The 144,179-nt window shown below is 37.3% G+C and overlaps 11 protein-coding genes across 14 annotated transcripts; 7 read left to right on the forward strand and 4 right to left on the reverse strand.

Annotated features, from left to right (window-relative positions):
- Positions 1–19,516: 19,516 nt before the first annotated feature.
- LOC137712289 (uncharacterized) lies at positions 19,517–21,443 on the forward strand. The gene is made up of 4 exons (XM_068451392.1): positions 19,517–19,834; positions 20,069–20,330; positions 20,515–20,858; positions 21,231–21,443. Exons 1-4 carry the CDS (start codon positions 19,517–19,519, stop codon positions 21,441–21,443), a joined length of 1,137 nt encoding a protein of 378 aa, XP_068307493.1.
- Positions 21,444–28,138: 6,695 nt separating this feature from the next.
- On the forward strand, positions 28,139–28,702 carry LOC137712290 (uncharacterized). Its single transcript, XM_068451393.1, has one exon. The coding sequence runs from the start codon at positions 28,139–28,141 to the stop codon at positions 28,700–28,702; it is 564 nt and encodes a 187-aa protein (XP_068307494.1).
- An 8,242-nt stretch (positions 28,703–36,944) lies between these two features.
- On the forward strand, positions 36,945–40,244 carry LOC137712621 (metal-nicotianamine transporter YSL1-like). 3 transcript variants are annotated; one of them, XM_068451729.1, is made up of 7 exons: positions 36,945–37,246; positions 37,315–37,693; positions 37,784–37,956; positions 38,238–38,332; positions 38,524–38,658; positions 38,744–39,048; positions 39,140–40,244. In XM_068451729.1, the coding sequence occupies exons 2-7, from the start codon at positions 37,327–37,329 to the stop codon at positions 40,057–40,059; spliced, it is 1,995 nt and encodes a 664-aa protein (XP_068307830.1). In that variant the 5' UTR covers positions 36,945–37,246; positions 37,315–37,326; the 3' UTR covers positions 40,060–40,244. The 3 variants fall into 3 exon arrangements, with proteins under 3 accessions (XP_068307830.1, XP_068307831.1, XP_068307829.1); XM_068451730.1 differs by having other exon boundaries at positions 36,945–37,170; XM_068451728.1 differs by lacking the exon at positions 36,945–37,246 and having other exon boundaries at positions 37,253–37,693.
- A 46-nt stretch (positions 40,245–40,290) lies between these two features.
- On the reverse strand, positions 40,291–45,500 carry LOC137712622 (protein HLB1-like). Its single transcript, XM_068451731.1, has 14 exons — positions 44,965–45,500; positions 44,365–44,490; positions 44,077–44,146; positions 43,469–43,582; positions 43,142–43,225; positions 42,596–42,646; positions 42,377–42,406; positions 42,166–42,228; positions 41,963–42,028; positions 41,669–41,797; positions 41,456–41,491; positions 41,070–41,189; positions 40,735–40,905; positions 40,291–40,560 (listed from the first exon to the last, which is right to left on the reverse strand). Exons 1-14 carry the CDS (start codon positions 45,384–45,386, stop codon positions 40,450–40,452), a joined length of 1,593 nt encoding a protein of 530 aa, XP_068307832.1. The 5' UTR covers positions 45,387–45,500; the 3' UTR covers positions 40,291–40,449.
- Positions 45,501–46,417: 917 nt separating this feature from the next.
- On the reverse strand, positions 46,418–50,680 carry LOC137713055 (rab GTPase-activating protein 22-like). Of its 2 annotated transcripts, XM_068452291.1 has the most exons (6): positions 50,548–50,680; positions 50,191–50,500; positions 49,097–49,232; positions 48,923–48,972; positions 48,137–48,190; positions 46,418–47,968 (listed from the first exon to the last, which is right to left on the reverse strand). In XM_068452291.1, exons 2-6 carry the CDS (start codon positions 50,418–50,420, stop codon positions 46,714–46,716), a joined length of 1,725 nt encoding a protein of 574 aa, XP_068308392.1. In that variant the 5' UTR covers positions 50,421–50,500; positions 50,548–50,680; the 3' UTR covers positions 46,418–46,713. The 2 variants fall into 2 exon arrangements, with proteins under 2 accessions (XP_068308392.1, XP_068308393.1); XM_068452292.1 differs by lacking the exon at positions 50,548–50,680 and having other exon boundaries at positions 49,879–50,370.
- Positions 50,681–62,572: 11,892 nt separating this feature from the next.
- On the forward strand, positions 62,573–63,557 carry LOC137712988 (uncharacterized). The gene has a single exon (XM_068452211.1). The coding sequence runs from the start codon at positions 62,999–63,001 to the stop codon at positions 63,470–63,472; it is 474 nt and encodes a 157-aa protein (XP_068308312.1). The 5' UTR covers positions 62,573–62,998; the 3' UTR covers positions 63,473–63,557.
- Positions 63,558–64,129: 572 nt separating this feature from the next.
- On the forward strand, positions 64,130–68,185 carry LOC137712987 (embryogenesis-associated protein EMB8-like). Its single transcript, XM_068452210.1, has 8 exons — positions 64,130–64,550; positions 64,685–64,813; positions 65,090–65,221; positions 65,844–65,986; positions 66,078–66,175; positions 66,266–66,360; positions 67,026–67,079; positions 67,865–68,185. Exons 1-8 carry the CDS (start codon positions 64,158–64,160, stop codon positions 68,075–68,077), a joined length of 1,257 nt encoding a protein of 418 aa, XP_068308311.1. The 5' UTR covers positions 64,130–64,157; the 3' UTR covers positions 68,078–68,185.
- Positions 68,186–84,563: 16,378 nt separating this feature from the next.
- Positions 84,564–87,750, forward strand: LOC137712577 (methionine gamma-lyase-like). Its single transcript, XM_068451672.1, has 2 exons — positions 84,564–85,472; positions 86,949–87,750. The coding sequence occupies exons 1-2, from the start codon at positions 84,677–84,679 to the stop codon at positions 87,524–87,526; spliced, it is 1,374 nt and encodes a 457-aa protein (XP_068307773.1). The 5' UTR covers positions 84,564–84,676; the 3' UTR covers positions 87,527–87,750.
- Positions 87,751–98,139: 10,389 nt separating this feature from the next.
- LOC137711866 (cytochrome P450 78A9-like) lies at positions 98,140–100,406 on the reverse strand. The gene is made up of 2 exons (XM_068451023.1): positions 99,414–100,406; positions 98,140–99,063 (listed from the first exon to the last, which is right to left on the reverse strand). The coding sequence occupies exons 1-2, from the start codon at positions 100,404–100,406 to the stop codon at positions 98,428–98,430; spliced, it is 1,629 nt and encodes a 542-aa protein (XP_068307124.1). The 3' UTR covers positions 98,140–98,427.
- A 6,678-nt stretch (positions 100,407–107,084) lies between these two features.
- Positions 107,085–107,646, reverse strand: LOC137712291 (uncharacterized). Its single transcript, XM_068451394.1, has 2 exons — positions 107,515–107,646; positions 107,085–107,432 (listed from the first exon to the last, which is right to left on the reverse strand). Exons 1-2 carry the CDS (start codon positions 107,644–107,646, stop codon positions 107,085–107,087), a joined length of 480 nt encoding a protein of 159 aa, XP_068307495.1.
- Positions 107,647–134,973: 27,327 nt separating this feature from the next.
- LOC137713362 (mediator of RNA polymerase II transcription subunit 10b-like) lies at positions 134,974–137,348 on the forward strand. Its single transcript, XM_068452652.1, has 6 exons — positions 134,974–135,091; positions 135,831–136,091; positions 136,196–136,276; positions 136,365–136,467; positions 136,556–136,645; positions 137,050–137,348. The coding sequence occupies exons 2-6, from the start codon at positions 135,865–135,867 to the stop codon at positions 137,119–137,121; spliced, it is 573 nt and encodes a 190-aa protein (XP_068308753.1). The 5' UTR covers positions 134,974–135,091; positions 135,831–135,864; the 3' UTR covers positions 137,122–137,348.
- Positions 137,349–144,179: the final 6,831 nt, after the last annotated feature.

The following is a 144,179-nucleotide window of genomic DNA, read 5'->3' on the forward strand; positions in this document are numbered from 1 at the left end:
CCTTCAATTTTTTCTTTGACTTTCTCCTCGATCTCCTTTGACATCCTCCGAGGTACTTGCTTTACAGGTTTATATCCCTCCTTAATAGGCATCATGTGTTCTACTAAGGTTGGATCTAAACCTGGCATCTCAGTGTAATGACAAGCAAAACAATCTTTGAACTCGTGCAAAAGGCTAACAATCTTTGCCCGATCCTCTACTTTTTGTGGTGTTTGCTTTACAGGTTTATATCCCTCCTTAATAAGCATCACATGTTCTACTAAGGTTGGATCTAAATCTGGCATCTTAGTGTAATGCCAAGCAAAACAATCTTTGAACTCGTGCAAAAGGCTAACACTCTTTGCCCGATCCTCTACTTCTAATAGGCCACTAATCTGTATAGGCCTTGGGTCTTCCTTAATCCCTAAATCAATAGTCTTTAAGGGGGCTTGCACCTCTGGTGGTGGCTTGTTAGGTTCTGCACACAAAAACTCAGCTAACTCTAGATTCTCAGGTAAGTTTTCTGGCCCATCCAGGTCATATATACATTCAGCCATTTGTATGGCTACTTCCAACTCTTTCTCAAAAAACTTTTCTTCACCTCAGTTATGGTTGCTTGAAGATTCTTCCCCTTGATTGTCAGCCAAGCTCTCCTTTTCCTGCTTTTTCTCTTTTCCGTACACCAACAGTCTTTTAATTAAGAACTTGACTGCAACTACTTGGTCCTTTCTTCTTTGTTCTGTAATTACTGGTGTTGGGGAGTTGGGTCAATATGGGGCCTATCCCATTCTTCCTTGGTGAGGAATAATCCTTGTTTTAGAAGCTTTTGGGCCGTCACCTTAGTCGAGCGGCCATTCTTGTCAGCTCCTAAGCACTGGAGAATTCCAACACTAGGATTGTAAAAGTTGGCTTCTGCAACATTAGCAATGGGGAGGAATGATCGATACTCGGTCTCCACCATTTCCCAAAATCTTGGTCTCATGGCTCATTCCTCATGGTAAACTTGTCCACCAAGAAGAAGGCTAGCATGATTTGCTTGGATCCCAAGTTAACTTCTAAGGGCAATATCCCATGAGTTTTGGTGATGGCTCCAGAGAAACTAGACAATGTTAGATCTATGAGGATAAGGTCCTCCTCACTTCTCCACACGTTTTTCATTTACTTATAAGGTAACACATTGACCGCAGCTCCTCTATCAATCAAAACCCTCTTAAAGGGTACTCCGTCCAGATAAGCAGATACATAAATAGGCTTGAGATGGTTAGCTAGGGTCAAGTTCGGGCGACTGAAGACCATTGAGTCTGTGTATACTCTCTCGGTAAGTCCTCATTTTTGCTCCCAATATGGTCTATGAATTCATCTAACCAAGCACAAGATTCCTTGGGCAATTGGGCAACATGAATTCGAGCAATGCTTCCTCTTGAGTTATGCCAAAATTTGGCATTTGTTCTAGAACTTCACAAAGAGTATCGACCAACAATGGTGAGGGTATCTTTCTTGCAGGCAAAATAGTTCCAAAACAAATTGGCTCTGGGCTCCACCTTGGCGTTGGCATCATTACCATGTCCTCTTGAGCTCTTCTCAAGATTCTATACTTCCCAGGATGAAGGTTTTGCGGCATATGATCTCATTCCCCTTCAGTTTTGCTATTAGCCTTTTCTACCTCCTTTTTGGTTCTCCAATGGAGTTGATTTCTTCCCCTATCAGGTACTTTCTCAAACTTTACATTCTCAAAGGTTTCTGAGGCAACAGGGACTTTTAGTGAGTTCATGTGGGCTTTGTACTGCCTCTGGACTCTCCTAATCGTAGAGGCTCCCATTTCTTTGACAGGCCTCTCATCTTTTCCAACCACATACCATTTCCGCCCGAGTCGGGCAAGATTTTTCTTCATGACTGGATTGGCTATCCTCTTATTTATTCTGACATCTCCACCGACATAGCTTGGCTGAGGTGGCCTTACGTCTACCCATTTCAGTACTTTGGCTTCTCTATCTTCCTTTTCTTCAGAGGCTTCGTAATTTCTAAACACTTCCGACAAGCCATTCGGTTGAGAATCCCCTCCCAACCTTTGGAAAACATTCATGTATGTCTTATTCTCAGTTGCCCACACGATGTCTCTACGAGCTTCTTATTTTACTTTCTCTCTTCTCCTGATCAATAATAGCTCCTGATGTTAGCACTTCCAACTCACATTCACATTGTCATTTACTACACAACACCAACCTTTTAACTATGGCTGTTTTGGGCTTCACGGGCAGCTTGATAATTCATTCTGTCGGTTTATCAACTTGCCTCTATTCTGCTTTCACTTCCCAGGTAGCTTTCCCTTTCCGTTTTTCTGCCCAAGTCAAGTTGATCATGTTTATTGGGGCTTCTGGGAAAGGATTTGTATCAATCATCGTATTGGTATATGGTTTCTCCAACAGCAACTTTCCTTTCACTATAAGGTCTTGTATCTAATCCCTGAACTGGACATAGTTTATTATAGAGTGATGAAAGTATAATGCAGCTTGCAATACTTATTCCCTCTTAGCTATTCTGGTTTAGGCATCTTTTTGGTGTTGTCGGGCACAATCACTCTTGCCCACACCAGTTCTTCATAGATCTCCAAAGCCTTGGTTAAATCAAAGGAATAGCTTTGGTATTTAGGAGGCTTCATGGGGACAAATCCACCATCATTCATCACCACTTTTTGATCCTTGACTGGTTTGACTAACCCTTTCACTATTAGAGGTTTGAAGGGGGTCATCATCTATGCCACGCACATATCTATCCCTTCTCTTCTATGGCCATCATTTTCTTTTGGTTCAGCTCCTTCAAACTCCACTTGGTGAATGGCAGCTTTACTTTTGTAGAAATGAGGCACCTTATATGAGTGCTTCACTTGTTGTTCTTCAAGCAACAGATTCTCATACTTTATGGTAGCAATCACCAACTCTTGCAACTCATTGAATTACGCATCATAAAACTTTTTCCTCAAAGGCAACCTCAAAACCTTATGAGCAATGGATATAAGTTGTGCATGATTGATAAGGAATTGGCACCTTATTCTTGTCCTTCTAAACCTCATCATGAAGTCCTCTGTAGACTCATGCTCATACTGCTTCACCTCCACTAAGTCATTAATGGACATCTTGGGCCTCCATCCTATAGAACTGCTCATGGAAGGTTATCTCCATTTGCCCCCAGTTAGCAATAGAATTGGGGGGCAAAAGAGAATACCACTAAAAGCTAGGCCAACCAATGAGTTCCCAAACAATCTTAATTTATAATTAGGATTGTCCTCAAATGCCACGCAATGGTTGGAGAACTTGAAGATGTGATCTCTAGAGGATACACTGCTATCCTCCCCACTAAAAGTGGGAAACGTGGGCATCTTGAAGTTGAGTGGAAAAGGATTTTGCTCATCAATATACTCCGGGTATGGCTTCTGGTAGGTGATCCTGAACAGCGGGCGAGCTTGGGGTTAAGCATTCTGGGCCACCATACTCCTTAACTCAGCTAGCTCATTTTTAAGCTACTAGTTAGCCACATTGTTGTATGGGGAATGTGGGGCTTCCCACTTCGAGCTATAATCATTGCCGGAGAAAGTCTCATTCCTTGGTTCGGGCTTTCTCCACTTGGTATCCCCTCCCTTACTGGCCAATGGTGGGGGCCTATAAGGATGAGGCTTGTTTGCCTTGGTAGGCTCGCCTTTTCCATTGGATTCCCCGATCAACTGAGGCATCCTATACTTCGTTCTTTCCTTCTCATTCTACCCTTTACTATCTAGTGAATAATAGAAGGTCGAGCAACTCCGCTTCTAGGATCTCTTCCAACACTGGCTGATTAGCTGCAGATCCTTCCTTTCTTTTTCCTTTATTCCTCTTTTCCTCGAGCAAATGAAATAGGGGAATAACTGGTTCTTTCTCAGGACTAGCTTCTCTCATCACTTCCCTGGCATAACTATTTCTTGGAGTAGAGTACTCCAAATCTAATCTTCTTTGCAAATTCCTCATTAAAGAACAGAGTCTGCTTACTTCTCATCTGGTTTTCAAAATGAGGCTCTCTATAGTTTTCAGTACTTGCATCATAGTGGCTTGCAAGTCTTTATTGGTCACCTTCCCTCCTGCCTTCTCGGATAAGGTCGGACTTCCCATAATGGCTGATCGTTGTGAGATGGGGAAATCTTCTAGCTGATTTGTCATGCTTGATCTTAGTAGACACTAGGGTGGCCCGTATTTTGTGTTCCACCTAAAGGTTTTCTCCTCTATTCTTCTTCTTGGCATATAAGACTAATGAGGTCCCACCAGGCATGCCAAAACTATGTTCGGGCGAAGATTTCCGTGCGGAAAGGTCCTCAGCACCTCAGCACACAACTCCCTGAGGGATTGACACTTTGGATGTGTAGTTGGGCTCTTGCTTGTCTATGTGTTACAAGAAGAGGACAAAGTTAGTTATGAAATGTGCCTTTGTGCGGCCTTAGGTATAGGCCATGAGGCTGGCAATCAAAACTAACTAAGTCCTAGGCGTGCCACTACTATCTCAGTATAGCAAATGTAGAACAAGTGTGTTTTAAGTCAATTACTTGCGCCCCAAGTTACTCGGACTTCTTGTTATCAAAGGATTGTCGTGGATGGGTTAAGTCCACATTAAGTTCTTTTTCTTGCCTTGTGAACAAGGACTTTTAGCTCATAGTCTTGTATGTTCGAATGAAGGGAGTTCAGATCCCCTTTAAGCCATTCAGCTGTTTGCATGGTTCTTGATTGATTTTAATGATAACATGTCCATTAAACTAGCCAGATCCAGATGCAAATAAGACTCTTAAAGTAGGAAAATAGGTGAATATGACTTGAATACATATTGGAGAATGCATTACATAATATATCTACAAATTTAAAGAACAAACAAAGAGTTTCGGGCAAAATTTCACCTTGTCTGTCAAGGTTGTACTTCTTGTAGAAAGGGGTGGATGGTAAACAAGTTTACACAAGGAAATTGATACTACACCACTGAGGGAAGTAGCAGAGCTTTTAAACTAGAGAAAGAGATAGCTTGTCACTAAAAAGGATTGAATCTAGGTTGATTTCAGCTTTTGGATGCAAATCTGGATTGAGAGCAAAGTTTGTTTGTTTGTTTGTTTGATTGGTCAAGTTTGCTTGTCTCTAGGGCTTCTTCCTCCTTTTATAGGCCAATTAGCCCGACTGTTATGACTTTGTTCTTGCCCGAAAGCATCTGAAGGGTAGTGATTCATCAGCTCTTTACTTGTATTGCCACTGAAAAATGCTTGTTGGCTGATTGTGAGTTAGTCTCCATCACTTGTCATTTAAATCATAAGCACATGGTTTATGCATTAATGGGGATGCGCTAATTTGTCTCTCGACCTGGTGTTGGGGCTTCGAGTAAGTCTTCTTCTAATCGGCATCTCTGGGCTTTCTCATACTTGCAGCCCATGTTCAAATAATAACCCAAACACTATCACTTTTTGGATTTAATTCTTTTGATTCAAACGAAATTAGTCTAATTTGGGAAGCATATCTCTTGCTCTCTGCAATTCTCCAACTAAACCAATGACTATGTGGCTTTCAAGGTTGTAAATTTTCACCCTTTTTTTTTCGTAGAAGTTAATTTCTGGGTTTGTTCAATCTTGACTGTTAGAGATTTGCAATCTTGATTTTAGTGTAAAGAAAGTTCAGGGAGGAAGTAGGACAATAGAGGTGTTGTGTTAACGATTAGTTTAGGAATAATAGTGGGTGGAAAATTAAGATGTTGTTGTAGTCATATTTAGAATAGGAAGTGATTGTGTAAATCCTAGTGTATCTAATGATATCTTTGAATATTCCCTTTAGTAGTTAATATCCTATTAGAGTTGTAAGCCTATAAGGGTAAGGATTTAACGTGTCCTACTATTATAAATAAAGACACAATGGAGTGATACAACACACACCTCACAATTAAATCTCTCTTCTTTCTCTCTCTTATTGTCGCCGGCCTCCCCTTCTTTATTCCCTTAGAATAGTTCAGTCAAATAGGCCTACAACACATTATCAACACGCTCTTGCCGAAAGCTAAGGAACTGAAGAATCGTAGGAGGAGACTCTCTTTTACCAAATTCAAAGGCTTTTATTTGTTTTTTCGCCAATCAGGCATGCTTAAAATAAAGTAAGATATTCGAAACATCCACAAAGCATGAAAACATTCACCATGATATATGAACCCCCTATATTTATATTTTCCTTCTGATATATACATATATATATATATTGATATATTGTATATGTTTCATATATTTGTCAATATATATATATATATATGTATGTTTCAAGCATTACGCAATTATATTGCTATATGAAATTTGTGTGTCAAAGCATATAAATAAATTAAAAGCAATTTATGTTTTTTAAACCCTAGAGATGTCAAAAAACAAAGAAGAAAAATCTAGGATTATACGGCACAGCAGCTGCACTGCTGTGGCATCACCGCCGAACCACCGCACTGGCCTATAACCCAGCAGCGTGGAGCAAATCATGAACGGTGTCATTTAGACACCTTGGACCACACGGCAGTAGCCCTTTGGGCTTTGCTGCTCATGCACAAAGGCGTCAGGCATTCAGCCTAGTAGGCTTACATGGGCCTGAAGTCCCCCAACCCAAACCGAAAAGCATATAGCCTTTTTGGCCCTGTCCCGCGTGTCCTTGGCCCAGCAGCCTAGAGTTGCTGGGCTTCCCTTGACCCATGACAGGCGTACCCGCATCAGCCTATTGCTTGTTGGGCTTCGCCCTAGCCTTCGGCCTACTAACCAGCAACCTTATGCTCCTGGGCTTGACTTGGGCCAACCCAAAAGCCTGAAATCCAGCTTTAGCTGGGCTTCCCCGCACCAACTTATAGGCCAGCACACGCTAGGCCTGCACCCGTGCATGGTTTTTAGGCCAAAAGCCAGCAGGTTTTGCTACTCGACTCCCCAGACCACAGGGCCCAAAGGCTTGCAGCTCTCACCATGGCCCAATAAGCCTACAACCGAACTGCAAGGCTCAATCCAGCATTATTTTTTTGACCCAACGCCAATTTTTGGCATCTTCACGTTATAAATTATACCCAAATATTTTTTTCGGGGTACTTTGGTTTATGCTAATTAATTCTAATTTAATATGACTTGTCTGTTATTATTTTGCTTCCACGATCGACCCCGTTTGGTCTCGATCTATTGAATTAATTAAAAGTGAATTGCAATCCATTAATCTGATAATTAATCCAAAATTATTAACCTGAATATCACTTTTGTACATTAACGATTCAATAATTTATTTACATACCTTAAACCATTGACATCCTTTCGTAGTCCCGAAGCTCTCACACTTGAGTTCCCGAAACAACTCAAATCACCTACACTTAAATCAACATATTGCATTTTGTGTTCTTGCAAGAACCTCTCCTTTATGAACTAATCGTTCATAAAACTAAATTGAACCTGTAGTTTCATATTTAGTGCCTTTGAAACCCGAAGTTTTCATTCAAAACTTACCACATGAAACCTGTAGCTTTCATGCTTAAATTAAACTAATACATGTCTATAGAACTATAATGTTCTACGATGTATGTCTATGGACTACCATATGACTAACCATGTTTTGTTGTACCCTTCGTTTTAGGGACATGTCGAACTTGATAAGCTCGATTTCGCCGCTATGGAAATATCTAGAAGAAACTACCTTAAGTGGGTTCAAGACGTGAAGCTCCATCTTACTGCAAAGGGTATTAGAGCTACCCTCTAGGCCATCGCCAAGTATCATTCCCGTCATGAGTCTAACTTTGGCCATATGGAATATCCCGTAGATGCTACTACATCCATGAAGATATCAGATTTTCAGGAGGCATCAGCTCCTATGGAAGAATAAGTTTTATTCTTCTAGACATGTTTTTAGGGTATTTTTACCCATAGTGGCTAAACCTATTAGGAGTGGAAGGACCCCCCCCCCCCCCCTAATTTTTAGGTTTATGGTTTAATTTTTGGACAATTTTTCTAAGTATTTGGAACAATTTGTTTGGTTTTGGATTATGGATAATTCTTTTATGGATATTATTTCTCGAATTGATTAATTGAATGAATGGAATTATATTTATGCATGTGACCAATTCAATCAATTTATTTCTAGGTAGTTGTCTGGTTGATAGTGCAACCATGTACACCATATTGCGTGAGCGACACTATTTTACAAACTTCATACCTAAGAAAGTACTTCTGACAACTCTCTCAGGCTCATCTAACCTGATTGAAGGATACGGAAAGGCCTGTATCATATTATCCAATGGTATTGTCTTAAACATTAAAGAGACCCTCTATTCTCCACGTTCCGGAAGAATGTTGTTGAGTTTTAGAGATATTCGAGGCAATCAATATCATATTGAAACCATTGAAGATAATCGATCTAAATTTTTTTGTATCACTTTTTATGAGTATGGCCAAAAGCGTATTCACGAGAAGTTGGAATGTCTCCCGAGTGGGTTGTACATAACAACCATTCGCAACATAGAAGCCCATGTGGCCGGCCCTGTGCCTGAGTTCCAGAGCACTTTGTTGCTTTGGCATGACCATATGAGACATCTTGGATGTGACATGATGCGTCATATCCTTAAATCATCACATGGGCATCATTTACCTCCTTACGTTGGATTTTCGCCATGCAAAACGTGTTCTTTGGGGAAGTTGAATACTCAACCCTCAATTACAAAGATTATTCACAACCCTCCTAAATTTATTCAAAGGATTCAATGGGATATTTGTGGACCTATCCAACCAACATACGGACCATTTAGATACTTTATGGTGTTCGTTGATGCATCAACACGATGGTCATATGTTTGCTTATTGTCCACACACAAACGCTACATTTGCGAAACTTCTAGCACAAATTATTAAGCTAAGGGCTCACCATCCTAACTATCTGATCAAGTCGATTTAACTGGATAACACTGGAGAGTTTACATCACAAACTTTTGACGATTATTGCATGTTAATTAAGATTGAAGTCGAACATCATGTACCCCATGTTCACAACCAAAACAGCGTGGCAAAAGCTTTCATAAAGCACCTTCAATTGATAGCTTGGACTTTGGTTATGTGAACCAAACTACCGGTATCTGTCTAGGGCTATGCAATATTGCACATAGCTATGTTGGTCCGCCTGAGGCCCACCGTTACCTAAACTTATTCACCGTTATAGTTGCTTACTAGGTACGAGCCTAACGTCTTACATTTACGTGTGTTTGGGTGCCCAATTTATGTGCCAATAGAGCTGCCACTACGTACCAAAATGGGTCCTCAAAGAAAAAGGGAATCTATGTCAGTTATGATTTGCCATCAATTACTCGCTATTTAGAGCCCTTGACAGGAGATCTCTTTACCGCACGTTTTTCGGATTGTCACTTTGATGAGACAATCTTCCCATTGTTAGGGGGAGATAAGCACGCTATCGTTCTTGAAGAACGCCGCGAATTGTCGTGGTATGCTCCCACTATGTCTCATTTAGATTCCCGTACTACTTGATGTGTAAATATTTTCATATATTTTTATCATATACTTCATTTGGATTTTGTATATATGAATGGGTTAAATGCAATACTGAAGTTATGCATAAATGAAATGAAAAATGAGTGTTTTTGGGTGTGTAGAGTAATTCCAGTGGAGTACGAGACTAACTAGCTATGCAAAGACATGTGCATTACAACAAGAAGATGAAACCGAGCAGTTTTGGAATCAAATAGACATGGGAATGCTATTCAATGGACCTTAGGAGAGAACTTAATTTCTAGTTTTTATTATTCCCATTTATTTTTCCTTTTTTTTTTTAATAAGGACTTAAAGTCCATTAGTGATAGGATTTTAGTGGGTTTTAATTGATATTTTTCTTTCTTGAATGCCTTCTTTCCGTGGGTTTTGCATAAGGAGGTTACTTCTCCTTATTAAGTTAGAGAGCCATAAAAAACTGAACCAAAAATCATATTTTAGATAGGGGGTTGCGGTAAGGAAGGGAAGAGGGAAGAGTTTTTCTAGTTTCTTTTCTTTTCTAGGGTTACGATGTAGCCTGATCATGAATACTTAATTACCTTGTGGCATTGTTATTGTCAAGTTTTTCATCTTTATTAAGTATCTTTTGCTATTTGTAATGCGCTTGATTTTTATTTAGATGCTTGATCGCCATCTAGATTTAAATTAGGCTGATTTGATGCAAGTTATAGTAGATGCCATACTTAACTTGGATTTAGCTTCTTGCAATTGATACCATAAACACCTATTTGTAGATGCCATACAATTAGGATTTGTGTGATTTTCCAACGATTTCCATAAAACTTAATGGGTTCTTACTTGTTTAAATTCATCTAGATGCCATAGAGGATTAACATGTAAAGATACTTTTGATATAACCAGATGCCATGGCCGTAGAATAATTTAGGGAAATCGATCATCAATATTGGGGAACTACTTGAGCATAACATATTAAGGGAATTAAGTAGGATTGGTTACGGTGAATTCGGATGCCCTAGGTTTCCTTTTTTTTTTTTTTTTTTTTTTTTTTTTAATCTTATTATTTTATGCATTTTTGTTTTTAGGTTGTATTTCATTTAAGTTTAATTCAAATCATATCTATCTTCTTTTTTTTTTGTTAAAGCTTCTTGTGGATGCAAATTTCCGCTTTCTTCTTCTTGGACAAAATTGCACCTACACAACAATTAATACCTTTGGTCAAGGCCAAGAGCCACACGTTCCCACGATGAATGGGGGGAGCTTGGGCCGAAGAATCTCCAATGCCAAAGTTAGAATTTTGAGAGAAAATTGTTTGGAGAATTTTGAGAATTTAGCAAGAGAATTGGAACTAAGTTTTAGAGAGAATGAGGTAGTATTTATAGGGGTGTGGCCAACCCCTTTAGTAGGAGGAGGACTGGCCACTTGGTTGGTATTTTGGGTGAGGTTTATGATTTGTAGCTAATTAGGGATAATTGAGTAATAAATGAATTAATTAGTTAATTAATAGAATAATTTCCTAATTGATTAGCTAATTAATATAATAAAAGAGAAATGATTTAGGAGTTACCTTGTGGAGAGGGTTTGATGAGGATGGATGAAATAGGTTTTGAATTATTACCTATTTTGGGCACTTTTGACTTGGTTAAGGAATGATTGCCCGCTGCTCGTGTGTAGGAATCCCGGTGTGCCTCGAAGGTAATTTTGTTCTTTTTACCCAAAAATACACGTGTCACTTTGTGATTATTTTTTGCTCCACAATGCCCCCACACCTGTTGGGCTACTCGCAGGAAAAGGCAGCAGGTGTAGGAAATGGCAACAGATGCAGATTCTCAGGTGAACTTGGAATTAGATTCTTCTAGAAAAGGGAAATAAATCACCTCCAAAACCTATTTAAGCCTACCTTAAGTAGGGGATTAAATCAACTTCGGAGGGCAATTATTTATCCCTACATGAAAGAGAGAAAACTATAGTATATTTGTCCCCCCTTCCCTAGCATTCTTCTTTGCTTGACTATGCAAATAATCATCTTCCATTGATTTCTTTGTCTTCTCCATGCCGCATCGTTGTAAGAAAACTTAATTCTCCTTGTCTTCTTCTTGGGTGGTGCTACCGCGGGGCAATTGTCGGGGTGGTGTGGCACGTCAGCTGGCAGGGGCCAAGAGTCGGCTTGGCATAGGCTAAGGAGGTGGCATGGCATGGGCCACGGTTTGGGCTGCCTCGCCTGGGCTGCTTGCCAAAAATAAGGAAGCTGCTTAAGTTTGATTTCTCAGCTGCTGTAGAATGAGCAATTGGATAAGTGAACTATTGAATGCAAAGTGGTTGCTTCTCCATGACCATTTGTTGCCTAGTTGGTCTTCAAGCATTCAATATTTTGAGCTACATGGCCTTCTCGCACTGGAGAGCTTACCCAGATGGGTGTCGGGAAATTAGTTTACCCTCTCGCATTGGAGAGCAATTAGTTTACCCTCTCGCCCTAAAGAGCAATTAATTTACCCTCTCGCACTAGAGAGCAATTAGTTTACCCTCTCGCACTGGAAAGCAATTGGTTTACCCTCTCACACTGGAGAGCAATTAGTCTACCCGCTTGCACTGGAGAGCAATTAGTTTACCCTCTCGCACTAGAGAGCAATTAGTTTACCCTTTCGCATTGGAGAGTAATTAGTTTACCCTCTCGCACTGGAGAGCATGGAAGTTGTTGTCATGAGTGTAGCTGAAAAAAGTTGGACTACTGGACAACTGAAATAATCCTCAACCTGCAAGGTCTTGTTTGGCGATCTACTTGAGACTTCGAATTGCTTGTGGAACCCATGTAAGGGTGTAAGCGTAATGAGTTGCTTCTAGAATTATTACGCCACAATTAGGTGTTTTGTCGTGTGCCCTTTTGAGGCTTGGTTGGCACGAGCCACAGGGCAAGATCGGCATAACTGGGAGCCATGTTGCAAGATTGGCACAGTTATGCGTCATGGTGATAGATCAATGGTTGCCAAGAGCTGTGGAGCAAGTAGGCACGGCTGTAAAAGCAAGGCTTGGGCCAGGTTGTGCGCAGTAGGGAGAATTGGACCACTAGGTCTGTGATGCTCGGCTACTGATGATATGCTGCTTCAATATTGAATCGTCTAGAATGTTGAGAAAAAGGCTTGCCTCCGGTTTTTGGTAATTGGGCTGATGTGTCCTTCTGGTACTCGTCTGCCCCCGACGCGCCATTAGGCTGAGCTGCTGCGTTTTTCGAAACATAAATAATCTTTGTATCCGGCAATCTATGTGGGGTAGTCACGTCTGCTTGATCTTTTCATTGAAAGATAACTCGCTTATGTTGGTCATGTCTTATCTGAGCGCCTTGTCAATAGCTTCGTTGCACGGGAAATGGCGCAATCACTTAGCCATGAGCCTTTTTACTTCTTCCTGAATTTTTCTTTATTAGGGTGGCAGAGCTCTCGGTTACCCCATTCGTGTCCTGTTGGTTTAGATTGATATTCCATGTGTTCGGTTCGTCTATGCCACGGCTGCAGTGCATTTGGTATGTTCCTAGCAGGCGAGCGGCTAACTCACAGGCTACTGGTTAAACTTGAGCCAGATTGAGTGACTGCTTCTCTCTGTCTAATGTGCTGCCTACTTCGATGTGAGGTGGATGATGCTCATTGAGGGCCTTCCCGCGAATGAACACTTCGCCCAGAATGTTGCTCATGTTGATTATCGGAGTGTGGCCTCAATCGTGAGTGTATGTTTGTTCGTGGGCCTGACTGAGAATGCACACTCCTCCACGCACTAAGACAAGAGTATACGCTATCTCAGAGGCCCATTCGAGAATGTACTATGTTAAAATGCTCAGTTCGTGACTGGTCAAGTGGTTGCTTGCTAGGATGCTGCTGGAGAGGTTCTTCGTCTATCCTTGTCCTACTTCGGGACACCTCGTCAGGGGCATGTTGCATCTCGATGCGTTGCAAGAGTTGATTTACCAAGGTTGTCTGCTATGCGAGGGAGCTCATCAACTCTATAACTTGTCGAGATAAGTGTTGTTCTCTATTTGGGTTGGAAAAGCTTGCACGGAATGTGTCTCCTTGAGTAGCGAAAGTGTAGTAGACTTCAGGTGCGAAATTTGAGTTGGGAAATGTCAAATCCATGGAGAAATGTGGTGAAAATGCCCCCGGTTCAATAGTCCACCCATAAATTTGACGCCAGGATGGTTGTATTAAACTTGGACCAATCTGGGCTACTTGGAAGGCCATGGGATCAAGCTGGGCCGCGGGAGCAGGCTGGGCCAAGGGAGCAGCTTAGCAATAGGAGTGGGCTGGGCCGCGGAAGTGGCCTGCTCGGCGTGTGGCGCATGTGGGTACGAGGCTAGGGCATCAACTTGGGCTTGCTACTGCAAAGTGGTGTGAGCCTGAGCTAGTGGCTGTCTCGCTTCCCCTGCTCACCGTGGGCTCGCTACCATGGAGCTGGCCCACTCCCTACTACCACGGTAGCCCACGTGGCTGCCATGGTGGTGGTGCTCCTTGGTGGCAAATTTGCTCATCTTGCCATCATGTTGAGCCTTGTGGATCATCGTGGTAGGGCTACGTCTCATTCTCCATCATTCGATCCAAATCTTTGAACATAGGAAGTTTCGTTCGTCAAGGTTTCCAAATCCCTTGCCATTGTAATTTTCTTTTACATTTTACCAAAGAATTTTTAGAAATAAAAATTCTAATAATAAGAACGTACGAAAAATCTACAAATGAACAAGAAAACGAAAAACCTTAAATACAAAAGTCTTCTACGAGGGTGTGACTCAACTCTCAATGAAAGCACCAATTTGTGGATGCAAATTTCCGTCTTCTTCTTCTTAGACAAAATTGCACCTACAAAACAATTAACACATTTGGTCCAGGCCAAGAGCCTCACGCACCCACGACGAACCGGGGGGGCGCTTTGGCCGAAGAACCTCTGATGCCAAAGTTAGAATTGTGAGAGATAAGTGTTTGGAGAATTTTGAGAATTTAGCAAGAGAATTGGAATTGAGTTTTGGAGAGAATGAGGTGGTATTTATAAGGTGTGGCCGGCCCCTTTAGGAGGAGGAGGACTGGCCACTTGGTTGGTATTTTGGGTGAGGTTCATGATTTGTAGCTAATTAGGGATAATTGAATAATAAATTCAATTAATTAGCTAATTAATAGAATAATTTCCTAATTGATGAGCTAATTAATATAATAAAAAAGAAATGATTTAGGAGTTACCTTGTGGAGAGCATTTGATGATGATGGATGAAATAGGTTTTGAATTATTACCTATTTTGGGCACTTTTGACTTGGTTGAGGGATGATTGCCCACTGCTCGTGCGTAGGAATCCTGGTGTGCCTCGAGAGTAATTTTGTCATTTTCACCCAAAAATCCACGTGTTGCCTTGTGATTATTTTTGGCTCCACAGTTCTCAACTATAATTTGTTTCAATTTAATTAGTAAACTTTTAGAATCAATTTGATCTATGTGGGACGATATTTGTGCTTATATGTTATACAATCATCCGATTCGTATACTTGCGAGCTCTAAAATTCAAGACTTAATGAGTTTAATTTTGGTTATCTAATTTTCGCAACACTGCCCAGTCTGAAACTAAGGTACGACGAATTATAGATCTTCAGAGCATTGCTCAAAGCATACCAGATGTTTTCACTGATCTAGCTAAGGTGACAAGATCGCATATACCTGCTGCAAATGCATCTGCAAGGATAGACGTACCCCTCGTCCGCCGTAACACAGCCTAGGAAGGCTGGATCGTCCCCGAAGATAGGGAGGTCGCACCTTCTATGCGGCCTGGTACATTGGTGACTAGCCAATCATCTGCTCCGACCCTAAAGCATGGCAGACCCCTTGGTTCAAAGGATTCACAACCCCAGAAGAGGAAAATGGCACAAACTAGTGACCCTAGTTTGAATCCGACCATCGCTCACTCATTTGTTCCAACGCATAAGGTTATTCTAGATTACGATGATGTCTTAGATGAGACAATTCGACATTCCGATAATCGTGAGATTTTGGTCCACTACGCAATATTGGATGAGGTTTGGAATCGAAATGAGATGATCGTCGATGATGTATTTGCGTACACAGTAGCTACTGACATCATGCTTAGCGATGACATTAAACCACGTTCTGTTGATGAATGTCAACGTAGAATAGATTGGTCAAACTAGAAATAAGCAATCCAGGTCGAACTTGATTCGCTTGCGAAACGTAAGGTGTTTAGACCTATAGATCCTACTCCACCACATGTGAAACCCGTGGATTACAAGTGGGTTTTCGTGAGAAAAGTAATGAGAATAATTAAACAATGCGATACAAAACACGCCTCATAGTGCAAGGCTTCTCTCAGCATCCTTGGATTGATTATGAGGAGACGTATTCCCCCATAATGGACGTCATAACGATCCGTTACCTTATTAGTTTGGTAGTTTCCAAAAAAACAAAATATACAGCTTATGGACGTGATTACTATGTATTTCTATGATGATCTAGATACAGAAATCTACATAAAAGTTCCAGAAGGACATCCATTGACTGGTTCAAATAGTTCTAGACCACGAAACACTCTTTATTAGATTGAGAATATCACTCTACGGATTGAAACAATCAGGGTGGATGTGGTATAATCGTCTGAGTGAATATTTGACAAGTTAGGGTTATGTCAATAATGAATTATGCCCATACATGTTCATAAAGAAGTCACATTCCAGATTTGTGATTGTTGCAATTTATGTCGACGACATGAACCTCACCGGAACTCCCGTAGAGCTTGAGGAAATTGTCGTTCACTTGAAATCGGAATTTGAGATGAAAGATCTTGGAAAAACTTAATATTGTCTCAGCCTAGAGATTGAGCATTGTTCGGATGGAATCCTAGTACATCAATCGAACTACACCTAAAAGGTGTTGCGATGCTTTAATGAGGATAAAGCGAAGCCTTCGAGTACTTCTATGGTCGTTCAGACTCTAAATGCTAAATGAGATCCCTGCCGTCCAAAGAAGGGTGAGGAAAAGATTTTGGAGCCTGAAGTTCCATACCTTCATGCAATTGGGGCTTTATTGTACTTGGCTCAATGCACTAGACCCGATATCTCCTTCGCTGTTAATCTTTTGGCTAGATACAGCAATGCGCCCACACATAGACACTGGAATGGTGTTAAAGACATTTCCTGCTACCTCAAGGGTACGATAGATTTGGACTTGTTCTACACCTATGAATCCCCGAGAGGAGCCGCTGCCCCTCTCGGTTTTCGGGTTGATTCCCGCCTTGTTAATTACGTAAATGTTGGATATCTGTCTGACCCACATAGGGCACATTCTCAAACGGGCTATGTCTTTACTGTTGGAGACATCGTTATATCTTGGAGGTCTACCAAGCAAATGCTAGTTGCAACTTCTTCGAACCATGCTGAGATCCTCGCTCTGCATAAATCATCGAGTAAGTGCTTTTGGTTGAGAGCAGTTATGGAATATATTCAAAGCACTAGTGGTCTTACTTTCATCGTTGACCTTCCTACGACGATCTTTGAAGACAATGCAACATGTATCGAGCAGTTAGAGAAGGCATACATCAAGGGAGACAACACCAAGCACATAGCGCCGATGTTCTTTTTTTCTCACCAGCAACAATAGCATCAGAACATTGAAGTCAAGCAAATCCGTTCCCAGGAAAACATGGCCAATCTCTTTACCAAGTCATTGCCCAAGTCTACTTTTCAAAAGCTCATCCAAGGAATCAGTATGCGTAAATTATCTGAGTTGAATTGCTAGAAGTTCTCTTATTTGGAAGTTATGTATAACTCAGGGGGGAGTATCCTGATGCATACTCACTTGATCTTAATGTACCATTTTTCCTATGATTAGGAGCATTTTTCCTGCTGGGTTTTTGCTACCTAACGAGGTTTTGATGAGGCACCCATCCTGGGATGATCATACTCCGTTGAGTTCATTACTTTAGTCGTGTTTGACGTTTGTTTTAGACATTATGCATACTTCTCGCTTTTCTCCTTAGTTTATGGGTTTTCACCTACCTTAGGTCTTACCATAGTAAGGTTTTGTGAGTTTTACTACCAATGCATACTTTCTTTAAATTTGAGACTCTCATTCGCCCGTTGTGCCGCCGAATTCATCAACTTTTCTACCTTATCTGTTGAAGATCTGATGCGATGTTTTGTTTGAGTATTTACACACCCAAGGGGGAGTGTTGCAGTCATATTTAGAATAGGAATGTGATTGTATAAATCCTAGTGTATCTAGGGATATCTTTGAATATTCCCTTTAGTAGTTAATAACCTATTAGAGTTGTAATCCTAAAAAGGTAAGGATTTAACCTATCCTACTACTATAAATAAAGGCACAATAGGGTGATACAACACACACCTCACAATTAAATCTCTCTTCTCTCTCTTATTGCCACCGGCCTCCCCCCCTCTTTATTCCCTTAGAATAGTTCAGTCAAATAAACTTACAACATATGTCAAAGTTTTAACTTTTTGTAGTGGGTGGAATTATAATGTTGGCGGGGAAATAGGACAATGCAGTAGGTCTAACACCACTCAATTGCATATGTATATTGATGAGGCATTTATAGCAACTGAGTTTTCTATTAAAAAATAAAAAAATAAAATAAAATAAACCTCTACACTTGAAACCAGCAGGACGATCAACAGTGTTACAACATCTGGGAACCAGCTAAGGTTCTGGGTTATCCTTAGCAATATTCGAAAACATCACATACGGCACAAAAACAGCTAGGTTTATGGGCTATCCTTTTTACTTGGCTGTAACAATCAACGGAAACTGCAACAATTTCATCATGTGCTGCTGAAGCACAGGGCACCAACTTCCGATTCTCGGCATAAATTAGTTAAATGAAGTATTGTCGAGAATTGCAAGAAACGCTACAAGGCAAAAATGTACTTCATTGGAGCTTCCATTTCTTCAATGCAATGCAAAAAACACTTCTTGACTTCCTACTTTTATGCAATAATAGGCAGCTCAAAAGATATGTGTTTTACATAAAGGATGAGATAATGTATTTTACAAACAGAGAGATGAAGATTGTGAATAGAAGAAAGAGTGAGGTAAACTACATTTATGCCCATGCATTTAATTGAAATCTCATTTTTGGACTAAATTTGCTAATGGACTAAACAAAAAGGGTTTAAATCTTTTTTTTTTTTACCACGAGGGCTATCTTCCGATTACCTTGTCACCACAGAAACCATTTATCTTATTAGGCCTAAGAGTATTATGCTTGTCATTGTATGTACATTGTTTATAATTGGATATTCTAGTTAAATTATTAGCTCATGGCTATATGATTAATCTATTTAGAAAATAGAGGGAGCTATTAATAACACTCCAAAAAGGTTTAACGTTTGAATAATAGTTCTTGTTTTGCACTCTTTGAAATATAGTTCCTCTAGTGATGATTTTTCTTATGTTTGTATGGGAAACTTTTAAGTTACAAGGGATTTGCAAGTTCTTATTTTGAACGTATCATCAACAAATCTCTCATGTATGTTTTTATAATGCTCATATAGAAAATTTTGTAATCCTCCTATCAACAATTTGTTATTCATGTCTTCATAACTTGACACCTATATATCTCTTGGGATCACAGTCGAAGTGTGCAACTAAGATGTAATCTTAGAGTAAGTGATTGTTTATGTCGTGTGTCACTATCTCATAGGGTAGATGAAATGGATGGTTAGATTTACATGATGTAAGGAGAGAATATTTCATTCTCTCTTTTCTCTCTAATGGTATTATGGTGCACAATGTGTACGTGTAAATGTGATGAATACAGAAGCCTTTCCTCCATTTTTCTTCTCTTTGCAACTTTCTCTCAAATTCCAGAATTCATAATCTCCAATTATCATTGATTGATTTCATATATAAGATAATTGTCTTATGAATGTTAACATGGTATCAGATCCAAGTTTGATCAATTGATGATGGGCGTTTGGATCTATGAAAAAACTACCAAGAAACTCGAAATTGAGCTTGATTTGTTTGTGATCTGAGTCTAAAATGGCAGGATCTAGTAGTAGCGAGTTAAGAGCACCGATCTTCAATGGCGATAACTATGAGTTTTGGAGTATAAGGATGAAAACTATTTTCAAGTTTCACAGGTTGTGGGATCTTGTTGAAAAAGGGCTTGAGAGCTCAAATTTGAAGAAGGGTGATGAATCAGATATGAAGAAGAAAGAAATAGAAGAATCAAGCAGTGCAGGGAAGATGACTTTCACAGAGAGACTCATGAAGGATGCTAAAGCTCTAGATCTGATTCAGGGAGTAGTCTCAGATGAGATATTCCTCAGAATCTCTCATAAAGAAACCTCAAAAGGTGTATGGGATATTCTGCAGCAAGAATACCATGGTGATAAATAGGTTAGAAGTGTTAAATTGCCAGGTCTTCGTAGAGAATTTGAATATACAAGAATGAAGGATGATGATTCACTTTCTGTCTATCTTACAAAATTGTTTGATCTGATAAATCAAATGCGAAGCTATGGAATGATGGTTCAAAAATTTCATATTAGTTTGCCTTTAACATATGATTCTATTTGTTCTGTTATTCAGCATTCGAAGGATTTAGATGTGATTGAAGTGCAAAAAGTTATTGCTTCCTTAAAGAGTTTTGAATTAAGGCTAGATAGGCATTCTGGGAACAAAACTGAGAGGGCATTTTCTAGTCTTAATGTAAATCCTAAGCCAATTAAATTCTCTAAGAATCAAAATACAAAATACCAGAAGAATTGGAAGGCAGAAAGCAAAAAGTGGGATAACAGATCCATTGATGGTGCTAGAAATCCTTGCAAGCATTGTGACAAGCTTCATTTTGGTGAGTGTCGATTCAAATGCAAGCTAAAGGGTTATAACTGTGACAAGTTTGGGCACATTGCAAGAGAATGCAAAAGCAAAAAACTAATGCAGCAACTCAATTATGCCACTCAAGTTGAATCTACACCAATTATGTTTTATGCTAGTGATAATGTTAATGCTAGTGTAAAGTAATCATATGATAGGTAGAGAAGATTTGCTTGTTGATATTGATAAAAATATGACAACAAAGGTTGAGATGGGAACTAGACAGCTTGTTGATGTAACTGGCAAAGGAAATCGAGTAGTTGAAACCAAAATGGGCAAAAGATACATCAAAAAAGTAATGCATGTGCCTGGATTGAAAGAAAATCTTCGTAATGTGGGTCAAATGATGGAGCATGGCTACTTCTTGATAATTGGAGACAATAAGGTTGAAATGTATGATGACTGTTCTTTCTCAAATATGGTTGCAAAGGTGCCAATGAAGGGAAATAGAAGTTTTCCAATGAAGCTGCAGTCTGGAATTCATATTGCTTTTAAGGCAAGTGTATGTCAATCTACTCTCATATAGCACAAAAGATTGGGACACTTGAATATGGGCAGTTTGAAACTATGCAAGAACAAGAAATAGTGGTGGGATTACTAGAAAGCAAAGCCATTAAAGGATTGTGTGAAGGCTGTGTTCTTGGTAAACAATGCAGAGAAGCATTTCCAAGGGAAGAACTAATAGAGCATTAACTCCTTTGGAGCTTGTACACACTGACATCTGTGGTCTAATGCAGACAACTATAAAGGCTGGGAATAAATATTTTCTCACCTTTGTAGATGACTACACAAGAATGTGTTGGGTTTACTTCTTAAGATATAAGTCTGAAGTGCTCAATGTGTTTAAAAAGTTTAAAGCTACTTGGAATTGCAGAGTGGTTACAAACTGAAGAAGCTTAGAAGTGACAAAAGGGGAGATTACACTTCAATGGAGTTTAACAAGTTCTATGAGGACTTAGGCATGAAGAAACAGCTCACTACTCCATATACACCACAGCAAAATGGTGTAGCAGAAAGAAAGAAGAGGACCATAGTGGAAATGGCTAAGTGTCTTATGCTGGAGAAGAAGATTCCACTTGAATTTTAGGCTGAGGCAATTAATACCTCTATGGACATTCTGAATAGATGTCCAACTAAGGCTTTGAATAAGAAAACACCATTTGAAGCATATAGTGGGAGGAAACCAAGGATTAAGCATCTAAAAGTGTTTGGTTCAATGTAGAGTATACCAAGTCAACAGAGACAGAAATTGAATTTGGCTAGTACAAGGTGTATTTTCTTGAGGTATGGTAGCTATAAGAAAGGGTACAAGTTGTATAACAGTGAGACTAGGAAAGTAAATGTTTCCAAAGACGTTGTATTCAATGAAAATTCATGTTGGGACTGGAATAAACAGAAAGAAATGAGTGTTAGTATCTCAATCTCTGAGATAACAGAAGAAGATCAAAGTTGTGAAGGGAGTTCTTGTGATCCTGAAGCACAGTGTGTAGCAACTGAAGATTGTGATTTGCTAAGTTCAAATACTGAGATCATTGATCAAAGGGGAATGGCAGGTCCATAGGTTGTTAATCACACTTCTCTCAAGTTCAAGATCATTGCAGAAATGTATGAGAAATATAACTTGTGTATTACTGAAATTGAAAACTTTAAAGAAGTTGCCAAGGATGAATCACGGCAAAAGGCTATGGAAAATGAAATTTCAATGATTGAGAAGAACAACACTTGGGAATTAGTTGATAAGCCATTTGATAAACCAGTTATTGGTGTTAAATAGGTCTATAAGACTAAGTTAAACTTAGATGGATCTATGCAGAAAAACAAGGTAAGGTTGGTGGCAAGGGGTTACTCTCATAAACCTGGAGTAGACTTCAATGAAACATTTGCCCATGTGGCAAGGCTTGACACCATTTGAACATTGGTGGCACTTGGTGCACAGAAATGCTAGAAATTGTTCCAATTGGTTGTAAAGTCAGCATTTCTTAATGAAATGTTGAATGAGCAAGTGTATGTAGACCAACCACCTGGTTTTGTGAAACAACACAAAGAGGACAAAGTGTATAAACTCAAGAAAGCACTATATGGTCTGAAGCAAGTTCCAAGAACTTGGTATGAAGAAATAAATTCCTACTTGACTAAAGCTGGTTTTCACAGAAGCCCTAATGAAGCAACATTGTATATCAAGATATCTGAAAGTTGCATTCTCATTGTGTCACTATATGTAGATGATATTATCTACGCATGAAGTTTAAAAGAGATGGTGTCTTAGTTTAAAGCTGAGATGATGGGGTAGTATGAGATGACTGATCTAGGATCACTTCATCATTTTCTGGGTCTTGGAGTATTGTAAACATAATCCTGCATTTTCTTACACTAGAAGAAATATGCAAAAACATTGCTAGATAAGTTTGGGCTTAGAGATTGCAAATATATTGCAGCTCCCTTAGTTGTGAATGAGAAACTCACAAAGGTTTATGGAAGTGAGTTGGTAGATGAAACCCTATATAGACAAATAGTTGGAAGCTTTCTATACTTAACAGCAACTAAGCCAAACATTATGTTTGATGCAAGCTTATTGGCTAGATTCATGCACAATCCTACCAAGAAGCATATAGGGACAGCTAAAAGGGTCCTAAGATACATACAAAGCACATTGAACTATGGGATTACCTATAAGAAAGGAAAATGAGCAGTGTTAATTGGTTATTGTGATAGTGATTGGGCTGGAAGTGAAGATGACATGAGGAGTACATTTGGTTATGCCTTTAATCTTGGCTCTGGTGTGTTTTCTTGGGCCTCAACAAGCAAAGCAGTGTAGCTCTTTCAACTGCAGTGGCAGAATATATTAGTGCTCAAGCCATCTAGCTAAGATTTTTTCTTTCTAATTTTGGTGAAGAACAAGTAGAACCAACTTAACTGCTGTGTGACAACACTTCGGCTATACTATAACTAAGAATCTTATTCATCATCACAAAACCAGACACATAAATACGAGGTTCAATTTCATTCAACATGTTCTTCAAGATGGTGAGATTGATCTGCTATGTTGTAAGACTGAAGAACAGGTTGCAGATAATTTCAGCATAACACTTAGAAGCGAATGTTGGTGTGTAAGTGTAATTGCTGAAATTGTAGAGAGATTAAGTCTAAAACTCAATTTTAATGTAAGCCCTTGGATCACAATCCAAGTGTCAGCTAAGATGTAATCTTAGAGTAAGTGATCATTTATGTCGTGTGTCACTATCTCATAGGGTAGATAAAATGGATAGTTAGATATACATGATGTAATGAGAGAATATTTCATTCTCTCTCTTCTCTCTAACGGTATTATGGTGCACAGTGCGTGCGTGTGAATGTGATGAATACATAAGCCTTTCCTCCATTTTTCTTCTCTTTGCAACTTCCTCTCAAATTCCAGAATTCATAATCTCTAATTCTCAGCATAAATCAGCTAAATGAAGTACATTGCCGAGAATTGAAAGAAAAGCTACAAGGCAAATGTACTTCATTGGAGCTTCCATTTCTTTAATGCAGTGCAGAAAACACTTCTTGACTTCTTGCTTTTACACAACAATAGGCAACTAAAACGATATGTATTTTACAGACAGGGAGATGAAGAATGTGAATAGACGAAAGAGTGAGGTAAAATACATTTTTGCTCATGCATTTAACTAAGATTACATTTTTAGACTGAATTTGCTAACGGACTACGCCACTAGGGTTTAAATCCTAATTTTTTTACCACGAGGACTATCTTCCGATTACCTTGTCACCACAAGGACTATTTATTCAATTATGCCTAATAGTATTATGCTTGTCATTGTATGTGCATTGTGTAAAATTCGATGTTCTAGTTAAATTATTAGCTCATTGCTATATGAATAATATGTTTAGAAAATAGAGGGAGTTAATATTAATACTCCACAAAGATTTAACGTTTGAATTATAGTTCTTATTTTGCACTCATCAAAATCTAGTTGCTCTATTATAGGACTGTATGATGATTTTGATTCATCATCTAACACCTTGATGTGTTCTAAATTTCTGATCCAGCCCAAATACAAAATAGTCCAAGGCCATGCAGCACACACAACAGGAGCCTTGAATAAAGGAGAATCAATAATAGTGGCTTGGCGCCACTTAGTACTATGGTCTAGTGGCATTCATCTTTATTTATAAGTGAGAGGTCTTAGGTTCGATTTTTGCCAAATGTGAAGTTGAACCATATTATTATGGCAAACCCATTATAAGAGATAGCCTACTCTCTCAACCCCCTTAGTGTAGTTACTATCGTTTGTTGAAAAAATAGTGGCTTGACACATGGCAAAATGACTGATTGACAGCTACTACTTAATTTGTTTTGCAAACTGTTATTGTTGTATGGTTTAAGTAATGTACTTGTTTAGGAAGTTAATTCAATGTTTTTTTTTTTGAACAAACGATATTATCTACACTAAAGGAAGGGGGTGGGCTTAGCCTTAAAATGGACTAGCAATAATGTGGTTCAAATTCGTCTTTGGCGAGAATCAAACCTAAAAGTTCTCACTAAATAAAGAGAAATATCACCGGACCATAGCACTAAGTGGTTAGTCAATTCAATGTTTAATGTTAATTAAAGTATAATTATACCATGACTGAGATTATTAATAGAAATGAGTATCTCCCAAAATGGTATTCTCCAACTTTTTCCTCTTTTTCTCACAATGTACACACCATGACTCCATCTTTTTTCATGATGTTAGAAATGAAAATCATGAATAAACTGAATGGTTTCTGAGAGCTCCGCATCGGATCTGTACACAAAATGTGATGATTGCTATGAAAAATTGAGCCCCATACATACCTCATATGGTAATGTTAAGTCAAATCTTCTCCACAAAGTGGTGGTTTTTAGGGTTTGGAGTTTATCACCAAGAACATGGTGGTGGTTCTTCTTGTTGTGGTTTTAATGGATTGCAACCCCACTCTCCTTTTTATCTTTCAGAAGCTAGCTAAACAAGAAAATTGCTAAAGCCTAACAACAAGTGTGGTGCACAAAGGCTTCTGCATGTCCACATTTCTAGAACATCCTAAAAAAAAAGTCAATCTCAAATCAAGTAAAAGGGATAATATGCAAATTATGTCATTCTCTTTAGTGCCAAAAAGAAAGTTTGAGCTTCAACTTCCAAGTGTGCAAATCCCATATATATGTATATAGTTGTGACCTGTCCACATTTCTTGAACATCCTAAAAAAAAAAGGTTAATCTGAAATCAAGTAAAAGGGCAAATTATGTCATTCTTTTTAGTGCCAAAAAGAAAGTTTGAGCTTCAACTTCCAAGTGTTCAAATCCCATATATATGTATATATTTGTAACAGAGATTACCTCAATGCTCCACTAAGGTCATGATATCTATGATTGCAAAAGCCACTTAGGTGAAGATTTTCTTCTTCATTTGGTCATTTCCATCACTAAACAAACCACCTAAAGTCCTCATCCAAGAAGGCAAGGACAAAATCTCCCATGATACATTCATAATGAGGCTGCATCAACAGATAGGAATTGGATTAGGGTAATTGCTAACTTATGCATGGAAAAAGTATATTGATCAATATCCAAACTTTTTTTTAGTACACCGTTATATTTTACACAAAGGAGAAAGGGGAATTCAGCTACGTCAAATAATGGGCCACCTAATTTGGTATCTGAATTCGTTATCCACGAGATTCGAACCTAAGACCTCTCATTTACAAGTAAAGAGGAATATCACCAGACCGTAGTACTGAGTGGCAACCGATATCCTAACTTTTAAATTGAGCAAACACATGTCTCCAAGGAGCACAAGCCTAACCTATATACAACTTGTTCAATTCCAAAAAATAAGAAAGTAAATAATATTTTGTTTGAACACATTTAGTGAGTTCTAGCTTTCTGGCAATGTTTATATATTGTAGTAGTGTTATCTTTCAAACTTTATTTGCGAGTATATGAAGAGATTGTACAAATGCGCTTTATTGTTACAATTAAGCTCAATACTCGAGTAAGTCTAACAAAATGACTCAATATTTCAAGAAACTAACATGTGTGCTATTTAGTTCCTAATAGTTGTTAACGCGTAGAAAAATTTGAAAGTAATTTGAAAGTAACGAAAATAGGAAGCAGATAAACTGTTGGTATATACGAATCAAATCTTAAAACACATTAATATTCTTATATGTCATTTGAAATGTGTGACAAAAAGTCACGAATCGTTTAACCATATAAAATTTGTAGAATTTTTTTTTTTTTCAAAAAAAACCAAACTACACCTTTTCATTTCTCTGTCAAACTTATGTTTTCAATTTCTCCCACACATTTGATTATTTAAAGAAAAAGGCTAGTAATTCTCGATATCTTAACAAATTTTGGCATATTATTATTTTGTGAACTTTTGGATGATGTACGCATGCATACCTAAGCTTGAAACCATTAGAGCAGTTCTAGTGTATGAAAGGTCCCCTAGGGTAACTTCCTATTGAATCCCTTTCAATGAATAATAACTGTTTTAATGAATAGTAATTGTTTTTTGCATCTCCATCCCTAACTGAATAGTCATGGCAATAGGTAATAAAATATTAGTATTTTTTATTTTATAAAATAATACAAAATAATTTTATTTGTAGTTTCAGATAAGATTTTTAATCATTATCGTTGTGCCACATGTCATTATCCGAAAAGACAATTTTTGATGATAGATTTCGATAAGACTTTTATCCAATGTCGTCGTGCCACGTATCGTTACCTTTTCAAAATCGTTGAGGATAGATTTCCAATAAGATTTTTAACCAATCACGTTGCGCCACATGTCACAATCTATTTACAATCTTTGATGATAAATTTCGTTCAGATTTTTAACGAATGACGGCATGCCACGTAGTATTATCTACAACCTAATCCTTTCTTTTTCCTCCATATGGTGACCATCTATCCTAAGAAATCACACACCAAAATCAAAATCTCTATCATTATTCATAGATTCTGCTTCCCTCTTACACTATCTTCTTCAAGGATGTTGTGGGATATCAATGAGCAAGAGAAAGAATTGTTTAAGCAATGGGAAGAAATGTTCAATCTCACGATGGGCGCAAATGAGATGGAAAAGGAAAAGGATGAAGAGTGTAGAAAGAGAGATGACGAAGCAATAAGCCAAAAAGAGCCTCACATTCCTATCGAGTCATCCAAGTTGTGGCTCAGATCTCCAGCCCCAGCCGTTCTGCAAACATTGATAGAAGCAGGCAACAACGAGGTACGAATCTCTTGGACGATTATTTTGTCCGTAACAGTGCATTCCCTGATACGTACTTTAGACGTCGTTTTAGAATGGAACGACATTTGTTCAACAAAATCATGATTGCTGTTTGCAACCATGATTCTTACTTTGTACAAAAGAATAATGTTTTTGGTGTTATAGGCCTCCTTCCTAAGCAAAAAATTAATGTTGCCTTGCGGATACTTGCATATGGAGTATCTGCAGACCAAGTGGATGAGATAGCGAAGATGGGGAAATCAACCATTCTTGAGTCCCTGATGAGGTTTTGCTCTGCAATCAAATCTATCTACACCACAGAGTACCTCCGGAGACCTACTGAGATGGACTTGCAAAGGCTTCTAAAGAAGGGTGAAATGCGAGGTTTTCCTAGGATGATTGGAAACATCGACTGTATGCACTAGACCTGGAAAAACTATCCAAGTGCATGGCAAGGAGCTAATGGGGACAGAAAAATGAGGAAAAAGTATCATTTTGGAGGCAGTGGCATCATTTGATACATGGATTTGGCACGCTTTTTTGGTGTTCAGGGAGCTCAAAATGACCTCAATGTCCTTGCCCAATTCCCAGTGTTCAACGATGTCCTAGTGTTCAACGATGTCCTGCAAGGAAAAGCACCAAAAGTCATGTACTGGGTTAACAGATACAAGTACCACGGGCCATACTACCTAGCAGATAGCATTTACCCAAGGTGGACATCGTTTGTCAAAACAGTGCCACGTTCACGAAGTGCAAAGGAAAAACACTTTGCAAGCTGTCAAAAGGGGTGTATGAAAGATGTGGAGCATTGTTTTGGTATCCTCCAAGCTCATTGGGCGATTGTCAAGGATGCTGCCAGAATGTTTGATTTAGAGTTACTTCGATCCATCATGATGACGTGCATCATTCTTCACAACATGATTGTGGAAGATGAGTATGATTATGATGCTGTTGATGAATATGAGCCAGACACTATGAACAATTCCAGAACACAAATATATTGTGTTCATGATGCCACCGAAGAACCCATGCAGCACGAGCCATTACAAAGAGATAGACGTTACAATGAAAGGCTCATTCAATGATATACTTCACTTCAGGACTCATGTATTCACAACGCCCGGCAAATTGACTTGATAGAGCACTAGTGGGAATTGAAACAAGCTCAAGAAACTTAAGTTCATTTACTGTGTTTGTTTTTATTTGGTGTGTTTATTTAATTTTATTTGGTGTGTTTTTTAAGTTCATTCAGTGAGTTTTCTTTAATTTGGTGTGCTTGTAATTTTATTTGGTATGTTTATGTAATTTTTTTTGGTGTGTTTATGTCCCTTGAATAAAGATTCTCTTAGTTTAAATAAAGTACCAAATTAAATAAAGTACTAAATTTAATAAATTAGAAACAACATAAAGTACTCTATTCAATAAATAAGAAATTACAACCCAAAGTGATTGGAAATTATGGGCTCCGATTAAAAACAAATTCCCTAGTCCCTCGTGAATGGAAAATCATCACCTAACCAATTTTTGGTGCTATGACCATCTCCTCTTGCTCTCGTTTCTCTTGCATGCCTCCTTCGCACCACTTCCGATTTCTCCGAATTCCAAAAATATTTAGAATTCGAAGACATCGCCTCTACAGGCTCCTTCATAATGTCACGATCTTGTTGAGCCCTTCTTTCTTCTTTAAGCTCTTCCCTTTCTTGCATAAGTAGCTCTCTTTCTCTCTCATTAACTTGAAATAATCTATCAGCAGCTGCAGCTTTTGCCTTATCTCTAGCCTTATCAACTTCAAATTTAGCCATTTCCCATGCCAAAGTCAATGCACCTTGGCGAGCAAGTTCTTCCATATATTTTGCATAATCATTCTTGGAAGCACTCACTTTTCTCTTTGAAGCCTTCTTACCTTGAGGCCTAATTTGATAACAGGTCGACCCTGACCCTTGTTTAAGGGTCGCTTCTGCCACTTGTTCTGTGTCGTTTTCATGAACATGCGAGTCATGATCTAGCGTAGAGTGTAAAAAGGTGTTGTTCATGACAACTTCTGGACTGACAGGCACAACTATGAATTTAGGACAATCTTTGACAATATTCCAACATTCCCACCAGGTGAATGATTTTTTTTTTGTTTTTGTTTTTGTTTTTGGCATTATACCAAGCTTGTACTTGAAGTGTCTACACAATGTGGGAGAAGAAGTAATTATAATCAAAGTAGCTAATGTAAATTTGGGTATAGTACAAACAAATAAATAATACATTGTTACCTGATCCGTGAAATTTTCCCCACTTCGAATATTACTACTAGCTTGCACCAAGGCGTCTATCCAATGAGTAAACGATTGGCTGAGTATTCTCCAACGACTAGACATCGATTCTTCGTTCTTTTCCCACCAATTTTCTCAAGAAAAAGGGTATGAATAAGACTCCACATTTCTCGCAACTGCATCTCATTACCCATGATCGGATCATGAGTAACTTCAACCCAGCTAGAACACAACGTAACATCTTCAAATAGTGTCCAATTTGTACTTGCATCATTAGTCATTTTGTTAAAAACCAATTGGATTGAAACTTTGAGAGAAAGATTGGAATGTGGTTGAAAGTATTTGAAAAAATATGAAATTATGGTGTAAGATAGAAGATAATGAGAAGGTATTTATAGAAAAGTAAAATCAAATATTTTTTTTTGTAAATTTATTTTAAAAAATTCGGATTTTTTAATATTTTTTAATATTTTTTATTAACTTAATTAATTTCTTCCCTTGGATTAAAAAATTTTGAAATCTAACCCTCCAGATTGTGCCACGTGGCACAACAATAACATATCTGATTTTTTCCTTTTTTTTCTTTTTCTTTAATTTTTAAAGGCGAATAACAGGGACCGTTGATCTGAAATCCAACAGCTGATATTGTATCACGTCATCTAGACATTTGGGGGAGGTTTGAAATTTTTTTTTTTACCGTTGGAAATCCAACGGGGCCCCACCAACTGAAAAGTTGTCGGTGCCGCGCCCCCATGCGTACGTGTGCGACACGCGCCTGACATAATTTTTTTTGTAACGTGGTTGACATCAGTCTTGCATCATCTGGCCTCAGGCGCTTGAACCTACGATTCAAGCCCACCCTCTCACTTGGGCCCCCTCTCAGCCCAATCGCGAGCTAAAAAGCTAGAGCAATTGGATAGAAAAAGCAATCGGTCCATCGGACTATCACATACGGTGAACTTGCTCTTAAATCGGGCCATGCCTATTTACCTATTTCGCTCCCAAATTTCAACGTGGGTGCATTTTAATAGTTATTTTTTAAGAGAACAACACATAGTTCCATGATTTTAAGAAAGAATTTCAACTCTTTAACCAACTTTTAGACCAAAATGCCCCTATACTCCATGCTTTGTTTGACCATGTATTTTGGATCTTTGTTCCATCTAGAATATATGAATCTTTTCACGTGCAAAAAAGATTAGATTACAACAAACATCGATAAAAAAAATAGTTCACGACAATCATTTTAAACATTTTTTTTTATTTCTCCAATCAACCTGCAGTCCATATTCAAGAGTGACATGAATAGGATTGTTGCCCTAGAAATCATGTGTTACGTGTATTGATCAATACCCAAATTCTTTTTCTTAAATATAGCAAACATATATATATATATATATATATATATATACACACACACACATATACATGTCCCAAAGGATCACATGGTTGGTTAGACCATCTTCAAAGAATATGTCAAATTTTAAACATAAAAGTTAAATTTGATATGTATGTGACAATTTGACATCTTTTAAAATTTTGTTTTTCATTTAAATGAAAAATTAAATTATTATTCTATTTCATTATAAAATAAATTATTAAATTAATAAATGATATTTAATTATTGAATTGGCACATTTCATCATTGATTGAATAAAGAAAGAGGTAGGAATTTCGCCAGTCAATATCAATATTAATTATAATAAATGATTAAACCAATAGAAAATTAATAATTAATTATTTAATAATTAATTAAAAATATTTGTAGCTGCAACTCCTTTGTTGCCATTTCATGTCATCGCTACATAAGAATTGTCATTTTGGTTGGAGAACATAATGACCATTAGTGTTGTCTTTTTTTTTATCCTTATAGATGATCTGAATATTTTGACATCTTCTTTAGAGATGCTCTTCAGCTTGAACCTAGCTACAAATATCCTTCAAATTTGCCCACCCAAATTCGATTATTTGAAAAAATAAATAAATAAATAAAGGATTAGAACACCTCCAAAAGAGATGTCAAAACTGTTACATAGACATATAACAGTAAAAATAGCAGCAAAAGCTAGAAGTTAGGGTTTATTGGACAGTGCATTTAAATGACTGTAAGTGTTTTTGGATTCCAAAAGCACTTGAAGTGCTTCAAGTGCATTTTTAGGATTTAATGCATTTTTGTTAAGGATTGGTTTTTCAAAAACACTCTCGTAAAAAAAAATTCAATTATTTTAAAAACACACCCCAAAAATCAAGTCGACGGACAAATAATGACTTGATCTAGTGACCAGAGTCATATTCATCAACTCACTGCGTTTTAAATTCGATTCATCCACACTCCTCTTAGTCTAGCTTAAAATAAGAATATTGTGATCCAGCCGGCAAGTATATTAGTAGTAATGAATGGAAAGGGATCCTCTCCGGACCCCTTCCATTAAGTCCACCAAGGCCACAAATCCGGACCTTTAAAATTTGATTCAACGGCTACAAACAAAGGTCTACTTTAAAAGTTATAATAATTTTAACCGTTGAATCAAATTTCAAAGATCTAGATTTGTGACCTTGATGGACTTGGTAGAAAGGATCCGGAGAGGATCCCTTTCCGTAATGAATAAGCCAATATCAAGTTGATTTTATCCAAGCTTGTTTTGGTCAAAAAAGAAAGAACATATAAGCTCATAATTGAAGCTTAATTAATTGAGTAAATGAGATTATATGACTGATGGGGTCTGAAGTTTCAATCAGTTAATTTCAAACAAGCATTGTCTATTCTCCCACTTCTAGTGTCCTTCCGTGTCCTCTTGTTTGTGTTGTCACGGTTAAGCAACGTTAACATTTTATATGACTATTCATTTTTGTCTTATTATCTCTATAAAAAAAAAATAATATAAAATATTAACGTGGTTTAACTGTGACCACATAAAACAGGAAGGTACCGAAAATAGATAGGCAAACAATTCTTGCCCGTTAATTTCATCTGTCATTATTTTGTGTTTCGTTCTTTCATTTTCTGGTGTGCACGCCAGTTGCCGGCACAAGCAATATTCCAAAAGCATAGCCGTGGACAGTGTACGTGAGCAGCTTACGGCCATTGCTTTTTACATAAGAGGACAAAACCCTAAATTGTTGACTTTAGTGTCTTCATCTAGAATTGTTGACTTTAGTGTCTTCATCTAGAAGGTTACACATTGAGTTGACAAGTAGCTTCAGGATTTTACCTAGGGAAATGAATTATGTAAACTCATTTTATTCTTTAAGACACTCTTATTTGGATTTATTGAACCGTAAATTTCCTAAAACAGATATAAGTATGTTGAATAAGAAAAGATGTATACAGACTCTTTCCTTTGATGTTTAATGTAAGGTAATTTCACTTTCTTTTGATGTTTAATGTGATATAATCTTATGAGTTATTCATGAGAACATTATATAACCTTGTGGACGAAGATCAAATTGGGTGATTCACATGTATCATTGATTCATTGTTTCTGTCTTGATTGTGGTTCTGGCATTTCAATTTTGACTGTTGATCTGTTTCTATGCATCAAGAAAACATATATGTACTTTGTTACAAAACCTTATAATTTATTCATGACAACACTCTACAACCTCGTGGACAAAGTAAAAAAATGGGTGATTCACGTATATGTTTGTGTTTCTATGCAATCAACGAAACATATATATACTTTGCTAAGAAACCTGCATTTTGTTTGGCAATGTTTTTGGAATGACTGGCATCGTTTTCAAATAAGAAACACTTTTGGTGAATTTTGAAAGAATAATTTAGAAGTATTTTTGGATTACAAAAGTACTCAAAAATCACACTTTCAAATACTTTGCTAGAAAGCACTTGGATTTTCTCTAATAATTTTGTTGTTCTTCTAGCAAAAGCTCTTCCAACAAAACAATTCTGAGCATTTCCAAACAAATCCTCTGGGTGGTTGAAGGTTAACATGCAATGGCTCCACATGTCTGCAGTCCATTGAAATTATGTGGAACAGGAACACTATGATTGATAGAGAGTTACGGTTTTCAAATATAATGGAGAATCTTCTTGACTTTTATTAACCCATCATGCTCAAACAACATCACTGTTTATTTTTCTAAAACATCACAGTTTATTTTTCTTTTTTCTGCGGCAATCATTTTCTACTAAATGGAAGGGGATCCTCTCCGGATTTCTTCTACCAAGTTCATCAAGTTCATCCATCCAGACCATTAAAATTTGATCCAACGGCTACAAACAGGGGGCCCCATTAAAAGTTATAATAATTTTAGCCATTGGATCAAATCATGTACGTTCATCGTACATCGTACGACCAGTTTTCATCAAATACTATTCATATTTAATTTTAAATAAAAGTATTTAAAATAATTTTTTACCACACGATATACGATGATCAGATTAGAATCCTCATTCCAATTTAACGGATTAGGATCTTCACATCGTACATCGTCCTGTCAAAATTTATTTTAAATTATTTATTAAAAATTAAATATAAACAGTACCTAATGAAAACTGACCGCACGATGAACGAACACGATTAATTGATCCTCTAGATCCCCACAAAGATATTCCGTAAAGGATCATCATCCCAATTTAACCACTTCATTTCATTGGGAGACATTCACCACTCCTACCCCCAACACTTTTGTCATAATTCATAAGGGCACACTTAGGAATGGGCAAATATCCACGAGTATGGGTAACCGCAGTTATCCGTCATTTAAAATTCACAGTTACGGTTATGGGTAACCGTTTAAACAAATAAACAGTTATTGACATAAGCATTTACCCATGAAATTTAAATTGACGGTTATGAGGATTACTCGCGATTATAAATGGGTACCCGTTTGATTGTTTATTTTAATAAGTGTAAAATTTAGAGAAAAAACTAAAAACCCTGAAATTAATTGGGATACTAATCCAATTTACATTTTTTTGTAGGCCTTTTTTATGACAACGAGTCGATGAAACTTTGTGATTAGACGGACGGACGGACGGACTAAAGCATTAGAGTACTCGAAAATTTAGTGCTGTAAACTTTGTGGTAATGGAAATTTGGAAAGTTTCAACATCTTTGTTTTTTGATTAATTTTTGCTAGTTATACTTGTGTGGATTAGAAAATACAGATAGTTTCCAACATTTAAGCTCAAATCCTGTTGATCGAAGCAATCATGATCGTAGGTAGTAGCCCCATTTAACATGTCCTAATCCTTACTCATACCTCTATCTCTACTCGGGTTTTGGATAGGTGATGCCCAAAGGGTTTTCACATTGTTGAGCATTGATGAATTTGAACAGACCCGTAATACCACAAGAAGCTTTGACAAACAATGTTCAAGTCTTTTCCAAACATTGCTTCTAATACATAAACTTAGTCCACAATGGCAGCTAATGAACATTTTGTTTCTATTTACCTATAAATGGGTAAAAATCATGTAAATGGGTGAAAAAAATGGTAGATGAGTAAAAAACAGTAAACGGGTAAATGAGTAAGCGAGTATCCGGTTATGGTTATATGGGTATGCGGTTATGAACACGGTCAACTATTTATAAATGGTTATGGTTATGGGTATAAATATAATTGTTTATGTAATTACCCAAAGGGTAAATACTTATGCGGATAAAGGCTTAAACGGTTATGAGTAATACCCGCGATTACCTGCCCGCTACAAACATTGCCCATCCCTAAGCACACCTTGTGAAAGAGGTGATTTGACCCACAAATCTACAACTTACAGATTCCCAATGGTCCAATTTAACCACTTCATTTCATTGGGAGGAAATCACCAATCCTACCCCAACACTTTTATCCTAATTCATAAGGGCACACCTTGTGAAAGAGAAGAAACAGAAATAAGGTCAATGATAAGGTCAGCTAGTAAGGCAAATGTCTGTGAAGTAGGATAGAGACTTACATTTCATCCTCGAGTTTTAGATAATAATATAATGTCATGCAAAAAGATAATATATAAAATATTGTATTATTGGTCAGGATATGCGAGAAAGTTATAAAATGTCCGCATATGACAGTCTTTCCCGTCAACTAGCCAAATCATGTGTCCCATATGGTGATCAATATTCTAATTCGTTTGCCTCGCTCTATATCAAGCACTTCCTTCCAGATTCTGCCCTCCTACCAATTCAGAAAAGTTTTTATTTATTTGGTTGGTACTTTTGCAAGTGGTTGAAATTATATAAAAACAAAGACCATAACATGAAATATTAGGAGTGGTTCTGTATAAGATCCCAAATCGAAAATGAGATTCCGAATCTCAAATCGAAAATTTTTAGGATAAGAATTCAAAGACCAATTTTGTATCAAAATTTCGGTATTCCTAATTTTCGGGGTTCCTGAAATGTTTTCGGTATTTCATAATGGATTGGGATTGGATTTTGGGTTTTGGGCCTTTGAGTTTTTCGGTTGAAATTTGAGATTTTTGTTTTTATGTGGGCTAAAATTTGGATTTTTTACCTCATATTAATTTGAGTTTTTTAATTAAAATTTAGCCTGCATAAAAAAAATCTCAAATTTTAGGTTTTTTAACTCATATTAATCAAAATGTGGGCTAAAATTTGGGCTTTTGGTATCTCGAAATGTTCTCCAATTTCATATTAATTGAAATTTAGGTTTTTTTTCTCATATTAATTTGAAATTTCACACCAATTGAAATGCCAACTCATTTATACCAAAGTCAAATTGATGTTCCAAACTACTTAATTTCATACTTCTATTTCTAATTATTTTATTATCAAACTACTTAAATTCAACATTCAACATGCATGCAACCAATATATATATATATATATATATTGGTTTGGTTCGGGATTCTCGAACTATTGAATATGTAATCTCAATTCCCGTACCAAAAGGTTCGGGATCAATTTGGTATTGATCCCAAAATTTTTGGTATTATCGGTTGACGAATTTTTCAGTATGGAATTGGGATTTTTTTGGTTCGGGATTTTTCGGGAAAATTTTATAGCCCTAGATATTTCTACCAAGTCTGAAATTTCTAGTGATAAGATATATTCATGTGGTTTTGGAATTTGTAGGCTTGTGAGCAGAGAAAAATGACGAGGATAGATCCGTCCAAGTACTAATTTCTGCACTTTGTGGGCTATATATATTCATCAAGGAAGCATCCTTTTTCTCTCTGTCTAGTTCACTGCAATAGGCAGCACCAAATATTTTCATCCACTTTTCAAGATTATGTAATTTCATAGCCAAGCTAGTCTAGTCTTGAGCTCGAGGATCGGAAAAAGAGAGGACTAAAATAAAACAACTCAAGGGTACGTTCATGCATGAGTGATCTCCTAAGAAGTTCTCGTATTGCATCCTCTTCTTTCTATTCATTAAAAAAAAAAGGTAATTTGATGCATGGATTCCCTTTGAAACTCTCTTTTTGTTCCCATTGCCTGACAAACAAGCAACAGGACTTTGAAGCCATGAACATGGAGCTGGAAGCAAGGGAGAAGAAGGAGATAGAGAGGGATGACATGGAAGAAGAGACAATAGTTCAATCCGAGGGGCCGGTTGGGACAATTCTTCCATGGACACAGCAGCTAACATTCCGAGGAGTCGTTGCGAGCATAGTGATTGGAATGGCGTACAGTGTGATAGCTATGAAGCTAAACCTCACAACTGGGATTGTTCCTCATCTCAATGTCTCTGCTGCTCTCCTCGCGTTCTTGTTCATCCGAACGTGGGCGAACCTGCTCAAGAAGGCAGGATTTAATTCGAAACCCTTCACTCGGCAGGAGAATACTATGATTCAGACTTGTGCAGTTGCTTGTTATAGTATTGCTGTGGGAGGTACTTTTAAGTTTCCTTGTATGTTATATTAATTTGTAAATTAATGTTTCTTAAGCATTATATAACTTTATACATTGTTTTGTTAAACAGGTGGATTTGCGTCTTATTTGTTGGGATTAAACAGGAAGACATATCTGCTGTCAGGTGTGAACACAGAAGGAAACCCTGCAACTGCTGTTAAGGAGCCTGGGCTTGGTTGGATGACTGGCTTCCTTTTTCTTGTCTGTTTTGTTGGCCTTTTTGTCTTGATTCCTCTAAGAAAGGTACTGATTGTATGGTCTTTGTTTTTTTTTTAATCTCGTTATTTTACGAGCGATATTCGGAAGATTCAAACTCTGGGAACCTTTGGGTTAGGTTAAATGATGTTAATCACTTGAGGATTTGAACTCAAGATCTCCGGCTCAGGATAAATAATGTTAATCACTTGAGCTGTAAGCTCCTTGCCGTCTTCAGTTACTTGTTTGACTGAAGACTTCGAGGAGATGAATATGTTTTCATTTTCCTTTTAAGTAGATTTTTATATGGATTTTTTGTTTATTCACAGATTATGATAGTTGACTTGAAGTTGACTTATCCAAGTGGTTTGGCAACTGCGGTTCTCATCAATGGCTTCCATACTCAGGGAGATAAAATGGCTAAGTAAACATCTGCCAACACTTCTCTTTATCTCTCCTTTGAAAGCCATATATGTTTTTTTTATAATAGAAACGATATTAAAACTCGGTGCATATGGGAGAGCAGATCCGTTCTAACCAATGTAGTTACGCCACATCTGCTCTTAAAAAGCCCTATTAGAAGCAAAACTCAACCCAAGTTATGATCATTTGCAGGAAGCAAATAAATGGCTTCATGAAGTATTTTTCTGTCAGCTTCCTGTGGGGATTCTTCAAGTGGTTTTACAGTGCTAGAGCAGAATGTGGATTCTCACAATTCCCCACGTTCGGATTGCAAGCTTGGAAAAACACGTACAAAAAATCGATCACTCATTTGTTTCTCCCTGCTTCTGCTTGCTGTTAGTGATCCTTTACAATTTGCTGCTATCTGCTGCAGGTTCTACTTCGATTTCAACATGACCTTCGTCGGAGCAGGCATGATATGTTCACATCTAGTAAACCTGTCCTTACTTTTCGGGTCTGTGATCTCTTTCGGTCTACTGTGGCCGCTCATAGGCCGGCGTAAAGGACATTGGTTCCCGGAGAGTTTAGACGAAAACGACATGAAGAGTTTGTACGGTTACAAGGTTTTTCTCGCAGTTGCCCTAATACTTGGTGACGGTCTTTACAATTTCGTCAAGATTCTGGTTTGCACCATTGTTAATATTTATGTCAGATTGAAAAACAAGAATCTCCAATTGGGTAATAAAATCAGCCTCTTAATTTCCTTTTGTTTCATGCTGCTGTGTTGTTTTACTTAAAAGTTTTGCTAATCAGCTTCTTCTCCCTGCAGATGTCGAGGGCAAGGTGAAGCCGATCGAAAAAAAACAAAACGAAATCTTCCTCAGCGAAAACATCCCCACGTGGGTTGCAGTCACCGGATACGTTGTCTTTTCCATCATTTCCGTAATCACAATCCCGATGATGTTCCCGGAGCTCAAATGGTATTATGTTATAGTAGCCTACCTGCTTGCTCCATCTCTGGCGTTCTGCAATGCTTATGGAGCTGGTCTAACCGATCTAAACATGTCCTACAACTACGGAAAAGTTGCCCTCTTTGTGCTGGCAGCAATGACGGGAAAAGAGCACGGCGTGGTGGCGGGGCTTGCGGGCTGCGGCGTCATCAAATCGGTCGTCAACGTGGCATGTATTCTGATGCAAGATCTCAAGACAGCCCATCTAACCTTCACCTCTCCCAGGGCAATGTTTGTGAGCCAAGCCCTTGGCACTGTACTAGGCTGTGTGACAGCTCCTCTCAGCTTCTTCCTATTCTACAAGGCGTTCGATGTGGGAAACCCGCACGGAGAATTCAAGGCTCCTTACGCCTTGATCTACAGAAACATGGCGATCCTAGGCGTTCAAGGCTTCTCGGCGCTGCCTCAGCATTGCCTGCAGCTCTGCTATGGCTTTTTTGCTTTCGCGGTTCTAGTTAACATAGTCAGAGATTTTTCACCGAAGATCGGAAAATGGATGCCACTTCCGATGGTCATGGGCGTTCCATTTCTAGTTGGGGCATACTTTGCCATAGACATGTGCCTTGGGAGTCTGATTGTGTTTGTATGGCACAAGATTAACAGCAAGAAGGCTGTGCTAATAGTTCCAGCGGTTGCTTCTGGATTGATTTGCGGCGAAGGGTTGTGGACTCTCCCCGCATCGGTTCTTGCTCTGGCCAAAGTAAAACCCCCAATGTGCATGAAATTTTTGGGTTCCTAGAGTGAAAACGCTTTATATATAAATATATATATATATATATATATATATATATATATATCTGTGGTTAGTGAGAAATGGGTACAAAAAACTAAAGGGCACATCATAGCAATTAGTATTTAGTATAGGGAAGAATGGTAGCAAGTTGTATCCGATCCTACACAATAAAAATTTATTCTTGTCACCGAGGTAAAACTTAAGAAGAGATACAAAAAGTGGTTCAACAGAGTGAAATCTGACTATGCAAAGAAAAATTGCATTGGTTGTGTCAAAAAATGCGTAATTTACAGAGTTTATTCAAACAAGTCATTCTCAATCGGAAAATTATACATCACTCGAAACAAAATCAAGGAACTGATGATACATTAAAAGAAAAATAAAAACTAAGTTAAATCAGCCTGTTACTATACCTGCCAGAACATCACTCTTACCCCGAGCATAGATGGTGTAAACTAGACGGATTGCATCAAGCCATCCATCAAGGAATTCCCATGAATCAGCAACCTGGAGGTTGGACATTCGCATTAGAATCAGTTTTTCATATACATATGCAATGTTTTTAGTTCACTTTATATATATATACGGTCGAAAAAATTCTATGATTTGTAGCCACCACAAAGAACAAAAGAACTTCTCTTCATATAAAGAATTTTATCTGTTACGAAGGGCATTCCTTACCAGATAGACGGGTCCATGAATTGTATCAATGCAAAGGCCTGCACCAGGTGGTAAAGTCAGATCACCACATGCTGAAACAGAAACGATATCTGGAACCTCAACTTTTATAGCTGCTTCTACTGATCTGCCTGACATGCCTTGGGGTACATTCTTTGCCTCACTTTTGCTAACCTGCTGAAAGGAGGTAGATGAACAGAAAGAACACAAATAAGTAACAAATAGATAAAGAATACACTTGTGGCACAAGCAAGGAAAGTTACTACAACTAATTCAGTAATTGAATGAGCAGATGATTTTTCTTCGCTTAATATACACTAGAAAATGATAAAGATTACCTGTTGAAGCCCTTCATTATTCAAAATAAACTCCGATCGTTTCCAATCACTATGAGGTGCAATTGGTTTTCCCGCTGGCGGTGCAGTAAGATATCCAACTTTAAGATATGGTAAAGGAAGCTGTAAAGATTAGAAATCGTCATGTAAGCAAACCAAATAAAAATATCTCAACCAACTAGATTAAGCAGACATCAAGGTATGACCACTGAAAGATTTGGGAGATTAAGTCTTGAAGATCATGGAATAATCAAGAACGCACATCATGTACGGTACTGTCATAAGGACCACTTCACAATGGAGAACCGGTAGAGACCCAATCTCATAACTGACCAAAAGTATTTCTACAGAAGCCTAAGGGGTTTATTGAAATTGGTATTAGTTCTTACCATTGATCGCACCAGCCGCAAGGCACTACTGTAAACCTGTAAATAATTAATCACACAAAAACTTAGCATACACAAATCAAAATGAATATCCTTCAACCTAGAAGGAAAAATAAAACCAAGTAAATTTTATGTCTCTCTCACTTAAGTGTTGTCCTTTTCTCCAAATAAATATCAAATCAAATTGATAGAGAAAGAAAACAATGGGAACCTTACATTGTAATTTGGTTTCAAAGCATGTGCAGCTGCAATGTAGATAGCCGATTGACTATACAACTCATTAGGTGAAACTTCTTTGGGATGTCCAGATCCCCCAGTTCTTAGTGTGTCCTCAGCTAATCCATACTGCAAGTAAGAAAAAACCAAGTTTTGGTAATTCAAGTTTCAGGGGACTAGTAAATAAGAGAACCAGTGGTTTCTTGATCCACTATAGAGGAAACCGAGAATCCATTTAAATTATGAATGGAGTACCATATTATCCTAAATTATTAAGATAAGTAACAAACTAACCAATACAGTTCCAAGGTTGTAAATTGCTCTATGGAAATCAAACTGCAGCTGGATAGCTGCACGGAACTGCACCAGAAGAAAGTGACACAAGTCATGACAGTATAAATGAGAAACAAACACTTCAAAGATGAAAATAAGTTTCTGGTTTCCCATCCACATTCATTCAATCATTCTGATATCTCCAAAAATTTATTATTTGGTACCTTACTTATTGCAGATCTTACAATTGTTTGCTTTTCTCGTGCAGGAACAATTGCGCTGAGTTCCTAAATTGTATAATTGTTTTATAAAAAAGTCAATTTGGAGTTGATGACATGTAACATATATATGCCGAGCAAGGAGAAAATTCAAAAAGATATTATTTCTTCTAAAATAAGTTAAATCAAAGTCAAATACTAATGCAATTTAAGATACCTGCAGAGCAAGCCCCCAGTTGTTAAGTGCCTGAAATATATGACATGGATTTAGTGCTAGGAAACAAAGGAGACAACGCAAATAAGTACATTTTTCCTTTCATCAAGTCAGAAGGTTTCATAATCTGTTTCTCTTTAAATAACTGTATATAACGTTGATTTTTGTAAAATATCATAAGAAACAGGAATAAGCCTAATACAACAATTTCTTGAGTCATACCTGGGGACTGTTCCAGTTAAGCAACACTGCTTTTTCATAATTTTTTGTAGCCTGCAAATCAAATCAAGGGGTGGTAAAAATCACTTCATTTATTCGACTATGTTTTTCTTTAGGAATTAAAAATCAAATTGGTTATGATTTGACAAGAAATAAATAAAAGCTATCACCACTTGATGCCAGCACCACCACATCTAAGGAGAAGTAAAATTGATTTACGAAGCAAACTCCTAATTTCCTAAAACCTCCAAAAGATCACCTAGTCCTAAGGCCTTTGTTTTTTTTTTTTTTTTTTTTTTTTTTTTAATAAAAAAAAAAGAATAAAACTAAAAAGCAGCAATTGCTCATGTTTCTATGCTATTATATTTTGAATATTAAAGTCATATCCAGCTTCCAAGTGTCAGAATACAGCTGCCAAGTGTAAGGCTGCCACAACAGCAGCTGAAGGAGAAATTAACACAAGCAGCAACTTTTCTTAAGAGTTAAGACACAGAAAAAAGAAAGTAAATTCTATCTTGCAAGGCTGAAGCCCTCAAATTATGGTCTAACCTGCTTCCATAGTTCTTCAGCTTCCTTTGTACGACCACGCATTTTTGCCCGATCAGAGATAGCAATAGCCCAATTATAGAAAGCCTGGCAAGTTATAATCACGCATTATTTTCACTCTCACACAAGTGAGAATTTTTATTTTTTTATTTTTTATTTTTTTATTTTTTTGAGAAGAACACACAAGTGAGATAATTAATCAGAAATTATGAAAAGATCATCAACAAACATATAGACACCTTCTGAAGTGCCCTATCATAGCACTTTCAAGATTACTAATTTCACTAGTTATTTGATGATATTATATTGGAAAAGGATATGTAAACATACATCATGAAGTGTTGGGCACAGACGGGTAGCCTCATCATACTTTCTGCAAGCCTCCTCAAGCAAAGCATCCTTAGAAGGATTAGTAGAATCTGGACTAACATTATCTGCACTTTCCTGCGTTCCAAATGAGGATCATTTAGATAGTAAATTGAATTGACACTGGTGCACCTAAGAGGAAGACAAAATGTCCTTAAAAAAAATATTCAAGTGACAGTTCACGTTATGTAAGCATTTATAAAGAAGCTGAAACATCTAAAGGTGCATAACTGGAGGAAAGAGCTAACATAATGAAGGTACTTACAGCTTTTTTCATACCACGCATCTGACCCAAGTGGAAAATATTGACTAATGTATAGACTATAGGGAGTTGGAAAACGTTGGCTAATGTAGAATGGGTTATTTAGTGTAGAAAACACACTGGGGTAGACAAAGTTTCAGTGCGTTATTCTTTACTACCAGGTGCCTCGAAACCCATATAAACTAAAACCATTCTCACAGTTGCATTGCTAAGAAATAGTTAATATCAGAGAAAGCCGTCTGGTTGAAATTTGATAAGCAGAAACCATAATTAAATGCAACCAAATATCAAACAGGACCGTATCGCAAACCTGAAGAACCAGCGCCCAATTGTAAAGTGCGTCATAATCATCTGGATTTCTCTCTATTGTACTAGCATACCTACAAAATTTAAGTACAGATAAGAATTCCAGGAAAGCAACACCCAAAAGACATTATGCGGTTGCAAACTTCGCATAGTTCTGGAAAGAAATATAAGAAAAGAGAAGTATGACCATGCACATTGCAAACAACTTAAACTTTGTATCAGTACTAAAATATAGGATTATACTATTACCTACGAGCTGACAAGTAAGAAGGAAAGACAAAGAATACAATACCTCTTAGCAGCAAAAGTAAGAACCCGTTGGCGAGACCGACCGTCATCATCGGTACCAGTAACGCTGTTGATCAACTCCATTGCAGCATTGTTCTGCTCTGAGTGTTGCTCCTGTGGGCTTTCTTCACTGATACAATTCAAACCGACAAATTGGCAAATACAGTACAAAGGTGATCAACTACAATGACCATCCATAATTAAAACTGATCATTTTCGTCAAAAGCAGAGACATGTAAATCGAGCTACCCAATTTAATGTTCCAATTTTCATCATTAACCCATTACAATGACCATACAAAACTTACATTTTTACCGCCCCTAACACAAATTCCATTCACTAATAATTTGATCCACAACTAAAACTGATTAATTTCGTCGAAATAGAGACATGCTAATCCACCATAACAATTCAAAGTTCAAATATCTATCCTCCTTCATGTGAATTCCAGTATTCGAAAACCCGAAAGTGGGAATTGCAGAAAAAGATCATGAATTGAACTAATTCTCCACATTGAACGAAATTCAAGCACAACAAACAGAATTTTGCACAATTACACGGCCAAAAGAATCAAAATTTAAAATTCAAATTAAGGAATGCAGACCTGTAACTGTAAGGGGAGCTGGAACCATTAACGACGTCGTTTGATTGGTCATTTTTCAAGCCACTAAGCAGGTCTCTCATCGTGAATGTACGGCTTCCTTCGTCTTTCTTCAGCTCCGGATGCGCAGCTCCTGGGCTGTGTGATTGGATCGAGGCTTCGACCACTTCGTTCACCTTCGGATCCGCGGCATCGGCCACCACCGGTTCGTGTTCGGGTAGAGGTTCCGGTCTAGCTTCGGCCTCCGGCACTGGCTCGGGTTTAGCTTCCGGTTCAGGCACCGGTTCCGGTTGCATTTCGGGCTCCGGCGCTGGTGCTGGTTCAGCTTCGAGTTCAGGCTCTGATTCGGATTCGGGTTTGGGATTTGTTGTCGGATCTGGTACGAGTCCGTTCTGGACGTGCAGTTGTTCGGTGGTGGTGGACATTGTGGGAGATCGGAGGAGGGCTCGGATTTGGAAGAGTGATCCGACTGTGAAGTTACAGAGAGGTCGTAGAGAGAGAGAGAGAGAGATCCGTTGCTCAAAGTTAGACTTTGAGCAAAGTAAAAATTAAGCGGCCGTACGGATCCCGGAGGAGTTAAATTGAAGTAACCAACTCATAACACAGTAAAAATTTGTATTTTGGCAAGTTGCAACGTTTTCTTCGGATCAGTCTTTCAAATCAGAAAAATAAAAAAAGAATTCAACCATACATCTTAATGGCTAAATGGTATTTAAATCGAATAGATTATAAATTAGAGAGTGTTGTTCACACATCCTATTTTGTCTTCTACACATTCCTACTAATTTTTGTTCTGAAATCATCTTCAATTTATTCGGATTAATTTTTGTTTTTTAATTATCTTCAATTCATTCACTCTAACAGCATGAAATTGAGAAAGTAAGAGAAATAAAATTGTATGTGTGAATAGTACCACCGTTTGTGAGGGCTTCCCTACGAATGGGAAGAGACTTACTGGAAACAAGAATGTCAAGGTGGCATGTCAAACCCATCACGTCACGTGTAACCATGTATGTCAACTTTCGCACATAGCATCTCCATTTCAGACAAGTCCTCGAGTAAGTTATGCCATACTAAAAGTTTCCTCCGAAACAAACCATAAACTCTGAGTTTGAAGTATCTAATGGATCTATGGATTTTTTTGACGACTGCAAGGCTATAGCATTGCAAAATTGGACTGAATTATGAGTGGTATAAGAGGGTAACACCCATAGCTTTGCATGAATCAGATGCCAATCGCAAGATTTGAATTTGACGAAACATCTTAACTCAAAGAGAATCTGCCTTCTAACCGATTGTTTCTATTGTGTCTATATCTCAATGCGTGACGAGAAAGATGCAACGAAATATACAACCGGGGTCAGATTGTAACTCCATTACTCGCTACCTTCTGATTGTCAACCACTGCCACCAAAAACACAACTTACTCAAGAAGAAAGTTCGTTCATAAATCAAAGTAAGGTTGTTGATCTGAATTTACTAATTCTGAATTGCTGCCAGTCACTCTGAAGGGCAACAGAGTGCGAGCAATACATTTTATATATGTAAATCCCATAATTTACTCCAATACAGAATTTGCCTATCAGATGCTTGTTTCAAGCAAGTGCGAAACTCATCCCAAAGATCCCTTGCTTTCAAAGGGATCCCCACCAGGTGCAACAACAAAAAAAATAAAAATAACGAAAAGCAGAATCGGAGGGCGGGCGAGAGAGATAGCAAAAGATCAAAGCCTAGCATTAGCATTGGGTGTTTCTAAACCTTGTCATGAAGGGTCACCACCAAGTCATGGGCATCATCTAAAAGCTTCCACACATCCAGACGGCCCGTCATGCTGTTGCACTCCCTCATGATCTCTTCCATGCTGCTGTACTTCTCTATGATAGTCTTCCTTCTTTGTAGCACAGAGGCCGCTATTGCATAGAGCAAGAGATCATCAGTAGGAGGGGCTCTCTGCCTAATCCTTCCCCAAGCAGACTTGGCAATACCTGCCCTGATTGCAGCCTGATCTGCCCACATTACCTCCCAGAGGCAAAGTGTATCCTCAAAGCTCAACTCTCTCCTGAAGAGAACCACCACCATTCTGTACACAAAAAAGCAATCCTCTGCTTGAAGCTTCTCCAGGTGTCTGTAAAGAGGAACATCTTTGCACTTGATAATCTTTGAAACAAGGCCAAGTTGCCTCCGGATTCCTGCCTCATCCAGTCGGAAATTATGCCGTGCCTTTTTCATAAAACCCACAAAGCACCAGAAGGCTTCATGGTCCTCTTCCAGCACTGAGATAATAGGAGAGAGTAGATCACTCATCCCCTGGCAGTACCCAATCTCAGGATCATACACGGCATAGGCTTCCAGGATTCCAACCAGGCGAGAGGCATGAAAAATCCTGCATGGCTCCAAGTGATCATAATCCTTTAACCCGACACTTTCAGCTAGTCTTTGTGCCTTCATCTCTGACACATCAGCCTGTGATGGTGAGTAAATAATCCATTCATCATTTGCGCGAACGGCATCAAGGCGGATGATCCTCTGCCATGTGGCAAAATCTTCTGCTGAGTGGACTTTGGGCTTGTTTTCAATATTGGAGAGAGAGGAACTCTCCTTAGGCTTGTCATCAACATAGTTTTCCTCAGTAACATCAGTGGATAGTAATGGTCGAGTGATATCAGTTTCTTCAGAGGAATCAGAATAAGTTGATTCCGTATCGGCAGCATAAGGATCGTCACAGGTGACTCCACTTTTCTCACCAACTCCTTCAAGTGATTCAGAAGTCTGAACAGCTTGATTGCCTACAGGGTTATCTGAATCCTTGGGTAATTGGTCTCCTCCCTCAATTGAAATGTACCTCCTGGCACTTGTAACATCCCCTTGGTCAGAAGAATCTAAAACTTGACTGAAATCCCCGCTGCTCTCAGTGCTACTGTTACCAGAAGTTTCCTTCAACTTCGAGCTCTTATCACTTTGTGTTAAAATTCTGCGACACTGTCTCCGCAAGTTTTCATATTCTTTTCTGCATTGCAAGTGATTAAGAAAGTGTGAACACCTTGAAGAAGAAGAAGAAGAAGAAGAAGAAGAACATGCACATATAAAGCAAATGAGAGAGATAGGGAACCGTGACAAGGAATATGCCATATGAAATTTACGTACAGGAAGAGGGCAAAGAACTGAAAGACAATACCTTTTCTGGTTTTTTACAGAGTCTCTTTCTTCCTTGGAACTGTTCACATCATAGCTGTTGAGAAAGAACAAATCAATGTTAAATCAGCCAGTACCAAAATCCAAGATAAATTTTTTTCAGCATCCAAAAAAGGGAAAAAAGCATTTTATAAGTTCATTTTTCTTGTGAGACTACAAGGCAACTGAAATTAGGTTCCATATTTCATTATGCCATACTAGAATCAAAGGTCCAACCTTCACCTCCAGAAAGCAAATTGGGCTGGATAAATAATGAAAAAGAAACTACATATACAAATACAAGTTCCTTATCATAATTTAACACCATGCACCCAGATGCAGGTTCTCATGTTAATCACGACTAAAACATCCATAAAAACAGATAGTACCATGCATGAGGGTCCAGGCCTAAATAACTATTGGAACTTAAAACAAACACATTGAGGTTTTTCATCCCTCCTCATTGTACCAAATCTTAGGCGCTAGGAAAATCACAGAGGAAGTACATAAAGACCAAGGAAAAATCAAACAATGCGTGAATGTATTCAAAGCACTCAGAAAACACAGCATAGAGACACACCAGAAAAGACAAAGTACATCTGGGTAGATAAAAAATCATCATAATTCATAGCAGACACCTGCAAGGCTCCCTGGACCAAGCATTCCCCAGGACCAGGCAACCAAACAGTCATCACTGCAACAAGTTTGAAAGCATACACTAACTAATTTACATATAACAGATACACAACTTGAAGCATTAAAGCAATCGCATAGAGAAGAAAATACTCACATTCCAAGAAGAAACGGCCACACTTCAGCTCGAATACTTGGATCAACACCCTGCATGAGAAAGTAAGTGATTAATGTCCAACAGCTGTAAAACATACATTGATAAAAAAAAGTCAACAACTAACACAATTAGACGGAAAATAGAAGATAGGTCTGACAAAAGTCAATAACATACTCCACTGCGAACTTTCTTCAAAAATTTGAGACCACCATCAGTGAGTTTCCCATCCGGTGTAAATAAACTTTTCCATTGTTTTGGTAGAAGGGCGTGCTTTTTTCTCCTACGGGACCAAGGTGATTTAAGACTGCCCCTGAAGACAGAGACAAATACAAGTGATCAGATTTCACTGCGGGAAGCATAAGTAAAACAAACATAACTAAAAACCAAAGTGGTATACAAAAGACAAACGAAGATATCAAGAAAGAACAATGTGCAAATCACCTATAAAAAATAAGGTCAACTACGAAAGGACAACAGAACTATTGCCACCGAAGTAGAGAGAATAATTTTGATGGACAGTGCAAGGTTTATGACTAAACACGAAACGCACAAAGAAGATTCTTCTTTCAATGAATCGGAGACAACAGAAGAACTGGACCTCTAAATTTGTGACACAAAAAGCCTAATCGAACCCAATTTCATTTCCGACATTCCACATCTAATGCATGGAAACAATATTCAGAATCCGAATACTACAGGAGAGTAGTAAAGGAAGACTAGGCAATAAGTACTTGAACAGGACAGTTTCCGCAACACAAGAATCAACTGGATTACATATCTAATTTATAAAAAATGAGAAAAACCCCACCTTTGGTGCTTAAAAAAATGTGAAATGAAACAGAAAAATCCCAGCTTTTCTTCCTATTCACACAATTTCTAAGTAACCAAGTAGACTGAAAGGGACCAAATTTAAGGGACAGAGATATGGGGCAAGAACAGGAACAGTGAAAACTCACCGATCAGTGGAAACTGGTGAGGAAGACGAGGAAGCAACGACTAACAAAACCGATCGTAGATGTATCCACGATGACGACGACGGTGAAGATGTGGAATTTGACGACGGTGGAGGTGGATTAGAAGAAGTGTGAATCCGCCGTAGGGCTTTCATTAATGGTTGTTTCTGATGCGTAATCATCTTTGTGTGTTTTTTGTCTACCTATCAATCTGTCAAGCTATTGAAGAATCTAGGGTTTTGCACTCACAACGAATCTAGGGATTTCGATTTCGATTCAGTAAATTCTTTGGGAATTTTTGTTTGTTTGCTTTACCTACGAGAGTAGACGACTGTGGCGGCCAAGGCGATACCGGCCATGGCCGTGACGGCGACGGCTAAGCCGACATTGGAGGAAGCAGTCCAAGACCAGAAGCCGCTTCCGCCACCGACGCCGCCGCCGATGAGCGAACCGCTTCTCCCCCCACCACCGCCGCCGCCGCCGCCGGCGCTAGCCTCCGCGAACACGATCCATTTCCAACCATCAGCTCCACCGCCGAAGAGCATCAATGAAAAAACTCACCCTCGATTCCGATGAGCCCCTTCTCAAATTATACGTATCCCCCTCAGCAATTAGGGTTCTTCGCCTTCTGTCGCTCAGGCGCTGCAGGGCGGCTAAATCAGGGTTCTTCGCCTTCTGTCGCTCAGGCGCTGCAGGGCGGCTAAATCACCATGACCAAACAGAAAACCCTCGGCAGTCTCTCTCTCTCTCTAGCTTTCTCTCTCTAAACTGCCTTTGGTTTTCACAGTTTTTTAGAGATTGCGCTCTCTTTCTATGAATTGAAAGGCAGGATTATAGAAATTAAAAAGGCTTTTATATTAGCATTCCAAGTAATGTTAAATGCACTTCATATTAAAGTTTAATATTAAATAATTTATTTACGGCTTATTATAATAACATTCCATAATTATTTATTAAATAAACCTCACATACTAAATAGATCCCACATTTGTTTTTTAATAAAAATTTATCTTAATACACATCACATACTTACTTATAATATCTTCACACCTCACATTCTCAATATACACCTTACATTTTCTACATGCACCCCATATTTTCTATACACCCCACATTTCTCAAATCTTATAAAGCTTTTAATTTGGACAAAAAATGCCGACTGGAATTTTGACAAAAGATGTCGCCTGGGATTTAGAGCATATGTGAGTTGTTTTCAATTCCACCATTAAAACTTATGTTGTATGTTTTTAATATTTTGTGGTAATTTTAGGTGTTTAATTCTTCATGTAATCTATGTTATCTCTAAAAGATGAATACGAGCATAGAAGCTTGAATAACGCAGCAAAAGCAATATTAAATAATTATCAATGTCGTCAAAATCACTAAAACTATAAAAAAAAAATATGAAGTCTTACCTCATGTGAAGCTTCCAAAACATCGATTTCGTGTTTCATTCGTCAAAAATAATTTTTCTCAATCAACATGTTTGTAGTTTCATTGGTTAGAGGGATTTTGATACTTGAATAAGATAAATAATACATTAAAAGTGATCTGAGGTGTATTTAGATTTTTTTTTTTTTTTTTTTTTTTTGTAATTCTAAAAAGGTCAAAATTGTCATTGCATAGTAGGGTAAATAAAGACTTTTTATATTAACACCTCACAAAATGTTGAATACACGCCACATTAAAAATTAATATTAAATGATTTATTTACCCTACTATACAATGACAATTTTGACCTTATTATGTTTAAAAAAAATAAAAAATTTCTAATTACACCCCAAATCACTTTTAATGTATTATTTATCTTCTTCAAGTATCAAAATAACTACAAACATGTTGATTGAGAAAAATTATTTTTGATGAATGAAACACGAAATCGATGTTTCTGAAGCTTCACATGAGGTAAGACTTCATATTTTTTATTGTTTTAGTGATTTTGACTACATCAATAATTATTTTATCTTGCTTTTGCTGTGTTATTCAAACTTCTATGTTCGTATTCATCTTGTAGAGATCACAACGATTACATGAAGAATTAAACACCTAAAATTATCACCAAATATTAAAAAGAGACGACATGGTTTTAATGGTGGAATTGAAAACAACCCACATATACTTTAAATCCCAAGCGGCATCTTTTGTCAAATTCCAATCGGCATTTTTTGTCCAAATTAAACGCTTTATAAGATTTGAGAAATGTGAAGTGTATAGAAAAGATGGGATGCATGTAGAAAATATAAGGTGTATATTGAGAATGTGAGGTGTAAGGATATTATGGGGAAGTATGTGGGGATATATTAAGATAATTTTTCATTGAAAAATCAAATGTTGGGTGTATTTAGTATGTGGGGTTTATTCAACAATTTGTGGAATGTTAATATAAGAGCATCTCCAAAGGATATGTCAAAAGATAAATGTCAAATGTTAATTTGATGGTTGATGTGGCAATGTCAGATTTTCTCTTTTTTCAACCGATATGTTTCTTTGTTATAAATGATATTTGTATGACCCATTTTAAAAAGAAATCAATTAAAATACATTTTTCAAGATCTATAATTGGTGCATTAATAAGATCCACATAATAAAATAATTAAAAAAAACTGACATCACATTTTCTCATATGTCAAATTTGACATATGAAAACTTACATGTCAATCCACATAAGATTGACATATCGGTTGGAGGTCACTCCTACATGGAAATTTGATTACTTGAAATTCCATCTAGATTTGACATCTCCTTTAGAGATGGTCGAATAAGCCAATTAAAAATTATTATATTATTATGTCCATATATCTCTCCCTCTAGTCTTTATTGGTAACTTGGTATGCGAATCTTTCTCTCTATCTCTCTACCCTCTCCGTTGAGAGAGTGAGTGGGACAGGATAAAAGGTAGATCGGAGACTTGGCGGTTCGGAGTCTCGGAGCGAGGGCAACGGCTGGGAAATTAGGATTGGTCCGGCCCAATTTGGCCCAATTTTTCTCGGTTGGTTTGCGAGAAAAACAATAATGCAGGCCTATGATGTGTCGGTAATTTCATTTTGTTCAGAGCAAACAAATGATGTAGTGGTACAGCTTAACTTCACAATGGGGTAGTAATAATGTAATTCAAAATCATTTTTGACAAAAATCGAACCTAAGAATCAAATTCGCCTTATAAATAAAGAAGAATATCATTAGACCGTAGTACTTAATGGTAACAGTAAGTACTATTAAAAACATGTTATATCTACAATGTTCCTAATTTGAATAGGGTAAATCTATAATTTGATGAAGATCTATTTTCTATCACTTTTGTGGACTAAATTTTGGTAAACGTTTACCATAATTATCTTATTAAAGCATTAATCTATAGATTTAGTCGCGATGTTGTGTTGGTTGTTCACCTGTATAGACTGATTGACCAGCTAATTATATTTCATACTGCTTAGTGCAATCTCTTTTGTTCGGAGTTACAATATTTACATGTATTTAATACAATTATCATCTCGACGGTCAAATGGTGATTGAATTAAACACATATATTCACATGAATTATAATTAAACATTAGATAATAAGTATATTAAATACATGTAAATATTATAGTCAGTCCCCATTTTGATTATATTTTTTTTCCTCAAAATTTTGATCACATCCTATTGTGGTTGTTTCTTCTAGAGTATAGAATAACCCTATGAATTATAGCTTAGTTTTTGAATTTTAACTCTACTACCAAAATATTCTTTGTAAATAGATATTTTGGTCGTCTACATCAGTATCACTATGAAAGGCTGGACATTAACGTGCAAATAAGAGAAAGAACAAAGGACTTGGCTACTCTGCCCTTCCAGTTCCCATATATTCTCATTCCTTTCTATTTGTGCGGTTACGGTTAAGTCATATCAAAATTTTATATCATTATTGTTTTTTGTTTTATTATCTTTATAAAAAAAAATCAATATAAAATGTTGACGTAACTTAACCGTGACCGCACAAAACAGGAGGGAATGAGAGTGTATGGGAACTGGGAGGGCAGAGAAGTCGGGTCCAAGAACAAAAGAATACAAATGGCCGCACTCCCTGTCTCCTTAGTGTAAAAATATCAATGTACTAAAAAAAATACATATGGACAACCAACTTGATAGTTGATAGAACTTTTATCTTTTAATTATGACCTTATTCCCTGGCTTTATACTCTTCCCACAATCACTGTGATCTGCATAATTGAGATGTTTCATCATAACATGCCTCTTAAAAGTGATTTACTTCCATAAGCATATGCAAAAGTCAAAAAGACAAGTTGTGATTATTATTATAATTAAGTGGGATTATTGAAGATGGAATTAGCTCACATGGCACACAATTTACAAATACAAATTAGATGTGGGATTTTAATTATATATTGGTGCACATTTTGCAGAGACAATGAGGAGACAAAAGCACTCAAGTGTTGCCGGACCACATGCCTCGGCTTATTTTTTAAAGTATCATCACATGAAGCATGGGATACTCACTATGGTGTTTCCTAATTTACTTGCGAGTAAATTAGGAAACTCCATTGTAAACGCGATGAATTTGATGATCTTTTGGGTTCTTTCTTGAAGATCTGTGAGTCTTTTGGTTAGAGGCGAATTAGGAGTTTTATTGCAATCCAAATGAAGTCGGAAGGGATCCCACGTGTTTCAAAACAAATCAAGCAGAGGCAAAAGCGGAATCACACTGTTCAATGAACAATATTTCAAGCAAACATGAGTTTTAGTATATATATAATTTTGGATATTATTAGACTTTGAAATGATATTAGTAGTTTTATATGGATAGAGATTTAAACTCGGAACATATTTTGATATGGGGAAAAAGTACTAATCTGACAAATGATGTTTATACATTTGCCTATGGACCTTGAATTAATCTCACGATCCGCTCACAGACTTTATTCAATTTGTATTTATAATTTCTCGTATAGCTTTGGTATTTGTTACTTGCTATGTATAGTAGTGAAATGTTAAAAGCGAATCAAATCCTTTATTATTTGTTGTCCATTTTGAGCGTGTAAAATGTATTTGTGAGCTTAAGACCAGCTGAACTAAATCATACAATCAATTACTTTAATATCGTGCTTGGACCTTCTCTAACCAAGGAGTGGAAGAAAAATAACCAAATATTGGAGAAATTCTATAGTTTAGTTGCTGGATCATGTAATTCCTACGCCCCAGACACAAACATAACCACCCCACCCCACCAACATACTTTGAGACCCACACTACCAATGTTTTGACCTCACCCTCTGTCGCACATCCCACACCCCACACCCCCCCGGGCCACGCGGAGAAAGGGATCGTATCTGAATCCCTTCCATCTAATCTTCTTCATCAAACAATTCGATTTTTGAAATTTGATTCAACGGCTAAAGTTATAATAATTTTTCAAATGGGCCCATATTTTTAGCCGTTGGATCAAATTTCAAGGGTCCAGATTGTTTGATAAGAAGGAATAGATGAAAGGGATCCGGAAAGGATCCCTTCCCCCGGGGGGGCGCACTGAAGAATGCCTCCAAATTTTGTGTCCAAATCATCTCCAAGGGATGTTTTAATATTTTTTTTTTTTTCCAATTTGTTTCAGCCCTCAAACGATACAGAAATAAACACCAAAATTGATAACCACCATACTAAATTCCAGGAAATCCCTTTTGGGCATTCGTTCAAGTTTGAAGTTTGGTTTCAAGTTTCTCGCTATCACCTAATCCAAGTCGAATGGTTTGTGGCCATGCTAAGTTGTGGTCGAGTCCATACTGGACTGAGGATTCTACTAAATAACCAATTACACCCAACACCTAATTTATTAATTAAATTAAATATTTTTAATATTTGCAATTCGGTTCGATTTCGTTTAAACCAAACAGTTAGTTTAGCTTTAGGTTTGGTTCCAAACCGAAATTTTTTAATTTGCAAAAATCGAACTATTTGATGCGATCTGAATTAAGCTATATTTCGGTTTCAGTTTTCGATTCCAAGTGCCCTCTTAAGAGATAGTCTTAGTTACAAGCTCACGATATTAAACTCTTCTTATGACCTTGGTATTAGTCTTTGCTATTTTGTAATGACAATTGAGTACATGTATCCTTTACAACATGAATATATATAATTTTGAAATCCTTATTATAATCTTGAAAAGAAAATCTTGTGGTATTTTGAATGTTTTATTTTAGGATGCTCGCTTACATATATATATATATAGATGAGATTTGGTTTGTCAAAGCAAGTTTCCACGAGTCTCAAAATATTCTCTTTTATGCAACTTGGAGGGTTTCTGGTGATGCTGCGAGTGACCAAGGGTCCAGATCCCACTATGACCAAACTCGTGATCAACAAAGGGCCCCGCTTGTAGTTATGTGGTGGGACCCACTCTGAATCATCAAGTCTATCAAGGGAGATTCTGAGACAACCACCCACTCACTCCTTTTACTATCAATATCCATAGAGAAATTTTATTTAAATTCATTTATTTTTTTTATATTTAATTTAAATTTTAAATATTAATTATCTATTTTACCTTGTTGCATAATTACTATTAAGTACAAAATGAAATTAATAATAAAATTCAAAGTTGTTAATAAACCCAGACATTATAATTAAACCCTATCATCATCCTTTGTTTATTCTACGTCCATTCCAGCTATAACCTTAATAGTTCTGATAGATAAAAACAAGTTTTTTTTTATTGATGGATAGTGATTTTAAAGTTTTGAATCCTCCAACTAAAGTATGACTCGATTTATAGATATTTTGTTTGTTTGATTCTTCTTTGGATTAAATTTTATACTGATTATATTATATTGTATTTGTTTTTTTTCTGCCATCTGTCTGCCCCCAAAACACCATTATAAGAACTTTTGATTAGTAATGCAAAGACATATAACTTGATTGTTGTTGTAAATAACGATTGCCCAACCTCATAAACCTTGACCACTCACTAGCAGGTGGCATATCTCCATCCAAATCAAAAGCTTCAAGGTCAAATATTTTTTCTGGCAAAGTGATGGACTGAACTGGAGCTTGCATCGCATTCTCTGGCAAATTCAAATCTATGGAAGGATCTCTTGGATCCCAAGTCTATGGATGGGTTTGGTAGCAGGAAAAAAAACCATGGAAATGCTAGTCATATGCAATTATACAAGGGCAAAGGAAGTTTTACATTTTGAATTGGGTTTGCAATCGTAGTTTAGGTAATAAATTTGAGTTTAAAAAGATATTAATTCTTTAATTAAAAAAAATGGATGAAGAGAGTAAGCTGGGTGTAAAAAGAGGTTAGATGAGTTCAAATAAAATTTCTCATATCCATGAGTCTCTTTGAATTAGATTTAGATAGTAGTTCCAACTTCCGATGAGAAACCTTTGATTCATGTTTAGCTGAATAGCGTGGACTTGTAATTAAATGGCGTAAAAAATTACTTGTAATTAAAAGTGTTCTAGTATGCGCACAATCTTCTGGTGTATGCAGTCTCATTGAGCACGTCATAAACTTTTCGAAATAGTAGAGTGTTTTAGTATGTACACAACCGTTTGGTGTACGTGGTTGCATTAAGCACATAATAAGCCATCTGATTAGTAGAGTGTTAATAGTATGTGCGCCGTGTATGTGGCTGCACCAAACAGGTCATAAATTATTCGGATTAATAAGGCACATCACTCACTATAGTTGCGTAGGATTATATATTTGAACATAAAGCATTACATTGTTCTTGGCAAGGTTCTAAAAGATATTAGACGCTAGTTGAGCGGGCGGCTGGAGCCTAACGTCTAGACGGCTAGGCAAGTAAGTAAATTTATTATCTATTATATAAATAAATGTCTGGCTGTACTTTATTATATATTTTATAAATAAGTGTCTGGTTGTACTTAAAATACATAGTTTCATTACGATACATAAACTAAAAAATATAATAGCATATAAATTATAAAGTATTAGAACATACTGAAAACATGAGGAACAAATATATAATGTGTGTTCATGTAATTATTCAACAAGTCTCTTATAAGTTATTAAAAAAAATAAAATGCAAAATGAAAGTTATAAGTTTCTTGTCTAAGCGAGAGATGCGATCTAGTCGGGTGCCTAGGCGGATGCTTGAGTAGGTTTAAGCGTCTGTTCTTAATTTTCAAACACCTAGAGATTAATCGGGTCGGTGACCATCCGATTAGCGTCTAAACGAGAATTTTTAGAAGAGTGTTTCTTGGTCATTAAAGTGTTTACAAAATGAATAACAAGTGATAATAATTTTTTTCTTTCTTCATACAAAATGAGTCAAACTATGAGATCGATCATTCTGAATTCGTCCATTGACGAATATAAATATAGTTGAATTTATATCTAATAAGAAGATCATTTGTGAGTGATTACATGTATTAAGAGTTTATTTTAAAACACAAGTAGCTGATGATTAACGAGCCAAAAAATATTGCTTGAAAATATTATTTCTTGTGATTAATCATGATGGTAGGGAAAGTGTAGCTTTAAAAAGGGAAAAAGAGAGATCTTGTGAGACAAGAAAGAACCAAAGTTTGGTGCGGTCAGTGTGGTGGGAATTTGGATAATATTGATAGCCCCAAAACTAAAGCCATTGATTCCGAACCCTTATCATGACGACCCCATTTCTTTGGAAAGATTTTACATGTTAGGTTTCCTAGTGCAAATCTTCCTTGACTTTTTTTAGAAACTCTAGATTCTTCCTTGTCTTCATTTCTCATTGTATGGATTCAATTTTTATTAGGCTAAATGAGAAACACACTCTTTTTAGTTTAATTTGATAGTTATTTTTGTTTATTTAATTTGATAGTTTGAATTTCTGAAAACTAAAAAGAGTGTATGGAAATCACATCTTTGACCAATGAGGGTTGGTTGAGTAGATAATGATCATTCTCTTTGCTAGACCAAGGTCTAAGTTCAAGATGACAATCCCTCTTGGTAGGATCTTAAAAACCAAGAAAAGGGCTAACATCCCCTCCGTAATTCCTCAAAGTGGTTTGTGATATGTCCAAGCTCTGGGGATGGGGTGACCTCCCCTCCCCCTAAACTTTTCTCAATCAAAAAAAAAAAAAAAACAAAAAGAAAGAAAGAAAATGAAATTACATCCCTCTATATAGACGAGCTGTGGACCCAGACGTCGACAATTTGGAGTTCCTTCCCGCTCAACAAGTTATGACTTGAATGGTACATGTGTTGGATGCTATGAGCTTTGGTAGAGCAAGAAACAACCTCAGAATACCCGAACTATTTATAAACGTGCGACAAAAACATAAAAATGCTCATATATTACAAAGGAACTTGTTATTTGCTTTCAATCGAAGCTTCTAGCTTCTTGAATATGTCCTTCATAGTAGTTTTTCAAAATGCACTTGATTTATTGTGCTTTCTGTCAAAATCGCTCACTAGCACAAGTGCTTTCTCCATAAGCATTTTCAAGTGGGAACCATAGTTGCCAAGAATAAATTGAGAGGATTGAAAACACAACCGAGGGCGGTTGGACCATGTATAGGTCCATTACCAAAAACAACAACGACTTATTGGGCCTCAAAAAATGAGTCCATGCAAATATCAAGAAAGCCCAAAATCCATATTTTAACTTGATCCGCAACCTTCGTTGCTCACGCTCTCTCTCTCACTCTCTCTCACAATATCCCTCTACACCTTCTCCGCCACCACATTTTCGCACCGCCGTCTCCGTTTCCCGCGAAGCCACCCGCCCAGGAGCAGCCCCAAGTTTCCCACTTCACCGCCCGAACTTCTCTTGGGTAATCTACTGCCACTATCATATTTAATTTCTGTTTTTATATTCACAATTGATTTTCTGAATCCAATTTTACATTGTAGTGCTGATTTGTGATTTGATTCAGATTAAGATTGTTTAAGATAATAATAATATTATTAATTACTCAGCGGCCATGGCTACTGACCCAGTTGAGATGGGGCTTTTGCTTCCGTGTTTGAATAGTTGGGAAGCTAATTTAAGTTTCAAAATTTTGAATTATTGATTTGAATATTTGATGTTGCTTGAATTGAACTAATGTTACGATGAACTCTGGACTTTGATTTTAATTAATCCTCACTTGGGTTTTATTTCCTGAGCTTTTTCGACAATAAATATGACGGATTTTTCAACATAGTTGTATCATTTTGTAAAATAGTGTTCTTGGCACACGAAAAGATAGCGATAATCGCAATATTCCGCGAATAGATATCCATCCTTTTGGCTGAGTTAGCTAAAACTTTGGTTTTATGTTTTGAACTGCGTTTACTAGATTGAATGCGGAATAACTTATTCCATCGTCGCGGAACTAGGTTTTGCAAGGAGCAGAAAGAAGTATGGCTTTGACAAACTTCATACTGACAGTCGCTGGTGTAGGCGCAGTGATTCTTATGCTGAGGGGTGATGTGCGACAATCAGCTACCATCTTCAAGCGCAATGTCAAACATATCCGCACCTGGCTCGAGGAAGAATCCCCCAAGTAATCCTCTTCTCCTTCTTTTTCGTTTTGTTTTTCTGTAAAATATGTACACCATGAAATTGTTTATATGTTTGCAAGTAGGGGCTCAATTTTGTCAAAATTTTAATCTGGCAGTTCATTTGAATTCTATACGTTTCTTGAAAATGCTTCTTTACCGTGCTAGTGTCACTCTTAACATGGATTAGAGTTAACGTTCCGCAGATTGCTACATGCTTTATATTCAGATTGGGTGAAGATTTCTGATGTTATCATGAACTGTTTTCATTGTTTTGTCTTGATGTTGGAAAAGAGGAAGGTTTCGTAAGTTAGCAAGTAATGGTGTGAAATTGGTCTCCTGTGTGAGAGATGTTAGTTTGATGGGGGTTTGAAGGGTTTAATTTTCAAATCCTTAGATTTACTGTATTACCTAAACGAGTAGGCATGCCTTTTCTCTTTTATCTTAGCTTTTCAGTTTTACCCTAGTCTCGATTCTTTGGTTGGAGTAGGGCATTAGTTTCTATATTTTGGAATCAGCCCTCAAATCGAAGGGCAGCTCGTAAGAGACTTTCATTATTGTATTACTTGGTTCTATTCTTCGTGTCCATAGTTTTTAAGATAAACCAAGATTGATTTGTTATCAAACAGTGGTGCGGTGTACAAAATTTTGTCCAGCCAAACCTGGACAGTGGACATTGATTATTGTGTAAAATACCATTTAAGTGTGATCTCGAGGAATCAATGAATTGTGACATGTCGTTTTATGTTTATTTCGAAACAATTTACTCTGCTTTCATATATTTTTTGTTAGTGGTCTTGCATCTTAATCCAACTTAATGGATTTTCTCTTAGAATCACCAAGGAACTGGAATCAAAGGTTCCACCGAAGGATATTCCAAAGGACAAGGAAAAGCACTAGTGTTGATACGAGCTTCTTGTGTTGTTCGCAACAGTTTACTACTCGTTTATTTCTCTCTTCTAAGGAAAAGTTCATTATATGATGGCATTTCTTTAGGAATAAGTCTTGACCTGGATTTTCTGTTCATAAAATGTCTTATCTTGTTTATCGTAGTTGATTTTTGGTCTTTAGATACGCATATATGTAACTATTAACCGCAGAGAAAGCTATCACCTGTTAATCGGATGTTTCTTGTTTGTATTAGTGTAATTTTGTAGATAGTAATGCTCATAGTTGCTGTAGTTGTCAGTTGACCAAGATATTGTGGTACATACGGAATATCCACTGCGTAAGATCATCAAACCTTGTCAAGTTTTGTGTTGTTTTACTCCGATCTTTTACCTAATTTTCAGCTGTGAACGTTATACGCTTGGCAGAATTGAACCTATTTTTGCATTTCTGTTTAAAATTCATTCAAACAAATTTACACTTAGAAGTTTCTCAACTTCTAGTCACCAGCAGATATTACCAGAGTGAGATGACATGCATTATATACTTGTCTGAAAATGCAAGCATGGGTTTGAAAACGTAAGTCTAGTAAGAAAACATTACAACGTAACATTCTTTGATATTATAGTGATTGGAAAGATCTTATAATGGATTTGTTAAGATCAGTCGGACACACGCTCGTGTTGTTCTTGATCATGGATGTTTTAATGGCCAAGATCAACCGACGATGTTCCTGGTCACAACGTGCAAGTACCTATTTACCCTAGCCCTCAGAAACATTTTCCAGATGGATTGGAGCCGTGGGTTTTAGGTTTTGGTTTTGGTATCCTATTAGACCAACTTTTAATCTAACATAGCTAGTATAATCATCCAACACGCCAAACCATGTGAAGCCGTTGCAAAGCCTTTTCCTTCCCCTTTTAGAAACCCTAAGTTAATGGTAACTGGTAAGCACACCAAATGTACATGAACAAAGCTAACTTTTCTTTAGCTAAGTCGTGAGCAATTAGATGTTATGTGATACATAAAATTGGCACGTTAGCTAACACTCTCTCTAATACAAATAAACAATTATTATATACGGATATAGAATTTTGCTTGTAATAAAGAATGTGTCAGCAAGCGTATATTTTGAGATATTTTCTAGTGTGCTGAGAATACGGACCGGTATACCAGTGTAATATATAATTGGTAGAAATTTTATTCCTCGGGTTTATCTGCACTCATGGTTATTTGGCCTCCCCAATGTGCCCGGACATGCTCGCATTGTTTCAATAAAAACAGCTAATTTCGATTACCACTTGAGGGCTTTACTCACTCTGCAGAACATATAATTGAAAAAGAATTGAAAGAGTTTCCAACATTCTGGCAATTTAAAGTTTCCAACAAAGTGTATTATACTTGATACGCTAAATCGTATTCCTAACATATTGAAAAATTTCTCCGACCCTCAAAATAACATCACCCATCTATTATTAGTCTATTATTATCACCATGAACACAAAGTAGGTGAGAGCATCCCACCGGCAATGGCACAATAAACCCTATGTCCATTTGGTGAACAACCCACCTGATCCCTTTCCAACCCCTAATTCTGCTCAACCTCCATCCAACAACTTTTAAGCCCCTTTCTTAATTACTCTCCCCATTCATTAATTCAACCCAACTAACAAAAAGCTCCAAGCCTTCAAAGCCCTCCATCCAAAAACTCCGAAAAATATCAAAGATTTTGCTCACGATAATCCTCAAGAAATGGCTAGTGGCAAGCAACTTGTTGTTGAAGACAAGCAGCGTGCCGGGGCCGAGATCGTTTACGGCCCCGAAGATTGCTACCGGCAGTCCATAGACCTGCTACAAGAGCTAGGGTTTCCCAAAGGTGTCCTCCCCCTGCAGGACCTCGTGGAGTGCGGGAGGGTCAGAGAAACTGGGTTCGTGTGGATGAAGCAGAAGCAACCCTACGACCACTTCTTTGAGGGGTCCAACACACGTGTCAGCTACGCAACTGAGGTGACTGGGTACGTGGAGAAGTGCAGGATGAAGAAGATGACTGGGATCAAGAGCAAGCAGGTTTTTTTGTGGGTCACCATATCTGAGATGAGCGTTGAGGATCCGGCGGGGAAGAAGATCGTTTTCAAGACTCCGATGGGGATCGGGAAGTCTTTTCCGGTCACGGCGTTCATGACGGAGGAGGAGAAGCAGAAGTATTTGGAGAAGGTCAATGAATGAGGTTAAGGAAATTAATTGACGGTTTTGAGGTGAATTTGTGGGGGTTAATTATATGGTTAAATAAAAATTTATCTTTTTTATTATATTTTTCAAAGCCGTCATGTGTGAAAATATTAAGCCACTTACAGAGTTACACTCGTACATGAAAGTTGTTTTTACCTCCAAAATGTCATTTATTCAGGATTAATATGACGATGGAGGAAGAGATAACAGTAATACTTATGTCATTGAAGTCACTCTTCTGATGTGTGAAGATTTATATAAAGTTACCAAAACATTGTACTAACAATTAAACTTCATAAGACCATCATTTCTAATTTCCGAATTAGCTATAATTTTATACGTATTTCACAATAACAGTACATGTAAGTTGTTTTTACCTACAAATGTCATTTATTCAGGGTTAATGTGATGACGGAGAAAGAGATAACAATGATACTCGTGTCATTGAAATCACTCTTTTGATGTGTGGAGGTTTATATAAAGTTATCAAAACATTGTACCAAAAATTATACTTCATAAGACCATCATTTCCAATTTCCAAATTAAATGTACGATTATATTTATTTTAATATAATCATCATCTGTTCGTATGAAAAATAACGAAAGGAGAAGGAAACATTTTTTTCAGTCTTTCCAAAAGCCACTCCTCAAGCGATCCACTAAATGCAAAACCAACCAACCAATGGCCAGAGCCTACCTGGGCAACTCACCACCTCTCTCCTACTTACGCCACGTGTCCCACCTCCACGGCTACACTCGCCTCCCCGCCTGCTCCCCCCTCCTCGTCACCTCATCCGCCGCCCCCATGGCCCATCCGTCCCTCGAAATCCTCGGCGGCGGCTGCGACCTCTTCCTCCCCGCCCTCACCACCCTGACCCGACCCTACGACCCGTATCCGGTAATCGGGTCGAACCGCCACGTCGAGACCATATTCGCTTCGTTTTACAGGTCCACTCCCGACGTCAGGCTCCGTCGCGAATGCCTCCGTACTGCAGACGACGGTGCCGTTGCCCTCGACTGGATATCCGGCGACGACCGCCTTTTGCCCCCCGACTCCCCGCTCCTCATTCTCCTGGTTCGTTCGTTCTCACATTTCTCTTCCTTTATTTCCGGTTTGTTTCCCAGAAAATTACATAAAGAAGAAAAAAAGGGGAAAACTTTTGAGTTAGAAATTGAGTTTTGGATTTTGGGTAATGGGTGTTTTTGCAGCCTGGTTTAACTGGAGGGAGTGATGACTCGTATGTGAAGCATATGCTGGTTCGCGCCAAAAGTAAAGGGTGGCGGGTGGTGGTGTTCAACAGCCGCGGTTGCGGCGGCAGTCCTGTAACAACTCCTCAGGTATTCTCACTTGGCCCAATCAGTTTTCTAGTCTTTCAATTGAACCCAATTCATCATTCTCTGTGTTTGATTTTTGATCCCAATTAACATTTTTTGCTGCATCGTTTACAATTGGCAAGATTGATACTTGTTGTAGTGGGGTTGTTGTTTTCGAGTTCAGCTCGTTTTTTTTTGGTTCTTAATCGTTGATGGGAGTTTTATGCTGAAGATTTGAACTTTTTGATGTGGTTTTTAAGCCAGCTTTGTGATTAGTTATCTTATGGCGCTGATATGCAGTTCTATTCGGCTTCATTTTTAGGAGATATGTGTGAAGTAGTGGCTCATGTTGGTTCTCGGTATCCGAAAGCTAATCTCTATGCTGTTGGTTGGTCTCTTGGCGCTAACATTCTCGTTCGCTACTTGGGTCAGGTAGAGTGTAACTTCTCATTTCCTCTCACATTCTGTCTATATAGTTTGTGACTGACGAATCGCTTTCAGGATTTCGTTTTGTTCGTTTGGATCATTGATTTTTACTAAAAACTTTTGGTGTCTGTTGCTCTTGCTTACTTATGTTGTGTATGTCTGATTGGTCTAATGTGCTGGTAATTTTGATATATAGCGGTAGCTTTTAGACGGCAGTACTCTAGCTAGTTGTAGAAAGCTGTTGTTTCTGCTCAACGGAATTCATCAATGCCTTTAAGACCAACAAATGATGTGTTGAGCTGAAATATAATAGGAACTTAAATATATATCTGGCAGAAAAAGAAACAAACGTTTACAGTTTATCTGGATTCAGCAGGCCCATTAAACTATAGAATGGTGTACAAGTTGGATTTGGTTGGTCAAGCAATCTGCACTTGGCATGTAAATATAGAGCTAATGTTAGTCATATATGTCCATATAGTAGTGTTCTGTGGCCTTGAATTTTCAATGAAGTTACATCTTATCTTCACTTATAAATAGTCGGACCTACCATTTGCACTGGGATTTTCTTTAACCCTTTTTGCTCCACTTTCATTTCATTTATATTCCAATGATGTGGTACCTGCAGGAATCTAATGCATGCCGTCTTTCTGGTGCTGTCTCGTTGTGTAATCCTTTCAATTTGGTCATTGCAGATGAGGACTTCCATAAGGGCTTTAATAATGTTTATGACAAAGCTCTTGCAAATTCACTCTGCAAAATTTTCAAGAAGTAAATATCATGCATTATTAATTTTATGTTCTCAACAGTTATTTCAGCTTGAGATCAATAAATAACCCAATTTTACGGCACTACATTGTAGGCATGCTCGACTCTTTGAAGACATGGGTGGTGAGTATAATATTCCGTTGGCTGCCAATGCAAAGTCCGTCAGGGAGTTTGATGATGGACTAACTCGCGGTACGTATATTGTGTACATGAAACCATTTGATTTCAGATGGGATAACACGACATTCATCTGATGAGAACACCTTCAATGAAAACTTGCAGTTTCATTTGGCTTCAAGTCAGTAGATGACTACTACTCCAATTCCAGTAGTTCAAATTCCATAAAGGATGTCTGCACACCATTGCTTTGCATTCAGGTACTTTTCTCTCGAACATTTCATATGGTTAATAGAAATTTTATGAATCTTGCAGCCGATGTTGAAGTGTGTAGATTCTAAAAGCTTCGTTTTTATTCTGGTTAAATTTATAATGGACTTGTTATAAAAAATATGAGACACATCGAGCCTGGGCATATCTGTTCAGCGATGTATTCTTATACCCAGTTTGGTAGGAATGATAGAAAAGGGAGAGCGAAGGAAAGATGCAAGATGTTAGTGACGGGAGGGAGATTGTCAATCCTTGAAGTTACTTATTTGAGTGGAAAGGAAAAACAGAGGGATAAGGAACCCCATGCCCAGTATAATATCTCCCTCTAACAATGAATAGATTGGTCGAGGGATTGATGAGCATAATAAGCACAAGTTATGACATTACTGTTTTTTTTTTCTATCTTCAATCCACTTTATGGATGGATAGTGGTAATCCATAGCTTTATATTATATTTCACACTGCTTATCCATTTCGAAACAAGAAGAGGAGAGAACTACTTCTTTCCTTCGTCATGACTTACCATATCCATCCTTTAGAGTTATGTCCTTTCTATCGAACATAGTGTTCTTATTTTGATTGCATGAGTGGAATAATTAAAAGTGTATTCAACTAACTCAAATGAGCTTACACTTATTGTTCTTATGGGTTTCAGGCGGAAAATGATCCAATTGCTCCAAACCGGGGAATTCCTCATGAGGATATCAAGGTTTGTAGTGTCTCGAGACCAAGATACTATTTTCTAAATTACGTTCAACCTTAACTTTGGATGAAGGCCTTAATAGTGCAATCAATGAAACTGAGGAAATATTTGTTAGGAATGCTCTAGAAAAGTCAGATAGAGAGACCTGGAAATGACTAGATGCAATACATATGAGAGAACTTCCGAATGACTCCTTGAAAGGTGTCATTTAAGATTCTGCTTTTAAGTGGCCTATTTAGTGTTTTAGTAGTGGCTTTCTAGTGCTCGAGTAGTTTATTGGCAGTGTTCTTGTATTGCATTTTTAGCAATCTAGTGTAGAGTTCCTTGGTATTTTGAAAGTCCCTCATCCAAACATAGGGATTAGTGGTTTATTTGTTAATTCTCCAATAGTTCTTGTATTTTGTTATTTTCAATATAATTCAGCATGTGTAATGCCTTATACACCAAGATAAACCACAAATTTTGAAATACTAACTAACGTGATAGGGTTTAGGGGAGAAGGCTGCGCGGACGGATTGTTCTAGACTGAAAATACCCTTAAAAATGAATTGACTAGGGAGTCTCTCTTCCTTGTAAAAATTCAACGGACCCCATATGCTTGGGATTTTTAGAAAATCTAAAGAAAGAGGTTATCTTCCTTAGATCAGTTGCATCAAATGGATTGGTTTACTGTTGAGCTACCGTCGTGTTCCCTCTGCTTGTAAAGAATATTTCTTTGGACATATCTCTTGTGATCTCCTTCTATGTACTATCGGCATTTTAATATACTACATCCCTTACTGTTTTCACAGGACAATCCAAACTGCATGTTGATAGTCACACCCAAAGGTGGCCATCTAGGGTGGGTTGCAGGCGCTGAAGCTCCATTTGGAGCTCCTTGGACTGATCCAGTCGTCATGGATTTCCTTGAGCATCTGCAGAGAGGAAAACTTGAAGCCTTTTCAACTAGTAATTTGGAAGGCGTGCACCGGAGTTCAGAGGGCTTGCACATCTTGGAAGTATAGTTGGGAAAAACTTAATTCTTGCTATATACAAATTGTATTTTTTTCTCAGACTGTACTCATAAGAATGTGATGGAATATGATCATTTCAATACAAATAAGCTAAAATCACATGATTCTTTGTACTTTTATGCTGTTGTACACTGCAGCTTAGCATGCAATTATGCCTCGGATCGACCTTTTCTTTTAATTATGATGCACACTTAATGTAATCCATTATTCATATGGAGAAAACTGCATCAGTGTTGAGTTATATTCTTCATGAAAGCGAAACGTGTAATGGTACGAGTACGTTGCTTTCGGCGCCTATGATGTTCGGAAGAAAGTTCATCAGTACTAAGTTCTGGTATTCATTTCACACGTGTTTCTTTCGTAGCAGGAAGAAAATTCATCCCTTTTGCTGGTTTTCTAATATCTACAACACAGTAGCTCCACTTTAACTCTTTAACGTCTTTCTTATCCAACCGTTGGGGATCTCTTTGGTTTCGTCCTCCCAATATACCAAGAATCATCAGGTGCTTTTCGTGTAAGTGCTTTTCTTTTTTTGTGTGCGCTTCTGCTATTGGAACTTGTGATGAGTTAGACTCCATTTGCTTATTTATCTATCGGTGCTCCTGTCATGGAAATTGATAGTGTCTAGTGAGGGAGCCCTTGCGTCATTGCTTTTGCTTCTGTAAATATAGTAATTTAATTGATTTGGTATAATATCTATAATTATCTAAACGAACGCATAATCTGATCATTTCCTTTCTGATTCAGACATGAAAATTTTCCACAACTCAATTGCAATTCTTCTTCCAAATTTTCAGAGAATATTATTGTTTGGGTGATTGACCAACCTAAGAAAAGCTAATAATAATTTTCCCCTTGAAGGGTAGGATGAGGACAATTTGAGATTGGATCGAATTTTGGACAACTTAAATGTGAGTATGAACTTGGACATTTTTTAGAACTCAAGGTTTCAAACTTTCATACGCCAAAAGAATGCTAATTTCAACATTTTATCTTTCATTTTGTGGCTAAATAAACTTGAATAAGACAATTCACTACTGACAATATGATCATAATTTCAAAAGTAGAATAAATATTCAAAACTAGGAATCGGACTACCAAGAAAGAAAAATGAGAAAAACAAACGAGAGTTATAAGTTCAAAAAATACTTTTGCATGTTAGAATGTATTCAACAAATCCGCACATGAATAACACACAAAATATAAAACACAAATAACTAAGTAATACTAATATCGTATTAAGAATGTGCTTATTCAACGCACAATATAATATTAAAACTCAAAATTTTATTGTCTAGATAAAGAATTTAGTATGTGGTACTGAGTAGAACAAAAAAAAAAGAAAAAAAGATCAAGATTGAAATGAAAATCAGATAGTTACCTTAGCATTAAAAATATTGTGTATTGAGCCACGTAGAAACTGTGTTACAAAACCAGTAGGACCAGAGAGGTCACATGATCCTTCTGATCCCTTCTATTAATTACTAAACAATGTGTATTGGATTATGCGGGGGACAATTGGGTGGGTTGGGGGTTGGCATCCGATAAAATTGTACTAGAATATTAGGGTTTGAATTATTATGTGTATTCTTCTCCTAAGGAGGCACTATGTATACAAACTATATAGTTTACTAGGCTTAAACTCTTAAGCCCATTCATTCGTGATTGTCTTTGATGATTCATCTATTCCGGAGCAGTTTGATGATTAGCCTATCCGCCCTACTCGAAACTTTTGTAAAACTCATTGTTGAAAATTACAATAATAATTTGGCATTATGAGCGGAATTATTAAACTAGTCAAATATATATAAACTATATAGTTGAATAGAGTTATAAGAAATTCCGTAACAACAAGAAAATTTCAATCATTAAAAAAATTACAATATTAATTATAATAAAGAAATCTCTGACTCACGCGAACAGATCCATCAAGTCATGTTTTACCTAACAAAGGTCCTGGTTCCTTATGCCATCCAAAATTCAAAAAGGAAAGCCTCCAAGATCGAAGCAACACAACGTTGCCACACCTTTTAGTTTTTGTCCTTGTGGTTAATTTTCTTCCACTTTTTCTGAAGTTTCAATGGCCATGTTGTGTTGCCACACCTTTTAGTTTTTGTCCTTGTGGTTAATTTTCTTCCACTTTTTCTGAAGTTTCAATGGCCATGTTTTGGATAAGATTCTAATTAACTAGTAATTGCTAATGATATAGATAATTTGGATTAAGATAATTGGGGATTAAGATACATGGATCATGATCATTGATGATTAGGTCCCATTCCTTGACCCATCTCATTTGTTTCTACTGGAACATCTATTGCATGTTCATCACTTAGCACGTGTTAAATTTGACTTCGTGAAGGAGGCTTTTTTGCCTCAATTTATTTATTTTTGGATGGATATTTTGTGGAGAGCTTCAGCTGGGGTTGTGGATCCAAATTTGAGACTGAGAAATGTGTCCAAGGTCAAATATTCATTTAATTTTGTTCATAGCTTGACTTGTCCATGCATATATGTGAATGAATCGTCATCTTTTTCCCTTCTGCTTGTTTGTTTGTGAACTCGATGGCTTCTAGTAATAATCTCTCCCATCAGGGTCATTGTTGTACACCAATTTAAGTAAGAAATTGTACTCAAAGACAGAACATCTAACAACCAACTGCTTTTGCAACAAACTTCAAGTTTAGGATTTTCTACGTTTACAATATCGATCATTCTACACAGATCGAGGGTATATGCTAAGATCCAATTTTTTTGTTGTTCTTGTTTTGAATTCCATATCATTTGCTGATTATTATTTTTATATGGTTAGGGTTTGGATAAGAACCCAAATCATAATGTCACAAGTGCGTGGCAATGCTATTTGATAGCTACCTAATATCAGAAGTGCTGTGTGGATTTTTCTTATGAACACATAGATGACTAGAATATGAATAATCATGATTATATGATAATGATTCCAATAAGGTTGACACTTTATCATGACAAAGCTTGAATTTATATATTTTGCTATCTACTAGCTAGTCATGTGATACCTTATCTTCTTACTAATGCATATGTACAAAATCATAACTGCAAGTTAATTGTTTTTATTAGTTAATTTATTGTTTTTGGATTTTTATAATAAAAACATCGATTCCTTTTGTCTGTGTTAATTCTAAACTACGAATACTATTTAGTTAATATGCATCTAGAGAATCTCAAAGTATATGTATATGATATTATAATATATCATATTATATATATTATATGTGTGTGTATATATATATATACACACACGTACATACATACATAGGAGTTAGGATTGAAGGCACACGATTTTAACACATATTTTTGTGAGGTCCACTCCGTATATTTCAAAGAACCATTTATCTTTTATGTCTTATCTCAAAAGTCATGTATACTAAAAATCTTCTAAATGGGAAACCAAATGACCTTTCTTTTTAAAACTGTATCCGTCCATTTGTTGGATCGTTAAAATGCATTATAAAGTGGACTCCACAAATAAGTGTTAGAATGTGTGTCAAAAACGTGTCTCTAGATCCTAACCTTATATGTAGTGACTAGTAAAGTACTATGGTGGTGGGATAGAAAATAACAGAATTGAACACAGGTAGATAACGTTCTAAGTCAACTGGGAAACAAGTTGTCTGAACAATTAAACAAGGATAAAGATTGTGCTTTCTGTCATGGGTTCGGCATTATCTCATTGGGACCATGCCTGCTTATAATGCTTGGAAGAAAAATGATGGTCCGTACTAGTTGCACATAAAGTCTTGGAACTCTTGGAAAATAAGATGTGCTTGAACTTTATATTATATGCTTACAATCGCAAGAAATACGATTGTATGAAGTGCATGTAACCCTAGTGAAAGACCAGTCGCATTGAAAGAAAGAAAAATGAAAAAGAAAGCGAAATTAAAAAAAATCCAAATTACGAGCCAAGTTCCATGCATTTAGAGTCCTTTTCAGGATCACAACTTTTTTACTTGGACACTATAATCAATTACTTGGAAATTTCCAGAATCGCTTGTCAATCTTGCATTTGAATCTTCTTGGTAATTTTTTTTTTGTTTTTAGTTTTGTTTCGCTGCATCTCAAGAATATGAGTATGTGTTTCAGAAAGTTTAGACATGATCTCTGACTTTTATCAGTAGTTCATGAAATGTCCATGGAAAGAAGATAAACATAACGAGCGTGACTGGCAGTACTACTATTAATCCTGCTTAATTTGATGACTACGTGCTAAAGAAAAATTTAACAAATTGGATCCATGATCTAATTATTTTCCTGCATTAACATACATAATTTATTTTCTTTGCCATTTCCATTACAGATGTACGTACCCTTGTTTTTATCATTTTCTGTATGGCAAATAATTAGTATTTTTCATGTCCTATGTACACATTTTAATGAAGAAAGTTGATCTTCTCGTCCCAATTAAACCATGATCTTTGGACTTTAGACTCGACCCTTGGCCTCGGAACCCTAATCCTTGATCTGTGAAATGGTCTAAGGACTCTCTCAAAAGTGAGACTCTCTATAGATTTTCTATCATCTTATATTTTTGGCATAATATTTTATAATGTTGGTATGAGAATTGACGTTGAACTGTGATCTGGCAGAGAGCCCATGTAGAGTCTTACTTTGAGAGAGTCTTCTTAGAGCTTTTTCAAAAGGAGATGTTAAATATAATATGTCAAAATTTTATTTGATCGGTGATGCAGCCAATTTATTTTATTTTATTTTTTGAACAATCGATATTATTTAGACTAAGGGGTTGGGGAGGGAGTGGATTAACTTTACAATGAGCTTGCAATAATGTGGTTCAACTTCGCCTTTGGCGAGAATTGAACCTAAGACTACTCACTTATAAGTGAAGAGAAATACCACTAGATCGTAGTACTAAGTAGCCGCTGATGCGGCCAATTGAACACAAATGTTAAATCTTATTATTTTTCAATATTAAGTATTTATTTTATTATTTATATTGGGCCTCATAATTGCATTAACTTTTAAAAATAATTAAAATTGATTTTATTCTATTGGTTGTCAATGAGACACGTGCATTAAAAAAATAAATTAAATATATTTGATTCTTTCTTTGTTTGTTGTAAAAAAAAAAAAAAAAAAAAACACAGTTAGAAAGTAAGAGTATCTTCAAAGGAAATGTCAAAATGTCCAAATCAACAACAACAGTAATAAAATATAGGATCATTGCTTTCCAACCTAGAAGCCAAATCTGATGTGGCATGACATGGAATGACATCTCTCCCCCTTGCTGCCAAATTTGATTTGGGGTCACATGGCGGCATAGTTGCCATGTTAGAGCATCTAATGCGGTAGAATTAACCAATCTCATCACCTAGGGCAGCGTGAAAACACTAGATCCCAAAGTCCGGGTCATCAAATCCAATCCCCAATGAGGTTGACTGTCAAATTTTGCGGTACGATGCGACGTAACTACATAACATGTCGAGGAAAGCATCGGAAAAGCCTTTGCTGGGCACCAAGTGGTATGAATTCAACAAACCTCGCTACCCAAGGCGGCACAAAGTTCAGATCCTTTGCCTTGGTTGACACGGTTGTCAAAATTAGTCTTTAAGAAGTGTGCCATCTGATTTGGTCATACAGAGCAGCCACTATGTCTAGCCAAAGGGGAAGATGCGACCCACCAACGCTTACTGAAAGCCACTCATAAATTAGTGGGGAGAAGGAAAAAGACTGGGGAAAAAAGGTCTGCTGAAAAAAGAAGAAGAAAAAACTGAAAAAATGAAACTTGAAAACAATAGAAGATGAGTCACAAGAGGTGGGTAGGGTGGCGAGAGGGGAAAGAGAAGTAGAGGTAGATGGGTGAAGGGTGGGATGAGGACAAGCGGGGTAGAGGGAGGGCAGAGGAAGAATCAATGAACAAGAGATGTGGGAGGGAGAAAAGGGAGGAAGAAACAGAGAAATGACGGGGTGGTAGAGAGACAAAGGGGAGGCAGGGATGTCAGCTACCAACCCCAAAGTAAAGTAAAGGGCTGATGGCTGAGATTTGATATCTAGGGTTTGGATGGAGAGAGGGTTATAGAGAGAGAGAGAAGGTCTTGCAACAAGAATACGTTGATGAAGGGTTTAGGCCAATGACAACTTCCTAATTAGATTGGGGTGAATAACTCAAAAAAGGGATTTTGTCAATAAATTGTTATAATACACATTTTTCTTTATACAACGATATTTAACTATTGAAGACGGATTTCTTCATCATCTAGTACAAATATTTAAAGAAAGACAACAACAGGTTCAGATACCATTGAGTATTTGATCTTTCCTACAAGCAAAAAAGAAATGAGGACCACGTACTATTTGGTTAGAAATTATAATCTCCTTTCATTACTAAGCATAACTGCTTAGGTGACGAAGGGACATTTGTCGCACAAAGGCAAACATGGTCATCGGAAACATTGGGCGGCGAAGAGGATGTCGTGCAAAGCTCGTGATGTCAGACATTGCACGACGGAGGAAAGTGCTTTGTTGCACGAAATGAATGCTGCGCGACAAATTTGGTGGTCATTGCGCGAAACGAAGAGCGACGGACATCAGGCCGTCGCAGTAATATTTTAAAATTAATTTTTTAAAATCATTTTTATTTATTTTTTTCCTTTTAAATGTTGATACTATTGTTTTATGTATAAATTAATTTAATCAAATTAAAAATAGAAAATGTAAAGAAGAATATTGAATTAAAAAAATATTGAAAATGTACATACAATGGAAAGAAATATTTTAAAACTTGAAAACAATTTTAAAAAAAAAAAAGCTAAAATATGTAGTCGTCCACGTCACAATACTTGAGAGGTTGTAGTTGCTGCGGCGGGGGGCTGGGAGGTCGTTGTTGGAGGTATTTCAATGTCGGGGAACCGAATGCCAGAGATTTGAAGACGAATTTGGTTCATCAAACTACTTTGGGCCGCCAGCTAAGATTGCTGGGCGGCAATCTGCTCATTTAGGTCTACCACTTCATATGTCAGCGATTTGACCTCTTCTGTTCTCTGCCTGGAGGATGAGGCAGAAGGGTCCCGAAGGCGGATTTTCCTAAGCCTCTGGTGAGCATTCACATGCCTACGACTGAGGGTCTAATCGAATGTGTTCGTCATGATTTGAAAATCGAGGTCTCTAGGGGAAGTTGGGAAGCCACTTCCTCCAGAATGGTATGGCCTTTCTCCACCATGATGGACTAGAAAAATGAAATAAATAAATTAATTTTAATATACATGTAATTAATATTAATACTAATTGAATATTAAAAAATTCAAATAATTTACATGAAGCTGCTTCGTCAGCTCATCCCTAGGTTGAACGTACACCTTCTTGAACATGTCAATCTCAAGAAACTTTGACCCCCTGAATAAAAAAAAATATTAACACATAGATTACCAATTGTGTAATAGAGAGTAAAAAGAATGAAAACTTAAAATAAATATACGGTTACCTTACGTCGCTCTTCTAACCTATAAGAGAAGCGTCGTGAGCCGGAGCGGTGAAAAAGTTTCTTCTTCGACCTATTGATTGAGTTTGCCTTCACTTTTTTTTTTTTTTTTTTTTTTTGTTTTTTGTTGAATTAATAAAACGTATTAGTTTAGATATTTATAACAAATTAATGAAAAAAATTAAAATATTATTTAAAAATATAAAATTTTTGATTAAATATTATTGAAATATATATTATACTTACGAGATATTTCTCATATTGAAAATGGCTGCAGAGCCACTCCTATTCATCCCGGCGGTCCACCAACTCTATAGGGCACCTAACTACTAAAGCAACCTCTGGACCGTCATATATCTCATAATGCTTGTGGATGTTGCTCTTCCATTGAGTGAACCTACTGGTGCAAAGGTCATTGATGTACTGGTTTTGATTGGCATCGAGGTTCGTGAGCTCATAGTGATGTTGCAAAACTCAACAAATAAATAGCAGTTAAAATTTATAATATTTGTATACTTTAATAAAAATTTAGTATTTGAGGTTGAAAATACTTACCGATAATTCATGAAGAACGACTTCCTTGACTTCAGGTGGGATAGCTTTCCATGACTTCCACAAAAGGGGGCAATGATTCCTAATAACCAAGCCAATGTCGCTAGGCAATGCATTGTGTTGCTTCTTTGTTGCAGCCGCACGATGTCGTGGATCCCATGTAATGGTAATCTTCTCGGTCGTGGTGTGAGTGGTCTTTGATGTCTTCAGAAGTCTACATAGGCCCTTGGTTTTTTGTGAACTACCAAATAAACAAAGTAAACATTAGACAAATTCTATTTTCTACCGAAAATTCGGTAGAACCACCCCTAAAACTATAGCATATCCTAAAACCTGCAGACAATATAACAACAAAAACAACACATCCACCCAACAATTCAAACAGTTTATACCAATTGGAGACTTTAAAACAAAATTTACAACTCGTATCAAGTGTTTTCACTTCTAATTGCATCAATGGTAGTGAATTTGTGAAGAAACTACACATATATTCGATTGCACATGTAATTAAGTAAGTTGAGAACAATATTGATGTGAGTATTCTTGTCTCTTTGAAAATTTAACACACCATATTACTAAAATTTTCACTAATGAGAAAATAAAAGAATAAGAAAGATAACTTTTTAAGAGTGTAGCCAAATAATTTATCAACCAACTTTTTCTAAAGAAGATTGGGGATCTTCTTTTGTCATCCACCAACAAATTTCAGTATCCTCATTGACAGAATTTTGTAACTAATGACTTTTTATGAACCTACCTAAAAAATCAAATAATTTAAAAGTTTGATTTTCACAACAACAAAAAAAACTTTCAAAATTTCGATTATACTATGAGAAAGATGCATTACTTGTCTGGGATCCCTCTCCATGGACAAAGGAAGCCTCACTAGACTGCTTAGCCTCATCAGAACTCTGGGGCCGTCGATGAGTCCGCCGTGTGCTTAGTATAAGATGCATCACTGAAGAAGTCAATGATGCAAGAGCCGTAGACACTGTTGGACCAAAAGGTGTGACCGGAGGGACATCCGTTGTGCCCATATTAGGTGGGGAAGTGGTAGCAGCACTAACTGCTGGAGAAGGTGTCTGATTGACCCTATTAGCTGCCCGGTGGTTTGAAATTAAGTTCGACATCTACAAAAATAATAAATAAAAAAGTTACATTCCACTACTTTGACCTATTAATAACAAGGAAGCTAGAGAGAATAGATTATGGCTAAGAAAAGTGGTAGAAATCCTGAATACCAGAGATTTACCATCAGACAGAAAATGAGAGACTGACATCTATAAGAAGTTGATAATGATTAGCATTGACTAATTAATCTGGTTTGAATATACTAAAAAACATCCTAACCTTGAAGAAAAATAAGATATATCTTTAAATTCATTAATACCATTAAAGAAGGAATCGAATTATCAAATTACCCATACAGGCACAAACCATATATTCATGCACAATAGGAACATCTATAGTATCCCACATGCCTAAATATTAAATGTGCAAACCTGTATGTATAACCTATTTACATGCCTTATGCAAAACTTACCACGTGCACAAGCATCAGTATGACAAAACATGAAAAAGAAAAGTTAAAGGGACAAAACATGCAGATGCAAGGAAACACTACATTCAACCTCAGAAAAGGTTCGCCATGTCAACAAGGAAGCATGCAGTCAATAAACCCTGTATTGAAAACAGTTTGCAAGACAATGCAAAACTCTGCCCCCCAATGATGTAGGGAAGCTTGTCAAACTTTATAAATCAAACAATCAAAATCATTAACAAGAGAAAGGTTTGAACTTGATGCTATATCATGCACATATATATAAACTCCATATATTTTTACATATTAGACCTACTTCTATATAAAGCAACTAGATTTACCATTAACAAGAGATGGCTAACGGAGCCTTGGTTTATGTCGATTCACACTGACATTTAAATGTTGATATTTCTAACAAGTGATCGCTTAAAAGTGCTAGGTTTATTTTTGGTTTGTTCTCCATGTTGTTCTGATAATTTGATTCTTTACAACCTCTGTGCATATTTTCACTTAATTATCATGAGAACAATTCAACATATAGTGGTATCATTACATTCAAAAAACAACACACATTACATTAAGATATTATTAATAGGTGTTTGAAACTAATGCCATGAATTACAATTTTTAAAGCTTCTAAGAAAAAGAACTTACGAAGGATACAAGTGACTCATTAGTTGGACGAAAAACTTGCAGCCTTCTATTTCTCTTAGCTTCAATGGAAGATTCATTCACACTGACGTTACTAGATATCTGAATTTCAAGGCTGTAGATGGTAGTTTCGTGTATAACAAAGGGTAGGTGTGATTCATTATAATGTCCAAGTTCAATGAGTGCTTATTCATGTATCATCTAAACGACATATATGGAACTACTAATCGATTAATACCATTAGCAAGAGAAAGGTCTGAAATTGACACTATATCATGTACATATATATAAACTCCATATATTTTTACATATTAGACCTACTTCCATATAAAGCAACTAGATTTACCATGCATCCTGCCCAATTCAAAAACCATCACCCAATATTCTTAATTCAAAAACCATAACTGAATATTCTCAATTTGAAAACCCTAATCCAAGATTCCCAATTCGAACCCTAAATACCTAACATAGGATTCCCAATTCGAACCCTAAATCCCTAAATGTTCTAATTAAAACAATTCAACATAAAAAAATGAAAAATTACACAAATAAATAATTGAATTAAGGGAAACTGGGTGCTTACCTAGTAATGTTGCGGCAGCCGTGAGATGGTATGGTGTAAGAGTGCGGCAGATGAGAGAGGGAGAGTGACAGAGAAAAAAAGAGAGAGCGAGAAAGGGAGAGAGGGAGAGACTGAGATAGTGAGTGATGAGAGCAAGAGCTAGAGAGAATTGAGAGAGAGAGAGAATAGAGTGAGATTCACATGCAGAGAATTAGAGAGAGGTAGAGAGAAGAGTGAAGACGCTGAAATAAAAATGCCTAATTTTGGCAAAAAGAATCAAATTTTTAAATGTTTGTGCAACGAGGGTGCTCTAATTTTTGTCATGTGACCAGTTTTTAAATTAAAAAAAAAAAATTTAAATATTTGCGTGACAAACATTTCCAAAATGTTGTTATGCATATTTGTAAATTTAATTTATTTTTAGTTTAAATAAATAAATATTTTTTTTACAAATTTTAAAGGAAAATTACAAAATAAATACCATTAATAAATATCATTACATTTACATCACAAGTTTTCATTAATCCTCGTCTAAACTAGAATAAATATCCTCACTTTGGTTAGATTCAGACTCTCATTCCTCCTCGTCTGTAGGCACATCAACATCGTCGTTTATGTGCTCGGGCGTATTGTATCACAGTAGATCCTTGAGGTCAATCATAATGGAGTCGATCGGTATTTCGATTTCAGGACCTCCGACTACCAAGTTTCGGAGTGTATCTGCACCAATAGTCATATCCCGCAATGTATCTACACCAAGTTCCGTTGAAGTCTCCAGATATTTGTTAGCAACGTCACCATAATCGTCTTTGTCAGCAGGATCTCGGTTAGGAATATCATACAACCCTCTGTGCTTAATCTTTTGAACTACTTTCCATCCCCTCCCGCCCTTAAGGTCATCTATATAGAAAATTTGTTTGGTCATCGTTACCAAAATGTAGAAGTCGTCGTTGTACCAACATCTGTTAGTGTTGACTAATAGAAAACTATCGTCTTGCTTAACAACTCCAACCCTACGTGGGTTTGTATCAAATCAACGACACCTAAATAGGATAACTTGACAATGGTCTTTGTAAAGCAATTGCACAACACTTGTCAATTTTCTATAAAAATCAATCTCTACAATGTCGCCTGCACCGGGACATGTACCACACTATTTTGTGTACACAACTTGCCATCGCAATTAGCTACCAAAAACTTGATGCCATTTACATGACAACCGAAGTACAATTTTGCACTTAGGGGCCCAATAGCCAAGTTGTAAAATTCTTTAGTGTAAGCGGGCGAATTCATGTCCTTCAATTTCTTCACCTAAATTAATGATAAAAGGTTGACGTGTTAGTTTACCATTCACAATTATGCAAATAACCCAAAACATGAACAACTTACATTTTCACAAAACCGACAAGGAAACAATTCACGGTGCTTCTTGGCTTATAAATGTGAAGGATGTTCCCACTTCATCAACTCTTCATGCTCATCTAGGTAGGTAATTGTCTCATCACAATTGTTAAGTACAAACCAATGTGCTACCTCCATGTCCATTTTGTTAAATGACTCCCCTCTAATTGGTTCACTAAAGGGTTGTGCAATTTGGGCAAAAACGAAAAAAAATTCATTTCTCACACCACCGTCATTATTGCGTTGCTGTCGATTGAACGTAGTTTCAACATCTTGTAGGTACATTACACAAAATGTAAGTGGCTTAAATGCGACCCATGCCTCCACGATTGATCCTTCAGGCTTTGCCCTGTTCCGTACACTATTTTTTAATTCACCTAGTAGTCTGTATCAATAAACAAAATAATGTGTAAAATTAGTCAAATCGTACATACATCACGAACTAAATTATTTATGGCGATTAAATACATTTATATCAGATACATCCATCAATAGTTGACAGGTTTGGCTAGAAGTGCCTTCCTTAGCAAGTGAATCATGACGTGTATCATGCTTTGTGAAGAAAGCTGGAGGAAATATTTGTTCAAACTTGCATAACACTTCAATAATATCGTCGGGCAATTATCTAACGCTTTACTATCTTTGTAGAACAAAATGCAATTATTTTAATATGCATGAATTTTTTCATATCCCAATCCAAGACCATTCAGCACATTCTTTGCGCTTTTATGATCTTTAGGCAGACAATTGTCCTTTGGAAGCATCTTCTTAAAAATGCTCAAAGAGTAATCAAAACACTGTTCGACATACGAAACTTTATTTTGCCATGCATCAACTCAACAATGGCCGTGAGCACCGAAAATCCTTCGTAGCAGGGGTATAATTCTTGGTTGACACTTTTTAATAGTTTCTCATATTTTTTTTCAAATGCTTCACTGTCCATGGTGGGAAGGGTGTCATCTTCTACTTCGTCATTCGTATTCGAACTAGCGTTTGGAAAAACATCATTAATAATGTCCATAATTTGTTCATTTGGGTCCACAACATATTCAACTGTCCCACTGCTCGGGGTAATGTGTGAGGATGAAGCATGTTGTATTTGTTCTCCATGACGATTCCACGTAGTATAGGTCTCCATCATCCCATTTCTGACTAAATGGTATCGAACAGTTACAAAATATTCAATCATTGAGTTGTTACACTTTCTACAAGGACACCAAATTTGAGTTGAACCCCGGTTGTTTGCAATTGCAAAATCAATGAATTGATTTATTCCATCCAAATAATCATCAGCATATTTGTTAGGATTATGTTTCCACTGTTTGTCCATATCACCTGTAAACATAAAAAATTTACAAGGGTTACAACAACTTCAATTATGACATGCCACTTTATGCCTTCATTATGGGTCCTATCTCATTCGAGAATGCACAGTTACATGCTGTAATTTATGGTTCCAACACATTAGAGTTCGATCATGGGAAAATTTCGGCAGCATTTCTCGCAATTCTTCAAGTGCACGACGTAGATACAAAAAACTACGATGCACCCGAAGAATGCAAAGAGATGCTACCAAATTTTTCACGTTCAAACTCTAACGCGTGAACCGCAAAATACAACATGTAATTGTGCATTCTCAAATTATCCAAAACTTTGGGACAATTCAAGAATTAATTGGACTGCAGTCATGTTTTTGCGTCCATTCGCAAAATCCAACTAATTCTCATGAGAAACTAAGCTCATATGAACATTGCAAACTATTTTTTGTACATCCATACAAAAATGTTTGCATACAAATACATAAACTCACACCAATTATAAACTATGTACAAAACAATTTAAATGAAAGGAAATTAAATAAGTTAATTAAGAAAATATACCTCCGAGATTAATGGCAACACAACTAGAATGGTTGGAAATTCCAGCAGGAAGGCAGTTGCTACAATTGTTTTGCAACTTCTGCCTTCCTGCATTCTGGTTAAATTCAGTAAAGTGCAAAGACTTTGCACGACGAAAGAATCGCCACGCAAAACATGGTGCTTCCACTTTTGGCACATCCAACTATGCTTTGTTGCGTTTTTATAACACTTTGCGTGACGAACCACATTTCGTCGTGCTTTTTAAAAAAAAAAATTGTGCGATGAACCATGTTTCATCATGCATTACCTTTTTTTTTTTTTTTTTTTAAAGTTCTTTTTTTGAAAAAAAAAAATTTGAATTTTTCCATTCAGTCTTCAATTTTTTTTCAAACAATATAAATACTTAATAAATCAAGAACTTATTTGATTAAACCCTTCGTGCATAATTAATTAATATAAATATTTATTAACATGCATTAATTTTATTCGAAATAAACATTAAGTACATATTTAATTAATCCTTTCATAATAAAAAAAACATCTAATTCAGATCTCATTATTAAATAAGCAATAAAATTAAAATAAAAACCATTATTCTACTCCTTCGCTAGTAGTTCTACCACACGTTGATTATTAAACTTCTACTCCCGGAAACGAGACTTGAAGATGTTGTCGATAGCCTTCATCAGATTTGATCCATCACTGCCTTCTTCACATTCTCAGACACATATTTCCAAGAACACCACTCAATAGTAGGACAGTTGTTCCGCATTGCTACACCAATCGCATGTGCAAACTCCACATATTGCCTCATATCATAGGGCCCAGGGGCCTTGCTCTGCTCTCATTTTTTATCCTCCATTCTAGCACGAACAGAATTGTGAAGAATAAGGAGAGCAGAAGTGCATATTTATAGGAAGGTTAGGGACTTTACGCAATGAAGCCTTTGTCGTGCAAACATCTGCACTAAATACGGTATTGATTCCTTTGATTCACATACACTGAATGCTCTGACTCAAAAACTCACTGGACATTGTGTGACGAATCCTTTGTCGCACAAGTTTTCTGCTAATTCGCATGTGTTGAATGCTTTGATCCAAAAATTGAATGAACTTTGAGCGACGAAGCTTTTGTCGCGCAAGGTTTCCGAAGGAAAAACTTCGTCATGCAAAAAAAAACAATTACCCACGTTATTTTTACTAAGTTTGCGTGACGAGTATCTTTTTTTCGTTGTGCATACTCTATTGCGCGACAAAGGTGTGCGACGCGCAAAGTAGCATCATTTTTGCGCAACGAAGCTATTGATTTCGTTGCGCAAAACACATATGCGCGACAAATTTTGCTTTGTCGCCCAAACATCTGTCGAACAAATGGTTTTTCCTACTAGTGTTTAAACAACAACTATGGTTTTCGTTGATGTGTTTTGTCCTCTAGAAGTTAGTATTTTTCAATGCCACTTTCTATCACGTCATCGGTAGTAAAATTGTTATGTAATAATGTGAAAATTGAACACTATAACGGTTGACTCTTAATAACGTAATTCGTTTTAAAATTTTCATTCCCATACATAGTTTTGAATAACTTCCTCTTCAACGTATGACTAATGAATTTTTGGCATCTCTAATGTTATCATTTCACTTTTGAACTTGTTGTCTTCTCATATTAAAGAAATGCTAAGGAGACTCTTTAAAATGAGACTCTCTATGGACTCTTTGTTATCTTATATTTTTGGTACAATAATTTATAATGTTGACATGAAAATTTGACATTAACTTATGAGGTGACAGTCCATAAAGATTTTCCTTATCTCACGTAGATTAAAAGCTTCAAAGTAATTAAAAGGTGCATTTTGGGTTTAGAGTTAGACTGTTGGGTACACATAATGAAAGGGGGTTTGAGAACCTTCTCCAAACTTCCATTTGTAATTAGTGTTGTCAATTTCTTCCCCCAAATTTTCTACCCTCTCCATTCACAACGGGGCAATCAAAAGTGAATAATATGCTTTGCCCAAACCGAAGTACCCAATATATAGGGTAAAATTGTGACCCATATATTGGCTGGCTTTACAAAATTAATAACAAAGGAACGATACGTACTATTGACTTGCCCTTTATAGTTGATGACACCTAACACTTTCACCTATTCGTGCTATATATATGTATGTATGTGTGTGTGTGTCTATATATATATAGATGTATGTATGTATGTGTGTGTGTCTATATATATATATATATATGTATATACTCAAACTTTCCATACGTCCAGTGATTTAAAGGAAGTGCTACTCTATGGGAGCAATTAAGGCACGCTACAAGCATGCCACAAATACGAATCGTAACAACCTTTGTTCTTGAAAATAAATAAAATCAAAATCTGGCCTTGAATAGTAATAACAAATCAATTTCACTCTCCTCTTTCTCCCTCTATATATAGAAGATATAACATCCCCCCAACCCAAACCCAAACCCAAACCCAAAGCACAAACAACTCCTCCTCCCCTTTTGATTTACCTCCCCCCCATAAACCCAACCCTGAACTCCATTAGCAAAAACGAAACATGGCTGACACCAAATCCCAGGGATTAGTTTTCCCCACCATCAACAGCAAGAAGAGAGCCGAGCACGACGACATAGACAACGAAGACTATGTTGCCGCCAAAAAGTCCATGTTGTTGTCCTCGGCTGCAGCTGCAGCCTGGGAAGACCCAGCCGCGGCATTAGCCAGTGCTCGCCATGAGTTTGGTGAGCACGGTGGTGTCAACATGTCGATTGAGGCCTCCGCCACGTTCACCGTGATGGAGCCCGAGACTCTTCGCAAAATGTTCTCCGGCGAGCTGGGTGCCAACCGCGACTTCTTCATCTACAGCCGCCACTTTAACCCTACCGTGCTCAATCTCAGTCGCCAGATGGCAGCCCTCGAGGGCACAGAGGCCGCCTACTGCACGTCCTCTGGGATGTCAGCCATATCCTCCGTCCTCCTCCAGCTCGTCAGCAGCGGGGAACACATTGTCGCCTCAAGAACCGTCTACGGAGGGACCCACGCCCTCATGTCCCACTTCTTCCCCAGGGCCTGCAACATAACGACGACGTTTGTGGACATCAACGACATGGACATGGTGAGGAATGCTATTGAGGTCGGGAAGACCAAGGTACTCTATTTCGAAGGCATGTCGAACCCGACTCTCACCGTCGCCAACATACCGGAGCTCAGCCGAATCGGCCACGAGAAGGGGGTCACGGTTGTGGTGGACAACACGTTTTCTCCCATGGTTCTCTCTCCGGTGAAGCTTGGTGCTGACGTTGTTGTTCACAGCATTTCCAAGTTTATTAGCGGCGGTGCTGATATTATTGCAGGTAAAAGTAGTAAATATTTTCCTTGTAGTTTGTTTGCGAGATTTTCTTTACCTTCTGCGGTTCGAAAACTATTGAATACGACAGTATATCGTCAATTATATGACTGGATTGGTAACGTGCAGTATCACATAAAAAATTTGATCTAAAGATGTTTATAAAAATGAAATCTAATAACGCTCACGAAGAGACTGAGTGTAAGATCATAATTTAGTGATTTTACGTAAATGCGTGCTAAGTACTTTTAATCTGTAGAATAAAATTTAGGACAAATAATTGGAATGATTCGTTTTTGACATTTAGTTGTAAAATTAATCAGTTTTTTTTTTAATAACAATGGCATATTAATTAAGTGGTCGATAATAAATCGATTACATAAAGACCACAATCATATAATGACATGTAAAAACTGATCTTCTCTACAACCAAATATCAAATTATTTTAGTTAATTGTCCTAAATTTTATGAGTTTGCAAATGAAGCATATTGATGATAAAGGATAATACTAGGGAAATCAAAACTTAAGTGTTAATTAACCTGTTTATTTTCTTATTTGGAACACATAATTTGATTTGTAAAATTTTTTTGATCTCATTTACATTATAGGTTATATAATAAAAACATGGGGAGTTCAGACCGAAAAAAAAGTATGGACCGGGAGTAATACTTTTAGCGAGGTGGGGAAGGGACCGGTTTGGATTCATGCGAGGGTGTTACTTTTTCGACTCGTGATTCATGTCTTGTTATATTTAGATAGCAAGACAGGTGTTTCTGTTCGTTTTTGTTAGCTTGTGTTATTTTTAGATACCATACGTTTATGTTTGTTTGTGTTTTTGTTAGATATTGTTTGTTTGGTGTCGTTTTCCATCTGCAACCTTACTTCATGATTAACATGGGTGAGTTGAGGTAGGAATTGTATTCTTCTTACTAGAATATCTTATGCGATCCTTGATTTGATTTTTCACTGTTATTTTCCATGTTCACTGTAAGATTTCATGTGATGTTCTGTACAAAAATTAAAAGAAAAGGTGAAACAAAAAATATTAATTCGAATAAAAGAGAACCATAATTTAAGTACTAATGTCATCGTCACATAATCTAAGATGTTATATTCACATTCTATCAATTTTTGTTTATCTAGTCATATTAGTTTAATATTTAATCACTTTTTTTTAATGCGTCATCTATTTTTTACCTTGGGAATTAAAACTTTTACAATTCTAACTTTTTGACAATTTTAGATCAAGATAAATATGTTTCGATCCTTCATTTCACCATTTAATATATAAGTTCTTAATGATTTATGTATAAATATATTATCTTCAAAAAATGAAGAAAAATACCACTAGACCGTCCACCATTTCCAGCTAACATGATTTCTCATTATTTGTTAAACCCTTTCGTATTTTCTCTTTGGAAAGTAGCTTTTGTGATTAGCAACAAAATACTGAACTTTTTTGTGGCATAAATTTTTTGCAGGTGTTGTGTGCGGACCTGCAAGCCTGGTGAACTCAATGATGGACCTACACCAAGGCTCCCTGATGCTCCTGGGTCCCACAATGAATGCCAAGGTAGCATTTGAGCTCTCTGAGAGGATTCCCCACTTAGGGTTGAGAATGAAGGAGCACTGCCACAGGGCAATGGTTTATGCCCAAAGGATGAAGAAGATGGGCTTAAAAGTAATTTACCCAGGGCTCGACGACCACCCACAGCACGAGCTTCTCAAGGCCATGGGAAACAAAGATTACGGGTACGGAGGGCTTCTGTGTTTGGACATGGGGACTGAGGAAAGAGCCAACAGGCTCATGAATCTCTTGCAGAACTGCACACAGTTTGGGTTCATGGCTGTGAGCCTAGGGTACTATGAAACTCTAATGTCCTGCTCTGGAAGCAGCACAAGCAGTGAGATGAATGATGAGGAGAAGGCTCTGGCTGGGATCTCACCGGGGCTGGTGAGGATGTCGATCGGGTACATTGGGACGTTGGAGCAGAGGTGGAGCCAGTTTGAGAAGGCAATTTCTAGAATGCAGGAGTCTGGTTTGTTGAATAAGAAGTGAAAGTAAACATGTGTATTTTTCTGTGTTTTGTGGTGGGTCTATGAATAAGTCAAGTGTCTAAGAGCATATAGCTGTGTTGGTTGTTGCTCTTGTATAAAAAGATGTCTCCCTTGGCCAGTTTCGGACGATGAATCCTAACTATCCTTTGTGTAGTTCTAATATTGTTTCTATATTTTGCCTGAATGCTTTTATAAATTTATGGCACCACCAATTTCCATAGAGAAAAAAAATCCTGAAACAGGGTGTCTCGCATATATAAGCTCATGTGCCGCTCGCATGATGCGTGAGAGCCAGTTTTTACTATTTTTATGCTCTAAAGATGTCATACGTTCCTATAACAATATTGGCCATGTGGGTGATCATATAATCACATGGAGCTTCTGGCCAAAATGGGCCATAATTAGGGAAAACAGATCTGTATTCTTTTGGTGCAGAAAGTTAAGTTGCAGCATCTGTTGCTTAATATAGGTTGTAAATTGGAATAGCCACAGAAACTTGGCTGTAGGGCACAAAGCTCCCAAGTACTTCAAATCCACCACCACCTAAAAATTAGGTTTTTTTAGTAGTGGTTTCAAGTTGTCTATCGTCTTAGGACCGAAATCAAGATTGATGTCAGGAATCAGGATCCTTGTTCTCACTGGCTGCTGCAGTTTCCCTCTTTTTGGCGACCTGGGACAGTTGCTTACGTGTTGAAGAAACGTATGACGCTGTAAGTCACCTCATGTGTATTCATTCATTTACTTGGACTTAGGAACAGTCGTGAGGCGTTTAAAATTAAAATTGATTTTGAGCTGAAACTTGATTTTGGATTTAACTAATTGTCCATGATTACTTTTTGGGTAGAAGGCTTTTATCAAATTGGGTTTTAATTGATTGAGTTTTAATTGGTTGTCAAATAATTAGGTTTAGCAAAAACATTCACGAGCCCATCATGCGCTTGCAGCCACTAGTTATTCTCTAGCCCATTTGCATATCTTGTAGCATAAACATCTTATAGCAAAACTAGGGAAATTGAGCATAACATCTTATAGTATAACTGATGGTTACAAAGGGATACATTTTCACGCATGAAGATTGAGGAGGGCTAAGCCTTGATAACGGTTCGTGCTCTAAAGTGTTACACCACCAAGTTCTGATTTCTGCCACTTAGAGGAGACAAGTAGAAAGCAAGTAATTTGCACTACTCAAGTAGCAAGAGCATGAGGACGAGACTACCTTCTAGTGTTGAGTCTAGTAAGTTGAGTTTGCGTCAATCTCTTACATTTGTTTGAATAATAGTAGATTGTTTTTAGACTAGGAAAGTGTGCAAGGATGTTTTCCTGAGTGGTAGAGTTTTACCTCGTTAAATCGTTGTGCACTCTAAGTTGATTTTGAAGCTTCCAAGTTATTGTTGTAGTATAGTATTGATCTATCCTCGTGATTTAATATAAGACATGACTGTAATGCTATTTCGATCATGCGAACTAGTTTAGCGAAATTGAACTAGTTTATTTAAATTTGTGTACCATTCCACTGCATTTCCAAACCCACCTCCGGATCCCTTTTAGTTCTATGTTAGCAGCTTGAGTCTTCATTCTAGCCAATGTCGAATTGGTTTTCAGAATGGATACTTTGATTCTTTCTTATTGGGCACTTTGAGGCCCAAACAAGCATGTTCAGTTGTCCTTAAAGTTGTGGAAATAGTTTAAGGTGACTAGGAAAATGGATTGGACGCATATAGAACAAAGAGCGCAACCGCAATATTGAGGTAAGGAGAATGAAACCCATGAACTTGAGTGTAAAATTAAATGTAACCATTTTTGACTAAATAAAGCACAAATGATTATAAACATTTGTTGAGAATAAATCCTACATTGATGGGAGAAGAGATCTTGTATGAACTTATAAGTAAGTTGAGCTCTCCATATAGCTTATTGGTTTTATCATAGAACCTCAATTTTCTTCATTGTATCAAAGCAAGTTGTCCTGTATGTGGATTGCTTAGTAGCTATAAGTGCTCCACATCACCTGATTTGTGTTGTCCATACACGTGGGGGGCGTGCTAAGAGTAAAGTTCAACATCGCAGAAAGAATGGACCTTGCATGTGCTTATATGTAATTGGGCAGCTCCCAATATTGCAAATTGATTTTATGGTGGAACTTCAACTTTCTTTATGGTATCAAAGTATGTAAGTTGTTCTGCGTATGAAGCCCAATGGCTACATGTACTCCACGTCATCCCGTTGTGTCCATGTGTTAGACTTGAAAATTCGTCACATGTGAGGGGGCATGTTGAGAATGAATCTCGCATTGATGGGAGGAAGGGCTTTACATGAGTTTATAAGTAAGTTGTACTACTCTCCCAAATGGACAACTATCTGTTTTTTATTGTAGCAAGCTGCAAGTCCCGTGGATTATGATTAGTGTCCATCTTTAACTATTAGCTAGCAATTTTTTGTTGGGAGATTTACGATACCTCAATTAGAAGCTTCACTTTTATATTGTGATAATCAAGCGGTTTTACATATACCTGGGAATCCAGTTTTTCATGAGAGGACACGAAATATTGAGATGAATTTTTTATTCGAGACAAAACAATTGATGGCACGACCACTACTTGACATATGGCGTCATTGCAACAACCAGTAGATGTTTTTACAAAACCCTTTGGGCAAGGAGAAGTTCTCGGTTATGATACGAAGTTGGGATTTCTCGACCTTCATTCTCCAACTTGAGGGGGGTTGTTAAAAAAACCTCTTCCTTGTCTTACAAAAGTGGCTTGAGCCATCTTTACATAAATCTGTTAACGCAATTTCCATCCACTAAAGGGTGAGTGTTAATTAGGTTCATTGAACAATTAGGCTAATTAAATCTTCTACATAGGTTCATTAACTCTTCTACATTAGATTTATTGTAGAAAGAGTAAATGTCGTGTATTTGCAATTAATTTATGTATTTGTATTTATTATATGTTGTACATTTAAGGATAAGTGAAAAACAAGTTGAGCCAAATAAGTTTTTCTACGCAAGTGGCTCTTTACTACAGTGGAGGAAAGGAGTTGAGCCCTTGCATGATGGCGTGGGTTTAAATTTATCGGTGACTAATTTAACATCTAATCTAACAAGATTTATCGTTTGACAAAAAAAAAAAAGAAAAAAAAAACATTTTTCTACAATATAGATCTCATTGCAGACAAACGGCACATTCATTTTCTGAGATAAGATCCAAAATAAGATTCCACACAAATCTTGCTATAAAAATCTTGTCATCACAAACGAGTTTGTTTCAAAAACGACATGCTCATCGTTCAATAATTGGCTGATGATATTGCCCCAAGGCACGTACAGGTACACCCAAACGACAAAAATAAAACTGATGAACCCACAAATTAATTGAGAAAGTAACCTTACATATATTAGGAATACTACCCCACCACTTAATGACAATGGCATCGCAAAAGATTTGCTCTGGACTTGACCAAATACCACCACTTAATTTGCTAAGACACGCAGACGACAAATGCCATGTATTATTTGTTAGGACAAAACATTTGCCATCGTTTCATCAAGGCTTCATTTGTGTCGTTCAATCCACGTCCGTTCTTTTAACTAGTTACTTAATTATGACTAGTTACTATCGTATGTAATTAATTGAAATGACTCTGAGTGCAGACAAACAAAGCAAAAATAAGTTGATGATGATCGGTGATGTTTTAGTGTTCGTTTAAAAGTGCTTTTAAAATAGCTGAAATTGCTTTTGAAGCAAATATTTTTTAAATAAATCCTTAATAAAAATGCAAGTGAATCATGGAAAAACACTTGAAATACTTTTTACAAGAAAAACATAACTGATGCTTATTGCAAGAAGCACTTTAATGCTTTTGGAATCCAAAATCATTTTCTCTAAAAACGCTTTCAATCATTTTAAAAATACTTCCAAACGAACCCTTATATATTACAGTTGCCGATTATGTTATTAATCACCTCCCTTTTATAGAAATAACAACGTAAATCTGATTTTCATTATGACTGGATGCAAAAAACTTGGCAGAAATACCATAAAAAAGGATACAAATTAAATTATTTATTGTACATTAATGGAGCTTTTGACATCTACATGTAAGAATAAATTTATCAAAAAACATAAACCAACAGATGGAGCTCATAAACTACAAATCATACAAATATCAAAACTACAATTCAATAAGCACAAGAACCAAAATAATTTCTAGAAGCAGTCGAAGAAGAAGTTATAGCAGACTTCAAAAAATAGTGCAAACCTTGTCCTATATAATGTTTGGAAGTGTTAGTTCCTGGGGTTGTGATGTAATTTATTCCTTTTCTTTAGAAATCCCTTAACTAAAACAACTCAAATCTCTTTCTACAAGACTTCTCTGCACCAACAATAAATCACAACAGTTGGCTTTTAACAATTAGTTTCATACTCATATTCCAACACTTCAAACATTTGGGAAGTGAATAAGTACATCACAAAGCCACAAGCTAACTGTAGTTGGTTTAATGAGGCTATATTTGTACCTCTTTCATCTCAATTTTCTCAAATCTCATCTCTTAGACTATATATGTTTGTGTTAGTAAGGGTGAATCCGGTTAGGACTCTCCTTCTAGGGTTAGGTTTATTAAGCATAAGTACATCACACTTGATTAAACACTTTAGGGATTTTATTTTATTTCTCTTTAAAAGGATAAACGTGTCAATATAGAATTGATCCTATCAAGGAAGGGAATGAGCTTGATCATTCTCCCAAAAGGAAACTATGAGTATTATCCTTAATTTGCATGTGTTCGATACGCCATATGCATATATGTGCGTAGGGTCTCATCAAGAGAAAAGGCATATTCATCTGTAAGATAGGATCCAAAAAATGATTTCATACAAATCTTACTATAAAAATCTTGTCATCACGAACTTGTTTGGAAAACCGACATATTGTCATCGTCCAGCAATCAACATCTGACAAACATCGCTGGGTACAGGTACAAGCCAATCGACAAACATCAAACTGACGGACTCAGAAATTGATTGCAAAAGCAACTTTACGTGCAAAAGATTGATTTGGATTTGACTAAAACATGCAGACGAAAAATAAAAGGACAAGGATTGTCTGCTTTCCTATTTTCGGTGTCCTTCGGTGTCCTTTTGTTTGTGTGGTCACAATTAAATCACGTCAACATTTTATATTACTATTCATTTTTGTCTTATTATATCTATAAATAAAAAAAACAATATAAAATGTTGACATGGCTTAATCATGACCACACAAAACAGTAAGGCACATGAGGGTACCGGAATTGGGAGGGCAGACAATCCTTGTCCAAAATAAAATGGGCATGTATCACACTTTAGTAATGGACAAAGTACTTCGCATCATCCTTATCAAAGCTTCATTCAGTTTAGGGGTGGGCACGGTTTGGTTCAGCCCAGTTCCACTCTCAAAATGGAACTAGAATAGGAAAATTTTAACGGTTCGGTTCGATTCATGACGGTTTCGGTTTGGTTCATACTTGTTTATGGTTCTAACCAAAATTATGTATATGTTTTTTTTTTTCTTTCTAATTTTCTACTTCTAATACCAAACACATATTTCAACAACAAATTCAAGTAAATTTGAGTTTCCACTACTAGATCTACAGGATTTGTGACCAAAGGATAGAAAGTGTCCATATAAATATAAATCAAAAGATAGAAAGGTTCATATCAAGACCAAAGTGTAGATCTTAAACTAAAACTAAGATGTACATAATGCATAATACACCGGAAAATAATGGAGAAAAATAATGTAGGGAGAGAAAAGTGATAAAACAACGAAGGAAGGGGAGAGAAGTGAAGAAAAATATTGGGCTTATGCACATGCTCTCCTTGGAAAAATGTCTTATTTATATAAAAAAATAATAAAACAATAATTTATATTAAAAGCGGTTCGGTCTAGTTCCTCTGGTTCTTAATATTTGCAAACCGGAATCAGAACCGTTTGAAACTGTTCGGTTAGATTTTCGTTCCGGCTTTGACTTTTTTGGTCAATGCAGTTTTTTACGGTTTTTTTTTGTCACGGTTTGATTCGGTCCGGTTTGGCGGTTTTTATGCCCACCCCTAATTCAATCCATGTTCTCTTCTCTCAACTAGTTGCTTATAAATGGGTATTATCGTATTTGACTAAATTACTATGAGAGCAAAAGCTAATAGATAAACTAACTTGAAATTGCTCTTACATTAATAAAAAACACATATAACTGTCGAAAACCAAAACTCAACTGAAAGTAGAGAGAGAATTATAAAATGATCTTTCATTATATCAATAAATCATTACAGATATAATTGTATATATAAATATTCTATTTCTCAATCTATTGTATGCTGACTTAGGATTTACATATAACTAGCACTTAACAAACTAGGAAATTAATCTGGTGCCTTGAGTCCATGAGATGTTGGTGGTCCTTCAGTATTCTTAACACACCCCCTCAAGCTAAAGGAAGGGGAACGAACTGAAAACTTGTGACTTAACACAACAAAACGACCAGCTAGCAAAGATTTGGTAAAAATGTCAGCAATTTGAAGTAAGGAAGCCACATGATGAACATTGAGATGACCAAGTAGAACTTTCTCTTAGAGGTAGTGATAATCTATCTTTACATGCTTAGTTCTAGCATGGAACGTAGGGTTAAATGCCAAAGCAATAGTACTTTTGTTATCACAGAAAATCACAGGTTTCTTTAAGATGAGAAATGAGATATCTTGAAGAATTTTGCAAGCCCAAGTAAGTTTAGTTGTAGTATGATCAAGACCTAAACTCAACTTTTGTTGATGACTTTCCCACTGTGTTTTGTTTCTTTGCACTCCATGAGATGAGATTAGGACCCAAGTACACACAATATCCGATGATAGATCTCTTGACAACAAAGCAACCTGCTTAATCTGCATCAAACAAAGCTGTGAGATACCGAGAGCCTTTTGTAAACCATAATCCTGAATCAACTGTGCCTTTTAAATATCTCAATATTCGTTTGATTGCCTGCAAATGAATTGTTCTAGGAAAGTGCATATATTGGCAAACCTGATTTACTGCAAAAGCTAAATCAGGTCTTGTCCAAGTGAGATATTGAAGAGCACCAGCAATGGATCTGTAGAAGGTTGGATTAGAGAGTTCATAACAAACAAATGAGGGCATCATTTCTCTTAACAGGCAGAGCATCATTTTCCTTGAGCCTCTTGCTAGGCAAAGAATCATCATAAGCAGGTGGAAACATCATTTCAGTTTGAATTTCACAGTGAGTCGACTGTTTTTTGCTCCTTTAAAAAGGCACTGCAGATTCATGGAGTCGACTGTTTTATGGTGCATGATATATCATAGCTTTTCCTTTCACTTTTTCAACAATAGGTAGATCATCCACTTGACGCCTCAAAAGATTCAACAACCAACACGACTCTCTATATTTAGCATGGATGGCAAACGCACGCCTAACCTTTTGTCATGTTTGGCTTGACAACAAATTTCTTCACAATCGACTCTCCTACAAAAATAACACATTTCAATTAGTATAGGGGCACTCAGAAGCAGACTATTTTCATTTTAGAAAAATCTTTACGAAAGAATGCTTACCAGAGCAGGAAACTTCGGGGACTTGCAGATCATAATCCTCAGTTTCCCAACCACTGTTAATCTCCAATGTTCTGCACTTTCATTCAGTCACCTTAACTTGGCTTGCTGAACAACTTGACCTTTATCCTAAATTGGGCATAGGACCTAAAGCGTCTTATTTCATAAAAATAAAAGTTCTCCCGGAAGGTCGGCTTTAACTTGAAGAACTCACTTAGGTTGGCAAAGCACATCAACTCCCTATATTCATTCGGCGGCAATTGAGTGGGAACAAAACCCACGGTGCAAATCACTTTAATGGAAAATTGAGTTATGGAAAACTTAAACCATAAATATAATATAGAACAGATCAAATATGATCGACTTCTTCTCGAGGATTATTCTCATTCATGCATAGTTCAAGCCAGAATAGTCACCGGCCAGATAACTTTGACTCTTGAGGAAACACAAAAAAGGTTCTCTTGCCATCAATCACGACACTTCTTCGTAGTATCCGTATTCAACAAAGAAGGAACAAAATGGCCCACATATGATAGCCAGTCACCTTGCTTGTATAAGGGAACTTTAGAAGGCTTATTTTGACGGTTTTCTTTGAAAAATATATGGTTCACCTATCATGGAAAAGAAGACTGAAGATTAGCAAGTTGCAAAAAAAAAGAAGGAAAAAAAAGAGCACTGACCTGAGCTAACTGACTTGAGCCAAGCTGTTGGCACCAGCAGCCAAACAACACCTAGCTAAGTCAAACTGACCCGGTTGGAACCACCAATTCCGCAGCTTAGCGGGCCATCGCTACCAATAACAACAATATTGAAAATTATTTCGCCTATTTTTTTTCAACTTTAACGCGAAGTTGGACTTTTTTATGCTTAACTTGCTAGCTCTTGACGGATGTTCGTGCGAATATTTGTGATGAGAATGACGAGTTCAAGCATTGCTATTTATAAGTGTTTCAACAATTGAATGAAGAAACATAATCTGATTCATTGTTGAATCTAAAGGAAATAAATCTCTCCAGCCAACTTGGAGATCAAGGAAGAAGATTACTTTCCCAGTTAACTTTAAAGATTGCTTTCTCATTCCAGCTTGAAGATCAATTTCCTATTTCATTTTGAAGACCATTATTAATTGGGCGACTACAAACTACATCTCGTTGGGTTTCTTATATCCACCCAAAGAGATGGGGCCATTTAAGGGAACATAAAATATCTCGACTAATAAGAACATGTCACTTGTATAATTTGTTAAATATAACTATTATGCTCTTGATGGAATACACTGACCGTTAGTCTAATCGGACTAATATGCTACATTATTTACGAAGGTCCTAGAAGCCCACAATCAATAGGCCACTGGACCCGATTCATTACAGATAGTCCAAGTCGATTGCCATGTGACCTACATAGATTATCCTGATATGTAATGAGCTTGCTTATTAGTCTCTTAGCATGACAAGACTCTCCAAAGCATATTTGAAAATTCTTATAGGAATATTCCTCCATTAGTGTGCAGACTATGTAACATTCTGCTAATAGGTTTAACGAACCTAGATGTTAGGGTTCACTATTCATTTCTCTATAAATAGCCAAGGCCAGTCATTTTAGTCTAATGATCAATAACCCTCATTACACTCTTAATACTTCTTACAGTCTTTCTGACTTAGGCATCATAGGACCTTTAGCTAACACCATTGTTAACGCAGCCTCTAGAATGACCCGATACCATTATTTTCATGTCATCATTGTGAGGGAAGACTATTTGACTGGGGACTAGATCACCATTGGATGGAGGGGACCTTTAGCACGTGATAGACCACCTCTCCAAAGTGTTCTATAGAGACCACCTCTCCAAAGTGGTCTATAAAGACCACCTCTCCCAAGTTCTTTACAGAGACCACCTCTCCAAAGTGCTCTACAGAGGCTACCTTTCCAGAGTGCTCTATAGATATCACTTCTCTAGAGTCCTCTATGGACGACCACCTCTTTAGTGTGCTATACAGAGGCCACCTCTCCATAATGCTTTATAGAGACCACCTCTTTGGAGTGCTATACAGACAAGCACATCTCCAGAGTGCTCTACGAACGAACATCTCTCCAGAGTGCTCTACTGACAACCACCTTTCTAGAGTGCTTTATGAACGACCACGACCACCTTTCCAAAGTACTCTACGGAAGACCACATCTCCAAAGTGCTCTATGGACGACCACTTTTGCAGAGTACTCTTCTAATATACCACCATTAAGCGAAGACCCTTTTACTACTTGATCAAGATTAGATATTTGTTATCTTTGTTAGTCTTCAGATATTTATTAAGTGGTTTACATGAGGCCACATTATCTTGTAAATGCGGCCTTCCCTTAGCCACATACATGAGCTTCTAGTGGATGATCTTAGGCCCATATGAAGGGGTTGTCATGTAGAAGAAAGGGGTTGGACCCTTTTATTTATGAAGGGGCCTATTCTCTGGTAATACAAATATATATACAAACTACAGTGGACGTAGCCTTGTTTATGGATGAACCACTATATATCTTTGTGTTTATCTTACTGTTAATCCCAATTATATTCTTTAAGTTAACCTTTCTATTGATAAGCGCTAACCCATACTCATCAATGATTGACTTCCTAATTTTGAATGTTAAAAACCACATCGGTGTTGGTCTAACTCTGTTCGTCTCGTTTATTTGTGTATGTAAGTTTTCGTCAATTCAATCCGAGGTGAACTTTGCTCCCACAATTCTCATATGTGTTTTCACACTACCTAGTTTTGATTTAAGTTAGTGCATTTGATGATTGGTCCGTAGTACTGTACTTTTTTTTTTTCTCTCATTAATGAGAAGTTATTTCGAGAGTAAGAAATGACCATCTTGCTCACAAAAATGAAGGTCAAGTAAGTTCTCAATTCAAACTGTCATTTGAAATGGATAACTGTGAGGGTCTTAAAATTACCAACATCGATCAAGGCAAAAATCTATAGTTTCATAAAGTTTTATAATAACAAAAGACAGTTTGATTGCTACTATGGGAATAAATACATTACAATTAATAAGTTTTAGTCCATTATAACACCATATGCTTCATTGTAAGGATCACATAGTCCAACACGTTTACGAATAATTTACGACCGAAGTTTGTGAGTACAGTCCGATACACTTAACGAGACATTACTTAGAGGGTCTACATCTTACAAATAGCTTCGTAGCATATATATCTTACTAAATTCTTGTCTTTGGTGATAGGCCAAGGGCAAACAAATGAAACTCGGACATAAGGTTTTTTCGGGCGGGAAGTAACGGGCATATGCTTTAATTTGTTTGGTAGCGCCTACGATGCACTTGGATGGTAAGAGGGTTAGCCATTTGGCATGAAAGCCTCATCACTTCGGACAGGTCTACCTGGGCATCAAGATCCGACTTAAACCACTCAAACTCATGTAACAACAACCCGACCCAGTAGTTGACTGTACTCAACCCCAATGTCTTCCCGGGGCAGCTCCTCCTGCCCGACCCAAACGGTGCCAGCCTCAAGTCAGACCCGAACACAGAGAACTGCAAGTCAGCTTTCTTGTTAGTAGATACAAATCTCTCTGGCCGAAACTCCTGTGGATCCGACCACACTTTTGGATCCCTTGTTATGGCCCACATATTCACCATTGCTGTGGTCCCTGCTGGCACGTAATAGCCATCTACTACAGTATCTGTGATGGATATACGGGCCCATGATAGGAGTGGGCCCGGAGGATGCATTCTGAGCACTTCTTTGACCACTGCTTGCAGGTAAGGCAAGGATTGAATGTCGGATTCCAGCAACGCCCTTGATTTTCCCACGACGCGGTCGAGCTCCTCGTGAACCTTTGATTGGATATCATGATGCATCACCACCCTTGCAAGGATCCACTCTATCAGAACCGCTACAGTATCTGTTCCTCGGAATATCATCTCCTATAGTATGAATGTAACATTAACAAATACTCAATAATTTCTATTGAAAGTTGAAGTAAAAAAGAAAATGAAAACAAAAGTATACACAAAAATATATAATCGTGGTACTACTCTATTAGCTTGAGAAACATTACGCAATTATATTATATATATAATACATTTTTTTTACCTGAAAACAATATTCTATTTTAATTTACACTAAAAAATATTAAGAGTTTGAATGTGAAACACATTAAAAGAGAATATGTCATAACTACCGAAACAATCCACTATGTATCTACTATCAAGCATAAAGTTAGACAACAAATATGGAACAATAATTTTTATTTAGACGAGAATTTTTCGCTTACCCAAAGAACTGAAATCATATCATTGTCGCACAGCTTATCAGCTCCATCAAGAGATAGAAGAACGTCGACAAAATCATTGTTATTCGGACCGGTTTGGGCTCTATGCTCTTGAATAATTCGGCTGACGAGCCGGTTCACTTGAGGAACGAGTTTGTTGCATCTAAACCGGATGCTCTGGAGGTCCAGACCGGCAAGCCAAGGAAGGTGATCAGACCAGTTCAAATTTCCCAACAGATCATAACCTTCATCAACAAGTCGACTCAGTTCCTCGGTCTCTTCATTTGACGAACTCAGCTCGTATTTACGTCCAAAAACCGAGCACATCATGCTGTTCAACGAAGCCTTCCTAAGTACGTCGCGGACAAGGAAGCTGTTGTTACAACTTGTCGAGATAAGGGACACCATTTGATCAGCAATCCTGGAACGGAGATACTCGGAAGTGGAGATTTGCTTCGGGCAGAAGAGATGGTTGGCGGCGATGCGGCGGAGGGTACGCCAGTAGCTTCCATAAGGAGCGAACCCGATTGCTCGGTTGAACATGAGACAGTAAGCCGACTCTTTTATAGGGCGGTTGGCAAAGACGGAGCTGTTGAGGATTTCCTTAGCTACGTCGGGGTCGCATGTGACGATGGCGCGCGTCTCGCCTATGCTAAAAGCCATGAGCCTCTTTGCTCCATAAACCTCCGCCGCTTTTGTGAGTTTGTGGTGAGCTAGGTTTGTCATGAGGTTCATGCTTCCTGTTATTGGAAATCCACGTGGCCCGGGAATTGGGTTGGAGTTGGTGATTTCATTTTTATTACAAGAGTTTCTTTTCCTCCATCGAAGTTTTCCCCATGCTGCGCCTCCGGGAGAAGATGCCCAGTAGAAGACGGCCGCGCTTAGCCAAGCTGCGGCCGTGCAGAGGAATGCAACGACGGTGGTTGTGGAGGTTAAGGCTTGGCATTTGGAGAAGATTGCCAAACCCCATAAGCTATCATCAATTTTTGTTTCCATGGAGGCAAGAGTGGAAGAGGAAGTGTTGGTTTCCTTTTTTGTGCTGAACTATGAAGTGGGGATTTTTGGGTTTATATAGAGTTTTGTGGTCACATGAAATAGCAGGGTTTGTAATTCGATACTAAAAGAGTAATGTTATTCATATCATGTTTTTATACCATCTTATATGACATATGATGTGGACATCCATATCATTTGAAAAATTTGCAAAACCCAAGGAAAGGAAGGAGGAAGTCTTCTCGTATACCACAATCATCATTTAATTAACTAGTTTTTCTTAATTATTAGTTTATTAAATAATGAACTAAATTTAAAAATTTGATTAATTCAAATGATGTGACTGTTCACATCAAATGCCACCTAAGGTGGTATGCAAATGTGGTGCAAAAATATGTAGGTATGAATAACATTACTCATACTAAAAAGAGTAATGCTATTCACACCATGTTTTTGTACCACATTTTCATACCACCTTAGGTAGCATTTGATGTGGACAGTCATATCATTGAATTAATCAGATTTTTAAATTTAGTTCATTATTTAATAAACTAATAATTAAGAAAAACTAGTTAATTAAATGATGATTATGGTATACGAGGAGTTATTCTTCTTCATTTCTTTGGGTTTTGCAAATTTTTCAAATGATGTGACTGTCCACATCAGATGCCATCTAAAATGATATAAAAATGTGTATAAAAATATGATATGAATAACATTACTCATTTATATTAAGAAAAAGGTAACCGTTTATTTGGAAAATCAAATTCCATATAACTGAAAACGGGAAGGAATACGGAAGTCATGGAACATTGGAAAGCTTGGCGCAGAAATCAACTGCGTAACCGACAAGGGACATACAATAATAGTGTGACCCGAAGCTGATTTGAAATTTAACCCATGGTTAATATTGTGTTTTTTTGTTAGATCGTGTCAAAATCACTAGTTAGTATTTAAAAAAAGAAAAAAAAAATTTAAAATGGTTAATATTGGCATGTGTTGGTCAAAGACTCAGAACGCTCATTAGTCCTTAATATTTTAATTTGGAAAAATATCAAACTAATGAAGTAAATTGTTTTTTTTTTTTTTGTTTGTTTGTTAAATAATGAAATAAGTTGTTCGAGTGAGTTATAAGTTTAAATCTTTTAATCTTAAATCTAAAGTATGTAATTTGAGTTACTAGGATTTTTTTTTTTTTTTTTTTTTTTTTCAGGTTAGGGAAAGGCGAGCTACGACTAGCTAGGATGGAAGTTGTCGATGCAAATTTCCGTCGTCTTTAGTCTTGACGAAAATGCACCTGCAAATCAATCAACACCTTTGATCAAAGACCTAAGCCTCACGCGCCCACGAGGTGGGGAGGGGGGGGTTAGGTCAACGGATCTCCGATACCTAAGTTAGTTTATCTGAGAAAGTAAAGTGTTTAGGGCTTTTTAGGTTGCCAAAAACGCTGAAAATTTGGTAGAATATGGGTTATTTATAGGGTTAGGGCTGGCCATATAATGTTTAATGGAGAATATTCTCTAAATATTCCCAAGATATTTAATAGGAGATAATATCTTGATAATGGGGTAATTATCCCTAATTGATTTTAATTAGAATTACTTACTTGATTGGAGTCAATCTTCAATTAGGAATGTATTAAAGATAGGATTTGGGTAATTAATCCTTATCTTTAATTCCTTGACAAGGGCAGGTGAGTTGTGGGTAGTTGTGTTCAGCTGCTGAGGTCTTCAGGGGTGTGAGCTACGCGTGGGAGCATCTGAGAAGTCTGCCTATTTATTAAGGGCAATCTTGTCTTTTTTGAATAAAAGTCCACGTATCACCTCTAAAATTTTTAGGCTCCACAAATGCCGCCACACCTACTGTGATGCACGTAGGAAAATGATAGTATGTGTAGGAATCCCAAGCTGCTTAGGCTTGTAGAATTGCTTCCTAATTTGAACTTGATCTTCTTTCTTGATTTGGAGATAGAGTTCTTCTAGGAAAGGAAAATAATTGCCCCCAATACCTATTTAATTCTGCATTAAGCAGGGGATTAAATAAATTTGGAGAACAATCATTATTCCAACAAGGAAGAGAAGCCAGAGGAAATTTTTATTCCCCCTCCCTTAGCGTTCTTCTTTTCTTGCCTTTGCAAAGAGTTGTCTCTCGTTGTAGTTTTTCTTCTTTGTGCCACACCAAGGTAAGAAAAATTTGAAATTTCTTCTTTTTGAATTTTTTGGGAGTCTTGGGACTTGAAAAACTGGCTTGGCGGGGGTCGTGGGTGTGGGTGACACACAACAATGAGCCATAGGGCTGCTTAGTGGCTCGGCATGGGTCGACTCGGCTTGGTTGAGGTGCTGGCGGTGGGAGCTGAGCTCAGCGCGCGACTGGCGTGGGCCAGGTGACACGATGCTCGGCTTGTGCCCATTGGAAATTGGAGAAGGGAAGGAGAATGGGCGTCTGACTCTTCTCTTGAGATGCATGTTAGGATTTACTTTTCCCAAGTCGCGTCTTTTCTAGAAGGTGATCTACTCCATGAAATGCGTGCCGGCTCACTGTTCCCAAATACAGTTCGTGCGATGATAAGGTTCTCGAACTTGAGCAGGTTCTTTGATCATAGCTTGACCATAAATGAGTTTTGGTACTTCTTTGAGATCAGCCACAAGGAAGGTGTGCGGCAGCTGAGATCTCGCCATAGGCTGCTCGATGCTTCTAGCAAAGGTGATCATGAATGGGCGAGAGATACCTTAGAGGTGAACGGAGAGTGGGAGTCTGACTCTTCTCCTGAGCTGCATGTCCCGACTACTTTTATCAGTGGTAAGTGAACTGCTTCATTCTTGTCTTGCTTGAATTTTGTGGAGCTACTCCATGACTTCAATTTATTGATCGTTTTTCTTGCTTTGCGTAGATTTAGAGTTTGGCTCAACTTCAAAGACTTCAGCAGATATGAAGAAAGTGCACAATACCTTGGGCATTCCTGCTGAGTACCATATGTGATGTTGGCTACTCAACCCTCTTCGTCGGGAGAAAGGTGGCCTGCCTCCTAAGGAAGAGATAAAACGGATAAAGGACGAGGTGTTGGCTCGCTCGATCGCTACTGTAGAGCCTGCTTCCAATGAGGGTGGAAAAAAGAGGTCTTCCTCACCTGCTTATGAGCCTTTGGCTGAGAAGAAGCCTAGGACTTCTTTTGCTGCTTGTGGGAGCTCGTATGCTGTCGAAAAGCTTGTCATTGATTTAACTTCCCCAAATAGGGCGAAAAAAACCGTTGAGCCTAAGCTTGTGAAACCTGCTGCTCCAAAGGTGACCATGCCTATTGTTGAGAGACTTGTCCAGCAGAAAGGTTAAGTGACGCCTCCGGTGTCCGGGTTTGTGTCGAAGCGTTCATCAGGAGCTAAGTTTGGATCGGCTTATGAGAGGATTGCAGCTATAAAGAGCAGGAAGGTGGATTCTATTGCTAAGGTGGCACCTGGGCTTGTTCCTCATTTTTCCGTGACTGACTCGTCTGCTGAGAAGGGGAAATCTGCTCGCACGGGCAGTTGTGAGATATCCACCAAGTTTGAGGCTGAAGAGTTTCTCGAGGTTTGTGTGCTGCTGAAGGCTGATCTGCTTGAGGACATTGTTGCATGCGCCAAGTTTTTTAACAGTGTTGGGAAAGTTTTCATCTGCTCACTCATTTGCAAAGTGTTCTGCCTACTCGAGGAGGTCCTCCCTGATTACTACAATTCATAAGACTTTGATCCTAGCAGCTGACTTTATGCACGTTGATCAGGATGCTGTCAAGTGTGATAAGGAGGCCAAAGTGGCATTGGTGGCTTAGCTTCGCTCGGTTACTAAAAAGATCTCGAAGCTCGAATCTGAACTTGTCGTTTAAAGAGGTCTGATGTCTATGCCTCTACTTCTTTGCAGATAGAGTTCACTCATCAAGAGGTCACCTATTTGAATGTTAGGCTTAGTGTGACTCAGGCTATGTTGGAAACTGCAGAGAAGGAAATCAGTCGTGTTTCTTCGGTGGTCGAGAACCTTCAGCGTGTCAATTCGGAGCTATGATCTGCTTGTTTTGCCAAAGATGAGAAACTTATCTTCATGTATGCTGAAGTGTCTTGTCTCAAGGAAGTTGCCAGTAAGCTTGAGTCCAAGGAAATAAATCTATAAGGTGCGCTGTTTGATTGCGAGAACTTGAGAAATGAACTGCATGAGCTGCAGGGCGCTCACACTGGGCTTGTTGATGAGAATGCGCATCTGAAGAATGAGAAAGTTAGTCATGAAGTAGAGCTTGCTTCTTGTCAGGACGATTTTTACAAGCTTTGCTATGTAGACCATCTTCAGGGCAGGCCATCGGATTATGAGTTTTCTGAGGAGAATTTCGAGACTTTTTTCCATTTCTTTAGTTAATCTGCTTGATTTCTCGTTTGAGGCTGCCTTTGGTGGAGCAGCTGAGGGTCAAGCAGTCCAGGCAGGGGCGGCTGAGGATGAGCTGATAGAAGCTTTAGTTGGGAATGGCACGGCTATTGAAGGCGTGGCAGTCGAGGAACCAGTGGTTGCGCAAGTTGCTAAGAAGTAGTCTTTTTCTGTTTCCTTTTTGTTCTGCTTTGCTTGAACTTTATTAGCCTTCGAGCCAGTTTATCAATTTGCTAGAAATTTAATAAACATATTTCCTTGTTTTTACTTCATCCTTCTATTTCGCTATGTCGTTTATGAAACTTTACCGTAGGACGGGCAGCTAGGTGAGCTGCTTCAACGAAGCAGTTAATCCCACGTCGTTACTTAGGTTTTAGTTTCGACTTTTGGGCTTCGGAAACCTTGCCTGCTTGAGGAGTGTTGCAAAACTTTGCTGTAGGACGGACAGTTGAGTTGGCTACCTCGATGGAGCAGTTAACTTATGCGATCACTTTAGGCTTCAGTTTTGGCTTTGGGGCTTCTAGAGCTTTACCTGCAAAAGGAAGAAATGCGAGATTTCCAACTTATAGAGCCGATGGTCGAACTTGTTTTCTCTATAGGAGGCATACGAGTTTGCGTAGCTACTATAACTGTGAATCTTGGCTTTGGGTAGCTTCGTGAGCTTTAGCCCTCTTGGGGCGTATTGCGAAATTTTTAACTTATAGAGCAATCGACTAGACTTATGTTTCTCGTAAGAAGCAGATGAGGTCCACGTAGATCCTATAGTTGTGACACTCGACTTTAGTGGCTTCTTGAGCTTAAGCCCTTCCGGGGCATGTTGCGCGATTTTTAACTTATAGAGCCGTCGGCCGGACTCGTGCTTCTTGTAGGAAACAAAGGAGGTCTGCATAGCTGCTATAGTCGTGGCACTCGACTTTAGTGGCTTCTTGAGCTTGGGCCCTCCCAAAGCATGTTGCGAGATTTTTAACTTATAGAGCCATCGGTCGGACATGTGCTTATCGTATGAAGCAGATGAGGTTTGTGTAACTGCTATAGTCGTGACACTCGACTTTAGTGGCTTCTTGAGCTTGGGCCCTCCCGGGGCATGTTGCAAGATTTTTAACTTATAGAGTCGTTAGTTGGACTCATGCTTCTCGTAGGAAGTAGAGGAAGTCCGCGTAGCTGCTATAGTCGTGACACTTAACTTTGTCCTAGCAAAACTTAAGCCATAGACCATCGGTCGGAATTGCTGCTTGAAAATAAGCAGGCGAGTCTGCGTAGTCATAGAAAGTGTAAGTTTCGGCTTACAAGCTGCCTTGGGCTTTTAGCCGTCGGGTTGTCGGCCAGGTTTCTTACTTACAGAAGCAGATGACCCGCGTAACCACTTTAGGCGTCATCCTTGGCTCTCGAAGGCATTTTTTGGCATAATGTGTAGACGAAGTCGCTCCTTAGATGCCATATCCTTCCGAGTCGCAGCTTTGATCCTGCAGGTCATTTAACTAGTATTGCAACACTTTAAAACCAAGCCACTTCATAAAGATTTGCACGTCGAGGACGAACCATCTTGTCACGTAAATTCTTTTATGGACAGGGGTCTTGCACTTAATGTCTCTTACGGTTAGAGACCCGGGATCCTACGGAATTGAATCCTTCTATTGGCTGAGTCTATTCCAGGGAAAAGACTATCGTGGTAAATTATGGGAGTCGTCCAGTGCAGGCAGTCATTGCATTTAGGGGGAACTGAGTAGTCGTACCACCTATCCACGTCTGGAAGTTCCATATTAGTTTACCCTATCGCGCTGGAGAGCTTACCCAAATGGGTGTTAAGGAATTAGTTTACCCTCTCGTGCTAGAGAGTTTACCTTGATGGGTGTCGGGGGATTAGTTTACCCTCTCGCTCTCGAGAGCTTACACCATATATGCAGGGCATCATACGTTTTCTACTTATCACAGGGTTGGTCAGTCTGTTTTTGCATTTAGCCCAGTCTAGTCAATAAATCTTTCAATCTTCGTTGAAGATAGAGGCTTTTATTAACTTTGCTTATAGGCTGTAATGGCATAACAATTGATAATCCTCAGCATACGAGGTCTTGTTCATCGAGCTTCTTGAGTCTTCAAACCCTTTTTATTTTTTTTATGTCTTGAACATGGTCCAAGGAATGTGGGAGGTCACACTTAGTACTTTCTCAGGTTGTAGGCATTCCACTGCTTGCCGATTTCTTTGTCGCTCATAGTGGTGAGGGTGTAGCTGCCCTTTCTGCCTACTCGGCTGATTTTGTATGAACCTTCCCAAATGAGAGCCATCTTTTTGGAGCCTTCATGTCAAGCAGTGATAAAGGCTTTTCTGATGACTAAGTCTCCTGGTGGAACTACCGGATTTTTGCCCTCTTGTTGTAGTTGAAGATGAGCTGCTATTGATAGGCCGCTGATAACCTTATCGTGCTTTTCCTCTGCCAAGTCTAAGTTGGTGGCCATTTCATTTTCGTTCTGCTCGAGGTTTGGTAGTACAGTGTTGATGCTTGGCATTACGAAGTTGGGATGAATGATCGCCTCATAACCATATGCCAGGGAGAATGAAGTTTTGCCCGTTGCTCTTCTTTTGGTGGTGGGATATGCCCATAAAACACCAGGAAGCTCGTCTGGACACTTGCCCTTCTTGTCTGAGAGGGTCTTTTTAAGGCGATTGAGGATGGTATTATTGGATACCTCGACCTACTCAGTGCCCTATAGGTATCGGGGCATGGACATGTACTGCTTGATGCCATATTTTATGAAGAGCTTTGCCCATGAATTGCTGACTATTATCGGTGACGATGAAGTGTGAGATGCCGAAGTGGCAGATGATGTTCTTCCATATGAAACGTTCTATGTCCATCTGGGTCATTGTAGACATGGGTTTAGCTTTGACCCATTTTGTGAAGTAGTCGATCGCTACGATCATCATGCTTCTGTCCTAAGTAGCAGGCGACATTGGTCTTACCAAGTCAATCGCCCACTACATGAATGGCTAAGGGCTTGTCTGAAGGTGGAGTTCGCTGGTAGGTAGTGAGGGCACGAGCTTGAAGCGCTGGCAGCTGTCACACCTTTGCACATATTCCTTGGCGTGTTGATGCATGGTTGGCTAGTAATAGCTAGCGTTAAAAGATTTTTGTGCCAATGAGCAGCCTCCAAAGTGGTTTCCACAGACGCATTCGTGGATTGAACTAAGAATTTTCAGGTCGTCGGGATACGATAGGCAGTAGAGATGTGGTCCTAAGAAGAATCTTCGAACGAGGATGCCATTCCACATGTAGTAGCATGTTACCTTCATCTGGAGCTTTCTGGACTCTATCTGTCTGGGGAAAGTGTTCCATTAACTACGTAGTCGATGATGAGATTTTGCCAACTCAGGGTTATGCTGATCTGCGCCACCTCGACTGCTGGTTCTTCATCTATGCTTGGATTTTCCAAGTACTCGACTAGGATGGAACGCTTGAGCTGATGGTCAAGTGCGGACCCTAGGCTTGCTAGTGCGTCTGCGTGGGCATTTTCTGCTCGTGGAACCTAAGTGAGTGTGTAGGCTTGGAACGTCGCTAGCTGCTCTTATACCTTCTAAAGGTATTGGGCCATCATTGGATGTTTTGCTGCGTATTCCCTTAAAGTTTGGTTGGTGATCAGCTGGGAATCAGAATAAATCGCGAGCTTCATCACTGCTAGGTCTTTCACTAATTAAAGACCTATTAGTAGGGCTTCATACTCTGCTTCTTTGTTTGACGCCTTGAAGCTTAGAGTGATCGCTTGCTCAAGCATCAAACCATCCAGAATAGTAAAAACTAGGCCTGCCCTCGATCCCTGGTAGTTGAATGATACGTTGACGTGTAAGCGTCGGAAATCTCCTTGATGCGGCTACGGTGTGCTCGGTTGTCTTTGGGGTATTTATGGGCTGAGTTGTTGTGTTCGTCAGAATGTCCGCCATTAACGTCGTGCAGTTGGATTGTGCGGAATATCACGTCGTGACGATGATTGTGTACATTTGATGGTACGATCTGAGCTTCTAGGTTGCAACAACTAGCGCCAAAATCAAAGTTTTGATTTTCAAGTATCTGGTTTCCGCATTGAGGAGAGCTTTTGAAACTGTGGAATACTGGTGGTCAGGCCCCCAGCTATTCTCGTATGAAGGTAGAGCTCATTGCGGCTCAGATATCACGTCATAGATGCATAGATCCTTCGCTGCTTCTGGCTTGGATTGGTTGGTAGGTCGCGAGAGGAATCAGTTGAGTGCAGTTACTCGTCAGGTCAGACCTTGAATCTCCTTCAGAGTGGTGAGAGACTTTATATCTAGGATCGCTTAGATCTTCTTTGGATGCTCATTTGGCATGGTCTGACCACTGCTTAGGGTTAAGAAAGATGTGTTCGGCATCTTCTTTGGGTTTCCATCCTAATTCATCTGCTAAGGCATTGTTGACCTTGACGCCATCTTCCTGACCTGCCTGCTATGATTGCTATTCGGTGGAGATAGAATTATCTTTCTGCACTTCAGCTGTTACTGTTTGGGCAAAAGATTTTTTCTTCGACTCATTTAGAACTTGGTGTACGACTTGGGTATCGTGCCTCATTTGGTCGGGGATCGGTCCTTGCGTCTGCTTTCTGGCTTGTTTTTTTTGTTGAACGGTTTATCACATGCGTTATTCTAAGTTGGCTTTGCATCTTTGCGCGACTGTTTAGGCGGCTTTTGGGAGCGCTTTTCCTTATCCCAGAGGGAGTGTTTTTCTGCTAAAGCATAAGAGTTTGCTAGGGTCAAGTTCTTGTCCATGATCAATTCTCTGAAAAATAGATGATTTATTGGGAGCCCTTTTTGAAAAGCTTAGCATGCGATACTGTCATCGCATATAATAATCTTTGCCTTTTCCGCCTTGAATCTCTTGACGTAAGTGTAGAGTGACTCATTTGGGTCCTTCTTCATGTTGAAGAGGTGGTTAGACTTATTCTTGATCGAACGGTAGGATGAATATTCCTTTGTGAAAACCAAGGAAAGTTCGTTGAAGTTCCAGATTAAACATGATGGCAGGGTGTCGAACCAGTCTTGCGCCTCGCCTTGGAGTTTTGTGGTAAAGATCTTGCACATGAGAGTGTCATTGTTGGCGTAGACGGTCATGACACTTCTGTAGTGCATCAAGTGTCTATCTGGATCTTTATCTCATTTGAATAAGGAGAAATGTGGCGGGTTGAACTTCCACGATGGCTCCGTCCGCTTGATCTCATCTACAAAGGGTGGCTTACTCTGGTTGGCCACGTCTCTTCGAAGGGCATCGTTGGTAGTATCAATGCGCTGGAATCTGTGTAGTTGCCCTGTTACGAGCCTTTGTACTTCCTCATGGATTTGCCCCTAGTGAGGTAGTGGAGCCTTCAGCTGCCCTCGGTACTGACCTGCTTGTCCATACTGCAGTTGCTATGCACATGGTTCATGCTGTCGTGCTTGGCGGTGGCTGCCAGTGGAACTTGAGCTGGACTGCTCTTTTGCTCTCCTCTGGGCGTCATGCGGCTGCTTATGCCGTTGCCTTATAGGAGGATCTCTTTGTGGGCCTAGCCTTGTGTGGATGCTTCGCCTGGAATGTCCTGAGTGCTCGTCAGAGTGTGGACCCAACCTCGAATGCAGTTGAGTCGGGAATGAACGCTTCTTTATGTATTTGGGCAGGAGAAGACATTTCCTCGAGGGCCCAAACAAGAGTGCACACTACCTAAACGCATGGTTCATGGCGGGCTGAGCGGCACTTTGCCGGGACGTCGCTGGAATGAGGCAAGTTCTTTCGCCCTTATCTTGCTTCGGGACACCTCGTCTAATGTGCGCTGCATCTCGATGCGCTCGAGGAGTTGGTTCATCAAAGTAGTTAGTTGCGCGAGGGCGTTCGTCAAATTGGGGACCTGTTGGGACAGGTGATGCTTACCATCTAGATTGAAAAAGTTTGGATAACAGGCTTCTCCATGTGTGGTGGAAATATAGTGGATTGCAGGTACAAAATTCAGGCCGAAAGTGGGCATTCCTATATAAAAGTAGGGTTTAGGTAACCCTGCATCGATCGTGAGCCTGTGGTCAGAATTTGGATCGTTGAAGGTGGCCTTGGAATGGATTAGGCCGCAGGTCGGGTCGTCGGAGTGGGTCGCGGGGTGCGTTGGATTTGCGCCTGCTCGCATTGGTCCTATATAGCTATTGGCCCTCTCGACCGTTAGGCTGCCACATCATGGCCTGCTGGCTGAGTGGTTTGGGCTTAGGCCTGTTGAACTGCTTGGCTAGCAGCAGCTGCTATCTTGGGTTGGGCCTTCTGCCCAGGGCTTGCCATGACAGCTACCAAGTTTTGGGCCTTCTGCCCATGGGCTTGGAATTGGATTTAGGCCCCCTGTCTAGGGTTTGGTAGGGTGCGGTGCTGTAAGGGTGGAAGTGGTGTCGTGGCCTGGTAGGTCACAATGGTGGTGGTAGTGGCGCGACTCCTCCTGCCATCGCGTTAAGCCTTGAGGACCTCTGTCGTGGGGCTATGTCGTCGTCTCCACTCTTCGATCCAAATCCTTGCATGTAAGAGGCTCCGTTCGTCTTAGTTTATGAATTTCCTACCATTGTATCCTTTCTCCAGGGATTGATCAAGAAACTTTTCTAGGAAAAATTAATTGATACGACGTGTGAGAAATTTAACGTAACAGAAAATTCTAGAAACTAATGCAAGAGACTTCTTCGAGTATTTTGAATCAGCTCTCAATGAAAGCACCAGTTTTCTCACATGCCCACGAGGTGAGGGGGGGTTAGGTCAACGGATCTCTGCTGCCTAAGTTAGTTTCTCTGAGAGAGTTAAGTATTTAGGGCTTTTAGGGTTGCCAAAAGCTTTGAAAAGTTGGTAGAATATGGGGTATTTATACGGTTAGGGCCAGCCATATAGTGTTTAATGGAGATATATTCTCTAAATATTCCTAAGATATTTAATAGGAGATAATATCTTGAGATAATGGGGTAATTATGCCTAATTAATTTAAATTATGATTACTTACTTGATTGGAGTCAATATTCAATTAGGAATGTATTCAAGATAGGATTTGGGTAATTAATCCTTATCTTTAATTCCTTGCCAAGGGCAGGTGAGCTGTGGGCTGTTATGTTCAACTGCTAAGGCCTCCAGGGGTGTGAGCTGCGCGTGAGAGCATCTGAGAAGCCTGTCCATTTATTGAGGGCAATCTTATCTTTCTTGAATAAAAGTCCACATGTCGCCTCTAGAATTTTTGGGATTATTTTAGGCTCCACAGAAGTCTTGTCAAACTTTTATTACAAGTGAATAAATAACTATTTTACTCTTGGTAACTTTTGTTACAAGTGTAATGTAAATCTAAGAATACTTGGCTACTTAAAAGATAAGTAAGAGTTTTTACTCAAAATTATTCATTGTTGATTTATAGAATTTTTTGTTTATGATCAAAGCTGTTCATATTATAAATCATTCTATAAAGATTTCCTTTGCAACAAATCAATTAAAATTAAAGTCGTTTAGTCATTGAATTGTATAAAAATATTTGAACGAATTGGTAAAAACATTGTGAACCATCTATATATTTGCTACAATAGATTGACTAAAAGACCTGAGTTTTAATTCATTTTTTGTAGAGATGATCTTTACAAGTGATTCATAATATGAATGATTTTAATCATAAGCACAAAACTCTGTAATTTGAACACAAAGAATTTTAAGTAGGAATTCCTACTCATTCTTGAGTATCTAAGCATTGTTCATATAAATTAAACTAGCATTTGCCTACACATTTTTGTTAGAAAATGAGATGGAGAGAAGGGGGGGAGAGAGAGAGAGAGAGAGAGAGAGAGATAGAGAGAATGTAGGTTGGAGTGGGAGGTTTTTGTTTTTGGTTTTTTTTTTTAATTTTTTTTTAAATATTGGAGGTATTTTAACATCACCTGTAGGTGATGCTTCAATAAAAAATAGTAAAATTTGGACCTGTGAAATTACATTATTGCCCATCTTTTTTTTTTTTTTTTTGTGATAGAAGACTAAGTAGTCTTTTCACCCTCTTTTGGTTGACAAAGAGGGTTTTATTAATTAATAAAGATTACCAGTTGAGTTAAACTTAGTTGTCAATTCGTTTGGCTAGTTTAAATTAACATTCATAATTGAAGATTAGTATAAATGATTTTCGAATGATGATTTGTTTTGTTAGTTTAAATTGTATTCATAATACATACATTTTTTTGGTTAAGTAATACATACATTATGTATTAAGTTAATAAGTAGTAATCGGTTTTTGTTTTCTTAGTTAAAACTAGCATATGGGCACACAAAATGTGTGTGAAAATTTTATATTTTTGTTCTTAAACGGAAGGAGAGAGAAAGAGATGGGATAGAGGTTTGCTTCTTTTTTTTTTTTTTTTTTTCCTGAAAATAAAGGTATGTTGAAATTACATATATGTGAGATTTTGAAAAAAAAAAAAAACAAAAGAAAATTTTGATTGCGTGAAATTACATTACTGGTCACATTTCTTATCAATGTTCAATTTTAATTAGAAGGCTAGAATAATAATTTCATAAATTTTTAATTGATAATAAATTTTTTATTAATATCTATTTTAGATATATACTCCTAGCCGGTAAAAGGATGATTGTCGCACGATGATTTCCATTTTTGTTACCGTCTCCAGTAACGTATGCATGTCTGTCCGTATCCCCTTGAGTATGGACGAGAAAGAAATAATTTCTTGAAGTCCTCTCCATAACAAAACATAACTACTTTATGGCTTCAGTTAAAAATATTCACATACGTTAGTTAAAGTGTACCCGCATCCAAGGAAAAGTATACGAAGTGTCGTACATGGACTATATTCTGTCATTTTCATATGTAAACAGACATATTTTACTTTCACGGTTGAGTTATAAATAATTATTGGTTCGTATTGTTAGTTTAAATTGTAACTGAAGAAATAAGTAATATTATACTTATTACATTATTCATATTGAATTTGTATTATTTTTTTAATAAAGGTCCAACTTAACAAGTAGTTAGAGATTTTATTTTATTTTATTTTTAGGACTTTCTCAGAGCTTTGTTAATTTAGTTATGTTTGTAACCAAAATAATTCCTTCACACCACTTCATTTCTAAATTTCTAAATTTAGATTGTTTTGTTAGTTAATTTATAGTCGAGGAAACATGTATATACATGATGGTTGCATGATGATTCTATATTACATATGTATACATAGTTTTAAGGGAGGCTTTGCATCTGGTCCCTAGCCATTAACATTTTTTTTACTAAAACATTAATGGTTTTCAATTTTTTATCAAAAGTCGCTTAACTTTGTACACCTGATTATTGTTATTAATATGTATTTTCATATGTTTGATATTAATTACTTTACATCTTATGGTATTTAAAATCCCCTATTATATGGCATATAAATTAAAAACCATTACAATTAAAAAGAAAATACTCAAAATTTTTGATAGAATAAATAGATAAAAACAGGTAACAAAATAACTTTGAAATAATAATGTACTCATAGTGTTAAAAAAAATCGAAAAATGGTACATTTTATTATAAAATATGTATACATTCTAAATAAAAAATAAATAGATTTTACACTTAAAAATGGGTACATTTTAGATAAAAAAAAATTGGTTTAACAAAAAGAAAATTGAAACATTTTCACAAAAAAAAAAAAAAAGATACATTTTACATATAACAAAGTGGTACATTTATAAAGAAAAATGGGTACATTATAAATAAATTATGAGTATAAATAAAAATTTAAAAAATATGGGCACAAAATGAAATTAATATGGGTACAAATTAAAACTAAAAAGAAAATTGGTACAAATTAAAAAAGGGTTGCAAATTAAAAATGGTACAAACTAAAAGTAGAAATATATGATACAAAGTTTAACCATAAATATAAATATACCAAATATAACGTTTCTAACACTAAATCAATATATTTTAGAAATAAAATTTAATTATGTTGATATGTGAATAATTTATAACTGAAATAATGATGTTCATTAAAAGTTAGATGTGGATGCAAATTTCTTCCTCCTTATTCCTAGACAAAATTGCACCTACAAAACAAATAACACCTTAGGTCAAGGCCAAGAGCCCCACGCGCCCACGATGAATAAAGGGGCTTTGGCTGAAGAACCTCCGATGCCAAAGTTAGAATTTTGAGGGAAAAATGTTTGGAGAATTTAGAGAATTTAGCAAGAGAATTGAAATTTAGTTTTGGAGAGAATGAGGTAGTATTTATAAGGGTGTGGCCGGCCCCTTTAGGAGGAGGAGGACCGGCCACTTGGTTGGTATTTTGGGTGAGGATCATGATTTGTAGCTAATTAGGAATAATTGAATAATAAATCAATTAATTAGCTAATTAATAGAATAATTTCCTAATTGGTTAGCTGATTAATATAATAAAAGAGGAATGATTTGGGAGTTACCTTATGGAAAGGATTTGATGAGAATGGATGGAATATGTTTTGAATTACTACCTATTTTGGGCACTTTTGACTTGATTGAGATGATTGCCCACTGCTCGCGCATTGCAGTCCTGGTGTGCCTCAAGGGTAATTTTGTCCTCTTGTATCTTTGTAGAATTTCTTCAAGCATGTCTTCCTCGAGCCACAAGAATGATGATGGTATGTGGCCCTTGTATTGTCAAGGCGGGTCTTTAAGCAAGGTTGGTTACTTCAAGGCTGCTCACTTCAAGATTAGCTCTGATAACTGGTTTAGAGACTTCCTCGAGGCATATTGCCATGCCATTCCATCGAGAATGCGTGTGAAGCGTGCTAAGGATGGTAGCAGCCGTGAACCATGTGATGAGGCTCGGAGAGCCATCAAGTTCCACCCTTACTATTTTGCGTTGGGGTTTACTTTTCCTATGCCACGTTTCTTCCAAGAAGTGCTCTGCTCCATGAGATGTGCCCTCGCCCAATGATCTCTGAACGCAGTCCATGTGATGGTGGGATTCCACAATCTAAGCCAATTCTTTGACTTAGATCTAACCGTCAATGAATTTTGGTACTTTTTTTTACATAGGTCACATTGAGGGAGTTGGGCAGTTGCGATCTCGCTATAGGCTTTTTGATAACTCGAGCAAGGGAGATCATGATTGGGCCAATGAGACTTTGGAGATAAGTGGAGAATAGGAGTCTGATTCTTCCCTAGAGCTGCGTGTACCAATGGTTTTCATATCTGGTGAGTAGGCTGCTTAATCTCTCGATTGCTTTGCTTTTGTGGTATGCTGCTCTTTAATTTTCTAATTGTCTTCCGCTGCTTTTGTAGATTCAGAATTTGGCTCCACTCCTAAGACTTCTCCGGACATGAAGAAAGTGCATTTTGCTATAGGTATCCCTTCCGAGTACTGTGAGTGGCGTTGGCTGCTTAGTCATCTTCGTAGGGAAAAAGGTGGGATGCCCCCGAGAGAAGAGATAAAACGAATCAAGGCTGAGGCGACGCCTGTTGAAAAAAAAATCAAAGACTTCTTCCGCTGCTTGCGGGAGTTCACCGGCTGCTCAAGAGATGTTTGCTGAGGAGAAAGCGAAGACTTCTTCTACTACTCAAGAAGGTTCACCGGCTGCTCCCAAGCTTATGATTGACTTGACTTCCTCCAAGAATGAGAAAGAGGAGGCTGCGAGATCTGTGCCGATGGCGTTTGCCGTTCCAAAGGCTATTTGTTCGATATTGATAGGATTGCCCAGCGTAGAAGTTCCTTCATGCCGAAGTTTGTGCCAAAGTGTCCATCTGGGGCCAAGTTTGGCTAACCTTTGGATAGGCTTGCTACTATGAAGAGTGAGAAGGTGCCCCTGCCTGCTAAAGTGGCGCCAAAACTCGTTCCCTCTGCTGTTAAGACCGACTCGTTTACTGAGAAGAAAGAGACTGCTCGTGCAGGCAATCATGAGAAATCCACCAAGTCTGCTTTTAGGGAAGTTGCTGAGATTTGTGTGCTTTTGAAACCAGATCTGCTTAAGGACATAGATGTATGTGCCAAGTTTGTTGATGACGTCAAAGGAGTTGTTGGCCCAAGTTCCTTTGTGAAGCATATGACCAGGTATAAGAGGATTGTTCTGCTGGCCATGATGCAGAAAACGATGATTCTGGAAGCCGAGTCTATGCTTCTTGATCAAGAGGATACCAAGGCTGCTAAGAAGGTAGCAAGAACTGTAGCAGCCGAAGCTTACTCTTTGACCGAGAAAGTTAAGAAATTGGAATCCGAGCTTGCTGCTTTGAAAGGTCTAATATCTCTACCCCCATTTCTCTGCAGCTTGAGACCGCTTGCCAAGAGATCGTGGATTTGAAGACTATGCTTGATGCGATCCAAGTAAAGTATGAAAGTGCAGAGAAGGAGATCGAGTGTTACATACCTTAGATTCAAGATCTTGAGCGTGCCATCTTTGAATTCCGTTTCGTTGCTTATGCAAAGGATGAAGAACTGATCGCTGCTACAACCAAGTGATCTACTTCAAGAAGGTTGTTGATAGGCTTGAACCCCAAGGTGCCTTGAAGATCAACGACAATCTGAAGAAAGAAGTGGAGGAGCTGCAACGGGTTCGTGCTTGTTTGCTCGAGGAGAATGAGCAGTTGAAGTGTGACAAGGCTGGGTTCAAGGCTTAGCTTACTCAGAATCAAGCCGAGTTCTACAAGTTGGGTTATGTAGATCATTTCTTTCGGCGGCCGTCCGACTTTGCGTTTTCTGGTAAAGACTTCGAGACCTTTTTTATTTCTCCGGAAGACTTGCTCATCTTTCCTTTTGAGTCTTCTATTGGTGAAGTAGTCGGAGAGGTTGGTGCCTAGGCTGGGGCAGCTGGGGGTGAAGAGTTGGATGGTGCCGCTACTGAAGGCGTCATGACTGCTGAAGGTGTATCGATCAAGTAGTCGTGGGATGTCCAACTTGCTAAAGAGTAGTCTTCTAGGTAGCCTTTAGGATTGTCTTTGTTTTCCTTGTTGCTTTTGTTTTGCTTGAACTCATTCGGTCTTTGCTGGTTATTTATCAATTGTGCTAGAAAATTTAATAAACTTGTTTCTTTCGCTTTTCTCCATCTTTGCTTCTTTTGGCAGTGGCAGGTATGCTGCTTTTAGACAGGTCTGCGTAGCCTACACAGCCGTAGGTGTTGGTGTAGAACTTTTGCAATGTTTTTAGCCATAAGGTTGGCAGCCGAATGTCTTACTTACAGAAGCAGACAAGTCCGTATAACCACTAGGCTATTAACCTTGGCTTTCTCCAATTCCGTAGGTTGTGTAGCAAGTACCACAACACTTTAAGACTTGGTGTAGGTTGTTCCGCATTTGGCAGTGGTGAAGCTTATTGACTACGTAGCATGTCGATAGTGGATAATGCTTCGTATATGCACGTTAGCTTGTTTAACCTTTCCCAAGAGTGTGCAATTACATAAGTCTAGTGCGGCTTTACTGCTCAAAAGGCAAGCCGTAGGTAGTTTTTCGAAAACTGTAGGCTACCTTAGTGCACTCAGTAACAGCTTTAGGTTTCCAGGGCAGCCATTCATAGGGCGCACTGCGTAATGTGCCCTTTCTGTCTCTAGGGCCCAACTCCCCGCGGATTAGGCTAAGAGACCCAAAATTCTTCAGTTAGCTAAGCCTTGAAAAAGACCATTGTGGCTACTTTTAGGAATACCGGCGTAAGCCATCGTGCATCTAGTTATACTAGGGCAGCCCGGCTCATCCACGTATGGATATTCGGAGTGTAGAGTTTATCTTCCTGCTTTAGAGAGCAGGCTCATGTGGGTGTCAGGGAATGAGTTTACCCTCTCGCATTGGAGAGCATGGTTGGTCATTCGAGAGGTGCAATTCCTACAATGAGTCCTTAAGAAGGGTGCAATTTTCTTTTGAAGTGCATGAGAGATAAGTTGTTGTAGACATATAGTCGAGCCAAGTAGTAAAATTACTTCTGAATTCCTCATTAAAAAACGAGTGAAATGAACGAATAACTTAGTTGTAAAAGACTGCATAACAACTTGATAATCCTTGGCTTGCAAGGTGGTGCCCGTTGAGCTGCTTAAGTCTTCGGGTCTTGATATAGTGGGAGGTCACACATGGTACTTCCTCAGGTTGTAGGCATTTCATTACTTCTCGATCTCTTTATCGTTCATGGTGGCAATGGTGTAACTACCTTTGCCGCCTACTCTGCTGTTTTTGTACGAACCTTCTCAGATGAGATCTATCTTCTTAGAGCCTTTCTGTGGGCAATGATGAAGGCTTTTCTTAGGACTAGATCTCCGAGTTGGAACTGCCGGATCTTGGTCCTTTTATTGTAGTTGGAAAACACCAGATGTAAATTTCTTCCTCTTTGTTCTTGGACAAAATTGCACCTACAAAACAAATAACACCTTCGGTCAAGGCCAAGAGCCTCATGCGCCCACAATGATTTGTTTTTTGGGGGGGGGGGGGGCTTTGGCCGAAGAACCTTCGATGCCAAAGTTAGAATTTTGAGGGAAAAATGTTTGGAGAATTTAGAGAATTTAGTAGGAGAATTTAGAGAATTTAGTAAGAGAATTGGAATTTAGTTTGGGGAGAAAGACGTAGTATTTATAGGGGTGTGACCGGCCCCTTTAAGCGGAGGAGGACTGGCCACTTGGTTGGTATTTGGGTGAGGTTCATGATTTGTAGCTAATTAGGAATAATTGAATAATAAATCAATTAATTAGCTAATTAATAGAATAATTTCTTAACTGATTAGCTAATTAATATAATAAAAGAGGAATGATTTGAGAGTTACCTTGTGGAGAGGATTTGATAAGGATGGATGAAATAGGTTTTGAATTACTACCTATTTTGGGCACTTTTGACTTGATTGATGGATGATTGCCCACTACTTGTGCGTAGGAGTCCCGGTGTGCCTCGAGGCTAATTTTGTCATTTTCATCCAAAAATCCACGTGTCGCCTTATGATTATTTTTGGCTCCACATTAGAGACCTTGATAAAAAAAATTAAAAATAAATAAAGTTTTAATCAATGCAATAGAAGAAATAGGAATGAAATCCTAATTTCTCTTATTTTTAATAAAAAAAATTAATAAAAAGTTTCCAATTTACAGACAAGAATAAGTTTTTCTTTTCAAATCAATGCATATTACAGATGGTTAAAAAATGTCAAATCAATAAGACTATGTCATTAGTTGGAGTGAGATGTTGACTTCAATTAAATTAAAATGTTGACTTTTAAATTTTAATTGAATACGTAGTTTAAATAAAATTCCTTGGAAGGCAATCTTAAGTTTTGGATCAATATTCTCTCCCTCCCCACCATCCCACCACCACCACAATCACAACTGTCTCGTCGCCACATCCAAAGCTTACAATAATCTTAAAATACTTCTTGAATTTCATTTACAAGTATCAATACCATAAACCTTTGTTTACCATTTAACTGTACGTAAAAGCTAAATATTCAGTTGCCCATGAACAATCAGTAACAATGAATACCCAAAAAAAAAATCTCAAAAAAATCTTAGAAAATTGGACATAGCTGCCTGATTCTTACACGTTGTCCGACCATGACTTTGATGCGGATGCTACCTTGCCTATCGTTCCCTGTTTTGTTGTACTCCTATAACTTCCATGACTGCCACGACCTTTATACAATGTGGCAGCAGCAGCATGAGGCCGGTCCCCATGCCATGCATAATGCAGTGGTGAGACCCTATGGCCCTGTGAATTATTTTGGTGGCTTTGCTTACTGCATGTGACACGCAGTGGCCTAAAATCGACGACCCTGATTTTCCCGCGCACCAAAGCTCCTTCAATCTCCACTGAAAGGGGATGTCATCAACTACTAAAATTATATTTTGTGGATTAGACAATATGACAATTGATAGTTAAATCATTAAAAAATTGTATCTAATCATCAATCGCAATACCACGTGATATATAAAATATAATTTTTAAAAGTATAATCTTCCTAGCATTCTCTGTTCTAAAAATATCCTAGCATGGGCATCTCTCATGGTAACTCTGGGTGGGTAGGGAATTCTAACACATAGCACAGGAGTAAAGGTCACATGATAGTCCAAGGAAGTCTCCTCTCCTAGCCTTTCCGATTCAAGATGTGTCCTCCACTGAAATACCCTTGGATCATTGGAAGAGAAGAAGATTTAATATTTGTATTCAATTGACAGATCAACTATTAAATAAAATTTTGACATATTATATTTGACTTCTTCTTTGAAGATACTCTAATATTCTACATATTTTCTTGGACGACAAACCTTATCAAAAGAAATCTAAAATCCCTAAATAATTCAAATTTATATTTCCCGTCATAAATTGTTCAATTTAAAGTTCTCTCTGAAATATATAAGAGAATATAAATTATTTGTGTAACTATTTATGACGAGAAATAACTAAACCTAGTTAATCATTTAGGGTCTGTCCGTAACGTTTTACAAAATGATTTTCGACGATTTATTTTGTAAAATAAAATAACAAATAGGGTTTCAGTTATATATATATATATATATATATATATATATATATATATATATATATATCCGTGTTTGGTAGTAATGGTAGCCATGGTGGTAGAGATGGTGCTTGAGACCAGAGTGTGTTGGTATCAACAGTGGTTCAAGTGGGGGTAGTAGTGGTTACAATAGAGGTTTTAATTAGTAGTTGTGGGATATATGTGGTGGCAATAGTGGGGTAAGGGGCAATGGTGGATGAAATGGTGGTTGCTGCCGTCGACTGTGATAGTGACAGATGAAAGTTATGTCAACAATGTTTGTGAGGGATGCTTGTCAAATTGGTGGTTGAGAGGTGGAGGGGATGATGTTGGCAGTGGTCGTGATCATGGTGAGAGTAATGGGGTGGAGAATGTGATGGTGGCAGTGATGGTAGTGGTGGTTGTGGTGGTGGTGGTGGTCATGGTGAGACAATGGCCGTAGTGTCGGTTGTGGCGATAGTGAGACAGTGGAGAATGGTAGTGGCCATGGTGGCGAGGGTGATGGCAGTTGAGGATATGGTGGTGGCAGCTATGGTGGTGGGAGGTGGTGGTGTCAAATATGGTGGCGGTGGTAATGGTGATGACGAGAAGGTGGAGAATGTTGTGCTGGTGGTGGTGATGTGACGATAATGGTGGCATACGTGAATTTATTTTTAAATAAAACTCTAACTTGTTTTATAATGTATCTTCTATTTCCTATTATTTTGGAAATTGTTTTATAGAAGAACTTAAGTTAAATATTGTTTTCTAAGTTTATTTTCACGAAATAGTCAATCAAACGCTTTGTTCACTACCCTTTTTTGTATCTGAAAACTATTTTGCAAAACCTTATTGAACAAGCACTTATTGTTGGCAATGCTAATAGTTTTAAGGCCTAAAGTGAACCAAACTAAACTTTAAAGTTAATATTTCGGTTTAGACCTAAATCAAATTGAAAGAATAAAATGCTATTTAGGATTTTTTTTTGTTCTGCATGTATTGCAAGTCAATGTCAATTATATTTTCATACTTTTAGAATCCTAATCTTGGAAGCTGAAGACTTCAAATCCAATAATTCTACATGGTGTGAGCATTTAATGATAAATACAAGGTTATCAAAAGAAATCCTTATGAAAAGAGATCTCAATGCCCACATCCACGGTTCTAATATTAACTCTACAAATTTTAGTAATTGGTTATCATTTATCAACAATCAAGGTTGTAATACTCCACATGTTTGCTTGGACGACAAACCTTATCAAAAGAAATCTCAATGACCACCCACGTTAAAAAGTGAGAAGACATAAAATTGACCATACTGTTCAGGAGATTTGGCTTTAAATGGTTATCAACGACGAGAATCCTTGTTGCTCAATCGATCGATCGATAGAGATGTTCTGATGCATGTGTTCGATTTCAGATTGAAGACATCAGTAATTGATGGCCTCATCTCATGTGTCTGCATTAGAACCGTTCATAATTTTGTTTAATATGTAAGGTCAAATATTCACACTAGATTGGTTTGGCATTTTTAGTTTAGGCAAAAAAAAATAGTCGATTGCATCATGTGTATTGCTGGATGTGGGACTCTCTGTCTATGGTGGGTCTCGCATCTTATGTTCACTAAGAAATACTTGATTTTCCACCCGCAGCAGTCAAAACGGAAAAGGGGAATACGTTATTGTCGTCCATCACAAATATAGTTCTCTGTACTTGTTCGTCATCAAAACCTTCACCTGCAACAACTTGTATGATTTGGCCATCTCAAACAGGAAGGGATTCAGGATTATTAAACAGGGTGGGCTACACATTTAAGCTATTTTTTTTTTATCAATTAAAACTTCCGAATAGTCTCCTTGATTTGTTATTTAGGAATCTTATCTTAAATACAGAAATTAAAATAATTTGAAAAATCCAGAGAGTTGCTTCTTAGGAGTCTTTTCTTAATTTTTTTCCTAATGCTTTCTTGTCTAATATTATTTTTGGAGGTTATAGTAATCATAAAGCAGTATACAAACCAAAAAGAGATCCCAAATCTTGGTTGGGCTATGAAGCAGTATAGCGCAACCGAGCTGCTTTGGATTCGTCCCTGATATAAACAGAAGTTTGCTTCTACATTGTAAGTTAAGAACTGTGTTTTGACATGGAATATGATATTGGTACTTTAAAAGAGTCATTGTACATTCCTCATACATGTATTTTTATTTTTAATTATAAAAAATTTCTAATGCACAATGCTTATATTGGAGTTAACAACACCCCTTGGCATTAGATACTTTCTAAATAACCAAATGTTCATGCTATTTGCAAACCGAGACGAGGTGGGAAATTTTTCTTGGTGGAAGCTACCGTGACAAATAAAATAAGATTTAACATATAATAATGCTAGAATATCCGTTTTTTTTTTTTATTAATTTAAAGGAAAAAGTTACGCGGGGTAGCCGCCTTTATATGTACAAACTGATATAAGCCTAATAAGAAAATATTACAAGTGTATTTATAATTAAGAAAATGAGAAATATTAAGGGGACTCTCAAAGTAGAGCTCTCTGTTACTCATAATTTAACGTCAATTCTCATGCTAATATTATAAAATATTTTCTTAAACACATAAAGTGACAGATAGTCTATAAAGAATTCCACTTGTAAAAGTCTCCTTGGCATTTTTGGGAAAAAATAAAAAAAATAAAAATAAAAAAAAACTTTTATCTGTATATGTAAATAAAGTTCTTTTTATCACATTATAATGTGAATAGGACCAAATCTACTCCTTCAGCTGCCTCAACTTTACTAGTTTCAAGTTGAGTCAATATTAGTGGATGGGTCCTCCCACTCAAACAAAGTAAGATGAAACAAAAGTTCATCATTGGACATGAATTTTTTTTTCATATATACTGGGTTATTGGAAGGTCCACGTTCACTCAACTCATTCCAATTTGAATCGCTCTGAACCTTAAATCTATTCAGTGTTCTTCGAGAAGCTAGCTTCAAATCTATCCAATTAATTAATTTCCACAAATTGTTGATTTTGATTCTCATAGTTTGACCACAAATCAAAAGGTAGTTAACTCTGGTGCAACCCCTAAAATTTATGCCCTACTACTTATTACCTATGGTGATCAATTACTAAGTAGGATTCAATAAAATAAAGATGTCTCGTGGATATTTTACCCTTATATTATATTAATTTTAGAAAAGCATTCTGTTTGGCAGATCAAGTTTTGCACTTGACATTTGATGCGTGCCACTTGTATGATAGGACTCACATAGGATTTTTTTTTTTTTTTTATAAGAAAATTACGGTATTTCATTGAATGAAAAATAGTATTACAAATACATATCATGAATAACTTGTCTCTAAATAGTCCTTGAAAACTAGATTTAAAAATATTATAATAAAACATCACTAATTGCAAAGTAATGAGTAGACTTTGAGTTTTCGTTCAACCTCATCGAGAACCGCAAGATTACACAGATCAATAAAACCATTAAACATCGTGTTACACGGAGATCATGCTCATGGGTCGACCACATCACTTAATCACCGCCACGATTCCAAAACACCAAGTGAAGTAGATCCAACAAATCAAACAACTCCACTCTTAACGCATGGATCCAAAAGAGGCAGCATAGACCAAAATGAAAATTAAAATCAAACCTCTCCTATAGTAATCAAGCTAGCAAACACTTTTAAAGAGAGAAGTCAAAACCAAACTCCAAGACAATTCCTGGAAGTATTAGACAGAAACAAAATAAAAGGATAAAATTATGTTGCAAGTACACATCCTCCGGACATCCGAGACCAATATCACTGCACCGACTAACCATTTTGTCTTTCTTAAACCCAATACCGACATCTTCTATGGCTTCCAGCTTCAACCCTGCATCAAGGGTGCATGGGCCAAAAGACAACGACTACAACATTTCACGGCAACAATTATACACCATACAAAGTAAACGATAAGGAAGAGGGAAGAGACCAAAGATGATTTTCAAAAGGACTGCTGCTGACCCTAAAGCCAAAGTAGTGGCCGACGACAGAGATTTTTTCTTTGATTTTTGCTCTAGATGTCTAGGTTTTTCATTGACTCAAATAGGACTTTGATCAACAACTATAATCGTATAAAATTACTAATTAAATTAACTTTTTGAAGAAACAAGTCTGATATGGATTGATAGATGATTAATTTTGTATATGATCATGTAAATTAATTTATCATAGATTCGATTCAATGAGGCTTTATTCCTTTTCCTGGGAGAATACCTGAAGCAAGAAAAAGATGATGAGTTCAGTTCAGTGACTCATTTTATTCTCATTCTGATATAGAGTATTATTGCCATTCGTTTTATAATAATTCCATATACAGAAACAGATTCACACATATATTTTGCTTAAAAAATAAATTGAGGGCCGCTTATGTGGAAGAAATGTACATATATGGATGATAGCCAAAATGAAAAACCTAAAACAGTTTCTAATTTAGGTGATATTTTTTACCCCTTCATGCGCACCACCCTTCAATCCCTCATTTTCTTCGTGTGCTTTCCCTCTGGTTAACAAGCCTTATAACGTAAATAGTCGACTGATGTCCGTCTCTTGAAGTTCAATTTATAGCTATGAGCCTATGGTGACTGAAATACAATAAAAAAAATAATTATATAGTTGATATGATGTCACTGTATATAAAAGCTCATCCGCTCATTAATTTGTACTCAAAATTAACCATATAATCTTTGTTTAAATACGTCCATATGGAAATCATGACATTGACTAAAGCAGCATCGATCATGGATTTATCCTTATCAGTTTATTTTTATAAGATATTTTGCATATGCTGAAATTTCACATCGAAACGAAGCACTCGCAAAAATTATATGCCGATGCCAACCTGGTGTAAAGCTTCCATATCTGCATATTCTTTATTCTTCAATGAGCAATTGGTTGGTGAAAAACAACAGTTGGAAGAGGTAAATTGGTCAGCAGAACATTTCCATAACCATTAACTAGATACTGTAAAATATAAGTTCAAGGAAGTGATTATTCTGTTCTAGTTAAAAAAAAAGGCCATAAAATATAAGGAAAAAGTGGTATTATTAGTAAACTTCTACAATTATGATGGGTCGCATGGCAAAAGCAACGCTAATGGGATGGTTGATGCTTCATTTGCTTTACTTTACGTGCTCTTTCTCTGTCTATTTAAGTGATAGATTTTGGTACTTGGACTTGGTCCCCATATCCTTAAATCCAAACTGGCACAGGCAGAAGCTGGCCATTTCAAAACCGGACAACTTTAGAAGTTTATCATGGGAATTGTAGCCTAAGTTAGCTCTTAGTTGCAATTAAGAAGGTGGAATTCATAGTTTTTTTCTTCTAAAGGATAATAAATTTACAATACAAACTTCCTCCAAGGCGAGAAATTTTTTATTGTGACTGGAACAGTTCCCTATATTTGTTTTGTTTAGTCTTTTAATGCATTTTAACAATTGAATCTAACATTCTTGAGACTTTGAAAGTGTTAGTGTTGTTAATCTTCATCATGTGAAGAACATCAATGAAGCTTTCTGTGTAATCTAGAGAGAGAGAGTTGTAGCTGAATTATCCTTTTTGTATTCAATGAATAATGCTTACAGTACATAATACAAATATATATATATATATGTGACTTTCCTTACACACTAAGTATTCTATACTAACTGTTTTAACTATCACAACCACCTTATTCCTTCATCTTTTGACACTTGTCACGATCTGACAGTTCTTTATCTTTACATCGTCCCTCAATCATATGTTTGGAGGAACCAAGCATAAGATTGGAACAATGATGCTGAAACAAGGGTGCAGACAGTCCCTTTTTTAATATATCTGCAAACTGTTCGTTTGATGACACATGATGCACATGGAGATCTCCTCGAATAACATGTTCCCGCACAAAATGATAATCTATTTCGATATGTTTCACTCGTGAATGGAAGACAGGATTAGACAATAAAGCAATGGCAGAGATGTTGTCACAATAGAGAACCGGTGCAGTGAAAATTGGAACACACAAATCACATAATAACTGCCTTATCCATACTAACTCAGCAGCTGCTATTGCTAATGCTCTATATTCTGCCTCTGTTGATGATCTGGAAACCGTGTGTTGCTTCTTCGATGCCCAAGATATAGGACTCGAACCAAGATATACAATATGACTAGAAGTTGATCGTCTATCATTTGGGTCGCCTGCCCAATCTGCATCACTATAAGCCTGTAATTAGAGCTTGCCTATTTGAAACTGAAGACCATAATGCAAAGTACCACTGAGATATCTTAAGATGCGCTTGACAGCTACAACATGGGAGTCCATAGGATTATACATAAACTGGCAACATTGATTGACAGAAAAGGCAATATCAGGCCTTGTAATTGTCAAGTATTGCAAGGCTCCTACAATACTTCGATATTGTTGTAGACTGTGATAAGGAGTCTCTTCCATTTTAGACAACATGTGGTAGGGTATACATGGTGTGGCACAAGGTTTAGAATCTTGCAAGTCAACCCTTGCTAGCAGATCCTTGATGTACTTAGTTTGTGAAACAAAAAGACCATGGGGCTGATATATAATCTGTAACCCCAAGAAATAATGGAGCTGTCCTAAATCTTTCATGTCAAACTCCTTGACTAAAGCTTTTATAACTTCATCAATCAACGGAGTAGAGCTTCTAGTTAGAATGATATCATCCACATACAAAAGAAGAACCACAGTACCAAGATGAGTGTGCTGCATAAACAATGATGGATCTACCACAGAAGCTTTAAATCCCAATCCTAGTAAGAAGCTTGTAAACTTTTCATTCCAAGCTCGAGAAGCTTGTTTTAATCCATAGAGTGACTTATTAAGTTTGCAAACATAATTAGAGGGATGAGCTGAACTTTCAAAGCCTTGTGGTTGAGACATGTACACTTCTTCATGTAGATCACCATGACGAAATGCATTCTTCACATCCATTTGCCTCAAAGACCATTTAAACTGAGCTGTTAATGCTAAAATTAACCTCACAGTGGAGGTTTCATTATAAGACTGAAAGTCTCACTGTAATCCACACCCTCTTCTTGGCTATAACCTTTTGCAACTAACCGTGCCTTATATCTTGCCACTAATCCATCAGGATTAGTTTTGATTCAATAGATCCACTTACAACCTACAAGGTTTTTGGTAGATGGCAATGGAACTATAGACCAAGTATTCTGAGATTTGAAGGCAGTGATCTCATCTTCCATAGCAGCAACCCATTCTGGAATTTTACTAGCAGACTTGAAAGTAACAGGTTCTGAAACTTGGACAGAAGACTGAACTATTGCTGAAAACACCTTCTTCTTAGATATGCCACTTTTAGATCGAGTTTGCATAGGGTGCAAGCTCACTGAGGGTATTGGAAAGACAACTGGCAGATTTTCAGGTTGAAAATCTGGATTAACATGGATCAAGGACTGTGTAGTTTCTGCAGGTGATGAATTGGGTGATGTATGAGATGTAGGATATTCCACAAATCCCAAAGTAGTAAGTGGTGTGGACATGGAACACTTTGAGGCATTAGTGGGATTGAATGTTGAAAACTCTGAGGCATTAGTAGGGGTAAAAGTTGAATACTTTGGAGCTTGAAGTGGAATTGGTGAAATTACAGTATTATGAGAATTGACTAATGAAGGATGAACTGGTGGTTGTACATGTAGTGATGTGGATGTAGTGTGTGGTGATGCATTGTTGGATGTAATGATGGATGAATAAGGAAAACTAGTCTCATCAAATAGAACATGTCTAGACACATAGACTTTGTTGGTAAGAGGATTGAGACAAAGGTAGCCTTTATACTGACCTGCATAGCCTATGAATATGCACTGTGAAGTTTTAGTTTATAGCTTACTAGAATTCAACTTGTTTTAAAAGTGGAAAACAAGCACATCCAAAGATTTTAAGATGAGATATGGATGGTGAGGTTCCAAACAAGCACTGAAATGGTGATGACATTTGGAGTGTTTGACATGCCATTCTATTTATAAGATAAACATAAATTGCACAAGCATAAAACCAAAATTTGTGTGGTAAGGATGCTGTTTGAAGTAGAGTGATGTCTGTTTCAAGTTTGTGTTTATGCTTCCTTTAAGCAAGACCATTCTGTTGAGGAGTATAGGGACATGACTTTTGATGAATTACCCTTTTGAAGTAAGTATTGTTTGAATTTGTGACTGGAGTATTCACCTCCACCATCACTTTGAAACACTTTCACAATGGCAGAGAATTGAGTGATCAGAAAAGTGTGAAAATTAACAAAAACACCAAAAACTTCACTTTTATTCATTAATGGGAAAATCCAGGTAAACCTGGTACATTCATCCACAAAGCTTACATAAAATTTGTAACCCTCAATGGAAACAGTGGATGAAGGACCCCAAACATCACTATAGATGACCTCTAAAGGTTGGACAGTTTTATTTGCACGAAACAGAAATGGAAGCTTGGCAAATTTTCCTTTCAAACAAAATTTACAAACAGAAGACACACAATCTAAAGATATAGGAATATGTGATTGTTTTAACATTGCAGAAGTGAAAATGTTGGAAGGATGTCTTAATCTTTGGTGCCACAAATTTATTTTGACTTGATTGCCAAGATAGCAGGTTTGTTGCTGAAACGATGCATTGTGTTTTTGTGCTTGAATGATGAGATGCTATGGAATGTGAAAAGATACTGGATAGAGGCATTCTCTACACAGCCCCTGAAGAATGATTCTCCCTGTGATCTTGTCCTGGATCCAGAAATAAAATTCATCACAAATGAATCTACATTTGTTATCTTTACACAGCTGATATATGGATACTAAATGTTGGGATAACTGAGGCACATGTGATATGTTCTTTAACTCAAAAGCATACTTGGGTGTATGAAGAATAGTAGAACCTATATTAGAGATTGGCAAACTTGAGCCACTTGCTGTTGTTACTGTATCATTGCCAGAAAAAGGTGCTGCCAGATTGAGATTGGAGAGATCTGAGGTCATATGAGAAGTAGCCCCAGTATCAGCAACCCAGAATTGCTCTTGTGGTGTAGAAGGAGAAAGGGTAATGTGCATTGTAGAAAGATTGGACGGTGGTGATCTTCCTTGATAAGTGAAGTTTCCTTGATGATAGCACTGAACTGCTGTGTGTCCATATTTCCAACAGATTTGGCATTGCACCTTAGAGGATGGTGCAGATGAGGAAGAGTGTCTTTGAAAGCAATCTGCAGCAATGTGACCTCTTTTGTTGCATATTTGACATGTAGGTACTTCATAACCATGCTCAGGACAAATGGAGATATGAGGTTTGGCAGGGCCAAGGATTCCAGCACTCGAATTAGAAGGGCCTGTGTTATACCTTGGATTAGAATGAAAGTTGTTCCTGCCCCTACCTCGTCCTCGAAAGCCATTCGAACTATAACCATCATTGTAGTTAGATGAGTGACCATTATAGCCAATATTTGTTGAACCACCATTATAAACTTGTGACTAAGAGGAACCACTGGAAGAGCCTTCTATGAGCATAAGAGCTTTGCCTTTAACAGATGTATCTTGTGCAACCATTGCAGTAATAAACGACTCTGAGATCGAGTTATTTTCCACAGTTGTTTCCTCAGCCAATAACTGAGACCGAAATTCCTTAAGAGTGATGACATTCTCCCTACCCCTTATAACTGTTCTGAAGGTATTATACTCAGAAGGCAAACCTTTCAGTGCCAATATCACAATATCATCATCCTCAAAGGTGACACCAGCTGCAAAAAGATGATCCCTCACATCTTTAATACGTTGCAAATATGTAGAAACTAAATCGTTGCCTTTCTTAATGTTTTGTAGCTTTGTTTTTAACTGAAAGATACTGGCTTTGGTCACAGTAGAGAACCTATCTTTCAGGCTTATCCACATGTCATTAGAGCTCAAACAACTAATAATCCAAGACATAGCAATAGGAAACAATGTGGTAATGATAAGTTGCATTAATGCACGGTCATGCATTTTCCAAATCTGAAATTCATCAGTTTCAACACCTTCAATTCCAGCATCTTCAATAAATCGATTAGGACATCGCCTAGTACCATCCACAAAGCCTAAAATGCCATGGCTTTCAAGAAGCAATCGAAGTTGATATTACCAAACAAGGAAATTTGTATCATCAAGTTTAACAGTGACAGAAGTAGACACATTTGTAATCAAATTCGTGATTGGAAACTGAACTATGTTCAATTATGCAGCTGTCACCATTGTTTTGCAGAGTGTAACAGAAAATCAAGGAATTTGGTTGAAGAAATTGAGAAATCTAGGGTTTAAGAAGAAGTCGCAAGATTGCAGAAGAGCGTAGAACACAAATCGAGATAAAGATTCAGAAAGAAATCAATAATACAACATGTAAAGATTGAGTCATACTTTTCAACAAACACTTGGCGGGCATGGGTGCATACACTGTGCAGATCAAGATCGATGTCAGATACGAAACTCGACTCGAAAGATAGCAGCAAAGAACTCCGAATCAGATCACTAAAAAACCTCAAAGATCGAGAGCGGAAGCAGCAATTATCCTCATAATCGAATGACCGGCGAAGATACCATGTTAATCTTCATCCTGTGAAGAACATCAATGGAGCTTTCTGTGTAATCTAGAGAGAGAAAGAGAAGAGTTTAGAGAGAGAGTTGCAGCTGAAATATCTATTTTGTATTTAATGAATAATGCTTACAGTACATAATACAATTATATATATATATATATATATATGACTTTCCTTACACACTAAGTATTCTATACTAACTGTTTTAACTATCACAACCACCTTATTCCTTCATCTTTTGAAACTTGTCACGATCTGACAGCTCTTTATCTTTACAAGTGTTAGAATGAAATTTCAACTCAAATGTGGGGTGTTGTTAGAGTTTTAGAGTGGAAATTTCCTTGCCTCTCATTTGTTCCACGTCAAGTTGAGAAGTTTCACAACTTATAACATCAAGTTCATCATACAAAATGATTGGAAAGATGAACTATTGGAAGGAAAATTGAACTTAAACCTTGGGTTTGAGCTTTGGGGTGTGATAGTTAATATATAATTAATACATAATTAATATGTATTTAATTATAAATAAAAAAAGGGGTTTGGGCTTTGGGTGTGATAATTAATATATAATTAATGCATAATTAGTATGTATTTAATTATCAAAAGATGGGGGTTTGGGTTTTGGATGTGATAATTAAATTATAATCAATGCATAGTTAATAAATATTTAATTATTGAAAGATGGGCCATGACGCTCACATCTAATAATTAAATTAAACAATTAATTTTTTAATTTATTAAATTAATTTTGGATTTAATTAATTTTTTTATTTTTCAACAGACTCATCCTTTTGAATGAAGTTTGAGAGCATTTGAGAATGTATGAAAAAGTTTGAGGAAAAGATGAAGCTACAACCCTTTATGTTGAACAATTGCCTCCCAAAAACATGTATGTTGCGAACAAGCATATGTTTACTAATTTACTATAAATACATGCATTTGTATATCATTCAAACCATCAAAAATCATCTATCCTTCAATACAAAGCATACTGAGAGAACCACAATGATATTTGTCAGATGTCCAGTTTTTCGGTGTTGGATTCTCGATGTAGATCGTTGAATCTTGATGAAGCAGACGTTCATTGAACTACAAGCACAAAGTAGGGACAAAATTATGTTTTAAGGGCATTGCCGCATGCAAGCCTCGATCTTCATTTCGTTTGTTTAATATCAATCTTGTTTATTCAATATGCAATGTTGCTATTTATTTGTTTATTAGCATATTCAAAATTTTCTATATGTATAAATTTATCATTGACTGTTGATAAATCTCCAACAGAAAGTTGCTCATCTAAACATAGAATAAAAGGGATTTAGATCCTCTCGGGATCCCCTCACTGGGGATCCCGGGGATCACCTCACTGGGGATCCCGGAGATCAGTGCATAGTAACAGTTCATCAAAGATAGTGCGGCCATAATTTTTTAAATTTTTTTTATATTTTTCACGTAAAACGAGGTTGCTTTACTTTTAAAAATATAAAAAACATTCAATTGTGCCCGCACGATCTTTGATGAACAGTTACCATGCATTGATCCCTAGGGTCCCTAGTGAGGGGATCCGAAGAGAATCTAAATCTGAATAAAAGGGCATCGCAAGAACATTAGGGTAAAAGTGCTCTATCGAGTTAAGTTTCCCATGTACATCGCAAAACACGTGATTGAAAGATGCCCCCTTAGTCCCTTTCTTTTTTCTTTTTTTTTTATCAAAAATACTTAGAACTTTTCTTTTCTTTTTACTTGTTAATGGACTTAACTAACCGCTTAGTTTTGATTGCATTCAGGCCCTTGCCCTTCCCATAGGTCGAGCCAATCTCGAGTTCTTGAGTAACTTCTTTTATCTCGAGTGATATATTTGTTAGTTGCCATATTACTCGAGAGGGTGGAGAAGAGTTTGCATTTTTCTCAAAGGGGTCTCGAACAAGGAGAATTAGGCAAAGAAAGGTTTTTGATCCAATTAGGTGACTCCGCTGCCTTATGTGACCGGATTTGGCGCTGTCTCGACTCGTGAACACGACATAGCTCATTTGTATGGAGATGGTGCATGTAGTCTCGGAGTAGTGTGTATTTTGTTGTTGTGGTCGCGCATATGTTGTATGTGGTCTTCGAGCAACAAGTTATGTGCTCCCGGCATTCAATGGTGACTTTATGTGGTCTCACTCCACCGCTACGGCTTTATGTGGTCTTGTTCATCTGCGATTATTGGTGTAGCGGTATAAGTTTGTTGCTTCTATCATTTTGTGACATTGTATTAGTGGCATTTTGTATTTTGTGCAAATTCACATTAGATAAATTACTTGGTTAGTGTAGTTGTGTACCTGGTTGGCAACATTCGTAATTGTTTGTGATGTTCAATGGAAACTACTTTATCGCTTCTTGTCAAAAATGTTTTTGGTCCAGTTAAAACTATAAATCAGTTTTCACAAGTAAAAAATTACAGAATTTTAAGAATTTTGATAAAGAATGACCTCCAAAAAATGACATTTTTACAAAATTTCCAATTTATTTGAGAGTATTATTACGTAGACACAAAATTGATCATATTATTGTCAACCTCTTTAATTTAAATGAGTCCTACATGCAATGTTGTGACGTGTGAGTTACTAGGGAGGTCATTAGTCTTATGTGTCATCGTTTAGCATCAAAGATTGGATTAGAATGGATAAGCAACTATTCCAAGTTATGTTGAAGGGAGCAATGAAAACTTGGTGACCAACTTGGAGGTAGTAGATGGACTACTCAAAAATAAAAGTTACCCATTCCAATCCTCACCAAAATGAGAAGAATAAGATGGAGAAGTTCCTTGCATATCTAATTCTCTTCTAATCCTGTCAACTATACATGAGAAATTATTCTCCTCTTTCTTAAGAAAAATAAAAAATAAATCTAAAAAGTTATTCATTACAATCTAATCCTCTATACCGAACGAGGCTGTAGCACTATTATTTTGTACAATAGAATGGAGAAATTGAACATGACTTTGAAACTGTAAACAAAGCTTGCCTTGTGAGAAGGGAAGTGTGCTCTTGTGCTTTTCATTGGGCTTGATTGAGGTCAGCCCTCACCAACAATGCAATGTGAAAATGGGCCTGGTCTAGAAACTCAAAAGTCCAATCTAATCCAGACGCCGAACTACATGACAGTTGACTCAACCGAAACGAACATCTGAAAAGCGACGTCGCTTCAGAGAGCCAGAAACCTCGTCTTTCCGTTTGTAGCTGGGCGGCTTCACCGCCTCGACCTCAACGAGCAATTCACACCAAGGTAAACTCTTGATTTATTCAAAGTTACGATCCTTAAATTGGAAAATAAAATAAAATTGGGGAGGTCCTTTGTTCGGCTGATTAGGGCACGAATTTCAATTAGGGTTCGACAGATGTGTTGGGGTACCGGGAAAATGGGAATATTGTACTTTGTGGAATTATTATCCTGGGTTTGGATGAATTTCGGAAACGGAAATCATCTATTTGCAGATTTATTTGGAAAGTTGGAGCCTTTGGAATTGGAAATTGAAGGTTTCAATCCATATTTCGGAAATTTGATTGCTTTGTTAACTGAAACTGAAATTTGACTCTAAATTGTGATCAAAGAAACTGAAATTTTACCCATTGGAACTGAAATTTTTATCAGTGGATTGGAGATTGGGTTAGGAAACATATGGGGAACATATGGGGTTTAAGTAGACTGGTTGAAATTGCACTTGTAGATGAACTGAAAGGTGTATGTTCTGTTTCTTGTTACGAAAGTAAGAATACCTTTTCGGTTTCGATATAGATAAATCTCGAGTCTCTCATGTCCTGCATTCTGTTGTTCTTAACTTTGTAATCCTGAAAAAGAAAGAATAGTCGATAAAAGATGATTTCAAGTTTATACTAAGTCATCGTTGGTTTGTTATATTGGCATCTGCTGTACTTATATTATCCTGTTTATCTTGTGGGAATTTCTAAAGATCAATTTCACGAAGAAAAAGAAATTATTAATTCGTTTAATTTCTGTATACCAGGTGCGCCTTTGAAGAGCTTTAGAGTTGGTCTGAGATGGATACATCACAGAATGCAACAGCCGGAATCGGTGGGAGTGGTGGAAACGGAACGTTGGTCCCTCAAACCAATGATACAGCTGGACCGGCAGTGGTTGATGATCCAAAGCAAAACCTGAATCAGGTCATTAACTCTATTCAGAAAACCTTAGGCCTCATTCACCAGCTCTACCTCACCGTGTCTTCATTCAATGCTGCGTCTCAGCTCCCCATCCTCCAACGCCTGTAATTTTCTCTGTCTGAGCTTATTCAATGTTTATTCAAACCTTACATTCTCAATATATTTATTGCTGCTTGGAGACTTTCTCACATTGGGTTTGACCTATCAGAAATGCTCTTGTTATGGAGCTTGACAACATGGCTAAGCTATCAGAAAAATGCAATATCCAGGTGCCTATGGAAGTTTTTAAGTGAGGATTCTCCTGTAATTTGCTTTTAGCAACTGACAATTCCTCTTCTGCGGAGAGTTCTGATGCTTGACTTATCAATTTTGCCTAGTTTGATCGATGATGGGAAGAATCCTGATGAATTCACAAGGGATGTCATTAATGGCTGTATTGCCAAGAATCAGATCACGAAAGGAAAAACTGATACCTTCAAGGTAGCTTTTACCGTATGAAAATAATTATTTATTTTCGTTTTGATGTTTGAAGTTTGTCATGATGAACCTACTGTGCGCATTTTTTCAGAGTTTACGCAAACATCTCCTGGAGGAACTTGAACAAGCTTTTCCGGATGAAGTTGAATCTTACAGAGACATACGTGCTGCATCTGCTGCTGTAAGATACCTTGAATTCCCCCACCAATATCTTGAACAATGAGTTTATTGAGCTTATTGGCCTCCTTCGTAAATTGTTAAGCATATTTTTTTGTCAAAATTAAGTGAAGAAAGTCTTCCATGGACCCTTTCGGCCTTTCTTCCCTGTGGTCATTTATCCAGATCAAACAACCTTTCTCCGATGGTTTACTTATTTTCTATAAAATCTGCTACAGATGTGTTGACTATGCACTCAGCAGAAGCCAGCTTGTTTGTGTTTATTGTCGATATTTCATTCTCATTCTTAGAGAAAAGCAGAGCCTTCTTTGGAAGCACACATGTCACCGTCTCCTTGTGTTTTTTTGTCTATTTAGGTATGTTTAATTACCATTCTCATATGTTTTAAACTCGTTTTGTATGATACAGGAAACAAAACGGCTTGCACAAGCACAGAGCACACTACCAAATGGAGATGTGAAGGTCAAGCCAGAGCTTTAAGTGTATGATTCGTTTATGTATCATGTTGTTACCGTCCACATCTTGCCGTGCTTGTAATCTACCAGGTAGTGAATTCAAAATGATGAGTGATTCTATATTACATGTGTAATTCCTTAAACATGTGGGAGCTTAATGACTTTGTTCACCTTTACACCTATATGCCTAGAGACTTTGTCAATTTACTTTGTAATATAGCAAGAAGTTGGTAGCTCAATTCGTCAACAGCATTCATCTTTGCATCCGAGTTTTCAGGTTTGAATCCTCTCACTTCTCTAACACCGCTTGTATAAGAAACAAATTGGACTTGCTTAGCATTTATACTGTCGAATATACATTTAGCCCAAATTGAGAAGGGTTTTTGTGATTTGGGCCATCAAATTAATCAGCCACACTGCACTCCTCAATTTTCGAAACCAAAAAGACCCAACAAAATAATCTGATAGCGAAAACATTCCAACAACCAAACAAAATTGAAAATTAAAATAAGAAAATCCAAAACTGACATGCATATTGGTACTGGTAGCTTTTTTAAACAACAATAGTGCCAAATGTTTTGCCAGAAATCTGTCTCCCAGCAGCAGCACCTGCACCCTGTCTCTCGGTTGTTTCATTGGACCATTTTTATATAAAAACCAAACTCGAAGCTGAATCCGTCGTGATATTGTATGTCTGAGTTTGAAGTTTGCAAAGTTTGATAATACATACATACATACATATATATATATATATATATATATATATAATATTAAAAGGTTTAGATTTTGGATGCTTTGACACACATTTTAAGATTTGTTTTGTAAGGGTCATTTTATAATGTATTTCAACGTACCGTCTATTTTTTTAATATTAACATAATTCATAAATCATCTTTATAAAAAATTAGACAAATTCAAAATAATTAAGACATTCATTTAATCCAACGGTCAACTAGTTTCGGATTAGATTGATTTTTAGTAGACATGATTGTTGAGGTAAGACATAAAAGATAGACGGTTTAAATTGTTAAAAGACATTATGGAGAAGGCTTCAAAAAATATTTGTTAAAATGTATGTCAAAAGCATGTGTCCCTAATTCTAAACCATTAAAAATAGAAGAGGGAGAGACCCCCACCAAATCTTTTGGCTTTATTTTCTACGTTGTGTAGTTTGTAAAGAATCTTGTCCGCTCAATCAAGGCCGGCTCCTTGGTTTGGGGTGGGAGAAAATAAGCCAGAGCAAAAAGGGCGGTCACCTTTTTCACTTTTTAACTACTCTTGCACATTCATTTTCTTTATGTTTATTTTGTATGAGAACGAGGCCAATTGCTTCAATTTTTTTGTTAACAAACGAGATTATATTAATCAAGGGGAGGTACTTTAAGCTTTTCATAACGATTAGTGGCTGCTTACTACAAAGTGCTTTCAAAATCAGCTTATTAAGTAATTGATTTGGAAGAAAAAAAAAATTGTAAATGTTTATATGGAGTTGATGATAATTGAGATTCCTATTTATGATGGGAGTTTAACTGAAAGGCATACGGTACTGTTCATTTTAACGAAAAACCACATTTTTACACTAAAAAGTCAATCCTGATACTATTCACTTTATTCTTTATTTTGTCTTTATCATTAAAACTCAAAGTTTTTAAAATCTTTTTCATTAGTTTTCCTATTTATGATTGGGATAGCTCGGAAAATGCACCGGCCACTAACGAAGCGTTATGCGAGGTTTGCGACTTCACGTATTTGTATTTATGTCTGATGTAATATATCAAGCAACAAAATTTCAGTTACAATTAGAAAAAAAAATGAAGAAATAAACCTAGCTCGAATAACAACCAACATTATGAATAAAGTCAAGAGACGTCTTGAGAGTATCGTGAATTTGGAGAGAAATTATATATTAAATCTTCATTTTTTTCATCTCAAAATTGTATATATGAATGACAGAAAAGATATAGGCTGAGTTCTATTATTTTTCTCTACAAATTGGGCACAGCAGGTACTGAGCTGTGGAGATGGATGTTTGAAGAGGAAATGGAGAGAGAGGAGACGATGCCGTTAATATGTATGGTGGGAATTGGGAAAGAACAAAAATCTAGGTGAAGTTTGGTGTCCGTCTAAAGATGCTTTTAAGGTCAATCACCATGAAATTAGGGAGCTCGGGAAAAGAGAGATGTAAATCTCATGGGATTATGGTCAAAGAGGTGACTTCAGGTCAATGGACACTTTATTTATGTGGTCCTGAATCCAACCAAAATGTTGGCATGCCTCCTATTACTTGTGTGTTTCTTAACTTTTATTCTTTTGGATTGCCTAATATTTGCATTCTTCTAACCTTAAAATGAGGATAATGCTCAGCCCTTCAATAAATGTCGTTAGATTAAGATTCGCATCTTAAATCAATTAAACCAAACTACTTTAACGATAATTAATGGGGATGAGCATCACCCCCACTTTAGGAGGGTGAGAAAAGCACTAAAAAAATATTTTGATGGTGAGTATTGTCCAATTATTTTATTACAAGGGAATTTAGAGAAAAGTTTAAATTTAAATTCGAAATTATAGTGCACGATAATGTTTTTAAACAATTGAACTATGAACTAGTAAAGATGTGTAAACTTGGTTTTTGATTTTGCTCAAACTTGTTTATCTTATTCGATCAACTTGGTCACCAAGCACCTAATTCGCACATAGATTTCAATCCTGCAAATTCAAAATAATATTTCTGCGGTTGCTGTGGATTCTTTGACAAAGCTTGAATTGGATCTTGTAGCTAAATGATAGTTGATCTATAACTTGAAAAGGCTATGGCCTTATATTTTGTCAAATATGCTACATGACAAATAAACATCAATTTGTAGTTGGCATGGATTTGACAACTCATGTATTTTAAATTCATAAGGAAAGAAATATCATAAATGGTATATTGACATTATGGTAAGAGATAAAAAAAATCGTTTTCTACATAAATGTTATTTTTTTATTGCAAGCAATATTAATCTACACTTAAGGGGAGGAAGATGGACGGTTTGAACCCAAAACGTAATGAGTTGAAAAACAAAATACATAAAGTTGTTGTTTAGATAAAACGAAACTTTATTAAGAACAATAAACGTGCATAGAGCATACATACAAAATGAAACCAAGAGGCTACACGCATGTAAAAGAAACACTACAACTTTACTGTTTTTTTCTCATTACGTCTTGATACAATTGATTAGCCACATCCAACCAACATGAAAGATAACACTCACAAAAACTAAATATGCAAGTTGTTGAACTACCTTCCATAAAGGCTTCACGAAAAAATATTGCACTATCATTTGATGATCTTGTAATCGTTGACAAAGAAGCACTACTCTGATTCACCTCCAACAAATGACAAGCTTCCTCGTCATAGTCCTTTGCCATGCCCAAAAATCATAAGAAATACAAAAACCATCCTCATCTCTAATTGCAGTTGCCGCTCAATAATTTGGGTTTGAGTCATATAGGCGCGACAAAGGCTCTACTCAACATTGTGAGATATCATCGACAATCACAAAGACTCTTCTCGCCTGAGTGAAAGAGCAACTATAACTACGAGCTAAAGACAATTACGACATAGACAAATATGGAGGGAAGATAGGGAAGAGCCAAGAATGATTAAGCCGACCCCAATGCCAAAGGAAAGGATCTGTAGCAGATATATTTTCTGTTTTTCTCTCCAACCACTATAGTTTTCCCTAATTTACATAAGAATTTGATTCTACAATCTCTACACTCATTTTAAATTTACTTTAACAAAAGAAAAGTGTAACGAGTTACGTTATCAATATTTAATAAGTATAATTGTAGAAACGAGAAATCATGTTTAAATATTACTGAAGGAAATACTAACATTACTAGTTCGAGTGTTTACAATTATTAATGATATTAACTCTACAACGATCAATGGTTGAGAGACGACAATTCATGCATGATCAAGGTAAGCTAAAACTTCATCAACTAAATTCAGTTGACCAAACGAAAACATATAACCAAATAATGACGGTAAGTTAAAAGAAGATCCTTATAATTAGTAACAGAAAGCACTCAATTAAGCTAGGTACAAAACATGAAATAGGTGATGTTGGAGGGGGATGGGAGGACCATACTACGAAAAGTAGACCAGCAAGCACCTGAAAAATAATGAGATGTAGCCTATGTATCCGGAATGCTGGCTCCTCTCTCTCTCTCTCTCTCTTTCTCTCTCTCTCTCTCCTTTTTATTTGTCAGTTACTCTCTGTCGTCATCTTGAATCCCCCGCTACCGTAGTAAAAAGGGGTGAAACCCCACTGAACGAGGGATTCCCTTTTCCTGAATATTATTAAAGGTACATTTTGATCCAAATATTTGATTTTTGAATTTTTTAGGTTAAATATTCAACGAATTTTTTTTTTTAGTACATCAATATTTTTTTTATTAAGGAAATGAGAAGTTCTGCTAAACAACATAATGGGCAGCCCAATTTGGTATCGAATTCGCCATCTAGGAGATTCAAACCTGAGACATCTCACTTTTAAGGGAAGAGGAATATCATCAGACCGTAGTACTGAGTGACTTCAACGGCTTATTTAGAAGTAGATTTAAAATTGTTCAAAGCGCTTTTGATAAAAAAAACATTTTTTTGAACTAATGATTAATAAAAATGCAAGTGAATTCTAGAAAAAAAAAAAAAAACACTTAAAATTGAAATGCTTCCTATAAAGAATACATAACTGGTACTTCTTGTATTAAACACTTTAAATGCTTTTGGAGCTCAAAAAAATATATTTTTTTTTCAAAAGCGTTTTGGTCATTTTCAATATAGAAATGATCAAACTGCTTTATAAAATGTTAATTAATCCACTAATTAAATCCAAAAGATAAAGACTTAACAGCTTGCAAAAGAAAATCTTGTTAATTTATGTCTTATTAATTCAATATATTTCAAAATTAAAAAAAAAACCAATAAATTTTTTATTAAAAAAAAAAGAAAAAGGTTAAATTATCGGTGCTAAAAACCAAACAGTGCTGTTTTGAACGTACCAATCTTCTCCAAAATTATAAATGATATTACATACATCACATATATGCCTACACACACACACACACACACACATATATATATATATATTATATTAAATGTAATGTACCGTTATATAATCCAAATTTGGTTAAATACGTACCAAGTTATCAATATGTTGTATTATCATAATTTTGGTGTGTAAAAAACTAATGGTAACCCAAAAGAAATGCATATTAAAACTTTATACAAAAAATATATAATATTAAATTATAATAAATTAATTATTAAAATAATGACATCTATTTTCAGAAGAGAAAAAAAGGAGAAGGACTAGACATAAAAAATTGAAGTTATAGAAAACAATTTCTTTTTCTTTAAAGTTTAAATTAAATATTATCTCTATTAATTAATGAAATTCTCTTTGTCAACCAAAAAAGGATGAAAAGACAACTTAGTCTTCTATGACACACAAAAAAATGATGGGCAATAATGTAATTTCATAGGTCTAAATTTTACTTTTTTTATTGAAGCCTCACCTACAGGTGATGTTAAAATATTTCTAATATTTAAAATTTAAAAAGAAAACCAAAAACAAAAACCTCCCACTCCCCCCACGTTCTCTCTCTCTCTCTCTCTCTCTCTCTCCCTCTCTCTCCTTCACATTTAAAAAAAAAATGTGTTCATACACACAAAGTGTGTAGGCAAATGCTAGTTGAAAATTAAGAAAAGAACATGGATAAAGATAAAACATTTCAATTATAATTTAGAAGGCTTCAAGAAAAAACTAAAAACCAACCAATGCTTAATAAATAAAATGTAGCAAGTGGCCCTTTACCACAGTGGTGGAAATGTGTTGTGTCCTTGCATGACGGTGTGGATTCGAACCTCTTTGGTGGCTAATCTAACATTTAACTTACTAACGCTATCGTTTCATTAAAAAAAAATTAAATTAAAATAAATAAATAAAATGTAAAATTTGAGTGGTTGACTCTAATTATCTCATTATCAAATGTTTTACCAAATTATGCAATAATCAAATTAATTAAAAAAATAACAACGATGTATGCAAGCAAAGGAAAAGTGGGAAGCCCCAAATCCCAAATTTTCCTATGTAAGGGTCGCTGAATTAGCTAAACTAAACCACTGCCTCATCCTTTTGGTTACTCGTTTTTGTGCCTCATCTTGTCATGTTCGTCACCGTCATACGGCTCACAATTGGTCCTCATTTTTAGGGTTTTTTTTTTTTTGAAAAAAATGATATTATTTACACTAAGAGGAAGGGTGTGGGTTTAGTCTCACAATAGTTAGCAATAATGTCCTAAGATCTCTCATTTACAAGTGAAGAGGTACCACTAAACCGTAGTACATAATAACTTCATTTTTAGGGTTTTGATAACTACTATTCATCCACGTTAATATAACACGCGCACACACACATATACATATATAATATGTAGAGAAAAGCTAATTGTGCTTAGTTTAAGCATGGCTGAAATGGGTTTCCGTTAAAGTCAAAATCTTCGCGTAGAGATTGATGGAATTAGGTTTTTAAGTGATGATATGATTAGGTCATGATGATTTAGCAGTAATCAGAGAGAGGCGCGGGGGGGGGGGGGGGGGGGGGGGGGGGGGGGATTGGATATTAACGTGTAAACTGTAAAGTGTTTGTTTTTATGAGCGAGGGTGTGTGTATATATAGATTGCATGGTAGAGACGATGGGACAAGTGAGAGAGAAAGAGAGAGAGAGAGAGAGAGAGAGAGTGTGTGTGTGTGTGTGTGTGTGAGCGAGAAGAGAAAGAGCGAAATGTCGTGGTCAAGACCCAGTTGGTAGGGTCTCTGCTGACTTTAATTTACTTTGTCCTTTTTACCCTTCCCCGTCTCTCTCTCTCTCTCTAGACTCAGCCTTTTTATCTCTATCCTTCCCTTCTCATATCTCGTACCACCCATTTCATTTCTCTCACTCACCACGATCACACACCACTTCTCCCTCCCCCTCTTTCTCCTACCCCCTCCTCTCTGTCTCTGTCTCTGTCTCTGTCTCTCGTTC

Source organism: Pyrus communis, chromosome 13 (assembly GCF_963583255.1).
Source record: "Pyrus communis chromosome 13, drPyrComm1.1, whole genome shotgun sequence".
NCBI classification, from domain to species: Eukaryota; Viridiplantae; Streptophyta; class Magnoliopsida; order Rosales; family Rosaceae; genus Pyrus; species Pyrus communis.

Coding starts and splice junctions, on each gene's coding strand:
- LOC137712987 (XM_068452210.1), top strand. CDS start 64,158: ATGGCCAGAGCCTACCTGGGCAACTCACCACCTCTCTCCTACTTACGC. Junction 66,176..66,265: donor TGATGATGGACTAACTCGCG/GTACGTATATTG, acceptor GAAAACTTGCAG/TTTCATTTGGCTTCAAGTCA. Junction 66,361..67,025: donor CACCATTGCTTTGCATTCAG/GTACTTTTCTCT, acceptor TATGGGTTTCAG/GCGGAAAATGATCCAATTGC.
- LOC137713055 (XM_068452291.1), bottom strand. CDS start 50,420: ATGCTCTTCGGCGGTGGAGCTGATGGTTGGAAATGGATCGTGTTCGCG. Junction 48,973..49,096: donor TGAAGAAAGTTCGCAGTGGA/GTATGTTATTGA, acceptor TTTCTCATGCAG/GGTGTTGATCCAAGTATTCG. Junction 47,969..48,136: donor TCTGTAAAAAACCAGAAAAG/GTATTGTCTTTC, acceptor CTTGCAATGCAG/AAAAGAATATGAAAACTTGC.
- LOC137712291 (XM_068451394.1), bottom strand. CDS start 107,646: ATGACCCAGATGGACATAGAACGTTTCATATGGAAGAACATCATCTGC. Junction 107,433..107,514: donor ATAAAATATGGCATCAAGCA/GTACATGTCCAT, acceptor CGCCTTAAAAAG/ACCCTCTCAGACAAGAAGGG.
- LOC137713362 (XM_068452652.1), top strand. CDS start 135,865: ATGGATACATCACAGAATGCAACAGCCGGAATCGGTGGGAGTGGTGGA. Junction 136,092..136,195: donor CTCCCCATCCTCCAACGCCT/GTAATTTTCTCT, acceptor TTGACCTATCAG/AAATGCTCTTGTTATGGAGC. Junction 136,468..136,555: donor GAAAAACTGATACCTTCAAG/GTAGCTTTTACC, acceptor GCATTTTTTCAG/AGTTTACGCAAACATCTCCT.
- LOC137712622 (XM_068451731.1), bottom strand. CDS start 45,386: ATGTCCACCACCACCGAACAACTGCACGTCCAGAACGGACTCGTACCA. Junction 44,491..44,964: donor AGCTCCCCTTACAGTTACAG/GTCTGCATTCCT, acceptor GAATTGTATCAG/TGAAGAAAGCCCACAGGAGC. Junction 42,229..42,376: donor ACTGGGGGCTTGCTCTGCAG/GTATCTTAAATT, acceptor TATACAATTTAG/GAACTCAGCGCAATTGTTCC.
- LOC137712289 (XM_068451392.1), top strand. CDS start 19,517: ATGGCAGGATCTAGTAGTAGCGAGTTAAGAGCACCGATCTTCAATGGC. Junction 19,835..20,068: donor ATAAAGAAACCTCAAAAGGT/GTATGGGATATT, acceptor TCTGTTATTCAG/CATTCGAAGGATTTAGATGT. Junction 20,331..20,514: donor TTGTGACAAGCTTCATTTTG/GTGAGTGTCGAT, acceptor ATCATATGATAG/GTAGAGAAGATTTGCTTGTT.
- LOC137712988 (XM_068452211.1), top strand. CDS start 62,999: ATGGCTAGTGGCAAGCAACTTGTTGTTGAAGACAAGCAGCGTGCCGGG.
- LOC137711866 (XM_068451023.1), bottom strand. CDS start 100,406: ATGGAAACAAAAATTGATGATAGCTTATGGGGTTTGGCAATCTTCTCC. Junction 99,064..99,413: donor ATATGATTTCAGTTCTTTGG/GTAAGCGAAAAA, acceptor TTCATACTATAG/GAGATGATATTCCGAGGAAC.
- LOC137712577 (XM_068451672.1), top strand. CDS start 84,677: ATGGCTGACACCAAATCCCAGGGATTAGTTTTCCCCACCATCAACAGC. Junction 85,473..86,948: donor CGGTGCTGATATTATTGCAG/GTAAAAGTAGTA, acceptor AATTTTTTGCAG/GTGTTGTGTGCGGACCTGCA.
- LOC137712290 (XM_068451393.1), top strand. CDS start 28,139: ATGGATTTGGCACGCTTTTTTGGTGTTCAGGGAGCTCAAAATGACCTC.
- LOC137712621 (XM_068451728.1), top strand. CDS start 37,255: ATGCATGGATTCCCTTTGAAACTCTCTTTTTGTTCCCATTGCCTGACA. Junction 38,659..38,743: donor TTGCAAGCTTGGAAAAACAC/GTACAAAAAATC, acceptor TATCTGCTGCAG/GTTCTACTTCGATTTCAACA. Junction 39,049..39,139: donor AAACAAGAATCTCCAATTGG/GTAATAAAATCA, acceptor TTCTCCCTGCAG/ATGTCGAGGGCAAGGTGAAG.